This window comes from Gastrolobium bilobum, unplaced genomic scaffold, assembly GCF_033153095.1.
Source record: "Gastrolobium bilobum isolate Gb01-03AN ecotype WA unplaced genomic scaffold, APGP_CSIRO_Gbil_v1 utg27994, whole genome shotgun sequence".
In the NCBI taxonomy this organism is placed as follows: Eukaryota; Viridiplantae; Streptophyta; class Magnoliopsida; order Fabales; family Fabaceae; genus Gastrolobium; species Gastrolobium bilobum.
The window spans coordinates 1-114354 of NW_026898550.1; the positions used below are offsets into that span (position 1 = coordinate 1).

At 37.1% G+C, this 114354-nt stretch overlaps 5 protein-coding genes, 1 non-coding gene and 1 pseudogene across 7 annotated transcripts; 1 reads left to right on the forward strand and 6 right to left on the reverse strand.

The window, feature by feature from the left end:
• Positions 1 to 13758: 13758 nt before the first annotated feature.
• LOC133317339 (E3 ubiquitin-protein ligase RHF2A-like) lies at positions 13759 to 17971 on the reverse strand. Its single transcript, XM_061519201.1, has 9 exons — positions 17854 to 17971; positions 16497 to 16631; positions 16338 to 16384; positions 15416 to 15478; positions 15223 to 15331; positions 14740 to 15116; positions 14544 to 14651; positions 14117 to 14458; positions 13759 to 13983 (listed from the first exon to the last, which is right to left on the reverse strand). The coding sequence occupies exons 1-8, from the start codon at positions 17857 to 17859 to the stop codon at positions 14167 to 14169; spliced, it is 1137 nt and encodes a 378-aa protein (XP_061375185.1). The 5' UTR covers positions 17860 to 17971; the 3' UTR covers positions 13759 to 13983; positions 14117 to 14166.
• Positions 17972 to 45014: 27043 nt separating this feature from the next.
• LOC133317341 (uncharacterized) lies at positions 45015 to 45515 on the reverse strand. The gene has a single exon (XM_061519204.1). The coding sequence runs from the start codon at positions 45513 to 45515 to the stop codon at positions 45015 to 45017; it is 501 nt and encodes a 166-aa protein (XP_061375188.1).
• Positions 45516 to 53220: 7705 nt separating this feature from the next.
• On the reverse strand, positions 53221 to 67336 carry LOC133317342 (uncharacterized). The gene is made up of 6 exons (XM_061519205.1): positions 66965 to 67336; positions 65979 to 66548; positions 65745 to 65870; positions 54042 to 55687; positions 53745 to 53895; positions 53221 to 53658 (listed from the first exon to the last, which is right to left on the reverse strand). The coding sequence occupies exons 1-6, from the start codon at positions 67334 to 67336 to the stop codon at positions 53221 to 53223; spliced, it is 3303 nt and encodes a 1100-aa protein (XP_061375189.1).
• Positions 67337 to 90153: 22817 nt separating this feature from the next.
• LOC133317344 (uncharacterized) lies at positions 90154 to 92337 on the reverse strand. Its single transcript, XM_061519206.1, has one exon. The coding sequence runs from the start codon at positions 92335 to 92337 to the stop codon at positions 90154 to 90156; it is 2184 nt and encodes a 727-aa protein (XP_061375190.1).
• A 3182-nt stretch (positions 92338 to 95519) lies between these two features.
• Positions 95520 to 95591, forward strand: TRNAC-GCA (transfer RNA cysteine (anticodon GCA)). The gene has a single exon. It is a non-coding gene; the product is annotated as a tRNA-Cys (tRNA).
• Positions 95592 to 97254: 1663 nt separating this feature from the next.
• Positions 97255 to 100840, reverse strand: LOC133317340 (sucrose-phosphatase 1-like). Of its 2 annotated transcripts, none has more exons than XM_061519202.1 (9): positions 100733 to 100840; positions 99991 to 100073; positions 99584 to 99883; positions 99326 to 99427; positions 99003 to 99197; positions 98622 to 98909; positions 97857 to 98043; positions 97598 to 97644; positions 97255 to 97521 (listed from the first exon to the last, which is right to left on the reverse strand). In XM_061519202.1, the coding sequence occupies exons 2-9, from the start codon at positions 100048 to 100050 to the stop codon at positions 97444 to 97446; spliced, it is 1257 nt and encodes a 418-aa protein (XP_061375186.1). In that variant the 5' UTR covers positions 100051 to 100073; positions 100733 to 100840; the 3' UTR covers positions 97255 to 97443. The 2 variants fall into 2 exon arrangements, with proteins under 2 accessions (XP_061375186.1, XP_061375187.1); XM_061519203.1 differs by lacking the exon at positions 100733 to 100840 and adding an exon at positions 100605 to 100727.
• A 10632-nt stretch (positions 100841 to 111472) lies between these two features.
• Positions 111473 to 114348, reverse strand: LOC133317338 (uncharacterized; annotated as a pseudogene).
• Between the last annotated feature and the right edge of the window lie 6 nt (positions 114349 to 114354).

The following is a 114354-nucleotide window of genomic DNA, read 5'->3' on the forward strand; positions in this document are numbered from 1 at the left end:
GAATGTTTGAATGTTTGAATATTCGAATTTAAATATTTGAATTCAAATTTGAATTGGCTATGAAAAGTTGTTTCATAACAAAAGGATAAGATAAGATCTTGTTGGAACAAATCACTAGTATCAAGAGGAGATGGACATGATCCAAGAAGATTGGGGCGCTGATTTTGGCTGTTGGTGAGTGTCATTTAGTCATCAAAATCAGCTCCAAAAGATACGGTCTGTTGGGAGAATATTTGAGTGAGTTGATTCAAGTTTGAATGCAACTACTCAAACATATCTGGACTCCTTTTGGGACTGAATGGGGCGCACAGTATGAGTGGTCATGTGATGACCATCAGGTCAGAATCTTGATTAGATAAAGACCTTATCTCATAAGGATTCAATGGAGAGGTTGTTTGGAGTTTTGAATTGCAACAACTCCTTTATCTTCTCATTTGTTGTGCGCCACTTTCATGGGATTTTGAAGTGAAAAATCTGATTTCACTTATTTATTCCTCACTCTCTTGTGCTATATATAAGTGTGTTCCTCCTTAGGGTTTTCAAAAAAAGACCTAGCCATTCTCTCCTCCTTTCATGTGCCACCTTGTGAGGTTTTCTCTCTGAAAACATCACTCTTCTAAACACATTTGCCTAGCCTCCTCTTTCATACATTGAGCGCATAGCAAGCCTCATTGTGGTGATCAATTGGTGGTTCTACAAGAAGGAGTTCTTGCATCTAGACGCGGGTGGTGTGGATCAACGTTAGAGGGTTTGAACCCTTCAAACCTGACCTTGATCATCCTGAAGTTTCACGAACAAAGGTATAATATACGTCTTAAAGCACGTATCTTGATGTGCATGTGTGTTCCGCTAGCGAAAAATTTTGTTTTTCCCTATCACATGCCTCGACCTTCAAGGTCATTTTACTTTCAAGTGGTATCAGAGCCCGGTTGCTTTACTATCGGCGGGTGATGGTACCTTGTTTGTGAGAATGCTTTTCACGGTTAAAATTTCTTTAAAGAGTTAAAGATTCAATTTTTTACATATGGATTTTAATATACAATGCTTTAAATCGTTAAAGTTATCGTTTTTATGAACATGTTAATATGATTGCTATGTTCATATATCCATATGTGTTCATGGTTATTTTTTTTTTCTTTATGAAAGTTTTAAAAAGGAAACACCTTTTGGAAAGGTAGAGTTCGTACATGAAGGGTATTTTAAATACCTTGATTGTTTTCTTATTTTCTCCATGAATTGTATCATGATCAAAGCATGAAATTTTTTGAAAATTTGCATCATATACATATGTATATGGTTCGGCCATTAAGGTGTTTATGGCTACATGCATGGTTTAATTTTGTGTTCTTTGAGAAAGAGTCAACAAAATTTGAATTATATTGATTGTTATATATAATTCGGCCAAATAAGGAATTAAGAAAATTTGAATTTGAATTTTTGTTTTGATGTTTAATTGTTAAATATCAAGACATATGTGAGAAGCATATTATATGATAATATTTTGTACTTGTAAGTTGTCTAACATTTCAGGTGCAAAAAGGAAGGGGATGGTCATGGTGCCCGAAATTTAAATTTCGAATTTTAAATTAATGTGTAATTTTGCTCTATTTAATTAGAGTTGTAATTTGTTTTTTAAATTTTGTATTTTAAGTTTGTCCCTCCAAAGATGTTTTGGAGTTTCTTTAATTATTTGTAATTAGAAAAATTAGGCTAGTGGCGTTTAGACCACAAGAAGCCGTGGCTTGAGAAGCAAGATGGACAAATGAGCGAGCACCATGACTATCTCAAAATAAAAATTGTTTTATTTGCATGTATGTTTTGTACGACTAGCATGCATGAGATAATATATCGCGATATGTATGCTTTGTGGCTTAAGACGTCTAGTATGCATGAAATTGGACAAATCGCGTTTGTATGTATTATTATGCACGTCCAATTACGACTAGTGTAATCCGATAGATGTTTGACATAGGATACGACTAGCATGATAATAATACTAATTGCGATTGATGAGACTTAATAAACCCTAAATAAAAGGAACCCTTAAAAGGAATAAATTATTAAGCATATGATTACCTCCCACCACCAATATTACTCGAACCTCCTCTACATAGTGGTGCTCCACAACTCAGTTGGGACCCACTGTTTCGTTGAGTAAGAGTAGTATTAGAAGTGTTAGACACTTAGGGTGCTGGTTAATGCTTAACTGAGACATAAGTTGCAGGCTCAGCCGGGCTTATGTGCTTAGGGTAATAATGCTAGGTTGGTTGCATGAGATGCACCACTAAGTGACAAGGAGTTGTCAACCTAATGTTAAGAGAGGGTATGAGATACTGTTGATGAGGATCAACCCATTATTTAAATTAATCTTGCGGTCTCAGACGGGGGTTAAAATAAATAATCGCACTCTTAATCCCACTAAGGTAAAATCTAAAAGTAGATAAACCCTAAGTCAAATGGTAAGGGTCATTGACTTAGATAAAATAGTGGGAGGGGCAAATTATTTAAAGTCTTTAATAATTTGTTACACGACAATATATATTAATTAATCTATCTTTACATTTTCAGTTTTTAGTATGACTAATTCACTGTCACTGCGCTCAATACTCGATACGAACAAACTGACCGGTCCTAATTTTATGGACTGGTATCGGAACGTCAGAAATGTTCTGCGGGCCGAAAAAGTTGCTTATGTCCTTGACACTGCTTTACCTATTGCGCCTAAGGAAGGGGAAGATGGGTTCACGGAATTTGATTTCGAGGCCCACAAGCAACACATGGATGATAATGTGTTGGCTTGTTGCATCATGCTGGCATCCATGTCGCCTGAACTGCGTAAACAGCACGAGCATATGGATGCCCCCTCTATTATCCTGCATCTCAGGGAGTTGTATGATATTAAAGGCAGACATGAGAGGTATGAGACCTTTAGGGAATTGTTCCTATGCAAGATGACTGAAGGCATGTGTTTTAACCGCCATGTACTGAAGATGATAGCGCTCATTGAGAAGCTAGAGGGTCTAGGGTTCACAATGGATGCTGAATTAATTAATGACTTAGTTCTATCATCACTTCCTCCTTCTTTTAGTGAATTCATAATGAATTACAACATGCATGGGATGCTTGTGAGCTTGCCAGAGTTGTTAAGTATGTTAACAACTGCTGAAATGTCTATCAAGAAGGATGAGACACAAGCTCTTCTGATTGGTGGGCCTAAAAGGGCCAAGGGTATGGGCAAGGAGCCTGCAAAAGGCAACTCCCTTAAGCCCAAAGGAAAATCCAATAAGAAAAAGGGCAAAGAGAAAGGTAAGAGTGCACCCAAGGACAAAAGCGATGTTGTATGCTTCCATTGTGGCAAGGAATTGTCCAGACTATAAGAGTGTGAAGGAGCATGGTGATGCTTCTACCTAGGTATACATGATTGAGATAAATTATTCTTGTGCTAATCCGACTTATGGGTATGGATACCGGTTATGGTTCTTATAATCTGCAATGTGATTGCATCTCATAATATATATATTATATAGATACCGACCTCATATATATATATTATATATTATATATATATACTCTTATAATCATATTAGGTCCACCTCGCCTTTTGCACACAGGCTCCTTGCCCATCTACCCTTTCATTGCACTTTCTTCCTTTACCTAGATTTCCTTGGGCTTAAGGAAAGCCTTCCTGATATATATATACAGAAGAGCTTGTGTCTTATCCTTATATTGATAGAGCATTTCAGCAGTTGTTAACATACTTAACAACTCTGGCAAGCTCACAAGCATCCCATGCATGTTATAATTCATTATGAATTCACTAAAAGAAGGAGGAAGTGATGATAGAACTAAGTCATTAATTAATTCAGCATCCATTGTGAACCCTAGACCCTCTAGCTTCTCAATGAGCGCTATCATCTTCAGTACATGGCGGTTAAAACACATACCTTCAGTCATCTTGCATAGGAACAATTCCCTAAAGGTCTCATACCTCTCATGTCTGCCTTTAATATCATACAACTCCCTGAGATGCAGGATAATAGAGGGGGCATCCATATGCTCGTGCTGTTTACGCAGTTCAGGCGACATGGATGCCAGCATGATGCAACAAGCCAACACATTATCATCCATGTGTTGCTTGTGGGCCTCGAAATCAAATTCCGTGAACCCATCTTCCCCTTCCTTAGGCGCAATAGGTAAAGCAGTGTCAAGGACATAAGCAACTTTTTCGGCCCGTAGAACATTTTTGACGTTCCGAAACCAGTCCATAAAATTAGGACCGGTCAGTTTGTTCGTATCGAGTATTGAGCGCAGTGACAGTGAATTAGTCATACTAAAAACTGAAAATGTAAAGATAGATTAATTAATATATATTGTCGTGTAACAAATTATTAAAGACTTTAAATAATTTTCCCCTCCCACTATTTTATCTAAGTCAATGACCCTTACCATTTGACTTAGGGTTTATCTACTTTTAGATTTTACCTTAGTGGGATTAAGAGTGCGATTATTTATTTTAACCCCCGTCTGAGACCGCAAGATTAATTTAAATAATGGGTTGATCCTCATCAACAGTATCTCATACCCTCTCTTAACATTAGGTTGACAACTCCTTGTCACTTAGTGGTGCATCTCATGCAACCAACCTAGCATTATTACCCTAAGCACATAAGCCCGGCTGAGCCTGCAACTTATGTCTCAGTTAAGCATTAACCAGCACCCTAAGTGTCTAACACTTCTAATACTACTCTTACTCAACGAAACAGTGGGTCCCAACTGAGTTGTGGAGCACCACTATGTAGAGGAGGTTCGAGTAATATTGGTGGTGGGAGGTAATCATATGCTTAATAATTTATTCCTTTTAAGGGTTCCTTTTATTTAGGGTTTATTAAGTCTCATCAAACGCATTAGTATTATTATCATGCTAGTCGTATCCTATGTCAAACATCTATCGGATTACACTAGTCGTAATTGGACGTGCATAATAATACATACAAACGCGATTTGTCCAATTTCATGCATACTAGACGTCTTAAGCCACAAAGCATACATATCGCGATATATTATCTCATGCATGCTAGTCGTACAAAACATACATGCAAATAAAACAATTTTTATTTTGAGATAGTCATGGTGCTCGCTCATTTGTCCATCTTGCTTCTCAAGCCACGGCTTCTTGTCGTCTAAACGCCACTAGCCTAATTTTTCTAATTACAAATAATTAAAGAAACTCCAAAACATCTTTGGAGGGACAAACTTAAAATACAAAATTTAAAAAACAAATTACAACTCTAATTAAATAGAGCAAAATTACACATTAATTTAAAATTTAAAATTTAAATTTCGGGCACCATGACCATCCCCTTCCTTTTTGCACCTGAAATGTTAGACAACTTACAAGTACAAAATATTATCATATAATATGCTTCTCACATATGTCTTGATATTTAACAATTAAACATCAAAACAAAAATTCAAATTCAAATTTTCTTAATTCCTTATTTGGCCGAATTATATATAACAATCAATATAATTCAAATTTTGTTGACTCTTTCTCAAAGAACACAAAATTAAACCATGCATGTAGCCATAAACACCTTAATGGCCGAACCATATACATATGTATATGATGCAAATTTTTGAAAAAAATTTCATGCTTTGATCATGATACAATTCATGGAGAAAATAAGAAAACAATCAAGGTATTTAAAATACCCTTCATGGTCGAACTCTACCTTTCCAAAAGGTGTTTCCTTTTTAAAACTTTCATAAAGAAAAAGAAAAATAACCATGAACACATATGGATATATGAACATAGCAATCATATTAACATGTTCATAAAAACGATAACTTTAACGATTTAAAGCATTGTATATTAAAATCCATATGTAAAAAATTGAATCTTTAACTCTTTAAAGAAATTTTAACCGTGAAAAGCATTCTCACAAACAAGGTACCATCACCCACCGATAGTAAAGCAACCGGGCTCTGATACCACTTGAAAGTAAAATGACCTTGAAGGTCGATGCATGTAATAGGGAAAAACAAAATTTTTCGCTAGCGGAACACACATGCACATCAAGATACGTGCTTTAAGACGTATATTATACCTTTGTTCGTGAAACTTCAGGATGATCAAGATCAGGTTTGAAGGGTTCAAACCCTCTAACGTTGATCCACACCACCCGTGTCTAGATGCAAGAACTCCTTATTGTAGAACCACCAATTGATCACCACAATGAGGCTTGTTATGCGCTCAATGTATGAAAGAGGAGGCTAGGCAAATGTGTTTAGAAGAGTCATGTTTTCAGAGAGAAAAACCTCACAAGGTGGCGCATGGAAGGAGGAGAGAATGGCTAGGTATTTTTCAGTTAAAAACCCTAAGGAGGAACACACTTATATATAGCACAAGAGAGTGAGGGAATAAATAAGTGAAATCAGATTTTTCACTTCAAAATCCCATGAAAGTGGCGCACAACAAATGAGGAGATAAAGGAGTTGTTGCAATTCAAAACTCCAAACAACCTCTCCATTGAATCCTTATGAGATAAGATCTTTATCTAATCAAGATTCTGACCTGATGGTCATCACATGATCACTCATACTGTGCGCCCCATTCAGTCCCAAAAGGAGTCCAAATACGTTTGAGTAGTTGCATTCAAACTTGAATCAACTCACTCAAATATTCTCCCAACATACCGTATCTTTTGGAGCTGATTTTGATGACTAAATGACACTCACCAACAGCCAAAATCAGCGCCCCAATCTTCTTGGATCATGTCCAAAAGATCTCCTCTTGATACTAGTGATTTGTTCCAACAAGATCTTATCTTATCCTTTTGTTATAAAACAACTTTTCATAGCCAATTCAAATATTCAAACATTCAAATTCAAACTTTCAAACATTCAAATTCAAAATTCAAAATTCAAAATTCAAATTTCAAAATTCGAATTCAAAATTCAAAATTCAAATTTCAAATTCAAAATTCGAATTTCAAAATTCAAATTCCAAATTTCAAATTTCAAAATTCAAAATTTAAATGTTTGATAATTAATTTAACCAATTAAATTAATTAGTAGTGTCTTGGACTATCCAAGCCCATTACTGTGATCCATGTGCCCTCCACCCTCAAGGTGGACTTCCAAACTACTTATTGGACTAATGACCATTATTAGGCCCAATACCTTTAATGCTAGTTCATCTAGACAATTAGGTGTTAGCTTGTGACCCATTAGGTCCAACATAGCCACTGACATAAATGGGTTTGGGCCCAATAAGCCCACAACCCATCTAATGACAACACAGAGCACTAGCAATGCTTTGTTGCCCCAGAACTAGTTAGATTAATGACTTGATCAACCTATTACACATATTTGGTTGCCGTATGTATTTCCTTTCGTCTCGGTTACCTTCCCATAAAATCTAGGGTAAGGAAACATATCAACCCTTGCGGTTTAGGGTAAGCTTTATTCGAAATAGGGAATCTTCAATTTACTGACTCTAAAGGCAGATCATCTCATGATCTCTTTTACTATGCATAGATTCCCGAGTCCCTGTAAATGTCATCCCGATTTCTCCGATTTACAGATAACCTAATCTCTCACAGAGATTTGACGAATTCCTTCAGCTTATCACCCTAGCCCTATGCTCTTTCAGGACAAGCCCAACAGTATACCTATGAGTCTCCATGTTTCAGGCAGACGAGGTATACAGTCAAAGCATGCCTTCTAGAACACAGTCTAGGCAATAACTTCTGGCCTAAGGAAAGACATACCCAAATATAAAGAGACTACTCTAATGATACTCTCTGTGAGATTTCTTCATAGAGTCTCTTTTGTGGGTCTGTTCAGTGCGAGTTATACCCTTATAGGTCCACCCACGACTTTAGCTAAGACATCTCTATATCTATAGCTCATGAGGTCTTTACCTTGCATCCGAATACAAGTAGATAAGTCGTGCTAGTCTTACCCGAGATCACTGATCCCCATTCTCAGTGTCTCTAGACTAGGAACATAAAATTAGGAATAAACATCCAGTATCCTTGAATCCTCATGATCGTGATCTCATCACAGATACTCAAGAGATACCTATTTTATTCCAAGGGGTTTATCTAGTTACTTATATATAATATTAACAGTAATATCGAGACAAAATATGAAACAGGATAAAGAATGCTTTTATTTATTTGCGACAATACAAAGTCCACTTATGTCCTAATCTAATCAAAAGATTGTCTCTAGGACATCTATATACTAACACATTTTTTATCCAAGGAGGAGATGATGGCCCTCCATGATTGATTCTTAAAGTCTCATAGTAGCACTCCCTGAATTCTTTCTGATCTCCCCTTATGGTGATGACCTCGTTCGTTGCCCCCAGCATCTTCAGTGCTTGATGCTTGGTGGAGATTAACATGTCCTAGTCGTGGATTGTAGGTCGGCCAATGATCACGTTGTAGGAAGAAGAAGTGTCTACTACGACGAACCGAACCCTTCCAGCTCGAAATGCGTCCTTCGTTCCTAAGGTCAGCTTCAAGTCTGTGTAGCCCTTTGGAGGGGATGGCTCTCCGTTGAACCCAATCAGCTCGATGGAACATGGTTTCAAGTCTTTTTCATCCAAGTTCATCCTTTGGAAAGCGTTCCAAAAAAGTATGTCCACCGAGCTTCCGTGGTCAATGAATATTCTCTTAACCCGGCAGTTAACTAGCACTCCGGTGATCACTAGACCATCGGTGTGTCCAGGTACGACCATTTCTAGGTTTTCTTGAGTAAAGAACAGCCTTGGGGAGCAGGATTGCTGGCTTTCCCTTTGAAGGTCGGCCTATCTCTTACCGATATGACCTCTTTCAGGTACTTTCTTCTTGCATTTGCCATGTCGCATCCTCCACCCAGAGCTCTGCTTTTCACGTTGCACTCAAATTCAGGTTCTTGGAATTCTTCATCTTTATCTTCGACCTTTTTTCCCTTCGAAGGGCGGTCTTGTTCATGATCTTTCCTGTCCTCTCTCTTCGGGCTGCGACTTCTGCTCCGACTTCTTTGCCTTCGCTTACTATTCTTCTTACCCTGAGTTCGGATAATGTATTGCTTCAATTTTCCCTCTCTAACATGCTTCTCAGTAGAATCTCGGAGGTCCTAGCAATCATCCGTGGTGTGACCATTTTGATCATGGAAAGCACAATATTTGTTCCTGTCCAATCCGCTCTTGCTCTTGAGGGGTCGAGGTCTTTCAACGTTGCGCATTTAAGTCTGAGCCACTTCTTTCCATATCCGAGATCTGGACATGTTTAATGGCGTGTAAGTGTCATATTTGGTCCTTGGAGATCGGTCATCCGATCTCTTGTCATGGGAGTCGTTTCCTTTCTTCGACCCCTGCTGATACTGGTCTTTATTCTTTTTGCTTGGGCTCCGGCGATTAGGGCTTCGTCCTCTGGACTCCTCATAAGCCTTCTGCATGTCTTCAACGTCAATGTACTTGTCCGACCTACGTCGTAACTTCTCCAGATCATTGACCGGGTTCTTATAGATTGACTTTGCGAGTGGGAAATCGCCATCTAATCCTGAAATGATCAGATGCAGATGTACTGGTTCAGTTAGATTCCGAACCTTGAGGGCAGCATCTTTAAATCTATCTAGGTATTTCCTCAATGATTCATTCTCCTTTTGCTGAATTCTTCCCAAGGCATAGGCCGGCATTGGATGTGCCTTACTCGTTGCAAAATTCAGACGAAAAGTTCGAGCCAGGTCCTCGAACTAATCGATCGAGTTCCTGGGGAGCCTGGTTATCCACGCCTAGGGGTGTAAATGAGCCAGGCTGGGCTGGGCTTTGGCCTTCCTGGCCTAAGCCTATGTAAAAAAATATTCAGCCTATCTGGCCTATTGGCCTACTAAAGGGCTTTATTTATAGGTCAAGCCTGGCCTATTTTTAAGAATTAAATAGCCTTATATGGCCTAGAGGCCTTGTAGGCCTCCCTAGTGAAATAATTTTATAAATTTTTAAAATATTCACTTGACATTACAAGTCATTAACATGTTCATAAATTGCTGCATTTTTTTACACGAGATATAAATTTCATTAGTGAGCATTAAAAATTTTATAATAGTAAAAAAAATAACTATAAAAATATACTGAGCAAAGTTCCATTCATTCATGCACTAGTACTTCTCATAATTCATAAAAAATGACCAACAAGAAAGAGTCAACATAATCCTCAGCTCTATAATGTATATCATATACCCTAAAATAAATTTATTATATTATTTTATTTAAAAAAATTAAATAGGCCAGCCTACAAGGATTTAGGTCAGGCTTGACAAAATTAGTTTATGGCCTACTTGTTTAAAAGGCTTTCTTATAAGACTAAGCCTACTCTACTTTTCAACGTAGGCCGGGCTCAATGTAAGTCGGGCTGTAGGCTAGGCCAGGCCAGCCTGCCCCATTTACACCCCTATCCACGCCATTGCCTGACCTGTCAATGTCGTCGCGAAGATTCTGGCCTTAATAGGTCCAGTTATCCTGTTGAACAGCATCTCGGTCTTGAAAGCCTCTAAGTGGGCATCCGGGTCTTGGCTTCCGTCGTACGGAGGTATCCTGGCACTTTTAAATCTCGGCGAGATTGCCAAGTTCATGAGCACTGTTGACTGGCCCTCCACCTTCTTGGTGGTTGCCATAATGAAGATTCTGCACAGTCTCGGTTGCCGCGGCCGTGTTTTGTTGCTGGGGCCCACCAGTTTCGACCTGACCTGCTCCTCCAGCTCGGCCTTCTGTGTTTTGGTTTTGTATCTCAGCCTCAAATGCCTCCATCCTCTGGGCATCTAACCTTTGTTGAGCCAAGAATCTGTTTTCCATCTCTTGCATCCTTTGAAGGATTGCATTCATGGCCCTAGTGGTCACATCTCTTGGCTGATCATTCTGTGGGCGCGCTGTCTCCACCGTCGCTTTGGTCTGGGTTCTTAAGGGCGGCACCTGCGTGCCAACCTCTCCGACTTGGACCTCCACCAACACAGGAGACACTGTTGATTGGAGATGTTCCAGCGCAGACAGGTGTGGCGGCGGTTGGACAGTGCTGGACGTCGAACGGGTGTTCGTCATCGTGGAATGGTAATCAAAATTTATTGTTTCCCACAGACGACGCCAATGTTCGGTCCTGGATAGACCGTATTGTTATACCGTAAGGTATGCGCTCAGAGATACCGTAGAAGTAGGTATGTGTTTCGCCTGAAGCCAATATCCCAATCACTGCGCACAAGCAATAGGCTTATAGCCAAGACGTGGGTGTGTGCACAGTGTTGGCAGTAATAGTAAATAGGTTCAAAGTGTATAACTGGGGTCTTTAGCCTCTTATTTATAAGGGTTACCTCTAGGGTTTGTGAAGATCTCCCAGTTGCAGTAGGATTCGACTTCCTTGCTGTTGAGATAAGGATTGTATCCTTAGTATCTTGGTTGTTTGATATTGTTAGGATAATTGAGTATCTATCCTTTGATGGTTTGTTAAGTGGGTAGTTAGGATATGATATATATCCATAACACCTTCCAATTTCACTAAAGGACCACCCAAAACTTGGTGGTCGTGTCGTGCATAAAAAATACGCTCCTCTTTGTGGCATCAACAACTGTATTATTCTGTCCTTCTTGCTTAATCTTCCAGCACTCAATTTTCCTTTGGCGACCCTCCAAATGCACTAATACTCTTCTCAAATCCTTCCACTACTATTTTTTGATATGTATCCAAGCTTCTCAACTCTCTTTTTCCTCCTCCAATTGACACACTAATCTATATCTTTTCTTCCTTATTCTTACGCTCTTTCTTTGTCTCCCCCTTTCTTATCTCCTTCTTCTCTGGTTTTTTCCCCTTTCTTCTCGACCTCTCTATTTTTCACTTGGTGGCTTCTATGATCTTCAACTCTAAGCTTCAAATCGTTGAACTTCATGTTTGTCTTCATTTACACTCATTTACCTTCAAAACAAAAAAAAATCAATTATTTAATTCATATCTCAATAGTTCATTCTTTTCCACTAATAAACCATAATTCTCATGCATTTGACTATATAATTCTTGTAAAATTAGTCCTTTGGGTACTCATGTCACTGCTCCCAACCAGGTCTTACGCTATCTCAAGGGTGCACCAGTTGCTGTTTTGTTTTTCCCAGTTTCCTCCAACATTCAGGTACGAGCGTTTAGTTACTTTGATTAGGGAGCTTGTTCTGACACTCGTCGATAAATCTCTGGTTCATGCATTTTCATTGGCTCTTCTTTAGTTGCTTGGCGATTGAAGAAGCAGTCCACGATTTCCAGGTCTTCCTTTGAAGCAGAATACAGAGCCTTAGCCTCACTCACTTGCGAACTTCAATGGTTGCAACACCTATTTTGTGACCTTCATCTTCCATGGCTCAAACTAGCTTCTGTTTGCTATGATAACAAATCCGCCATCTACTTGGCTAAGAATCCTGTGTTCCATGAGCATTCCAAGCATATAGACATTGATTGTCAGATAATTAGGGAGAAGATTCATTCTGGACTTCTTCATCTGCTCCCAGTTTCGTCTACTTCACACATAAGGCCCACCAATCATGACAGAAACAAGGAAGAGAAGACTTAGTGACTTATTCTATTAGAGGAGATGTTAGTCTAACAGAATGTAACGACTTTCAGTTAGTTAGTTATTCTGAATCTTGATGTATATGTATAAGCTGCATATGTAATGACTATTCATTCTAGTAATGAGAAATATGATTTTTCCATTTCTCTCTTTTCCTAGAATTAATGAGAGAAGAAGGTAGCCTTTAAAATTTTGCACTTCTGGAGGAAATTTGACGACGCAGTGTCCTTAGCATAATACGAATTGGTGTCGTATTCTATTTAATTGCGTCAACGGTTAAACAGGGCAATGAGTGATATGAAATGGAAATTTTAATTAAATAAGGGATACAATGGTAAAAAAAAACCTATGGCATCTAGTTCCTTTTTTAATTTCTCTCTTTTTTAATTTTTAGCTTTTTTTTTTTAAGAAAATAGGAGTTCACAGTTTAAATTATTTTTTGTCATTTTTAAATATTTGGGACAAGATACTAAAACTTTTAAAAATCCCCTAATATATTGTGTACAGATGTAAATTTTATTCACATTCATTGTATATTGCTGAAAAAGAGTAAAAAAAACCTCAGCCATATTTTTTCTAGAATAAATACCATTTTTGGTCTCTAACAAAAAATACGATCCCCACTTTAGTCCCTAACAAAAATAAATTATTCAGTTAGTCCCTAACAAATTCAAAGTTGACCTATTTAGTTGAAATCGTGATCCCTCACAAATTCAAAAAAGACCCATATTAGTCCCTCAAAAGAACTAAAATGGGTCCCCTTTGAATTTGTTAGGGACTAACTGACTAATTTATTTTTATAAGGAACTAAAGTGGGGACCGTATTTTTTGTCAGGGACCCAAAAAAGTATTTACTCTTCTTTCTAAAAAAATATACAGATTTTACATAATGAGCATTTCAACCTCCCAATATTTTAACTTCGCATAATTTTTTGTGACAAAAATCATATGCATAAAACATCTTATGAAGAACAAAACAATTTTAACAATATTTTAATTTTAACTTCCCATAATAAGATAGCTTCACATATTCCCCAATGTTTCAAAACAAGGTTTTATTTTAACCAAGGTTGAAAATGTAACAGAAATAGCAAAAACTCTATTTGCCAGTTGCCACCTTGATCTATATCTATTTCCATTGACACCAAAGAACAATTAAAGGGAAAGATTATGGACACAAACTCCATTGAATTTCAAAACACTTTCTCTGTTAGATTACACCTTAAACACATACTCCTCAGAGTTACCAGCATACTATGTACATAAAAACAAGAGTTTTAGCATTAGGTAAAGGTGTATTTCATATCCTAATTTTTATTGAAAACCAACTGCCATGACTATCCCATAGCATCTGTTCCTCAGTATGTCATGTCTGGGCAAACAGTTAGCCTGAAAAAAGAAACAAAACACACGAGACTTGATATTTGATACACACCATTAAAATTACTTAGTTTACAAATGGATGAAAGATATGTTGATTCTGTTATGAGCCTCAAAGGTTTAAACAAAGATCAAGGCTCACCTTCAAATGATATGCTACGGAAAGATGTATTCACAGAAGCACAATAGAGCTCAATTTGAATCTGAGCTAGCAGAACAAGTAGCTGGAGTATTGTTGTCATGCAAAGAGTTCTCTCCACGAGGTGCCTCATTGTTCTGGTTGCTTGTCTCTGCAATGGACAAAGAAGTACCAGCAGCCTGATTATTTTCTCGGGTTTCAAGGCGCTCCATCAATCGGGAAACACTAGCAATTTTCGCATTCAATTCTCTCCTAACTTCTGAACCAATTTCTGACACAGAAGAATTACCAGAGAGCAGCCTCTCCTTCCATCCCCTTGTGCCCTTTGAAATTGATTCTTTGTACCTTAGTCACAAGACAATTTAATACCAGATAAGTTGATTTGACAAAATATAGATTTCCCAGATGCACGCTTTCTAAGAAATCATACCTCAGGGACACCGCATTAAATCTGGACCGCAGTGAATCAGAAAATGACTGGAATTCTGATGGCCCTGCTCTATCTTGGTTTGCAGTAGTAGAATGAGCAGTAGACCTTCTGCAAGCAAGTCAATGCACAACATATAACTCCACTGATCCACACAAAAACAACGAACATAAGAAAACATATATTAAGGTCTAACAACCTATCATTAGAGTAAATTCCTTGAAGATTTGTTGCCATAACAGAAGAACCAGGAGTTAGAGAAGAGCCCTGAGCTCGAAAATGTGGGATCTGCTGGGATGGTGATGCTTCATCTCCATCATATGTAAGTGGGGTAGACGGACTTCCTACAGGAATTGCGGCTGGTTCATTTCCCCCTCCGGCAGCTGAATCAGGACCTGATGGAGGTGCACTAGGCTGAGTTGAGAATACTAATACACGTGGACGGCCATGAGCAAATGGCCTAGTTCTTCGATCTTCCCTTTGACCTAGGTGTTGTGCTCTCCTCAGTGCTGTAGCAGCAGCTAAACGTTGAAGTATTCGCTCTTCAATATCAGCATCATTTACACCAATGGGTAACTGCAGAATTCAGAAAAATTACCAGCATAAATAGATGGTAGAATTAAGATGTGCTTAAGATATAAGACAATCGAGTCAAAACTCAAAAGACTAATAGATGACTGACATGCTGGAATTCAAAATCACCAAGGGCAGGATAATGAAAAATCACAGCATTTCTTGATGGGGTAACCCTCAAGCTCCTCTCCAGCACTACTGCATCAAGCAATTCTTGACTGCCATGAAATGCATACAAGTTTAGCAATGTAATCATGAAAAGAATTATAAAGTAGATGTCAAAAGGTAACATCATGAACAACCTGGTAGCATCCTTCAAGCTAATAGGTTGCCAACACATAGGACATTGGGAGCTTCTCTGACACCTAAAAACATTAGCCAATAACAATTACTAAAGTACAATGTTCCATTTTCAATCAGAAAAAACAACTCAAATGTTCCCCACCATTAGCAACCAAAAATATGTTATGAGATCAGAAATTTTTTCCATATTAAGATATATGGAAATAAAAAAAATATCTTCAATAGTGAACAGGGCCTCCAGCCAAACAAAATCCAGACAGAGAGACAGAAACTTATCCATCAAACTATTCTGAAAGTCATTCTTATTTTATTTTTTGTTTTCTTTCTAGAGCTCCTTCATGACTGAAAGGTTATGGGTTCGAATTCAAGAAACAGCCTTTTTGCAATTATGCAAGGGTAAGGCTGCGTAAAAGGATTTCCTCCACCCCACACTCGCTAGTCGGGTTTAACGGGGAGTGGTTTTTTTTTTTTTTTAGAGCTCCTACCAACTTTACAGGTGGTATTTATAGTACCTTGTCTAAAATTATAATGAAAATTTATACAAAAACCCAACTATCCAACTCTAATGAAAAACCCTGATAATTTACATCCCTGCCATACCAAATTTTAAAATGTACATGAAAAGAAGTATGAATATTCGTGGTGTCCATAGTATTGGTGAAACCATTCTCCACCCCTACGTTAAAGAAAATGAAACAAGAAATTAAGAAATAGCATACAATTATACCACTGCATTCAGACTTCTGGTTCTAAATCTCTAATGACAGTGAAAATTTATTAATGCTTCTTGAAGCCATTTTAATATACAGGAACCAATTTAACCAACACAATAAATAACCCTTTGAATAAAGGTAAAAATTACTCAACTAAAAATCTAAGTTTTATGAGAGACATGCATGAAAAACATATAGTAAAATGTACCATTCAAGAATGCACTGCAGGTGGAACTCATGCTTGCAATTGGTGACCTGAAAAGCAAGAGAGGGAAAAGAAGTAAGCAAATATTTTCAAATAAAGCCATACTTGCTTATAATTCCATTGGTGAAAAGAAAAGAGGGAAGCACAAAAGCTGTATATTACAGTTGCAGGATCCCTCTCGCAAAAATCCTCAAGGCATATACTGCAAGCATCATCAAAGGCTTCTTGAATCCCCCCTTCCACAAAGGCCACTGCTGATGTCGTATGACTTTCAGTCTTGCCTTTCATCTCTGGAACCTTTTACATACCAGCCCACAACCTCAGAGTTCAGAGTCAGATACAATATTTTACAAATGTAAATGGTGCTCTCGAGTGCACAATATTTTCAGCAAACGCAAAAAGTTGTTCATTCAAATTGATCATACAAATACGGTTTTGATAAGCAAAAAATCCAGATTCTACCTGTAATTACCTAGTGAACCAGCCAGGTGAAGGAAGACAAGGTAATAATGCAATAACATTACTAGCTTAATTCTGCTTCGCCAAAATCACAACTAATTTGAGCTAAAAGCATCCCTCCCTCGAATTCTTGCAATGCAAGTGTGCAACCACAACCCCCAGCACAAATGATAAAAACCTTGTAATAGAAAGTTGCTAAAGAATTTTGTTCAACTGATTTTTTTTAATTAAAATCCAACATCAACACCAATATCACTTTTATCCAAAACTTGTTGGGGACTTGGGGTCCGCAATCAATGAACCAAAACAAAAGCAAGAACGTATTGAGAGAAAATAAATATATATATATATATATATATATATATATATATATATATAACAACAAAATAAATTAATAAAAACAGCGAAAAATCTAGCCCTCCACAATGCTAATATCTTTAGTAAGATAAATTGCATGCTAAACTTTTTCTCACTTCATTAAGTTGTTTTATGATATTTTCCCAAGTAAAACTTTTTCCAACTTTTTCTTCTTTAATTAGTTTTTAATTAAAAAATTAAAAGTTAAATAAATAAAAAACAACAACAACAATACCACACACACATTATCAACCCAATAAAATAATGCAGTTTCTAAGAGCACCATAAGCTTTATGAATTCTTCATGAAAAAATGCAATACGTTGAGCAAATAACTTCAAAACAATTATCTGTTTTTCCTCTTGCACCTATCCTAACACTTACCATCTGGAATATATTCGATCATTTTTTCATAAAAATAAATGCATTCATATTTCAGAAGAATACCTCAAACATTTGATAAACTTTTATAATAATATCCAAAAAAAAAAAAGTCAGGAGTAATATTACAAAACTCAACACAATAAAAGGTAGAAAACAACATTTCAAAGCAAGAGAATCATGTAAGGGCAAAAATACAATCAACCCCAGATAAAAAAAAATGATTGATCTTTGAGATATATATTGCAATAAGGAGCTCTGAAAGAGAAAACAGATACAAAATTTGATCAAAATTCAAAAAAGGATACTCAGGATTTAATTACCTCCATTTCGAATTGGTAAAGCTCCAGAAAAGAAAAGGCTGAGAGCCCCTGCGAACAAGAGATCAAGCCTTCAATTCAGAACCCAGAAAATGAAACTCAACGATTCAGTGAAAGAAATGATAATGGAGAAAGAATAGTTCCCCTTTACCTTGTTGGATGTTTGGTTTTGTGAACCCCTGACCCCACAGTGTCTATATATATTTTTAATTATATTTTTATTATCTTATAAAAATTTAAAAATAATAACAATATAATTAAGTGCGTGTTTGGATCCTCTTATTTTTAACCTAGAAGTTACTTATAAGTATAAGTTAGGCCAAACAGAATTTGGGAAAAACTCTTATAACAAAAAAACTTTTATTTTATAATGAAAAAAAAAACTAAAAACTAAAAACTAAAAGCTTTTAGGAGGAGCTTTTTTTTAAGCTCTTATCTGTTTTTCTTGAACTGTGTACTTTTTTTAAAAATAAAGAGTGATAAAGATATAGAGAGATAATTTTCTTGAAATATGTACTTTTAAGTAATTTTTAAACTAAAATTTTTATGTAATTTTCAAACAGTTTTTAACTTTTTTTTTTAACTTTAGCTTATAAGTAGCTTCTAGCTTAATATAATATAATGTACGTGTTACGTTAGATTTGATAAAAAAAAAAGAGAGTAGTTATTATAAATTTTTAGATATGATTGCATCTTGTTTCTTTCATTATTTTTGTTTTGTTTTTTGTTACTGTCAGTTCAACTTATTGATACATTAGTGGATTACTGGATTAAAAGTTAGTTTTTTTCTTCTCAAAATAAGTGATTAATGTTCTTTAATCTCGAATGTGCTATATAAAATTTGCACTGGATTATCGTAATGATTATCCAATCATCAACAAACTTACAACTATTACCGCTATAAATAGTGTTGTTATTGTGATGACATTACACAGTTAAAATGTTATTCTTCAAGAATATTTCACGGTTTATGCCTTCTACAGTTCAGTTCCTAAAGCGATAACAGAGAACCAGAAACAGAGAAACAAAAAATACCAATTTTTTTAAATATAAGACCATTTTATTCTTTTAGGTTGTTTTCTACGAAACTGCATTGCAAAAGATAGTAATCCAAATTTCATTCGAATATTGTACCAGAAAAAATATTGAACATATTGTTAATGTTCACATGTTTGCTAAGGTGGTTCAATGCTAATTAAATGTAACAATAGTAATCATTTGATTTAAGGGAAATAATACTCTTATGCTACATAAGAGTACGTTATTTTTCTACACTAATTCGTTTTTCGTGTCAATTAATTTTTCTTTTTTTTAATATAAAATATGGGATCCACATTTAACTCCTCTCTACTTTTTTTATCTCCTACAATCCTACAACATAAGAAAACTTAAACCCTTGATTTAATTTATGGGTTTTATAAGAGTTATGTTGTAGGAAAAGTGATTGTGTTATGTTATAGAGATTCGTTTTGCGTGTCAGAGTTTTTTTTTTGTTTTGTTGCGGGCCCCACAAAATGTTGTGTGTAGAAAAAATTTTGTGGTCATGTTAAATAATAGATGATAAACCTTTAATTTATTTAAAGGAAGATGCAAAATTCGCTTCTTTTCCTGACAAAGCAGAGAACAGAAGTCAGAATACGTGGAAGCGCACGCCTCCTCAATAATTGAATGATGCATTGGAATAAATTTTGGGCTTTTTGACCACTCCATTCTTTAATTAATAAAAAATTATCATTTTATCTCTTATTTATAAATTATTCAAAAAAATTGACATTTTTCTCAAATATAACATTAATTTATTTCTATTTGACCATTGATTATATAGATACTCGAGTAGAGATTTAGTTACTCAAGTATATTTAGTGGATTGAAAGTGTTAATACATTCTATGAATATATATCTGAGCAGTGACTCAGATACCCATGTATTGAGTTAAATACCTAGGTATTGAGTTAAATACCCGAATATCATATTCAGATATCCGAATATTCGTAAGCTAGAAATTTTAATACAAGTGAATTACGGCCTCATTTATTATTTATCTATTTTTTATTCCAAAATTTTTCTCCTTTCTCATCTCTATTACGAGCCATCAAAATTATATTTTATCCTATAGTCTCAAAAGGTCTTAAATCATTCGCATGACTTTTTATGTATGTCTAACAAATAAAATTATCCTTATAACATGGAAAACATTGATACCATATACACGAAAACCAGCTTTGATATAAAACACATGGAACAGAAGTCAGAGAATACGTAGAAGCCCACGCCTCCTCAATCTCAGCTCCTCTGAAATAATTTCTTCTTCTTTTTTTATACAATTTTTGTCCTTTACTAATTGAATAATATCATGCATTGATGGTTTGTTATATATACATATATGGGATTATATTTTATTATACAACAGGAAATATATTATCTCATGTTATACTCACAATTTTATGTGGGTCCCATTGCACGAAAAAAGGAAAAAAAAATTAAAGTGAGACCCATACCTTTTTGAATGTGTAGAAGAGAGTGTTGTCTAATGTGACATGAGATTAATATTTCCCTTATATGAAAAATATTTTTCTTATGTTGTAGGAAAATAGTTACCTCATGTTGCAAAAATAAAATTACAAGTGGAATCCACAGGTAAGAGGAGAGAGAAAAAAAGAGTGGTGGGACCCACCCCTCTTTTATGTGTGTAGAAAAATTGTTTCTCTCATGTAAAATGATATATATATATATAGGGTTTATCATCTATAATTTAACATGACCACAAAAAGTTTTCTACACACACAACATTTTGTGGGGCCCGCAGCAAAAAAAAAAAAACTTCGGTACGCAAAACGAATCTCTATAACATAACACAATCATTTTTCTTACAGCATAACTCTTATAAAACCCACACACACACATATATATATATATTGTCAATATGGGCTGAAGCTCGCAAGTGAGTTCCTAAAACCTTATATTTGGCTCTAACTTTCAAATATATATCATACTAAGAATAGTTCTTCGATATTGGAATTAAAATTATTTTTTCATCGCTACTTTTGATTTTTCACTAGAGTTGATGTAAAGAACGATGTTGCTATGACCTCTAGTAATTTTTTTTTATTTGATGACATCCTTTAGCAACAAAATTTTCAAAGATAACAAAATTACTTGTATATTATATATATATATATATATATATATATATATATATATATATATAGGAAAAAGTAATTCTGTAGGCACTTTAGATAACATTATACACAGTTATCTCTTTTTAACTAAATCTGACCAGTAAGACATAGTTATAATAATAAGGTTATTCTTTTTCCTCTCTCCTCAGGCATTGTCGGCTGACGTGGCAGAGAGAGAAAATGTAATTTTTATGTCTTACTGGTCAAACTTAGTTAAAAAGAAATAGCTATAGATAAGATTATCTAAAGTGGCTGTAGAAATGTTTAAAACACACACACATAGATATATATATATATATATATATGGAAAAAGTGAGTATCATTTTAAAGGATATAAAGTTGTGTAATTTTAAGTGAGAGAAAGAGATAGATAAAGCGGGGAGAGAGTGGACAAAAAATATAAAAATGTGAGTCCCACCTTTGTGAGAGTGAAAAGATATAAGTTGTGTCATTTAAAAGGACAAACATTTTTATATATATATATATATATATATATATATATATATATATATATATGATTATGCTAAGATTATTTTTACATCAGAGTAAGTTATATTTTTAATCTTAAAGGTTGATTTTACTTCTATTTAATAATTTTAATTTTTAAATTGTGTGAATTATTAAATATAAGTGATCAATGACAAAAAAAAATAGTATAAGACAATACAAAGGTAACTCAATTAGAGATTATGAGTCTCGCAAGTTCTTGAGACAATGAGTTTTATCCATGTAAAGTAAATCCCTTTATAATTACAACTAAAGGGTTTCACATCATAATTATGGACTGCTGAAACCTTAACCTTAGTATACACGTACATCATCACCTATTGGCGTCGAGCCTCTAATAATGATCTTTCACATCGGTGTCAAATGATCTTCTCTCATATATATAAACACTCAAATATCCAATAAATTAAAACCATTGCATCTAAACAAAATCGATTAAAATTTTTAAATGGACATATTGAAAATATGGAAGTGTTAAGCAATAAAATTCCAATTTTATTGTTCGTCTGATGGCCCTGAAAACAAATTCTTACGTTTATCAACCCATTATGGAGCGCGACTATCCTCTTCGGCTTAAAATTGGGCTATTTGACCATTTTGCCCTTTTTATACTAAAAATTATCACTTTGCCCCCGTCCTAAAACTATACATCAATTTGCCCTTATTTGACTAATATACTCGAGTATATCAAGTCTCATAAACATATACTCGAATACATGACCTAGATACTTGAGTATTTTCTGTTCCTGGGCATGTACTCGATTATATGGTCAAAAAAATCTCAAATTTTCTCTGCAACGTTTTCAACATGTAGCTCTCGAAAAGTTATGTGAACAAAAAAAAGTACCTAATTCGGACACCAGAGTCAAAAGTTATAGCCTTTCAAAATTTTATTCAAAATTTTTCAAAATTTTGTAATGCCAATTGTAAGAACTCGCACCGTTAATTAAGGTATTTAATTAATTATGCAAAATTAGGAAATGATTCCTAATTGACCCTAATAATTATTAAGAGGCTCTAATAATTATGGTAAGTGATTAAGAATGCTGAAAGTCGCTTTTCGGAAGAAAAGTGCAGATACCGGTTCTGCTAGTCGGTATAAATGCGTACCGAAAAGTATCCCAGAAAATTAATGTAAGTGCATGATAATTACTAGAATAATATATAGGACTTGTAAAACGAGTTTCAAGTCTAAATAATGAGAACTGGTGCTAGAAACCGGTACTGGCTCTGTAAAGCGCATACCGGAAAGGTGCTCAGAAAAATATAATAAAAATATGATAATTCTTAGAAAATTATCTAGTTTCATAATCCAAAGTTTGGGATTAAAATGCTAAGCGTAACAATTAAAGTTAACACTGTGTGTTAATGCTTATGTGGCCTATATATACTCTTATTATGGGCTTACTCTTTTCTTTCCTACGTGAGTGGGGCTTGTCAGTTTGTGAGTGAGCACTGTTCCATTGCTTTCTTCTCTAGTTCTTGACCAAAACTCAACCTTGAACCCATTTTCTTGGTTGTTTCATCATCCTAAACACTTGGTGTGAGTGAGAGGCATCATTGTGGGTGAGTGAGGGTGTTCTTCAGTGGTATTCCAGCTGCTGTGTGTGAGGTTTTGAGGCTGACTTTGGTTAGTTTGTTTGTGAGAGCTTGGAGTTGATACTTTGAGCTTCAAGGTGTCATCTTTGGGAAGAAAGAACCAACCTTTGTGAAGCCATTTTCACGCATCTACGTTGAGTCAGACTTGAGGGGCTGTGTTGAGCTCCAAGAGCATCTCCATTCTGAGTTTTGAGCCTTGGTATGTTGTACCAACCTTTAACTTGAGTTTTAAGACTTAAAAATGGTACCTTGATGCATCTAATGTCTAAAAGATGATAACTTGTTGTTGGGTAATGTTGAACACGCCTAGAAATGCATGATTAGGTGTTTAAAATCGGTAAAAGGGAACCTTTAAGGGATATCTTCACGAAAATGCAGAAACTGCATTCTGTCGTGAAATATCCGGATATGTGGTTTTGGGATATCCGGATACTGGTATCCGGATATGTGAATCTGTATATCCGGATATGGACAGTGAGATATCCGGATATTGCATATCCGGATATAGTCCTGGGGAATATCCGGATATTCTGGGATTTCGTGGAACAGTAGCTGTGTTGTGTGTACAGTAGGCTATTAGGGGTTTGTAGACCCTAGTTTGATGAAGTTGAACTTCTGTATTTAATGGACTAAGCTAGAATCATGGGATTGAGGGCTTGTGGCTTTGTTAGAAGCTTTAAGACTTGAAAACGTAATGAAAAGGCGTTGTCTTTAATTTGTATGCATGTAGTACATGTTTATTGATTTATATTTGGTCCATATCAGATTGTATCTGCTGTGATTGGACTTTGAGCTTGTGGCATTGGATAACTAGCTTAGAGGTAAGCTTTCGTGTCCTCAGTTTAGCCATGTTCTGGTTCCACCATGTCTCATGGGGATATGGTATATGCATGCTGTGTTACATGCTTTTGATGTTTTGGAAATGCTGTTGAGCTATTGTATGTTAGTGCCTTGTTGATATGCATAGAGGTGTTCCACCTATACGGTAAGCCTGAGTATGTAGAACATACAAGAGGGTGAGGCTGTGGGTGAGGTGCAAGCGGTGTTCCTTGTACTACATGTAGGGAATAGACGTATTCCTACATTTCTCTGGCCAGTAGATAGTGATAAACACACATGCCATAGATATCTGTTGCACTACATAGTTTTGGAACTGATAATGATATAAATGCTTTTAGAACTTATATTGCACATGTAAGTGAGCTTGGGGTGGAAGATCCTTGAGGACCCCTTGTCTTACTGAGATTTCTTGTTTAGAGATCTCACCCCACGTTTGGGGAATGCTTATTTCAGGGTCAGGTAATGTTGAGACCTCTGGCGGCAGGAGGCCGGAGCTGAGTTAGATTGCTGTTATATTATGCTGCCATGATTGGATGCTGGTTATGCATGCTGTTTATATGCTTATAGCTTCAGTTATGTTTATGAAGTTTTATGTTGAGACTGGTTGTTTACTATGTTTATTTGGTGAGCATGAGGATTTTCCATGACACATAGTATTATTATGTCTTGATTATGTCTTGAGTCTTTTGGTGTTGTATTAATGTATCAGGATATTTTACGAGATGTAATACCATGATGTAGACACACACTTTATTTATATATTGAGGTATTTCAGTAGATGTCTTATTGCAATTTACATACAGGCGATATTTTATGAAATTGATTAAGTAATCAAGTTGGTAATTGATAATGACGTCATAATTGAAAAGAAAAAGAATATTCCGCATTTTTAATTAAGCACCGCTTAATACGATGTAATGTTAATATTCCGAGTATACACGGGGTGTTACACCAATAGGTTTTCTGATACTTACAAAGCTCCTCCTCATGTTACTCATAATATTGGACTCGGCTCAGGTAACCTGAGGAAGAGCTTTATTGGTATCAAAAAATCTATTAGCATTACAAAATTTTGGAAATTTTTGAATAAAAATTCGGAAGGCTATAATTTTTAATTCGGGTATCTGAATCAGGTGCTTTTTTTATTCCACATAATCTTTCGAGAGCTAGCGTTGGAAACGTTTCAGAGAAAATTTGAATTTTTTTCGACCATATACTCGAGTTCATACTGGAGTACATGCCCAGGAACAGAAAATACTCGAGTATTATAAAACCTCGTATTTCTAAATGCATGATTATATGTGATAATATTGGTTAAAAAGGTAAGATTAGTGAAAATCCTGAAATTATGGCCAAAATACGTAAAAAGGGCAAAATGTTAATTTACTAAACACGTATCCCTAGGCATGAAAAATTGAGTAGGAGGTCTCAACCGAAAATGGATTCAGGATGAAAAATCGAGTGGACAAGCAAGTTTCAGAAAATTTGATGAATAATGATTTTACCAGTGAAAAATACTGCGATATAATTGTACCGTTAAGCGCGAAATTATGATCAGTATTTTTAGGAAATAAAAATATGACGTGAACGAGAAAATTACGTAGGTTATGAATTTATGGATTAAAATGGATGATTTAAGAAAGTTAAATGACATGTGGGACCCACTTAAGTGACTTAAGTGGACACCAAAAATCAGATTTCACTCACATTTCTCTCTCCTCTCCTTCTCCTTCCCGTCGAGCTCTTCTCCATTTTAGGGGATTTGAAGCTTTGATTTTCAAACTCTTTTCTAGCCACTTTTAGGAGAAACTTTCAACTACAAAGTTGTTCCCCACACTCTTGTGAATGACTTTTATGTAGAGTGCATCTTGTGGGGAGCATTGTGGAAAGAGATATACCCCTAAAACAGCCACGAAATTTTGGGGATTTTGGGGAATTTGTGGGGCTTTTTGTGTTGAACCATTAGTTGGAGATCACTCCCTTAGATCCTAGGAAGCTATTGGTGGTAAGATTTCTCACTCTCATTAAGTTTTCATGGAGATCATAAAATTGATGAGGGTTTTGAAGTTGTAAGTTGAATTATGGTAGTTAGGAGCTTTAAATGATATGCCTCCTTTGAAATTAAATGCTTAGAATGATAAATGATGATGATTAATGCAATAAAAATTATTGGTGATATGTTTAGTAACTTAGGTAAAATTTGATGGATGTTGTCATGGAAATCATAAATGTGGTGGTTGAGAATTAATGGTTGGTTGTTGGTATGAATTAATTGTATGATTATATGATGTGTATAAGTGTGGAATTGGATTGAAAACCTTCGAGCATGTGTCCTTGGGGAATTCGACCTATAAGGAATATTGGAGGAAAATGGGATGAAAAATATTGTAAAAATCAATGGTTGGTGCCTTAGTGCACAAATGGTTATGATGATGAGTTAGTTCAAAGACTAAAATGATTGAGGTAGTTGGGATAAATGGAAAAATAGCCTTAGGCCTAAGTGATTATGTTTATGTATTAGTGTTGTGAATTGGTTGGTTGTTGGCAATTGGTTGATGGTCATTTTGTTGATCATATAGGTTGCCTCTCACGGACGCGATAGAAACGGACTAAGCTTGGAGCTTACGTGATATGCCTCTAGCATATATATGATTTTTAGCCAAAATGAGAAAGAAATCTTGATTAATCTTTGAGAAAAAGGGATAAAATTACTATTAATTTGATAAATCTCAATCAAAGATTGTGCAACTGATTTCCTTCTAATTTTGTAAGAAACAGGACAAAAGGAGGCACTTTTGGAAGTTCAGGCCAGAGTCCTACGCTAATAGCGTGAAACTCACGCTAGTAGCGTGAGAATCCAGAGACATCCACGCTCATGGCGTGAAACTCATGCTAGTAGCGCCAATCATTATTGCCATCCACGCTCATAGCATGAGATCCGCGCTAGTAGCGTGAACATCCAGAGACATCCACGCTCATAGCGTGAAACTCACGCTAAGAGCGCCAGATTGCGAAATCACAGCACCGTGTTTAAAAGGGCAATTTTGGAAGATGAAAAGGGGGACTATAAAAAGGATGCTCAGCACAGAATTAAGTATTCTGGACCTAAGGAGACCGTCGTGCTTCAGAAGGAGAGCTCCAGAGAGAAATTCTTGATCTTCTTTATTCTTCCATCTACATTCTCAAGTAACATTGAATATTGAATTTATCAGCCATGATAATGGTTGGCTAAGTTTTCTTTATTGTAGTTAGGGTCACAAACCTTATGTGAACCCTTGTTACGAAGAATTGGTTTATTTCTACTCGTTTATATAAATTTGTTTATCTTTACCTTGTGCGAAATTTTTATTTTCTTTGTTAGACTTGATCAATCTAATAGTTGATGATAGTTTGAGGGTTAGAACCCTAGATAGGAATATTGGGATTTTGATCTTGAAAGGGGGTAAGATAACAATTATTATGCATGCTAGGAATAGATGTATATTTAATTGCAGATGCTTTAATTATCGTGTTCATTGCCTAATTTTCATGAGGGGTTACTAAGGGATTAGGATTCCAATTGAGGTTAAAGGGTTAAATTGTCAAGGGATTGGAATTTAACTAATTAATTCTAGATGATAATTATCTGAGTATTTATATAAATAAATATTCTTAAATCAATCCAAAGTAAGAAGTGGCGATCATATGGTGAGTGCACTCTAGCTACAATGCTTTTCTCATATTTTCACAAATCAATTCTCATTTTTATTGTTTTATTTCTCATAAAAAAAGGACAAAAACAAGTCTTTATTTTCAGTTCTCACTTTTACACAAATCGACAATATTTGTCACAAACTATTTGAACTCTTCCATTCTTGAAAGGACGATTATTTGATATACGATCACAATCCCTGTGGAGACGAACTTTTCTTATCATTATATTACTTGTGCGATCGGTATACTTGCTGGGAAGCATCAAGTTTTTGGCGCAGTTGCCGGGGATTGACGTTTCTTATATCAATTAATTTTGATTTTTAAGATTGGATTTTGATTTTATTTTATTTTTGATTTCTCTGTGATTCTTGAACAGTGCTACTAATCTCTTTTCTGAGTTGTATGCGAGGTAAAGAGCCAGAATTTTCACTTGATTTGGAGATTACAAAAACAGAAAAGAGGAACAGAAAACTTGCTCGGAAGAAGCTTGCATTCAACGAGTTAGGAATTCTGTCTGAAGAAGCACACAAGATGGAAGCACACAAGATGGAAGCAAACAATGAAGCGGACAATCCGCTCATGGATACCATTCTGACTCCATCATTCAACAGGCCCAATACGAGTATTGTTCGGCCAAATATTGCCAACAATTGGGAGCTTAAGTCCTCTCATATTCAATTGGTGGAGATAGCTCAGTTTGGAGGAGAGGAGAGTGAAGATCCCCACCGATTTATTGACAGATTCTTGAGGATCTGTGACTCAACCAAACACCTTCAGGTGTCTAATGATGCAATCCGGTTGAGGTTGTTCCCTTTTGCTCTTAAGGGAAAGGCTCTTAGTTGGTTGGAAAGGCAGCCTGCAGCAAGCATTTCTACATGGGATGATCTGTCTCAGATGTTCTTTGCTGAGTTCTTCTCGATGGAGAGGTACAACCAGATGGTGAATGATATCACCAATTTCACTCAATTAGAGGGTGAAACTATGTGTGGAGCATGTAACAGATTCAAGGATCTAATGAGTTCGACCTATAAGGAATATTGGAGGAAAATGGGATGAAAAATATTGTAAAGATCAATGGTTGGTGCCTTAGTGCACAAGTGGTTATGATGATGAGTTAGTTCAAAGACTAAAATGATTGAGGTAGTTGGGATAAATGGAAAAATAGCCTTAGGCCTAAGTGATTATGTTTATGTATTAGTGTTGTGAATTGGTTGATTGTTGGCAATTGGTTGATGGTCATTTTGTTGATCATATAGGTTGCCTCTCACGGACGCGATAGAAACGGACTAAGCTTGGAGCTTACGCTTTGGAGCATTGTGCTTGGAGTTGAGGTAAACCTTTGGAACTTGGGTTTAGTCCATTGTGTGCTCCACCACACCTAGTGGAAGGTTGTTGTTGGATTTTGTGCTTTTGGCATTGGGTGAATATGTATGTTCATGCATTATTGCTTGATTGTGTGACATGCTTGGAGCATATTGTGTGTGAAATTTCGTGATCTCTGGCTAGTAGATGTGTGTGGTTTGGACTTCCGCTGGAGATATCCTTTGGGGATTCCGGTCGGGTTTTGCCGTGGGGCCGACTGTGGGAGTGGCACCAGGATGATCCAAACGTGGGACTTCCGCTGGATAGGGCTCATGAGGAGTTCCAGTTGGGTTTTGCCATGGGGTCATCTCATCCATGGGAGAGGCACCAAGAAGCTTCCCGGGAGTTATATGATGGGGTCCTTGAACGGAATCCTTTTGTGGATGTTCTTGGATTTGTGCCCAGTTGTTTGTGATTTTGCATGTTATGCATTTTACATGATGTTATTGTTGCACATTGAATGAGCCATGGGGTGGAATGATCCTCTAGTACCCTTGGTTTACTGAGATATATTTGTATATCTCACCCCGCGTTTGGGGACATTATTTCAAGCTGTAGTGAGCATGGATGAGCTTCGGATAAGAGGTCTGCTTAGTGGATGGGTTGAGGATTATGTGCATATGGAGAGCATAACATTTTGGAGGAGCATATTTGATGCACATAGCATTATATTTAGCATTTTGGGACTTAGATTATGAACATATTGCATGTTGAGATTCCATGCTTTTGTGGTGTTCATAATCAGATTCCAAGTCTTTGGTAATTGATTTACATTTTATGCCTCTTGTCTATATTTGCATTTTGGGTGAGCATGAGACTTGTCCATGGCCACATATTTTGTATTTTGAGGCATTGGAAGACTTGTGTTGTAAATAGACCATTTGATGTGTTAAATGGCTATGATATTGGAAATTATTGCAATTGATGCATTACATAATGAATATGCATGATGGAAGGGCCTAGTGCCTACATTAGATCTTGTGTAAGTGGTATAATAAGTACTAAGGTGCTAGAAGTAAGTTACATCACTCATTTTGTGTTTTTAAATGTTGTTATCTGTCATTTTACAGTAGGGTAATCGATTACTTTTCTTTGGTAATTGATTACTTGAAACAGGGGACGCAAAATTGAGCCACTGTTTTTAAAGTAATCGATTACCTTGACGTAGGTAATCGATTACCTATGTGCAGGTAATCGATTACCAAAAACAGGGGAGCCCAAATTAAGCTACTGACTTCTACAGTAACTTTTGGTAATCGATTACCTGAAGGATGGTAATCGATTACCACTGTGTAAAATTTTGGAAATGTGTTTTATGAAAGCTAAAATCAATGGTATTGCTTAGAGAGATGATAATTAATGTGTTTTATGCTTCCGCGAGTTTTGCATTTACAATTATGGCGTTGTTTTAATTAGTTACGAAAATAGTTAGTTGTTTAACAATGAGGATTTAATAAAAGAAAAAAGTTTACCTGTAATTTGATTAACTCAATTACTGTGACTGTAACTGCGCTTAATACCATACGCAATGATAACATTCCGGTACGTAACGGGCTGTAGGTCATGTACACGAGTATATGTTCATGAGACTTGATATACACAGGTATATGGTTATATACTTGAATATATGGGTCAGTCAACGGTCAAATAAGAAGAGATTGATGTATACTTTTAGGACGGGTGCAAAGTGATACATTTTAAATAAAAAAGAAAGCAAAATGGTCAAATAGCCCTCAAAATCGTGTTGGGCCTAACTAAAGCCTCTGTCAAGTCGAATGAAGACTTTAACCTGGGATAACAATTTGTATTGGATAACAATTTTTCCTAAAAAAAATTCAAACTATTTTTATTATCGTTTAACTTTCTTATTATTTTATCCAATTGAAGCATAACCCGTATGAGTTTGTAATAGACCTAAAACTTGATAGAGTCTTAGCTCAAATGACATTAAGTTAAAATTTCTAAAATACCCTTTATTTTTTTTATTTAAACCCGAAAACAACGCTGTTTTGAGATTGGAGGAGATAAGTTTATCTCATGTGATATGATAAACATATTTCCCATATATATATTTGTATGTATATATATATATATATATATATATATATATATATATATATATATATATATATATATATATATATATATATATATTGGAGGTTATATTTACAAAATTTTTGGCTTACAAACTCTTAAAATTAAATCTTAACTATTGATTTCTGTCAATTTGATGGTTATAATTTATTATGAATTAATATTTAATTATAAGTGTGACTCAATGAATTATAACCGTAAAATTGGCGAAAATCAACGGTTAAGATTTGGTTATAAGATTTTGTAAACAAAAAAGTTTGTAAATATAATATTCTTCATATACTATGTTGCTCCGACACTTCAAAAAACCTGAATTGTCGTGTCCAATATTTTCCGATACTCTGATACACCTCGACATCTACAATATTTGAAATTTTATTACATATAAAGAAAAAATTAATCGATGTTTTATCAAACTGATATAATAAAAATTAAAAATGGATACTAAATAAATCTCACTAGAGTGTATAAGAGATTTTCAATTTGAAAATATAATAGTAAATATTTACATCTTATGTTTATTTGCAAAATCGATGGGTATTATAATTTTAGTTTTATTATTTTGTTATATTATTGAATATTAAATATAATATACACTACATAAATTAAAAATATTATTTAATATCAATACATGTTCTAACGTGTTGAAATCTAACATTTTTTTAGAATTAACATGTCGTGTCCCGTGTCGGTGTCAGAGTAACATAACTCATATATATATATATATATATATATATATATATATATATATCGACTTTAATATTTCTAAAGTGAATGTAGATAAGTTATCTACATCCACTCCCAAAACGATATCGTTTTGGATTGAAAAATTAACAAATTATAATGAAAAATACTATTATTGTAAGAATTTTTTACAATAATTGTGGGTTTCAATCAATTATAGTTTTTCTTGTTTTAATAAAAATGGACTAAGCAGTCATGATCCATATAGGGGTGCAGTATAAAGCTCAATTAATTAGTGATCCTTTTATTTGGACTTGGATATCTGTAAACTGATTAATGTTGGTAACAATATAGGCCTAGTCCATAGGCCCATGATGGGAAGGAGACTAGGGTTAATAAGTTTAGCTAGGTCCCCTCTGCATTCACAACGTGTTAAAAAATCGTTACTCCACAACTTGCCCCATCGACGGTTGTGATCAGGGATTGGTGTGAATTGCAAAGGAAGATCTTAGTCTTTCCATTGCAGGAACATCAGAATCAACAAGAAGCCTTCAAGACATCAAGAATAATGTCTTCAACAAATAAGCCTGGATCTTTTGGTGTTCTAATATCATATAATCCTATTTTGAAATTTCTTACATTTGGTATCAGAGCCTATATTATATGATTTAGAATCCAATTACATGATGAAATATACTTTTGAGGTTAATCGTTTCCCTTAGTTTTGAATTAAAGTTTTTTTTAATTTATTTTGAATACTGTTATGGAAATTAGATGAAATGTTATTTGACGCTTCTATACCACTTATGCGATTTATAAATTCTTGTTTGTCTTTTGAATACTGACAGCGTTAATTATGAGAAGGAAGGTCTATTTCTTAATTTAGTCAGGTTATTCATCTTTGGTTTTGCTTGACGTGAAATTTTGACCAATTATTGATTTTATGACCTAAGTATATTGCAGGTCGTTTTAATTGATAATTTTGCTTTCAATTAAACTATAGTTTTATGGTTGAAAATCATATAAAAAGTGGCATATTATATGCTGAATTAAAACTCATATTGGTCTTGAAAGACGGACCTGATTACAATCGCTGGTTGACGAGTTTGATGGTGAAAATTTATTTGGATCCTTTTGAATGATGTTCATAGGCATGTTGTGGGGTGTGTGAGCCTGGTCTTAACATGAACTTCACTAAACTTGATTCTTACCAAATTATATATGGTCATGTATTTTAAAAAAAAAATGACCATAATTGAATAAGAATTACTTCCTAAGTTTGTGGAAATTTGTTGCTATCCATTTGTAATAGCATTGAATTTTAAATTCTTGTGTGGTTTATTTATTTATTTGTTTTCCAACATCGGAAAACAAAATTTAGCTTGATTTTACATTTTGTATACAATTAGCATTGATCAGTTAGCACTTAGCACTACAGGTTGTATTATTTTTCAATCCATGCTCACAACTCGTTTGCAATTTGTTTTGGCTTCGTAGCAGTATAACGGGAAATCAATTTGTTAATATAATAGTATAACAAATTGTTAATATGCTGATAATTATAACGTTTCAAATTTATTTTGTCTTGGAATTAACTATTTATCTTATCGATATAATAATTTGAAATATGCTTGTGTATGCAGTGCAATGTCAATTCAAAAATCATAATCAAAATTATTTATATATATATATATATATATATATATATGCATCAGGATCATTTTACACTAGTGTAAGTTACACTCTCAATCTTGTCCACGGATCACACTTATATCTAAGGGCTCAAATTTTTTAGTAATGTGAGCCATTGGATACAAGTGGATCAATGATCAAGATTGACGGTAAGACTTCTAACTCTTACACCGGTGTAAGAATATCCTGCTATATATATATATATATATATATATATATATATATATATATATATATATATATATATATATATATGGGTTTAACTTTTCTTATGTTGTAGGATTGTAGGAGAGAAAAAAAGTAGAGAGAAGTTAAATGTGGGTCCCATATTTTATATTAAAAAAGAAAAGACAAATTATTTGGCACGGAAAACGAATTTGTGTAGGAAAATGAGAGTATCTCATGTGACATAAGAGTATTATTTCTATATATATATATATATATATATATATATATATATATATATATATATATATATATATATATATATATAGAGGTAGGATCATTTGACACCAGTGTCAAATTTTAATTTTGACACCTCATCTGATAGCCGTTAGATCAAAAAAGATCAACGACTCTGATTTGTAAGCATGTGACACCATTGATCTTTTTTGATCTAACGGCTATCAGATGAGATGTCAAAATTAAAATTTGACACCGGTGTCAAAGGATCCTACCTCATATATATATATATATATATATATATATATATATATATATATATATATATATATGAGGTAGGATATTTTGACACCAGTGTCAATTTTTAAATTTGACTACTCATCTGAGAGCCATTAGATCAAAAAAGATCAACGACTCTGATTTGCAAGCATGTGACATCATTGATCTTTTTTTATCTAACGGCTCTCAGATGAGGTGTCAAATTTAAAATTTGACACTGGTGTCAAATGATACTACCTATATATATATATATATATATATATATATATATATATATATATATATATATATATATATATATATATATATATATATACAGAATTCAATTATGTAGTTTGTTTCGCCACACCGGATTATAAGGTATGTGTATTTTATTGTTGTTGTGAAACAAATGTTATAGTTTGAGATGCTGAATTAGTAGAGGATGAGTAATGAAAGACAAATAAGATGTTTAACATATTTTATATTTAGTTTTTATTCTAATGAGATAAATATTAAAAATTAAAATAAAATATGTACATTATATTTTATTTTACTTTTTGAATATAGCTTGAAGAAAAATTTGATGAAAAATTAATATTTTATATTTTGCATCAAATGATGATGTGTTTTGGATATTAGATTCTAATGCTTGCTATAATATATTTTTTTATTGAGGTGCATGCTTCCGCTTGAATTATTTGAGTGCAAAATTTTGTTAGAAATGCTATTATCTTTGATTCATTATCAGTAGAGATATCACACTTTCTTGTGGACTGGGTTGTGGTTTTGGGCAAGAGAAAATTAATTTTGGCACAATAGTTTTCATGAATTAATATGGGTAATTGCCACCAAAGTGGGATTACTTATATTGGTTTGTGAAAATTTCTTTATAAAATTTTAGAAATAATTTTGGTTATTTCATGCAATCTCCTGCTCAAATGGGGTAATTGTTTGTTATAACTGTAAACTTGTTTGGGATGAAGTTAATGGATGTGCATTGATCTTAAGTGATCTGTCTGCCAAATGGGACAAATCTCTGAAGTCAATGTATGCTCACTAAGCAACTTTTTTTTGAGGTTGTAGATGAAGTTATTGGAGGCTCATTGGTCTAGGATCTGTCTGCCCAAGGGGGAAGGATTTTCGAACCCAATGTTGTGCTCATTGATTAACTCATCTGAGGTTCTGGCCTTGGTTTAACCTTGGTTAGTGCATTCTGCCCAAAGGAGAATGTACTGTTATGTCGGCCTTGTTATAACAACCTGTTGTGCTCATTGATTAACTCATTTGAGGTTCCCCGGCCTTGGTGACAACCTTGGTTAGTGCATTCTGCCCAAAGAGAAATGTACTATTATGTTGGCCTCATTATTATAACAACCTAAAGTTTTCTTTAGGAATTGCTGATCTTGATATAGCTCTGCGTGAGGATAAGTCTGTAGTAAATGCAGAAAGTACACCTGAGGAGAAACAACTTTTAGCTAAGTGGGAGAGGTCTAACCGACTTGGTTTGATTGCTATTAAGAGGACTGTTTCTGAACACCTGCTTAGTGGATTTCCTGAAACCACAAGTGCTAAAGAATTATTAACTGCCATAGGAAACAGGTACAAAGTATCTGATAATGTTGAGTCTGGATATTTAGTAAAGGAGTTAACTAATATGAGATATGATAATAATGGGAGTGTAAGAGAATTTATTTTGAAGATAGTTCATGTGCAGACCAAACTAAAAGCCTAGAATATTGTTCTGAATGAAAACTTTCTTGTTTCACATGCTTTAAATAGTTTACCTGCTGAGTTCACACAAATCAAGACTATCTACAACACTTTTGGTGAAAAATGGACCATCAATGACCTTATTTCTAACTGTGTGGCTGAGGAAGAGAAGCTCAAGAAAGAAAAGAATGACTTATCTAAAAACCTCGACTTTCTTTTTGTTCATGGTAAAGCTCATTCCAACAAAGGTAACTGGAAGCACAAGAAAGATTCATATGATACTTACCATGGAAATAAAAATTCATGGAAACCAAGTAATAGTCATCACCAAATGGTAGGAGGTCGTAAGCCAGTTGCTTTTAAGAAAACTATTTGTTGTTTCTGGTGTGAAGGGAAGGGGCATAATAAAATTGATTGCAATGGATTCAAGGCTTGGTTAGAGAATAAGAAGAGACATGGAAGAGTTCAGGAACATGAGGAAATCAAGTCTCAAGGAAAGCAAGCTCAAGGTTGAAGATGACCTTGAAGTTACTATGGAATCAGTGGGAGATATTGTCTTAGACTTAAGTTGTTTTGAAGTGAACTTTTTATGTACTCTTCTTTAGAAGAGTTTTGATTTCAATTTCTTATTTGGATTAGTTTGGACTTTATTTTATTTTACTTTACTTTATTTTTAGTTGATGGGAAAACCATGTTGAACTTTCAGGTTATTAATTTGTTATGGATCTTATTTATATATTTACTTTTGTGGATGACTTAATTATTAAGTACATTGGTTGACCCTCTAATCGAAGGACTTAGGCCCATGATATTTAAAATACATGTGAAGAACATGGGTATAGTGAGTTCCCTTGATTTAGTTGATTAGTGGGAGTTTGAATTATTTATTGTTTTACGGTGTTGAGCCATTTATTTTGGATATAATTGATGTTTGGTTGACAGATAAATTATTTTGGAGCAATTGTAATGCTTTGAGTTTTATTATTTTATATATTGAATACATGTATTTATATTTATCAATTGTGAGATATTTTAGAACTCAGTGTCGTTGGGACCACCATGCCTGTGGTTGACACTATATTGGAGTTTGAGGCATGATTCTGGAACTCAGTGTCGTTGGAACCATCATGTCTGTGGTTGACACTATATGGGAGTTTGAGACATAATGGTGTTGTTAGGACTACAGGCCCTTAGTCGACACCATATTTGATTATATCATGGTTTTTTGATAAACCATGAAATTTCTCTGGCTTTAAGGCATTTGAGAGAAATTTGAGGATTGACAGAGAAAATAGTAGTTTGGCTGTTGTTGGATCACATTGACATGCTATTTTCTTGCTACACTCCACACTAATGACTAGTCGACGGAGTCAAGTAACATTTGTGACCATGGAAGGTCTTATATCGGTAAAGGTATAATCACCGCTAGATTCAATGTTATTTGATTTTAGTTGGATGGAGTCATATTCAGATATCGCACGTTGGATCATGTGTTTTCTTAAAATGTGGCCACATTATAAGAATTAGTTCTTAACCCGAGAGTCGTTTTCAAATAACTTGTTTTTATTTTCTCTTTTTAAATTAAAATTTTACAATTGATTTTGCCCAAGTGGGAGAATGTAAGAAATTTTTATAATAATTGTGGGCTTCAATCAATTCTAGTTTTTATAATAACTGTGGGGTTCAATCAATTATAGTTTTTCTTGTTTTAATAAAAACGGGCTAAGTCATGATCCATGTAGGGGTGCAGTATAAAGCCCAGTTAATTAGTGATCCTTTTGTTTGGGCTTGGATATCTGTAAACTGATTAGTATGAGTAACAATGTAGGCCTAACGCATAGGCCCATGATGGGAAGGGGACTAGGGATAATAAGTTTGGCTAGGTCCCCTCTGCATTGACAATGTGTTAGAAAATCGTTACTCCACAACTTGTCCCATCAACGGTTGTGATTAGGGAGTGATGTGAATTGCAGAGGAAGATCCTAGTCTTTCCATTGTAGGCGCATCAGAATCAACAAGAAGCTTTCAAGAAATCAAGAATCTTGTCTTCAACAAGTAAGCCTGAATCTTTTGGTGTTCTAATATCATATAATCCTATTTTGAAATTTCTTACAATTATAACCCTAAAATAAATTATAATTGCAAAAGTACATTGATTTTCGTCTGAAAACGATGTCCTTTTGGGCTCAATATAGATAAGTTATCTATATTGACGGTAGAAAAAACAAACTCATATATATATATATATATGTGTGTGTGAATCTCCATTGAATTTACCAATTTAAACTTAAAAGATGAGTCTCCAAAATTAAAATATAGTGTTCATCTTTTGGCGTTGGGACACCCAATAATTGAAAGGTTGTTGAATCTCATTAAGTTGAGGAAGCAGAAATCACAACCAGGACTCAAGTTGATTTGGTGTGTTACTAAATGTAGTGTTCAATTGCGTCATTACAAAATTCCACAGGACCCCAGCGAATAATGAAAGTGGAATTAGGGGAATAAATTACGGGTTATGTTTATCTCATTTTACATGAGATAAACATTTCTCCTACACACACAAAAAGGGATTGGGTCCCACCATTTTTTTTCTCTCTCTCCTCTTACATGTGGGTCCCACTTATACTTTTGTTTCTACAACATAAAATAATTCTTTTCCTACAACATAAGAAAAATATATCCCATAAATTACATGTATGAAAGTGAAGCATAACCATAAGGTCCACAAACGAGAGCTACACACACTAACAACACAAAAGAAAACTGAAAGTGAGATAAAGAAAATTTCATAAAAGCCTTTCGTATATCATTACAGTTTTTGGTCCCCAATGGCTCAAGGAAAAGGAAACGCATCTCCTTTTTTTACCTCTTCAAATTCTTCTCCATATATCTCTTTTATTCTTTCCTATGGGGCATTGGTTTTGACTTCTAATTTGATGAGCTTTTTTTGAGAGAAACTGTTACTTGGTACAAACTGCAGGACATGTGAATTAAAGAAACAGTTGATCAAGTGTCATTGACAAATACCTCACTTTTTGTTCTTCCCATTTTCATTTCTTGTGTTGAAAATTCTGTTTCAAAACTCACATAAACACTGCTAGTGGTCACTTCATGTTTACAAATGTTGTGGATCACCGTATTATTATGTTACTGCCATTATGAAGATGGATCCATCAGTGTTTCAAAACATTATGAATCACATTTGGAGAGGGGGAAGAACTTTAACTATGACTAAGCCCCAATTCGGGTTTATTTTTATACCCGACTCAAAGAGTTGAAGCTTGTGGAGATACTCTCCTGCCGACTCTGTGTAATTAGAGTCTATATAAAAAAAGTTTATGAACCACTTGCTTCGCTCATGAGCCGTAACAATAAATCTTATAATTTTGAACTGTGATTTTGTTTTTATGGATATTCTCATATATTATTTAATATAATTATTTTATGATGAGAGATTAAAGAGAAAAGTATTAAAATAAGAAGTAAAAAGAAATCATTAATTTCTTAATAGACATAGTTATGTATTATGTGGATCATAATTTTTAACGAGGAATGATACTTCTACTCTGCTATAATACTAAGAAATTTTGCTATTCATCCTAATTATTGATTTCGTCCGTGTAACTGTTACAATTTATTTGGGATTAATAATTGATTGATTAATATTATTTAATAAATTATAATTGTTAAATTAGACAAAAATTAATGACTGAGATAAAGAATAAAATTTCTTAATATAACACCGGAGTGAAAAAATCCTTCCTCTTTTTAATCAATTCCATTAGTTGTTTTGCCATTTACATGTTATGCTTTAATTTATCCTAGCACTATTTTTATGATAATTCTATTGTACCCAAAATTGAAAAATCATACTACATCTATTGGTTTGACGAGAGAAATACTGAAATAATCAATTCAACCCTATAATCGACTTATTAATACTTGGTAGAAATTGATAAAGAGTGAGTCGAATCATCTAAAATAAGTGGAGAATCAATTTGAACCGGCTGTTTTGTTTTTTGTTTTTTTTTTTTAACCAAAAATATTGTTTTAGCCAAATAAAAATTCAATGTCAAGATAAAAGATTTGTGTTTAGATTGTTATTATTTAATTTTTTATTATTAACTTTTGGAAAAAATTTCCGTGGTTTTCCTTTCAATCACTTACATTCTTATACTTGTTTTTCTTATCACTTACTCTCCTATGATTTTTTTCCATCTATGTTCATAATTAACATAGTTTAAAAATTGGGTAATTCTATCTATTTTTCCCTTCTTACAAAAATAGTTCAAATACCTTATGTATTATTTTTTTCTCCAAATTTTGCAAGGATTTCTAAGAATACAACTAAATTTCTTCAGTTTCAAACAAAATTTGTGAATTGCTTATAATAAGCTAACAAAATTTTTTCTTTTGCATAAGAAAGTTATTGGGTAGTAATTCCATTACAAACTAACTTAGTTGAGTCCTATTTTCTCTATTCATACGTAGGAAGTTACTGCTTGCCTTGAGGAAATAAAAAAATCATTTGTTTACCAAAAAAATAAAATAAAATCAATTGAGACAAATATGTTCATTTGAAAATAATAAATTAAATATGTTCGAAAAATTTTAACCTCAAATAAAATTTATTACATCATTATTATTTGTTTGTCAAATTGAAATAACACTGCGAAAATATCTATTTTCTTCTAATAAAAAAGGTAAAATAAATAAATTAACTAAGCTTCTAACAGTGTTAAGAAATGATTTAGATAAAAAAGATCATAAGGAATTAAGTGATTAAAACAAAATAAGGAATAAGTGATTCAAACGAAAATTATAGGAGGTTTTTGAATTTTTTCTTAATTTTTATCTTGTAAAATATATAATATTATTATTTTATGTTAATTTAAAATTTTACCTTTTTTTATTTCTTTTTTGATATTGATCACTTATTTTACTAATCCGTTTTCTTATCTAATTTTTAACTTGACATTTTATGATTTTATGTTAGTTTATTACTCAATAAAAAAATGTATGTTTAATTATTTTCAGTCTGATAACGGTTGAACCACAATTAGATCAATAAATTAAGAGCTACTACTTTCACCAATTTAATAATGGATCCAATTTTTAAAGCATTAATTATTAGGCTTGGTGTGGTTCGTGCACAAGTATAAAATGATTTTAAATATGACGCAACTAAAATTATATTAGAGATTAATTTAATTTCTCTGTATATTTAAAACTTGTTTATATATTAATACTAGACCAAAATTAAATAGGATTAATATTTTTCTTGTAAGGTTAAGATAATTTTATTTTCTGTACTTACATGAAAGTCGATTTAATCCACTTTTTTTTTTCTCTCTCCTTATAAAGCCTCATATACTTTCATGTGACTGCAAGTTAAACATTAAACCCAAATTAAATTGGATAATATTTATACTTTAGATATAATTTTCTAAAAATTGACCATTTCAGTGTTTTAAAATGAAATGCTAGATGTGTGGAGACTCGCTAGGAGCTTCCCTGTCGAGCTATGTTTTTTTTTTCTTTGACTACTTCAATCTATAAAAAAAAAAAAGATTATTCATGAAAAGTATGGAGGGATTAAACTCTGAAAATTATTCTTTATTCATTAAACCCAAATTGATTTTCTGAAAAGTGTCTCTCCTAACTATTCATTAATTATTTTCACTTGTAATTTATAAGTTTTGTAATTAAATGAAAATTAATTCAAGTATGAGCCTAGAACGATCCTAACTTTTATGCTAGGCACTTTCATGCGTTAAAAGTGTGGGCTACAAAATTAGACAAAGTGGGAGGGGGCGAAGAATAAAAAGAGGACCACCGGAAAAAGACAAAGTAACAAGTAAACTATAAGCTATAACATCAATTATTTATTTATTTATTTTTGGTATAAAAACTTCAATTTTATTATTCTTTAAGAAAATAAACAATTATCTTATAATTTTTTTAATATGTTTTTACATCAATTATGATATTTTTTTTGGTATAATATTTTTTCACACATTCATTTAGAGATTAATTTACCCAACAAATTATATATTTTAAAATATTATATAATATTTTTTATATATCAAAAAATAATGTAGCTTTTAATAAATAATTTAGTTATATTTTCCAAAGTAATGATACAATGGCAACATGATACGAGGTATCCACGTCGTGAGACAAATTGAAAGGTCTTAGAAAAAACAATATAATGTAAAAAATAATTTTTTTATATCAATCTTAATTACTTCTTTGGGATGAGTAAGCTCCCTCATATATCTTCGCAAGCTTTGATTTTTTTGAATCGGCTATGAGACTAATTCCGAGAACAGATGAGCCACGGATTAGGATTTTATACTCCTCCCAAAGATAAAATTGATGGGATCGAATCGAGGTCCTTATATCACCTACTCAACTCCCATAAAATATACAAATAAGTACCCATCATCATTTATTTAAATTAAAATATCTTATAAAATTAATTAACTTTAATTCAAAAATAAGTACAATTTTACTATCTCTTTTTTATCCCAACCTGCTCATCGATTATCCGAATTAATCTGATTCGAACCATGTTGAACCCATATTGAAATTAGGGATGATAATTCGGATTGACACGACACAACATAACACGAGTACGAATATATTCAACACGAATTTGAAATCGGGTAAAAACCTTCGACATGAACACAATCCACTTATTTTGTGGGTTGACACGACACAATACGAATAATTCGTAAGCTCAAAGTGTGTCGCTTATTATGCGGGTTGATATGATACGATATGACACAAATAACTTATTAATCTCAAAATATGTTATTTATTATGTGGGTTGTCACGACACATAACGAATAACCTGTTTATGATACGACACTACTAACCTATAAGAATATTCTAGTAGATCAATTTCAGGTTCGCGGGTTGATACGCAATACATTAGAAATTATTTCGTGCCAATTTTTGCCAACACGAGCATAATATGAATTTGAAAACGGGCTGATCCATACCCGAATTTTTCATCTCGTGTCCATGTCATATCAGCGGGTTGTATTAAAAATTGTCACCCCTAATTAAAATGATTTTCTCAATATTATTTTACCGATTCACAACCCTCAAACAAATACATGTGATCAAGTGTGCTACTTCTGCTACCAAAGGGTCGGTGGGATTAGAAAGCGACTCATTACTATACCTCGATACATTGTCACAGTTCAACCACAAAGGTAACAATCAAATATCTGAAAAATAAAAACAATAAAAGGCCACGGGTAGAGATTGAACCTATAGTGTTCGTGATCTCTCACCTAAATTGGTGCCCATTACCATAAACGAAGGGACAACTAGTTCACAAGCTAGAAGCTTAATTAGAATATCTCTTTCAATTCAGAATATTCTTTCAATATCTTTCAAAATAGCTTTCGTGATCTCTCAGCAAAATTGGTGTCCATAAACATATAAAACGAAAGGGACAGCTTGTTCACAAGTTAGAAACTTAGAATATCTCTTTCAATAATATCATTCTCAGATATATTATGTGCACCACACTACTCCTAAACATGACATGCTAGTCTCAAGTAATAGTTAAATTTGGACAGAGACGTTGTCAAAAAATTTTCCCTTTTGAATCACAACTCTAAATAAACTCCGCTCTGCCTATGTATGTCTATCTAGTCAATGTAAATGAGGAGAGTTGCCCTCTAACGAATGGATTGCGAAAAAATAGCTATTTTTATGTTATTAATCCATTTATTTATTTTTATTTGGGTTAATCAGATGCTAATTAATTTGGGATAAAAATATTAGAATTTTAAATGATTTAGTCTTTGGCTTATGCTGAAAATTGAATTTGTTGTAGGAATGCTTTAGAATCTTTAAGGATTGGAGCCACGGAGTTATAGTTAAATGCAAGAGTGATTTTTTTTATTTGATACATACAAATCAGTATCCAAAATTCTAATGGATCTGACTAATTCGATTTTGAGTTCCAACTCTCCCGCTTCTTCAAAAATTGCAACTCTTAGAATTTGAATATGAGCAAGTCAAAGTGAGTTGCGTCGAAAAATGATGCTTTAATAAATAAGAAATTGTATTTTTTTTTTTGCTCACGAATCTCTACGAAAGAAATCAGTGGTAGAAATTCCATGCCTGCAAGTTTCCACAGCTTTTGCCAGCTCAGTGCCCTATTTCATACTACAAAGGAATGAAATTTATTTGGGTCAAAACCAAAACTGATTGGAAGAGGAGGAAGTAACCATACCCGCATACATTGGTGTCAGCCAGTTATCCAAATGTAGGAGGAAGTAACCATACCCACATACATTGGTGTCAACCAGTTATCCAAATGTAATATACAATGGAATTGTTAACAATTCATATCTTGTCCTTTACCCTATTGTCATAAACAGGGGGAAAGAGAAGAGTGTGGGGGTACAAAATTAAACTGAATCTACATGGACCAACATAAAATTTTCTGTGTAATATATCAAGCAATGGAGCTCCAAGAACCAACTTAAGGTGACAAAATTCCTTCTATCTATTTTTAACTCATTTGGAAAACAGAGTACAAACATGAATAAGAGAAAATAAGCACTTGACCCTTGAACCATCTGAGAAATGCATTCGAATCCCAAATCAAAACAAAAGTGCTAAGTTCTAATACCATATCATCGTAACACAAAATGATTTGTTGGAAATCAATACACACACAAACACGAGTCGAAAATAGAAAAGAGGAAAAGGAAGATAGAATATTCACATGCCAATTTCTCATGTTTCACCCCTGTCCAGTTTGTCTATACTATATTCATTTTATCGCCACTCGTTACAAGTTACTCGTCTTACAAAGAAAATATAAATATAATGATTATAAAGCTCTAAGAGCAACTATTCATGATCCAAATTTAAATATCAGAGGCTCATAACTATTATGAATCTCTACAAAACCCAATCAGAGACCCATAACAGTACATGAGCTTTGTACAACACCTTAGTTACCTTTTTACTAATCCCGATAACCAACATGATTTTCTATCTCTAAACCTAAACCATAATTTCAAAATTTGAAACCTTGTAGTTACGTAAAAGCTTGAGGAAATTAAAAATCAATTTCAAAAAGGGGATATCCCAATAGAAGCTTTTTCGTTACAATGTTGAAACAGAAGAAACAGTGCTACATGTTGAGGATTCTCGCTGAGAAGAACTTCTCCAAAACCCAGTGCTGTTAAACCTATCCCTCATCTCCTTCTCAAGCTCCATAACTTCCTTGTCCTCTTTCTCAGACTTCACACATGCCACGTCATCATCGCCATTTTTGCACGAGGACTGAACCACCTGAACGCCGATGTGGTCGGAGCAGCCGCACGTGCATCTCCGTCGCGGAGGAAACAGCCCTTCCCTTTTGTTCTGAATTTTCCGGCGCCGCTTATTCTTCAGCGCTTTCAGGCACAGGCTCGCCGGAACCTTGTAAATTGCCAGGTACATGATGTTGGCAAGCCCACAGGGACAACAGCAGCACACGGCGGCGGTTCCCCCCACCACCTCCCCCATCCGCGTCCCGGCCTTCCCGGAACCACCGTGGCTCTGCTGCAGAAGCGGTTGCCTCCGGTGAGACGACGCCGGCCGGAGGAGTACTTTCTTCGACATGGTTGTCCAACCTCGTACTACCCCCTTTTTTTTGTCCTTTGTCGATAGATTTGTAAAGTACGATGTAAAGGAAAAATAATATTATATTATATTTTATATATATAAAAAAATATATTACACACAAAATAGAATGGGATTTTGAAAATCTGTTTCTCTCTTCTCTGCCAAAATCAATACCCACAAACACAACCTTGTTGAATGCAATGTCCTTGTAGAATAAATTGAAGAATTTGAACTAAAAATATTGGTTCAAGAACCTTGAAGAAAAAAATGACGGCTAGAAAAGCTGCTCTTATATGAATTTGATAGTGCTTGAGCTGGATTAACTGAATTTTCGAGAATTATGAGAATCTGAGTATGGATGCTTAATTCTTGAAAAAAGAAGGAGGGAACCCAAGATGGTATATGAGGATTGCAAGAGAAAACAATATGGAAATGATGCTAAGAGTTATATAGCAAAAGACCAAACCCCTTTTTGAAGTTTCGCTTTGTCTTTTGATATATGGCAAATTATTGCACAAAAGATGATGATAAAGTGAAGCCCTCTCCTTGATGATCCTTAACTGCTTAGGCTTTTGGGGATTTGACAATGGAAGAGAGAGTGCTGACTACGGTGTTTATGCGATTGATATGAAAGAGAGAAGGTTTAAATTTTCAAGAGTTGATGTTTATTTTGGGTTTGAGGTGAGTGGAATTTGGGCATGGAATGACGTTGGTGTGACTTAAATAGGTATGAATCTACAATTAGAAACGCTTGAAGCCAAAATAAATACGCAATGGCAGCTCGAAAGCTTCTGTTATGCTTTTTTAGATTATATATAGTATACAACTGACTCGGACACACAAAGAGAGGGTGACAGATGTAGAGACTGAGGAGGTGGCAGAGGATGCATTATTGGATTTTGGCATTTATTTTTTACATATTGTTGAGATATATAGTCCCACATTGGTTGTACGTGCAACTAATGTGAAGTTTATAAGGTCTTGGGCACTCCCACCCTTCGAGCTAGCTTTTGGGGTGGTGTATCCCAAGGTTCTTTACACATATTGACACAACTTTGCCATTCTTATAAGGATTAATATTTTCTCATGTTACATAAAAAAAATTAATTTCTTACACACAAAAAATAAAAGAGAGAAAAAAAAAAAAATGAACTCCATTTTTAATTTGTGTGTAGAAAAAAATATTTTCTTATATAATATGAGAAAATATTAATCCTTAAAAGAATGGCAAAGTTGTGTTAATCAAGTTCTTTTCCAATGTTTGATAAGAAAATCACTAATTAAGTTAGATAACCTTTTAATTGATCACCTGATTGATGATACCAATATTAATGGACTTAATTTTATGAATTTAGCCTCATCTAATTGCAACTGGATTAATGATAGGATATAAATTCGGTCAAATAAAAAATAGTTATAAAGAAACAATTAAATAAAATCAACTCTCAATGTAACCGGGCAAAAAAAAAAAAATCAACTCGAGTTTTAAGTTTGATATCTTCAAATTGTGTAATCACTTTACACGCGTGTGGGTATAAACAATTACTCATCACGACAAATGTCATATATTAAGTGTCTACATCATATCATATCATATTCCGTGTATGGAGAAAAGACCAAATTCGAATTCCTCTTGGAATCAACTTCTTATAGATTCTTTATGCTAATGAAAAGTATTAGGCAATAGCAATTTCATAAATTTTGCATATGTTTAATGGATTGATGTTTTTTATATTATAGGAGATAATTTTATCTCTTATATACTCATAAAATATATAGATATTAAATGAAACCATGTGAAGAGAAGAGATAAAAAAAAATACGGACTTTACATACTTTTATATTTATATATATATATATATGTGTGTGTGTGTAAAATCATTTCTACATCCGCTTTACGTACAACAACGACAGATGTATGGTTATGATTCTCCACATTTAATGCTTTCATCTTTTGTATGGTTATGATTTCCCGCCTTTAATGTTTTCACGTACATATATTACAAGTATTTGATTGCTGCACGTGCAGCAGCTGCAGAAATGTAAACCCCATATATATATATATGAGATAAAATTATCTCTTACAACATAAATAATATTAATTTTTATTTTTGAAGGTCGAGGAATGTAAATATAAATGATAAGTCTCTTAAAATCATTTTAGGTAAATGTACACCTAGGATTACACTTTATTTATTTATTTTTTTTTTATTTTTCTTATCCAAAACTTAACTAAAAAACCAAACTAGAATACACTAAAAAATAGTTGGAAGTAGGACAACAAGAGATAAAAATTAACAAAATAATGCAATTGAAAATTTATTTATCACTTTGGGATACTTTTTACAATGTCATAACAATCTTTTTTTCTGATATATATTTTCTATTATTAATTTTTTAGGAGAGCTAGTCCCATTATGATATAAATGTTTCTGACTTGAATAATGTTTTGTCCTTGGGACAGAGATGTCCAGCCCAATACGCTGGTATGTTTCTCTTGGATCTAGTGCCCTCTCCAAGGTATCTATGAAGGAGATACCCTTGAGTCAAGCAGACCATTGTGCACAAAATACTATAACGGCGTTAGCCAATGGGGTGTTTGTGTGCGCACAGTGACAACATAACAGTAAGAGAGAGAGCGTAACGTACCTTTAGGGTTTACCTTGTATTTATAGAGGTTACCTGTGGGTAGCGTGGATGGGCTTTTGGTGCCTCATATTAGGGCCCAGACCTGCTTGTTATGTTGTCGTATTAGGATTAGTATCCTTGACGGATATCTATCCATGATTATTACTGATTCAGATCTTGGATTGCCCCTTGTTGGGCCTATCACTTAATGAGCCCCTTATATGGGTCCATAACAGTTGCCCCTCAGCCAGGCTACCTGGGTATCCGGGTTGCCGGGGTGAATTTATTTGTGCGTCTCTTCAGGTTTTTTGTTAGGCTGAGTGTGTTTGCGTTTTTGCAAACTTTCAAACTTTTTGCATGCTCCTCATATTCTGAAGTTTCTTCCATCTGGGGTGTCTCCTGCCCCTTATGTCGACGGTGAGCATCAACCCGGTGAGATATTTCTCGTATCCCTTTTTTCTGGTTTAGGGCTTGAGCAGTTGGGGTCCAACTGACGAGTTTCCCCTTACACGTCGGCCCTTATGCTTATTCCAAGTTTGTGGTTTATCTCGAGGTCAATTTTTCCTCATCCCTTATATGAGCAGGTTGAGCGTCAACCCTTTCTATACTCCTACGCCGAGTTAGGGATGTGCTTAAGTTGTTGGGATCCAACTGACGAGTTGCCCTCAAGCATTATACCTTAACTGGAGTATTAATTTTTTCTTTTGTTTACTTAGACGACGAGTTTTGCATGAACCCGACAAGATACTTTACATTGTAGTCGGGTAACGCATGTGCTTGAGTAGTTGTTCTCCAACTGGCGAGTTGCCCCCAAGCATCAGGTGTTTAACCCAGTTGATAGTTTCATATGTATGTACCCTGTCTTATATATTGGCTTATGAGTGGTACTCATTTCGTTCTGCCACGTGCTACAGCCCGCGTGCTTTAGCGTGCCGCAATCGTTCTATGCCATTTTCGCGTTTTGTGCGCATTTATTGCAGCATCGTTTCAGTTGTCTAATCATTGCTTTTTGAAGTGAAATGGCACTAACGACCCTAACCCTTGCCATTTCTGCGTGTTGTGGTTACCGCCCATGATGATTGCAGTTACCTCCCATGATTGTTGCAGTTATTATTTTCAAGTGCAAAGACCATAGTAGCCCTGAACTTTGCCATTCGCAACCCCCAATGGTCACTTGTCATGCCTATATAAGCCTCCGTCTCGCATTACATGCTTTTGTTTTCCTTCTGAGTATTATGCCGAAACTGCGTTTCCTAGAATGTCAGAGTCTCAAACGCATTTCTCCACTTCCTTGCTAGTTCATATCTTTCATCTTCTTATTTACAGGTATTTCATTCATCCTTTGCTTTTGTTGTTTCTGTTTTGAGATGCCTGCATTTGATCAATTTTCCTTTGACATGTTTTTCATTTTTGAATTCTTTTCCTGTTGCATGCCATTGCATTGATTTTTGTTTTTTCATTACACCCACACTCTTTCTGGGGGTTGCGTATTGCTTCCCTTCTGGTGTTTTGGTGTTCGCCCCCTGCCTTCGTCATCCTTCTTTTTTATTTTAAATCTAAGTGTCGTTTAGTTTTTCAACCAAATGAGGGGGAAGAACCCTCCTTCTTCAGCTTTGTGTTGTAAGGGGGAGAAAGAGGAGGATTCTGACTTTTTTAGAAAGATTCCTCCTGGTGCCCGCTTCTGGCTTTGGGGGATTCCAAGGACCGAAGAAGAGGAACGGGAAGCCATGCTTCGCACTTGCCGTGGTGGTAGATCTAGGAGAAGGTCCGGGATGTCCAATAGGGAGTTAGGGCACCACCGAGGTAGAGGTTCGTCCAACCGGGTTAAGGGTCGTCTTACCTCAAATAGACGTGTTTTGCACCCGTTTACCAACCCGGGATTGAGCCCTTTAGCCAGCTTAATATGCCTCCACGTTCCCTTTCCACCATCCGGATTTTCTGTCATTCTTCCCATGTCCCAAAGAGTGTCCTTTGTTACTCATGTGTCTACTTGAGTTCTAATCTTGTCGAGCAAGGAAGCGACTCTTTGGCCGAGTCTACCTTGGCTAGTTGCTGACATGGAGATATACTGGAATCTACTTCCGCATCTGGTGAAGTAGGTGATCCCATTATGATCTCCGACTTGTCGACTTCATCATCTTCTAGTGACTCGTCTGATAATATTTTTGATCCAGGTATGCCCATTCTCGTCTTCTGATCGAGTTCTTTTCTTTGTTTTAGATTTTATGGCATCTTCTCCTCCAGAGGTGGTAGAAGAGTCAAGTTCCACCGAATCATACCCCCTACGTCTCTCCACCTCTTTAATATCCCAGTTTCCCTGGGTGACTTATGAGGTTTTAAATACTACTTCCGAGATGGGTCCGGACGACGTGGCGGGTCTCCCTGTTGGGAAGTTAGAGAACTACGATATAGTTCCCTCACGAGAGGACGAACCGGTTTGCTCTAGTGGGAGCTCAGGAGAGCCCCCTTTCTTTTTCTTTTACCAAGATGTCGTAACTCAACTTGGCATCCGATTTCCTTTGACAGAGTTTCAGATTGATCTCTTGAACCACCTTCAGATAGCCCCTACCCAGCTTCATCCCAATGGTTGGGGTTTCATTAAAGCTTTTGAGCGTTTTTACGCATATCTTACTCTTCCAGCTTCTGTTTGTGTTTTCTTTTTCTTTTTTCAAGTGCTCACTCCTCGAACCGGTCGTGAACCGACGGAGCGAAAAGGTTGGGTTACCATTCGAGGTATCCCTGGTCGCAAGCTTTTTCGAGTTTACACTGATTCTTTCAAGAACTGTAAAGACAAGTTCTTTAAAGTTTTTGCACATCCCGACAAGAGCGTATGGTTTGCTGATAACTGTAATGTCGAGGATGTGGAGGGAAAATTTCCCTTGCACTGGTCATTTGACCATTATCAACTTTCCCGTTTGAGATACCGCATCAAAGAGTCCCAGTTGAGCCCTTCTGATATTGACAGTGCCATTGTCATTGGTACATATCTTCAATTGTATAAATATGCTAGTGTCGCATCCCTTCTTTTCAAGTCCCAGGAGGATCTTGATGCTGAACTAAGTATGGATCATTTTCCCCAAACCCATACACACATATCTGTTATAGTGCATTTGGTTATTATATCTTACTGTTTCGTCTTTGCAGTACCCGACATGGAGAATCAACAAAATGAGCCCCCCAGCTAATTGTTGGTTTTGAACCAGTCCAAGGCTACCTCCGCTGGGTTGCCGAAGAAAAGGAAAGCTGCTGAGATTTCGAAGGATGACCCCGGCAAATCCAAAGGCACGTCTGTTGTTAAAGGTACTGCTACTACGGGCAGCACCAAAGTTAAGGTAGGCGCTGGTGATGCCGGTGCTTCTGCTGTGGCCCAGCAAGCAATGAAAGCTCATCCTCCTCCACCACCCGAGCTTGTGAAACATGTGGTGTGGCAGGGCAGAATGAACAGCGTTCTCCGAGATGCGATTTGCGCTCCTGAGCCCTTCTATAACTCCTCTGCTCTTACCGCTGCCCAGATTAGGGAGGTTGAGGAGTTAGAACTCTGCTGTATGAAAATGGTCGGGTTGGTGAGGCCTTTGCTGACTCTTAAGCAAAAGTATCTTTGCTCTTTGAATGAGTCATCTGCATCCCGGGAGGAGAGAGCCAAGACATATGCCGAATTGCTAAAGGTGAAGGAGGATTTATCCTCTCTGAAGGAGAATTATGACCAAATTGCTGCCGAGCTGGTAACATCCAAGGCAAATCTTGAAAAGTTTCAGGACGAGCAAGCTGACGAAGCCGTGAGGATGAAGGACTTCCGGATTACGTATGAGAGAATGGAAGAGAGTTTGAAGGAAGCTGAGTCAAACGCCCAACTTTACCGGGGTGAACTTGAGAAGTCGGTCACTGGGTCCTTCTATAATGCCCTTAACAGACTCCAAGTGCTTAATCTGAATGTGCCTCTGAATATAATTGATTTAAATGCTCGGGCATATGTCAGCAACTGTCAAATCATTCCACCTTTTGCTGCTTCTCCTACTGATGACTCGGTTACTCAATCCGAGAAAAAAGGTGCTGCCGTTGAGGTTGGTGAAGAGGCAACCAACCAATCTGCTAAGGATATCGCGGCGTTTGAAGAGCCTCCTGCTGGCAAAACTCAATGAAGGTCCGGGATGCCGGTTACCTTTGTAATTTCTAGTTCTTTGTGGGGCTTTTGAAGACCCTTTTTGATTTGTAATGAATATTGTCGGTTTTAATCCGGTTTAAATTTGCTCTTTGAGCCTATCTCATATTCCGCCTTATGATTTGGCGTCTTGCATTTCTTATTTTCTGAATTTACCATAGATGCATTTATCTAGGTATTTGATTTTCTTAATTCGGCGTGTTTACTATCTAAGTTTATAACTTAGGCAATTTTCACGCATTTGAAAATCTGTCCGAGTTGCCCCATCCTGATTGAGTTGCAACTTGGGTTGATTTTACTTTTTTAACCCGTGCTTTTCTGAGTTATGCGTTAAGCTTTATCCGAGTTTTACCCCATATTCATTGGTGATTTTTTCAACTCAGATAAATTTACTAAACCCGTGCATTTTACGAGTATTATATTCTTGACCTGGCCGAGGTCAAAGCATTGTACGGATTTCGATTTCTGTCATTCTCCATGACACATGTTTGTTTTGACTTAACCGTTTTGGTAAGCCTGTATGAATATTGGATCTCGTCTTTACTGACTTAACCATTTGCTATAATTTGAATTTTGTAATTCAACTTTATCTAAGATAAAGACAACACTGTCACCTGTCCCTTTTGGTTCTTAGACCGAAATAAGGGTCATTTTGACCTGATCAGAGTCACTATGACAGATAGTGCTTATACCTCGGATTTCGTATTGATGCATCAAAAATAGACAAGGACAAATCTTTTAAAAAGAAAAATTCTTCATTTATTGATATCAAATTGTTTGCTACATGAATATGCCGGCATATTCGGCTTTAGTCAGATCCCTAATAGAGGAAAAAACTTCATCTAGGAAACTTTAAATAAATTGAAATATTGAAATATTTAGAAGGCGGATTCCAGATTTAGCTGTAATATATTTTCAGCTTATCCGCATTCCAGGTCCGCTTAATTCTTTGCCTTCCACTGTTTCTAGGATATAGGCTCCTTTTCCGAGCTTTTCTCTAACTTGGTATGGTTCTTCCCAGTTTGCAGCTAACTTTCCATCTATGGCATTTTTATTTCCAATATCCACTCTCCTGGGTACCAAATCATCTTTCTCAAAGATTCTTGGCCTCACTTTTTTGTTATATCTGACTGTCATCTGCCACTTGGCCATCATATCCCGGCAGTGAGCTGCAACCCGAGCTTCGTCAGCAAGGTCTAACTCGGCTGTGAGTAGCTTGTTGTTCTGCTGCTCGCCTTGCTCATTACTATTCATCTTCTTCCAAGAAGTTCTCTGATTTCCACCGGGATCATGGCTTCGCAGCCATATGTCAGTCGAAAAGGGATTTTCCCTGTTGCAATTTGGGTACTCGTTCTGTATCCCTAAAAGACGAAGTATAGCTGCTGAACCCAGCTTTCTTCGGCATCAAACATTCATTTTTTGAGACCGTCCACAATTACCTTGTTTGCTGCTTCAACTTGTCCATTCGACTGTGGTTGCTCCACATATGCAAAGCAATGTTTGACTTGCAAGTCTTTCATCAACTGTTGGAACCTTTTATCAGCAAACTGCATTCCATTATCAGTCACCACCTCAGCCGGTATTCCAAACCTGGAGACAATATTCCGTTCAAAAAACCTTTGTACTCTAGCCGAGGTGATGATGGTGACTGGTTCTGCTTCTATCCATTTTGTGAAGTAATCCACAGCTACAATCAATCAATTTAATTGTCCTTCAGCATCTTTGAAGGGTCCAACAGATCCATTCCCCATTTGAAAAAGGGCCATGGAGCCGAGATATATTTCAGTTCTTCAGGTGGTGAAAGAATTAGTTTGGCATGCTTCTGGAAGCTGTCACATCTTTTCACATGTTCTTTAGCGTCTGCCTCCATAGTCGACCAATAATAACCAGCTCGGAGGGCCGTTCTAGCCAAAGCTTTGCCTCCCATGTGATGTCCATTGATTCCTTCATGTATCTCGGACAGAACATATTCTGCTTCTTCCGAGTTTAAGCATTTTAGCATAGGGACATGCAACCTCTTTCTAAACAGCTGATCATTCATAATTGTGTATTGTGCTGCATCTCTGACCAGCTTCTTGGATTCCAGCCGATCCTCTGGCAATATTCCTTTCTCAAGGTATGGCACCATGGGTTGTCTCCAGTCATTTGTCGAGGTGATGATCATCATGCAACTCGGCATAGTTATGCTTTGTTGTACCACGGTTCTGTGATTACCTGGATTTTTGGTACTTGCCAATTTAGACAAGATATCAGCTCGGCAATTTTCCCCTCGAGGAATATGAGTAACTTGCACTTCATCAAAATCGGCCATCATCTCCTGAACCTTGCTTAGGTATTTCATCAGGATAAGACCTTTGGCCTGATATTTTCCTTCTATCTGTGAAGTTGCTAATTGTGAGTCACTGAAGACTTTTACCTTCTTAGCTCCATGTTCTTTAGCCTGCATCAATCTGGCTATCAAAGCTTCATACTCTGCTTGATTGTTCGAAGTTGGGAATCCCAAATTCAAGGAGTGTTCTATTGTCACCCCTTCTGGACTTTCAAGTATGATTTCAGCTCCACTTCCTTTATCGTTGGAGGATCCATCTACGTAGACCTTCCATGCATCCCTAGATTTGCTATATTCTGGGTTCACCGGTGTTAGCTCCATTATAAAGTCAGCCAGAGCTTGTGACTCGATGGCCTTCCGAATTTCATATGTTATGTCATACTCACTGAGCTCAATTGCCCAGTTAGTCATTCGTCCTACAAGGTCTGGCTTGTGTAACACCTGTCGTATAGGTTGATTAGTCAGAACTATAATTTGATGTCCCTGGAAATATAGCCGCAATCTTCTAGCCGTGATCAGCAAAGCAAATGCCACCTTTTCCAGCTTTTGATATCTGACCTCTGCACCTTGCAAGGCTCTGCTGATGAAATAAATCAGCTCTTGGCCTTTATCAGTTTCCTTGATCAGGACAACATTTATTGCCTCTTCCCCCACAGCCAGATACAGGATCAGAGTATCTCCTGGTTCTGGCTTTGAGAGTACTGGTGGGGTTGCTAAACATTTCTTAACTTTTTCAAATGCGGCTTGACATTCTGGATTCCATCCTTCCCTTACTTCCTTTTTTAACAATTTAAAGAAGGGGAGGGCATTTTGAGCAGATTTTGGCAAGAAACGGGTTAATGCAGCTAATCTACCAGTTAACTGCTGAACCTCCTTTTTATTCTGGGGTACCTTCATATCAAGCATTGCTTTGCACTTGTCTGGGTTTGCTTCAATTCCTCTATGGGTTAACATGAAACCCAAAATTTTTCCAGCTGGAACTCCAAACGCACATTTTACCGAGTTTAAACGGATGCGATATTCCCTGAGTTTCTGAAAAGTTTGCTCAAGATCCTGGACATGATTTGTCTTATTAAATGACCTTACGATCATATCATCGATGTATACTTCTATATTTTTGCCCAGCTGATCTTCAAACACCTTATTTGTAACATCCCGTATATATCCGGTAGTGTTATCATTACATCGTATTAAGCTACGCTTAATTAAAAATGAAGAATATTCTTTTTCCTTTCAATTATGACGTCATTATCAATTACCAACTTGATTACTTAGTCAATTTCATAAAATATCGCCTGAATATAAATTGCAATAAAACATCTACTGAAATACCTCAATATATAAATGAAGTGTGTATCTAAATCACGACATTACATCTCGTAATCTGGACAATATCCTGATACATTATTACTACTCCCAAAAGACTCAAGACAAAACAATACTATGTGTCATGGACAATCCCCGTGCTCACCAAATAAACAGCGTAAACAACAAGTCTTAACATAAAACTCCATAAACATGAACTGAAGGTATAAGCATATAAGCAGCATGCAAATCCAGCATCCAACATGCCAGCATAAATAACAGCAAATCTAACTCAGCTCCGGCCTCCTGCCGCCTGAGGTCTCAACATTACCTGATCCTGAAATAAGCATTCCCCAAACGTAGGGTGAGATCTCTAAACAAGAAATCTCAGTAAGACAAGGGGTCCTCAAGGATCTTCCACCCCAAGCTCACTTACATATGCAATATAAGTTCTAAAAGCATTTATATCAGTATAAGTTCCAAAACTATGCAGTGCAACAGATATCTATGGCATGTGCGTTATCACTATTCTACTGGCCAGAGAAATGTAGGAATACGTCTATACCTACATGTAGTACAAGGAACACCGCTTGCACCTCACCCACAGCCTCCTCATATTGTATGTTCTACATACTCAGGCTTACTGTATAGGTGGAACACCTCCATGCATATCAACAAGGCACTAACATATAACAGCTCAACAGCATTTCCAAAACATCAAAAGCATGTAACACAACATGCATAAAACCATATCCCCATGGGATATGGTGGAATCACAACATGGCTAAACCGAGGACACGAAAGCTTACCTTGCAAGCTCACTATCTAATGCCAAGAGTCCTCACAGCTCAAGCCCAACACACAACAGATCACAATCCGATTTAGGACCAGCAAATGTATCAATATACATAACTCAAAAGCATTAACATAAAGACTATGTTCTCCTTTAACGATTTATGTCTTAAGGCTTCCAACAAAGCCACAAGCCCTTAATCACATGATTCTGACTTAGTCCATTAAATACAGAAGTTCCACTTCATCAATCTAAGGTCCACAAACCCCCAATAGCCTATTGTCCTCAGAGCACAGCTACTGTTCTACGAAATCCCAGAATATCTGGATATTCCTCGGGTGCATATCCGGATATGCAATATCCGGATATCTCACTGTCCATATCCGGATATGCAATATCCGGATATACAGATTCCCATATCCGGATATCCAATATCCGGATATCCAAATCCCATATCCAGATATCACATATCCAGATATTTCTCGGGCAGATATCCGGATATTTCACGACAGAATGCAGAAACTGCATTTCGTGAATATATCTTTCCAAGGTTGGGTTTTTACCGATTTTAAACACATAAACATGCATTTCTAGGTGTGTTTGACATTACCCAACGTTAAGTTATCACCTTTTAGCCTTAACATGCATCAAGGTTCCATTTTTAAGCAAGAAAACTCATGATCAAAGGGGGTACAACATACCAAGGCTCAAAACTCAGAACCAAGAGGCCCTTAGAGCTCACCAACAGTCCCTCAACCTCTGACTAGGACAGAACACGAAAATGCTAGCACAAGATGGTTCCTTTCTTCACAAAGGTAGCTTCTTGAAGCTTCACAAACCAATAAGAAGGTGGCTCTCAACCCACACCCCAACTCAGCACACTCCCTGACCAGAAACAGTGACTAAAACCCCAAGCAAAGCACCCTCACACCCTCACAAAGATGATTCCCAAGTGTTTACAAGAAGAAAAGAGAAGGATCAATGCCAAAGGTCCCAACTTGGCTCAAGAGAAGGTGAAGGAGACCAATGGAACAATGCTCAAGCAGCTAGTCAATCTCTCTCACGAAGGAAAATCTGGTATCTAGGGCAATGTGCCCTTAGCAAGTGTATAAATAGTCAACTCACACTTAAACACGCAGTATAAGCTTTAATTGCTACGCTTAGCATTTTAATCCCAAACTTTGGATTCTTAACATACTCAATTTTACAAGAATTGTCATATTTTTATTATATTTTTCTGAGCACATTTCCGGTACACGCTTTTCATAGCCAGTACCAGTTTCTGGCACCAGTTCTCATTATTTGGACTTGAAACTCGTTTTCCAAGTCCTACATAACATTCTAGTAATTATCATGCACTTACTTAATTTTTCTGGGATACTTTTTGGTACGCATTTATACCGACTAGCAGAACCGGTATCTGCACTTTTCTTCCGAAAAGCGACTATCAGCATTCTTAATCACTTATCATAATTATTAGAGCCTCATAATAATTGTTAGGGTCAATTTTGGAATTATTTCCTAATTTTGCATAATTAATTAATTAAAATTCCTTAATTAACGATGCGGGTTCTGACATTCACCCCACCTTTTTAGGATTTTGACATCAAAATCAGAAACATACCTGGTCGAAACTCGGGGTACTGCCAGAGAAGCTCGTCCTCACGCTCCCAAGTACTCTCCTCAGGAGTTCTTCCAGTCCATTGCACCTTGACTATCGGAATTGCTCCTCAGCTGCTTCTCGCCGCGATCGAGAATTCTCTGATCAGTTCGACGGGAGTTTTCAGGTTCTCCCGAACCTCCACATCATCAGGCTACACCACGTGCGACGGATCTGCTACGTACTTTCGAAGCTGAGACACGTGAAACACGTCGTGGATGTTAGCCAAGTTCGGAGGCAAGGCAAGCCGGTAGGCAACAGGTCCTACTCTACCAAGGATCTGGTATGGCCCAATATATCGCGGGCTCAGCTTCCTCACTCCGAGTTCCCGACCAACATCGATGACATGTGATAGTCTCACAAACACGTGCTCACCCTCACTGAACTCCAGCGGACGATACTTGACATCATAGCAGCTCTTCTGGCGATTCTGCGCCTGCTTCAACTTTTCACGGATCATCTGGATCTGCAAGGTGGTATCTTGGACAAAGTCCAAGCCAAAAAGCTCCTTGTCCCCTCAGACCAACAAGTAGGAGTCCGACACCTCCTACCATACAGTTCTTCGTAGGGCGCCATGCCCAGGCTAGCATGAAAGTTGTTGTTGTAAGAAAATTCAACCAACGGAAGGTACCTATCCCATTCCGAGCCCTGCTCCAACGTGCAAGCTCGCAACATGTCCTCCAAGGTCTGGATGGTCCTCTCAGTCTGTCCATCAGTCTGAGGGTGATAGGCGGTACTCAATCTCAACTGCGTACCAAAAGCCTCCTGCAGCGCCTCCCAGAACCGAGATGTGAACTTTGGGTCCCTATCACTGATGATACTCTCGGGCACCCCGTGAAGCCTCACGATCTCGCAAACATAAAGCTTGGCCAACTGCTCTGTAGTGAAGCTCACCTTCACTGGAAGAAAATGGGCAGACTTCGTCAGTCTGTCCACAATGACCCAAATAGAGTCACAACTCGCCTGAGTCTTCGGCAATCCCACCACGAAGTCCATGGAAATACCTTCCCACTTCCACTGTGGTACTTCAAGAGGTTGAAGTTCACCAGATGGTCTCTGATGTTCAATCTTCACCTTCTGGCAAACTAAACACTTGGACACAAAGACAGCAACATCTTTCTTCATGCCCGACCACTAGAAGTTCTTCTTCAGGTCTTGATACATCTTAGTAGCACCAGGGTGGATAGAAAACTGACCCTTATGGCCCTCTGCCATAACCTCTTCGGTCAACGGACCTCGAGGAACCACGATCCTCTGCTGAAACAAAAGAAGTCCATCATCATTCCAAGACACACCGTCTTGGTTCTTCACATAATCCAGACACTCTCTCTGAACTTGTGCCTCTTTGATATTTTCTAACAGCTCGTTCACAATGTCTGCTGCTTCCATCTCAAGAAGTACACCCTCACGCGGAGCGGTCACTGCCAGGTTTCGGAACTTCTTAACCACATCAAAGTTACCAAGTAACAAACTGGATGAGCTACTGGATTTCTGACTCAAAGAATCAGCTACCACATTGGCCTTGCCAGGATGATACCTTAGCTCGAAGTCGTAGTCCTTTATGAACTCCATCCATCTCCTCTGCCTCATGTTCAACTCCTTCTGGTCGAACAGGTACTTCAAACTCTTGTGGTCACTGAACACCACAAACCTCAAACCAAAAAGATAATGCCTCCAAATCTTGAAAGCAAACACAATAGCAGCCAACTCCAAGTCATGAGTAGGGTAGTTCTCCTCATGAGGTTTCAACTGCCTCGAAGCATAGGCAATCACTTTGCCCAACTGCATCAACACACAACCTAGCCCCTTCCCGGAGGCGTCGGTGTAAAGCTCAATCTCAAGCGCAGGATCAGGAAGGACCAACACAGGTGCAGTAGTCAGTCTCTCCTTCAACTCCTGAAAACAGACCTCACACTCGTGAGTCTACACAAATGGAGTCTCTTTCCGAGTAAGGCGAGTCAATGGCAAAACCATGGTGGAGAATCCCTTGATGAACCTCCGATAGAAACCTGCCAAACCTAGAAAGCTCCTCACTTTCGTAACTGTCTTGGGTCTCTCCCAATCCAGTACGGCCTCGATCTTGTTCAGATCCACTGCAACTCCTTCAGCAGAAATAACATGCCCAAGGAACTTCACAGACTTGAGCCAAAATTCACATTTGGAAGGCTTCGCATACAGCTTCTTTTCCTTCAGCACTTGCAGAACAATCCTCAGATGCTCCACATGCTCCTCCTCATCTTGGAGTAAATCAAAATGTCGTCAATGAAGACAATCACAAATTGATCCAGGTACGACTGGAAAATTCGGTTCATGTAATCCATGAACACAGCAGGTGCATTGGTGAGACCGAACGAAATCACCAAGTACTCAAAATGACCGTATCTCGAGCAAAATGCGGTCTTCGAGACATCCTCCGGCTTCACCCGAATCTGATGGTATCCGGACCGGAGATCAATCTTGGAATACACGCAAGCACCCCTGAGCTGATCCAACAGATCATCAATCCGAGGAAGGGGATACTTGTTCTTGATTGTCACCTTGTTCAGCTGCCTGTAGTCGGTGCACAATCGCATTATCCCGTCCTTCTTCTTCACAAAGATGACCGGTGCTCCCCAAGGAGACACACTCGGTCTAATAAAATCTTTCGCTGAAAGATTCTCGATATGCTTCTTCATCTCTGCCAACTCCGGTGGCGACATCCGGTATGGAGCTAAAGAAATCGGCCCCACACCAGGCAACAGGTCTATGGAGAACTCTATCTCCCTCTGTGGCAGAAACTTCGGAATCTCCTCAGGAAACACCTCGAGGAACTCCCTCACCACAGGAATGCCAGTGATATCCTCCTGTGTCCCACTCACCAAACCTCCCAACATGACATATCCAAATGCCCCTGCTCTCAAGGCTCTCCTAGCCTGCAGCAACGAAATGTACGGCGAGGAACTGGCTGTGGAATCACACGGAGACAACACTACACGCTTGGCACAATAGTCAATCATCACACAATTTTTGGACAGCCAATCCATGCCCAGAATAACCTCCAAGTTGGCCATCGGCAATCCTATCAGATCTACCGAGAACTCACGGCCATCCCACTGAAACGCTACATCGCGATGAACAGCGGTAGCATCACATCTTTCTCCGGTGGCGGTGGTCACCCGCAGCGGTGGAGAAAGCATAGACATGGGCAACTCAAGCCCCACAGCAATCGGGGTAGCAACAAAAGAATGCGTAGCCCCAAAGTCAAACAAAACATCAACAACTGATGTACCAATCGTAACAGTACCTCTGACAAGGTTCAAAGCTCGATCCGACTGCTGACGATCTAGAGTATAAACTCTCCCAGAAGATGGTGGCACTGCCGGTGCCGAAGTAGGTGGAAGGGGGACCATCTGAAGTGGCACTGCCTGCACTGCAGTAGCCCTCGCCGTCGCCAACGAACAGTCTCTGGAGAAGTGGCCCTCCTTGCCACACTGAAAGCAAATCAACTGGCCGGTAGAACACGGCCCAAAATGAGTCTTCCCGCATCCCGAACACTTGGGAGCAGGAGGTCTCGCTGTACTCCCTTGAGCAGAAGTCCTCTTGAACTGATTCGGCGCCTACCGAGCTGCCATCTGTTTACCTTTACCCTTGTTCCCAAACTTCCTGTCTCTCCAAGAAGTGGAACTACCAGCTACTACCTTCGTCGCCTCTGCAACCTTGACCTTCTTAGCCTTACTCGAGCTGTAGAAATCTTCAATATCATGACACTACTGAATCAGTGTCCCAAAGTCTGTAGAAGCAGAACCAGCTAGGTAACTAGCAATATCCTCACTAAGTCCCCTGTGGAACTTAGCAGCCAGAAATGTAGGAGTAGGCCTCGCCATCCTGAAGTGTGCAAACTTCACCAATTGGTTGAACTTAGTCAGGTACTCGTCCACAGATAACGAGCCCTGAACCAATCTGTCAAACTCTCCCTGCTGCCTCTCCTGAGCGTCATACGGAAAGTACTGACCCAAGAAGAAATCCTCGAACAAAGGCCACGTCGTCACATGACCCTGTATCTCGTAGACATGAGAAAGGTTTGTCCACCACTCATGGGCATCGCCCTCCAGCATGTAAGTAGCGAACATCAACTTCTGCGGATCTGTGCACTGCATGACCCGAAATATCTTGTCCAACGCCTGAAGCCGACGCGCCGTAGCAATAGGATCAAAGGATCCATCAAAGGTAGGTGGCTTATGCTTACGAAAAGCATTCAGCCGGCGATCGATCTCATCTCGATCCTCAACAAAAACAGGGACGGACTGCATGGCCCCCGTAAGGTGACTGACATCACCCATCTGACTCTGAGAGTCATCCTGCAGACTAGGTGGAGGTGGTGGTGGTGGCGGTGGAGGTGGTGGCAGAGGAACATGGCCAAAAGCCGGACCATTCCTCATCTCCTCCAACATGACTCTAAACATCGTCATGTTCGCCAGACGGTTGGCCTCCAACACGTCCTTAGTGGCCTTCCTGTTCGCCTCTCTGACGGCGTCCAACATGGCCTGGTTTGCCATTCTCATGCCCTCCTGGTCGGCTTGTCGGGTCGCCTGCATATCAGCCAATGCAGCCAGGACAGGATCGGGCTGATCCTCCGAAGTCTCGCGGTTTCTCCCGGGTCTTATCATGACTCTGCATAAGTTACACAAATTATGAGTTGATCAGGTCCACGCAATGTGATCACATATGCATTATCATAATAATTCTCGACGGAGCAAACACACAAAACAGACACAACCAAACATCCTAATCATTGCAATACATACATGCTTTTCCCTTGAACCGTTGCTCTGATACCATAAAATGTAACACCCCGTATATATCCGGTAGTGTTATCATTACATCGTATTAAGCTACGCTTAATTAAAAATGCGAAATATTCTTTTTCCTTTCAATTATGACGTCATTATCAATTACCAACTTGATTACTTAGTCAATTTCATAAAATATCGCCTAAATGTAAATTGCAATAAAACATCTACTGAAATACCTCAATATATAAATAAAGTGTGTATCTAAATCACGACATTACATCTCGTAATCTGGACAATATCCTGATACATTATTACTACTCCCAAAAGACTCAAGACAAAACAATACTATGTGTCATGGACAATCCCCATGCTCACCAAATAAACAGCGTAAACAACAAGTCTTGACATAAAACTCCATAAACATGAACTGAAGCTATAAGCATATAAGCAGCATGCAAATCCAGCATCCAACATGCCAGCATAAATAACAGCAAATCTAACTCACCTCCGGCCTCCTGCCGCCTGAGGTCTCAACATTACCTGATCCTAAAATAAGCATTCCCCAAACGTGGGGTGAGATCTCTAAACAAGAAATCTCAGTAAGACAAGGGGTCCTCAAGGATCTTCCACCCCAAGCTCACTTACATGTGCAATATAAGTTCTAAAAGCATTTATATCAGTATAAGTTCCAAAACTATGCAGTGCAACAGATATCTATGGCATGTGTGTTATCACTATTCTACTGGCCAGAGAAATGTAGGAATACGTCTATACCTACATGTAGTACAAGGAACACCGCTTGCACCTCACCCACAGCCTCCCCATATTGTATGTTCTACATACTCAGGCTTACTGTATAGGTGGAACTCCTCCATGCATATCAACAAGGCACTAACATATAACAGCTCAACAGCATTTCCAAAACATCAAAAGCATGTAACACAACATGCATATAACCATATCCCCATGGGACATGGTGGAACCACAACATGGCTAAACCGAGGACACGAAAGCTTACCTTGCAAGCTCACTATCTAATGCCAAGAGTCCTCACAGCTCAAGCCCAACACACAGCAGATCACAATCTGATTTAGGACCAGCAAATGTATCAACATACATAACTCAAAAGCATTAACATAAAGACTACGTTCTCCTTTAACGATTTATGTCTCAAGGAATCCAACAAAGCCACAAGCCCTTAATCACATGATTCTGACTTAGTCCATTAAATACAGAAGTTCCACTTCATCAATCTAGGGTCCACAAATCCCCAATAGCCTATTGTCCTCACAACACAGCTACTGTTCTACAAAATCCCAGAATATCTGGATATTCCTCGGGTGCATATATGGATATGCAATATCCGGATATCTCACTGTCCATATCCGGATATGCAATATCCGGATATACAGATTCCCATATCCGGATATCCAATATCTGGATATCCAAATCCTATATCCGGATATCACATATCCGGATATTTCTCGGGCAGATATCCGGATATTTCACGACAGAATGCAGAAATTGCATTTCGTGAAGATATCCTTCCAAGGTTGGGTTTTTACCGATTTTAAACACATAAACATGCATTTCTAGGTGTGTTTGACATTACCTAACGTTAAGTTATCACTTTTTAGCCTTAACATGCATCAAGGTTCCATTTTTAAGCAAGAAAACTCATGATCAAAGGGGGTACAACATACCAAGGCTCAAAACTCAGAACCAAGAGGCCCTTGGAGCTCACCAATAGTCCCTCAACCTCTGACTAGGATAGAACACGAAAATGCTAGCACAAGATGGTTCCATTCTTCACAAAGGTAGCTTCTTGAAGCTTCACAAACCAAGAAGAAGGTGCCTCTCAACCCACACCCCAACTCAGCACACTCCTTGACCAGAAACAGTGACTAAAACCCCAAGCAAAGCACCCTCACACCCTCACAAAGATGATTCCCAAGTGTTTACAAGAAGAAAAGAAAAGGATCAATGCCAAAGGTTCCAACTTGGCTCAAGAGAAGGTGAAGGAGACTAATGGAATAGTGCTCAAGCAGCTGGTCAGCCTCTCTCACAAAGAAAAATCTGGTATGTAGGGCAATGTGCCCTTAGCAAGTGTATAAATAACCAACTCACACTTAAACATACAGTCTAAGCTTTAATTTCTACGCTTAGAATTTTAATCCCAAACTTTGGATTCTTAACATACTCAATTTTACAGGAATTGTCATATTTTTATTATATTTTTCTGAGCACCTTTCCGGTACACGCTTTTCATTGCCAGTACCAGTTTCTGGCACCAGTTCTCATTATTTGGACTTGAAACTCTTTTTACAAGTCCTACATAACATTCTAGTAATTATCATGCACTTACTTAATTTTTTCGGGATACTTTTTTGGTACGCATTTATACCGACTAGCAGAACCGGTATCTGCACTTTTCTTCCGAAAAGCGACTATCAACATTCTTAATCACTTATCATAATTATTAGAGTCTCATAATAATTGTTAGGATCAATTATGGAATCATTTCCTAATTTTGCATAATTAATTAATTAAAATTTCTTAATTAACGGTGAGGGTTCTTACATTATTCATCATTCTTTGATAAGTTGCCCATGAGTTTTTGAGCCCAAACGACATCACATTGTAGCAGTAGTTGGCCTTTTCAGCAATGAAGGCAGTTTTTTCTTGATCTCCTGGGTACATTGGAATCTGATTGTAACCAGAATATGCATCCATGAAAGACAACAATTGAAATCCAGCCGAGTTGTCTACCAACTAGTCTATGTTAGGCATAGGGTAGGAGTCTTTTGGGCAGACCTTGTTCAAGTCCGTATAATCAGTACAGACTCTCCATTTCCCGTTTGGTTTTTTCACCATCACCACGTTCGCAAGCCATGTTGTGCACTGTATTTCCCGAATGAATTCAGCATCCAGCAACTCCTTCACGTGTTCCTCCAGGACTTGTTTCCTTTCTGGTCCCAACTTCATTTTCTTTTGAGAAACCGATGTGGATCCGGGGTAAACTGCCAGCTTGTGGCAGTAGAAGGCAGGATCTATGCCTGGGATCTCTGATGACTTCCAAGCAAACACATCCGTGTTGCTTTTGAGGAACCCGACTAGCTGTTGTTTGATCTGAGGATCTATAGTCTTACCAATTCGGGTAAATTGACTGGGTTCTTTCTCCAATGCAAGATCTTCTAATTCTCTATCAGGCTCACGCCTCAGGATTATTTCTTTCTTCATGTCAAGTTCAACCACATTAACGGGCTTCCTTGAATGGTGAGGAATTGTCTCCTTGCCGAGTTTGTCCCCCGGATGAATCCGAGGAGGACTCGAATGTCCACCTTCATTCTCTTTGACTGTATCAAAATAGCACCCTCTGGATTCCTTTTGATCTCCACAAATAGTAATTATTTCATTTTTACTGCTTATCATTTTTATTTTCTGGTGCTTCGTGGAAACCAGCATGTCCCACTGGTGTATGGTTGGTCTTCCCAGAATTATATTATATTCTGATGGGAAATCAACCACTATGAATCTCACCCGTTCTGATTTGAACGCTTCTTTTGTTCCTAAGGTCAACCTGAGGTCTATGTAGCCTTTAGGAGGTGTATACTATCCATTAAAAGCTATCAAGGTTGTTTTGCAAGGTTTGAGGTCCTCCTCATCCAGGTTCATCTTTTTGAAAGCATCCCACAGTATGATGTCCGCACTACTCCCTGCATCCGCGAAAATCTTCTTAACCCGACAATTTACCAAGGTTCCAGCAATGACTAATCCGTCTACGTGTCCCGGCAACACACCTTGCAGACACTCTTTTGTGAAATACAAGAGAGGAGGGTCTGGTTTGCTTGGTCTTTCTTGAATTTAGGATGGTCCCTAATAAAGAGGACCTCTTTCAAATACTTTCTTCTGGCACTTACAGTGTCTCCTCCTCCTCCAAGGGCTTCACTAATTACATTGCAGTCAAATTTTGCTTCCGGGAACTCGTCATGGTTGGAATCATTTTTCTGATTCCTTTCATCCTTGTTTTTCTTTTCAGGAACCGGGCTTTTACTTCTATTTATGTTTCCCGACTTCCTTTTGTTAATTTTGGAACCCTGGGTTTTGATCACATATTGGCGTAATCTTCCATCTCTAACGAATTTCTCCACAGCATCTCGGAGATCCAGCATTGATCAGTGGTGTGACCCGGACCATCATGAAAATTACAGTATTTGGACTTGTCCAAACCTCCTCTGTCGAATAAGGGTCAGGGTCTTTCTACTTTCTTCATCTCCGTCATTGCCACTTCCTTCCAAATTTGAGAGCGTGGTGCATTCAACGGTGTGTACTTATCATATCTTCCAACTCGATCTCGGCTATCCAGGATTCTGGCCCTTGAGTTTTTTTCTTATTGTCAACTCGTTCCTTTCTTTTCGGGGCCGTACTTCTCCTTCTCGGGCTAATTCTTTTACCCTCTTCAGATTGTGCATTTGCAATCTCCATTTGCTCGAGTTCGAGGTACTTCTTTGAACGGGTTCTGAATTCTTCCAACGTCCTCACTGGGTCCTTATAAACCGACTTGGCTAGCTTCGATGCACCATCCAAACCAGCCACAATGAGATGTACGTGGACATTTTCTTGTAAACCCGGCACCTGCAGTGCAGCATCCTTGAATCGATTGAGGTATCTCTGGAGGTTTTCTCCGGGTTGTTGACGTATCTTTCCCAGTGCGAACTCGAATTTAGGATGTTTTTTGCTGGTTGCAAAGTTTAAGAGAAACTTTTGTCCGAATTCCTTAAGGGATCCGATGGAGTTGGCAGGCAAGGTAGAGAACCAAGCCTGCGCAGCCCCAGTCAGAGTTATGAAAAATATCCGAGATATGAGAGGCTCATCTATCCTTCAGATGTACATGTCTGAATCAAAAGCATCGATATGGACCTGTGGGTCTTGACTTCCATCATATTTAGGCAGTCGCACTGAATCAAAGTCTTCTGGAAAGGGTGCATTAAAAACTCCCCAGTGAAAGGGCTATTATTATACTGCTTCCTGCTGTATTTTCTCCTGTTGGCACCAGGTTCCACCCATCCTCTAATGATCTGTGGATCCCGGTTGGGGCGGGTTCCATCCTGGTGTCTCTGCCCATTTGCTTCTATTGAAGCGTTTTGAGTCATGGCATGTGCATCAGTGTTTTGGCCATCCGCTGTCTGGTTTTCCAGGTTCGAGTTCGTTGCGTTCATCGGATTGGGCCTTTCATGGTTTTCCACGTCAGCAACCCGGTTCTGATGAACCAGGTTACGATTTCCTTCCCGGCCATTGGCACGCTGGCCTTCATTTTCTGCTGCCCCTGGTCCAGTTAGCTCCCTCAAGCGTTGTTCCAGGTCTCGCATTCTCCTGTTATTTTCCTCTCTTATCATCTAGAAATCTTGTTGCCGCTGAAGGTTATTACGATTTTCCATCTCTGTAATTCGCTGCATAATCGCAGCAAATGTATTCTGAGCCAGCCGAGTGTCTGGATCGGCTGATTGGGCAATGCGCGCAGCAAGATCCCCAGGATGTTGGGGAGGGTTGTTCCTTACTGGAGCCATAATTGGAGCCGCACCCCTTTCATGACGCGCTGGAGTGGAAGCGGTGTCTGAGACATCTTCACTGACATGGACATGATCATAGTCCACATCGTTTCCTAGCTGGTGTTGAGGCTGATTTACCTCTTCCAGAACTGGATCCAGCGGTTGATTCTGGTTTTGGGGTGGCTGCTGGCTACTGCTCCTTGTTTGGATTGCCATCCTTTGTCAGATTGGTGGGAACTTCAAATTCAGAGAAGAATTTTCCACAGACGGCGCCAATGTTCTGTCCTTGGGATAGAGATGTCCAACCTAATAGGCTGGTATGTTTCTTTTGGATCTAGTGCCCTCTCCAAGGTATCTATGAAGGATATACCATTGAGTCAAACAGATCACTGTGCACAGAATGCTATAACGGCGTTAGCCAATGTGGTGTGTGTGCGCACAGTGACAGCATAACAGTAAGAGAGAGAGCGTAACATATCTTTAGGGTTTACCTTGTATTTATAGAGGTTACCTGTGGGTAGCGTGGATGGGCCTTTGGTGCCTCTGATAAGGGCCCAAGCCTGCTTGCTATGCTGTCGTATTAGGATTAGTATCCTTGACGGATATCTATCCATTATTATTACTAATTCAGATCTTGGATTGTCCCTTGTTGGGCCTATCACTTAATGGGCCCCTTATATGGGTCCATAACAAATAAAATTATCTCTAATTAAAAGTTTTGGAAGTAAGAAATAATTTTAACTTGTCACGTGATAGCACTATATTAATCTAGGAAAAAGTATTTCTCTGGTCACTGGAGATAAAGTTATCTCCATTGAACTCAAAATGACGTCATTTTAAGATTATAAAATTAAAAAATTATAACGATAAATATTAATATAATCCTATAATATATTAAAATTATAAAAACATCTTAATCTTCACTCCAAAACGACATCATTTTAGATTCACTGGAGACAACTTATCTCCATTGACCGAACAAATTATTTACCCATTAATTATATGCAAGTTTACCTGAACTCGCTCACACTGCACCAAATTCCCAATTTACTCACGATATGATAATATCAATTTTCACAAGCAAAGGAAAATTGGGAATACATTCAAAAGCTTAATCATCACATTTCTCGTTAAAAGCTATCCTCCAAACAGCAATAAAAAAACTTGATCCTCTAGCGTTGTAGATCAAATCCCTTGCTTCTCGGGATTTGCACATGCTAACTTACTACAATCTCATCTCGCACGAGTCACACTCTTAATTTTGAATTTCCTTTTCTAATTTCTCTCATTTTAACATGTCCATTGTTTTATAAAAAAAAAATAAAGATTATAGATTTGTTCACTCTTCTCTATTGGCTGGGAAAGGTTGCTTTTGTCCTTGTTATTTGAGGGCGCGAGCTTCTCCCTTTCACCTCTCCCACATTTCCCCTTAGTTTTTATTTATCTCCTCGCTCCCTCAAGTGCCATTTCTTTCTTAGAGTCATTCATTTCTTAAGGTGCCATTCATTTCCCCAGAGTGGTTTTACTGCCTCTGAGTGCTTGCTACTACTCCTTCAAAGCGGTTGGCTGCAAGTGTATGGTGGTTTCTGTCTTCTTTGACCACTCTGCAAGCCCTCCTTCAATGTATTGCGCACTTTGCAATGGTTGTTTTGTTAATAGAGTGCGCGTAGTGGTTTAGATCGATGTTGTTCTGGGCAGAGTGGCTTAGGCCAATTTTATGGAAAATATTTTTAGTGCTTAGTGTCACGATATTGTTATAACTATATATTTCGGAGAGTATATAGTTATAATATTAAAGTTGTACTTGGCTGACATGGAGAGAGAGAATTTTTTTTTAATATTATAACTATGTACTACTTGAAATATATAATTATAAAAATATCATCTCAACATTGAGTATTCAATGCGACGGTCGCACAAAAAATCCTCTCCATTTCATGTTGGGCATTCCTCTTTTGGGGGGGGGGGGGTTTAATATGCTCCCGGTGTATAATTTTTTGGATGCTCTTTTTTCAAAAAAGGAAAAATTCTCTTTCATTTAAATCCCTCTCTTCTTTATAAATTTCCTTTCAATTCTTTTTCCCTTCTATTTTTGGATAAGGCTCACCAAGTCTGGGACCACCAAAAATGAGATGCTCTTCGGGCTATGGATTGTCCCATCAATTTGACTGTATATGGGTTTGATTGAGCTCTTGTTCCTATGTCCAAGCATAGGTTTGGGCCTAGTGGCAACAATGATCATGCAGATTCTAAAAGTGCGTTTGGTAGAAAATATTTTTTTTTTATTGAGTAAAAGAGATTTCCAGGAATATAGTGGGAATTTTTTTTTACTGGATAAGTTACAAAAAGGTGTTTGGTAGGTCTAAAATTTTTCCGAAAATGTTGGGTTAATTGTATTGATACTATAGGAAAATAAACATACCATGTATCAAATGGTATTTTCGTTTGGGATAATATAGTTAAAACTAAAATGATGGGAAAAAAATTCGGGAATATTTTCAGTTTCCTCGTACCAAACATTGGAAAATTTTTTGCCCCACCCCACTTTCCCAGGATTTCTAACACAATCTCTGTACCAAACAACCCCTAAGTCTACTTCCTTGTTATTATTTTGATAAGTTAGTTTACTAAAAGGCAAAATAATTTTCTTGTTGAAAAGAAAATAATTTTCTCATATCACTCTCACATTGAAAAATGCATAGCTATGTTTTTTGGTTTATTTTTTAAAAATTGGTGGGATCCACTTGAATTGTCTATAGGAATCACTCATCTTCTCCTACTACATGAGAAATGCAAAGCCCTTACTAAAATACTGCAAACCAATTTCGGTTGTTATTCTTTTGGAAAGTTGCAAACCAGATAATTTAACAAATTCAAACAATATATTGAGATTTCTATTAGTATAAACAATCCAAAAAAATTGAAAATCGTTCAAATCAATAACAATAAAAAAAAAAATCCACTCATTTTACAAATTAATCTTATTAATGCTATCAATACTAACTGGCATCAAGAATAGAAAAATCAAAGAGATTATTGTATGGATCCTAACGAAGGCCTCCTTATCCTATTTCTTTAAATCTATTCTTCATACAAAGTCTTTAACTCAATTCTCAATAAAAACATAACTTCTTGAAGAAATCCATTTCTTGAAAACTAAAGAATGAATGGAGGGGATGCCCAAATCCCAACTTGAACACCTCATTCAATGTCACCATCCAACACCGACAGCACCAAATTCTTAGCCAAATCTTTAGGGAGCAAGAGTCTGCTTATGTTTACCATTGAGGACTTTCTTGATCTTCCAGGGGTCATCATAAAGCACCAAACCGATTGAATAACCTAAACTTCTCTCTACACAAGCCTTCTTTCTTATATCGACAAGGGTTTCTTGAGAAATCTTCCTCTTCTTAGTTAAAGAAATAGAGGCATCTTCATGGATTGTGTTACAATGACACTTACCAAGTGATAAATGAGTACACATTATTGTGATAAAAATGACACCTACTACGTGATAAATGGGTACATACTACATAGGTTAATGTTGTCATAAGCCATTACAGACAATTATTTCATGTTTTTCGTATTAGAGTTTTGTAACGAACCTTTCTAGAATCACGCAATTATCATAAATTATGATATTAAGCGCAGTTACAATCACCATATTTAATTAAAATACGCGGATAAAATTGTTCTATTAAAACAATTCTTTCTTTCTTCATTACTTGACATAATTTGATTCTAATTACATTTGATCTAGATCCATGATTGTAACCTCTATTTGATATGGAATCATTCCATAGTTGCTTAATGTCAAGTGTCAAGTGACTCCTATAAGCCAACAAGGCAACTAAATTTAAAAATTCAAAACTGCATCATCTCACTGACGAGCTCGCTCTAGCAAGCGAGTGTCAGCAAGCTCCCTCTTCCTCGTTGGAGCGAGGAAGAGAGCGAGCTATTTAATTACAAGACCGAGAGAAAATCCTCACTGTGGGTTTTCTCACTGAGCAGCTCGCTCCAGCGAGCGTGCCAATGAGCGACCTAAAATTTTGACAAAGCCTCTCTGTTTCTAGGCCAAAACTAGAGGAATTTGTCCCTACTTTTCTCAACATTTTTGGTACCTAATTGACACTTATTTTAAGTCATACCAATAACAATATCATTTTCTTGAATTCTTATATATAATTCCTTTCTTTCTTAGGCTTTAAGCCAACTATTTATCTCTTACTTGCATTACAAGAAATGCTCCTTTTCTTATTCTTTTTCATACATAATCCAACTTTCTCATTTTATCTATTCTTTAGTAGGCATAGGCATTCCTTTCCTTTTACATCGTAGCTCTATGAACGCATTGTTCTCAAATCTCAACATACAGACTCAAGTAAATATCAACATGCATCATTCATTATTTTACATGATTGTTATCCATCATAAAGTCCTTTACATACATATGTGTAGCAATGTCCAAAATACATTATCCGTATACGCAAATCCTCTACTCAAATTACAACATAGGGATCATGCCAATTACATATTGCCATTCTCTAATTCTTCAACATGCACCAAAATAACATAAGTGCATCAAAATATACATAATGTCATATGAATACATAAAATGGGTTAAATCTCTATGTTATACAATTATGCCCCAAAATATAACTAAATCCACAATCATGCACTCTGAGGAATATTGCATGTCAATAGGAATATTGCTTTCTTGATTTTGTTTGATTAATTGCTAGAGTTTGTTTGTCTTAGGCATAGGCTTATAAATTATATGACTTATGATTCTTGACCTTAAGTCTTGCTCTGGAAAAAGGCCCTAAGGGATTAGGGTCTTGAACTAAAGTAAAGAACTAAAACCACCAAGGGATTGTGGGTTTAGTTAAATTAGAAAGGATTGTCAATAATTGATTTGAATGTTAATTACATGAAAATTAGATTCGTTAGGAAACTGTTGGGGTTGGGGAAGTCGAATCCCTAGCTACACTTGTTCTTGATTAAAAGTTAAACTGTTTCTTGCGTTCTTTGTTCTTACATTTTGTTCTTGGTTTTAATATTGAAAATTGAAAATATTTTCTTTAAAATTTTGTTTTTACAATTTAACCCAATGTTCTCAACAAATCCATTTTAAGATCGATCCAACTTTAATCGCTTAGATAAGTTAGTGATTGATAATCAGTTCTCGTGGGAACGACAACCCCACTCTTTTACACTATATTACTTGTATGACTGATGCACTTGCCGAAGTATATGACACTCTCCAAGTATAATTGCCTCCTTGAGCCCTTTATATTGAGATAATATACCCCTTGAAGGTTACAAACCGAGCCTTAACTCTACAACTCCCCATTCATTTTTTATTTTTATTTTTTTGTATTAAGGAGGGTCTAAGCCCCAAAGAAAAAAATATTACATTGCTAATCTAGTAGCAGATGAAACACTAAGGACATCTTTAGACATCAGTTCCAACAGACTTAGGGGAGGGTTATTTTGAACTTGGATCATGTCATTGCTGCGATGATTCTTTGCTAACCAATGGGCACAAGCATTGTTTTCCCTACATGTATGCTTACAACAAACCTCCCAATCCTCCTCTATCTATTTTCATATTTGTTTAACTACTTTGGACAGTCTTGGATCCTCCTGCCTCTCTTGCACAGATGAAATTGCATTAGTTGAATCACATTCAACCTTGAAATGCTTTATTCCTGTTCCCCAAGTAGGGGTGGCAATTCGTGTTCATGGGTCGGGTTCGGGTCAACCTGGGTCTGACACGAACACGAATAGGCTCAACCCGAACACGACACGATTAACAATTCGTGTTATAAAACTCAACCCGAACACGACCTGTTGATTGTCAACCCGAATTTGAGCACAACCTATTTTTACATGACATGACCTAACACGAATCGACCCAACACGACACGACCCGACCCAAGTAAACACAAAATGATATTAATTCAAATCATATTAAGATCTAATTCCAATCAAAATAAGATCTTAATACACATTATAATATAAATAAGAAATTTATATAACAAATAAAACCCAAGTAACTAATAACATATTATTTTATTTTTATTTTTAAAAAAAAGAAAATTGATGCAGACTATAATTGGTTCACCTATCAATCAGAAAATTTGTCTTCTTTAATTATTTTGCATTTTTTTAATCAAAGCACAGGAACTCCAGCGCATACTTGGGTGTTTGAATATTTTTCTCAATTGAGGACAAGTCATCCTTGGTGATAGAAGGGAACTCTGGAAACAAAGCACATGTATCCTAATTGGATTTACGATGGCAGTAAGTAGTCAAAAGGAGGTGGAAGTAAAAGAAGGTTTGCAGACAGAGATGGGTAACAGAGAGAGATCAGTAGAGAGAGAGAGAGAGTTTGATAGAAGTTGAACGATTTATTCGTACCAGTTTGGATGAGATGGAAGAAGGTTTGCAGACAGAGATGGGAAACAGAGAGAGATAAGTAGCCGACGGTGTTTGGAGGGCGAACTGGCGAAGTGAGAGAGAAAAGGAGCTATGTGTTGCGCCGTGGAGAGTAAAAAATGAGAAGAGTTCAAACCCTAACATTTCCTTTTTATACCATGAGATAAAATGACCACAATAACCTTATAAATTTGCGGGTCAGCGGGTTCATGGGTTGACCTGTAACCCGACACAAATTTTTTCGTGTTATTTTTCTTCAACCCGAACACGACCCATTTATTAAACGGGTTGACCCGAACACGAAAATTTCGTGTCGGGTCCGGGTCGGGTTGACGGGTCGTGTCATAAATTGCCACCCTTATCCCCAAGCCATCTCTAGCCCCTTTAGAATACCTCATAATTCTGCGTCTAAAGAATTATAGAAGTCAATATTGGAGCTAAAAGCACCTCTAAATGTTCCGTTGCAGTCCCTTAAAATTCCCCTACAGGTAGCTTGTTTTGTTGCGCTAGACAAAGCTCCATCTACGTTGAGTTTGAACCAGCCATGATTAGGATAAGACCATTGTCGTCGGGGGAAATCTCTATTGCCACTGTTAGACATATGACTCTCTCTATCTTTGGCACTCTTAACATGCATTATAAAAAACGAAATTATCAACTTAGATATATATTTGGTCTACGAAAATTCATGTCATGTATTTGTTGATTACGCCAAGTCCATATAAACCAGCATGTTGGGAAGAATATGTCTCTCCAGTCAGAATCTCCACTAAAATGCCATGATCCTTCTACGTTTTTTTGGAGCCAGTCATCGATTCACAAACTATAAAAATTATGAGGTACGTGCCCTCTAAACTAATCATGCCAAATTTCTTTAGCGTGCTTACAGTCTCGCAATACATGAAGAATGGTTTCTTCATGATTAGAGCAACTCTGACACACATTTGGACCTGCACCTTATTTACTAGGAATAGATGACTAGGAGATAAAGTGTTTTTTCATGTTAATATATAAGGAAAAGTGTTTCTCTTATCTGGAGATAAAGTTATCTCTTGTCATGACATCGTTTTGGGGTTTTGAATAAAAATAAAAGGTATTATAAAAATTTTACTTTCCTATTGTAATATGTATTTTACTAGAATACTCTTTATTTTCTATTCTAAACTCCAAAATGACGTTTTGATGTTGCAAGAGATAACTTCATCTCATGTGATAGGAAAAATGTTAATTCTATTTGTATATATGGAAAAACTGTTTGTTATTTTAAATGACATAAAGTTATGTCATTTTAAGAGAGAGATAGACACAAAATAAATTTTTTTATTTAAATTTTAAATTAAAAAAAAAAACATCTTCTTTTTCTCTCCCATGATTTTTATTTTATGTGTCTATCTCTCTACTAAAATGACATAATTTATGTCATTTAAAATGACAAACACCAAACCCTATATGTATGTGTGTGTATATATATATATATAATTTAAATATTTAGATGACAATAATTGAAGATTTTACATGAAAACTTAATAATATTTATCAATATATTTAACGAGCATACTCTTAACAACGGGTTTAACAAAAAATAAATTAGAATACAACTGGTTATTAATTGGATCATTTAAATACTTTAATAATATTTACATTACACCGAGTATATATATAGGGAAAAACATTTCTCCGGCAACTTGAGATAAGTTTATCTCCGGCCACCCCAAAACGACGTCATTTTGTTTATTTATTTCCTTATATTAATTGATTCATCTTTGAATGGTTATGATTCTCTTTTTCTCTCTCTTCCTTTATCACCATTAATTTATCTTTGTATGATTATGATATAGTAACCGGAGATAAAGTTCTCTCCACCAGCTTGTGAAATGATAAGTCTATATATATATATATATATATATATATATATATATGAAAATATATTAATATTGCATAAGTAACTCATATGCGAACATAAAGAGTTAATTAATCAAAACTACCTTGTTTAAAATTTTAAGGGTATTAACAGTATTGAATTCAACTGAGGGCTATATGTTGTGCTTTCTTTACCCTAGTCAACATTTTGCCCAAGTAAATGATAAAAAAAAATTAAGAATAATAACAAATAGTACTCGTACTTTACCCTTCATTTTTTTAGACACTTTACTCTTATTTATATTAGGCACAAATTGCATAACCGGTATGCTATGATACACCAAATCAAATTTTAAGACAAGTTATTTATCTTAATGATATAATTTATGTTATTTTACTTTCATAAAGAGATAGGATCCATACTCTTATTTATTTTTTTCTACTCTCTTTCCTTTTATCTATCTCTTTCTCTCACTTAAAATGACACAACTTTATATCCTTTAAAATGTCACACATTTTTTTCAATATGGGAAAAGTATTTGTCATTTTAAATGACATAACATTCTGTCCTTTTAAGGGAGAGACAGACACAGAAAAACAAATTTTATTTAAATTTTAAATTAAAAAAAAACCACTCACTTTCTCTCTCTCATAATTTCTAGTTTTTTGTGTCTATCTCTCTTCTAAAATGACATAACTTATGTTATTTAAAATGACATAACCAAACCCTTAAAATATATAGTGTTATTGAATTTGAATCAGTTATCGACTGAATCGGGATCTCACATTAATAACCCATTGCTTAAACTGATTTTATATAACACTGTATAATAAAGGGAATGATCTGTTTATAATTTTTTTTTACAAATTATATTAAGTATGATCGATCATATACTCTTGATTAAAATATGACCGATCATACTTAATATAATTTGTAAGAATTTATAAACAAAAAATTTGTAAATATAACATTTCTCATATAATAAATATAAAAATATAAAATAATATGATAATCAGAATATAATGATTTAATGGTTAGCACCACACTCCACTACTCATATGCTAAGTTCCAATTCGATATCCCTCGACAAATCAACTATTATTTTTCACTCCGGATGAAATATTTTGCAATAATTTTTAAAAGTTGCTTCAACTAAAAAACTGAATGAAATACATGATTGACCAATTGATTGGACCGAAAAGGTTGATGGTACAATTTCCAATTCAACCAATCATATTGATGTGTCTGATTTTAATAACATTGCATATATTATTGAGAAACTTGTGATTTTTTTCTAAATATCAATCACTATGTGAAATTTTAATCGATTCGAGTAATCCAATTTTAAATTTGTGTCATTTGTTGATTTTGCTTTATCTTAATAATATATTCAATCCTAATTACGCGTGGGTTACACAGTAAATACACTAATTTTGTTACAAAACAGTGATTTTCAATTTCAGTAATTAATAAAATTCAGCATAATCCTAAGTTGAGAAAGGAGATCCACATTTTTACACACAGCACACGTTCAGAAATCGAAAATTTTCAAGATTGTGAAACTATGAGAAAACTCTACAATTTAATAATATAATTATACTAAAAATCAAGCACTGAAACGGATATAATCGATCAGAAACACCAGAAAGCAACCACAATCAAATCGAGCATTGTTCAGAAGTTCCAAACGTACAATTGATTTCATTTTACATAACGTGTTACAAAGAAAGTGTATAACATACTAACCCATGAGGATCTGGATTCGGATTCGGATACCGGATTCAGGAGGTGAAGAAGAACACAGGACTAAGCATGAGATCGAGGAACATGATGCATGCGAATGACACAGATAAGAACAACAGCCCGTACACGATCCGAATTCCCATTTATGGATCCGATTTGTTTCTGTGAAGGGAATAGCGGAGTCAAAGGTTGTTGGATTGGATATGTGGATAAGGCTGTTTCCCAACAGCAATTGACTCTTTATACGTGTCAATTTGTTGCAATGTACTCGCTACACGTGCCAAAGTTACAAAACATTGAACCATGTATCTGTCTGTCTGCATCTTCAAATCTTTTAATTAATTTATTTATTTTTTGATAAACAATTTAGTTTTTTAGTTCATAGTAGATTTTTTATTTTGTTATATATAAACAAAGACCGGAACACATACCACCCAGCATAACTATCAAAATCTCTCATCACTAAACTAACTCTAATGACTTATAATAGAAAATCTTTCACACTAAATGCTGATGTATGTATGTCAATGGATAAAATCTCCCTATATTATCTATAATGTTTTCTTCCTAAACCATTGTTAGTATATGTACTGAAATCTATAAGCTCACTATGTTCCCTTTGAGGATGATGTCACTATATGGATGATACCTCTAGCTAAGGTAAAAACCAGGCTAGAAGGTACTCTTTCAAATATGAAGCAAGCTAATAACAATGGAAGATTGGTGTGTGAGTATGTGACTTAATCAAATGAGCATAATAACGATACATAAGATACCTTCCTCAAGTGCCCAAGGGCTATTTATAGAGAAGGTGGTGTGAATCTTGCTTGGGCTGGTGTGGAGGTCAACCATCCTTGGGATCTGCTAGGGGTTGCAGTGTAAGGCGTGCCAGACGCTGTTGTGATAGCAGCGCTGCACCCCCTATGCCTGGCGGTGTCAGTGTGGGACAAAGGGCAGTTTCCCCTTATGACATCTGGGGCGACTACCTTTGGGGGTTACGGTCCCAAGGTAGGACATTTTGGTGTTTTCCCTTGGGAGACTCGTCGTGATGGGAGTTGGGGGATCTCACCAGCTGGTAGGGCTGATGTGGAATGAGGGTTGAGATTGGGCCTGGACCTTTGGGTCGTAGCCTTGTTGGGCCATTCGGAACATGAGCCCCCCAGCTTGGTAGCAAGCGTAGGTTGGTGCCAAGGTAAATAGGCTTTAGTGACGCCTTGTTTGGCGATTTGCACAGTTGGATAGGCTCGGACAGAGATCTCTTGATGACTTAGCGAATATTTGGAGTTTGGCGGTTTCGAGTGGGGTTTCCTGGGTTGACATAACTTTGGCGTTGCCTTCTTGGCGATCCAGTGGTTGGAAAGGGGCTTTTTGGGAAAAGGCAACCATTCTGACAGGCAAGTGGCTTTTCAGTTTTCGAGGAGCAGTAATGATGGGTACTTCCATCACTGTAATTAACTGCAGGCACTCAAGCGTCACGAGGCACAGCGCATTAATGCGACGTGAGGGGTGTCTTGTCCCCCTATAATTACCATCTGGCCCCTCATCACAACCGCCCATTACATGACGGTTGTGCCATCCTACGGTTGAGAAAAAAGGGTCTTACACGTGTATGCCATCCAGGTCCTTTTCTCTCTATTTAAAGGGGAGAAGCACCTCCTTGAGGACCTTCTTCACGTAACCCAGACTCCCTATTGCTCCTACCTTGTTTTCCCACTGTGTGAGTGTGCTCGTGCCGGTCTTCTTTTCTTCATTCTCTGCAGTATCCCAGGTATAGTGTTTTTGGCTTCCTCCTTTGGTATTTCTTTGCATTTCTTTGGCTTTGCTTCCTTTTTGCCTTTTTCTTGTGATGGTTAAGTTTACGGAACCTATCCCTGGTTTAATATTGCCTGAGTTGGAGGTAGAAATTAAGGAGGAAGAGTTTGATGAAGCTTTCGACGCACTGGATGACAGTGCAGTGGGGCCAGCTGTGCGGGAATACCTTGCTAGTCGTGCCCCAAATCGCTCTTTAATTCCTGGGGTTGAGTCATTACCCCATGGTAGAATACCTGAACTTCTGGGTTTTAGTGAAGAAGAGATTCAAAATCTCCTACCGGAGAGGGCATTAGGACCTGTGATTCCGTACTCTGGTGAGGCGTCTGGGTGGTATCTACCCAATCGGTTGCCCTTTGTACATCTCATGGCCAAATTCCCAACATCTCTCAGTCCTTCCATCGCCGTAAGTATGACGAGTCCATTGACAACCGATTGGGTAGATACCACCCAGAGGATGGTTGACTTACAAGGTATGGCGTGTGGGATGTCATTTATGAAGGCTTGGGACTTTATAAGATACCACCTGCATGGTGGCCTTCAAATTTAAGCCATTCAGATTTTTATGCTTTGAGTTCTTCGGACACCTCTAATTCTCACCGTGAGTTTATTGTGTTCCAGTAGTTTTTTTTTATTGAGTTGTTGGTAAGGGGGAGTGTCTGTGGTCGCAGGAGTGTGAGTGGGGTGATATGAAGGTTTGAATTTTGCCCCGCTGTTGATCTTCTTGGCGTCGGTTGAAGTATTTTGCGATTGATTGTGTGTTTGTCGCTCCCAGGTAGGATTTGAAGATACTCTCCTGACTTATGGCGATTGCTCGGAAAGATTATCGCTTCTTGGCGAGGAGCTGGGTAGACCCGATGGTGGCTTCCTCGTCATCGAGTTATGTTGACGGGGATATTCTGTTCTGCGATTATCAAACGGAATGTAATTTTAATATTACTAAAAACGGTGAACACGAGGCGGAGTGGCAAACCATTGCGGTTGGACGTAATCACCGTGTTTGTGACAAGCCTCGCAGTGTGGCAATATCTCGATGGCGGTTCATGGTGTACAAGACTCACTTCACGGGTCAAAAAGTGAGGTTCCCTTTATCAGAGTTCGAGATGGGAGTGTTAGCCCACCTACGGATTGCGTCTTCTCAATTGCACCCAAACGCTTGGGCGTTTGTTCGGGTCTTTGAGAAGATAGGCCAATATTTTGGATGGGTGTGCTCTGTGCGGTTGTTCTTTTATTGCTTCTAAGTGTCGCCTTCGTTGAAGAAGCTTGGCTGGGTTTCATTAAAGGCAGGCAACAGATTGGGATCGATATTTGCCCAGTACGCCAACTCATATAAGAATTGGAGGCATACGTTTTCCTGGATTGAACCATTGCTTGGCGAGGGGGAATCACCTTTTTTCCTTGACCGGGCGAGTGGGGAGAGTCGGTTCCCGCTATACTGGACTAAAGCCCATTATGAGACGTCCGCCAGTCAGTATTCGTTTGGGTGGGGAGCCTTGTCTCCTGAAGAGGCGCTGGTAGTGGATTGGTTTGTAGAGGTAAAGGGGGGCCTTGACTGGTGGCCTTCGAAGAGAGTGTTGTGTCACGGAGGTGTGGTTGTGTTTGTCGCATTTGTGACTATGTGGTGAGTATTAACTGTCTTTACTAACACTTGTCTTTCTTGTCTTGCAGTTGAGAGCTTGCCGATGGAGACGTTGAGACTTGCATGTGCGGCGGCCGCCAAGCTCAAAGCCGCTACAGGTGTGGATCCTCAGGTTAACCCAAACCCCGCCTCGAAGAGGAAAAATGTGGACAAAGGAAAGAAGAAAGAAGTGACCCAGAAAAAGAAGAAAATTCGGTCAGCTGCAGATATTTCCGCCGGTGAGTTGGAGAAGAGGGCGACTGGCCTTATAATTAAAGAGCCCACGAATATGGTGGGAGGTTCGCCGGCGAGTGAGTCGACTTTCAGATCGCCTGCTCGTGGGGGGTCAGGTCTGAAACGAGGGGGAGTAGACAGCTTGATTCCGCCAAGGGGCTCCATGATGTCATGCCTAGATGAGTCAGAGTGTAGGCAGTTTGCTGACAGCAACTTCCACGCCTCGGGTGGCCTTCCTGAGGACTTAGGCGATGATGGGATGATGGGAACTAGCGCTTTTGATGGGGAAGAGCCTTGTGTAACAGCTGGTGCGCAGGATCCTCCTCCTCCTCCTGCTGAGATCCCAATTGGCAGGGCCCTCAAATTATCAGAGAGGGACCTTGACTCTACTTTTCCTAAGATTAGGCGTCCTAGGATGGTGGTGCCAGAATGAATTGATCGCCAAGAATTCATGAACTGCACGCAAGTGGTCATTGGCCATATCTTGGGAATGCAAGAGGTTGCCCTTGCTGTTGACAGTCGCTCTTCCTCCCAGGATGATCGCCTTGATGAGATGGGGCGTAAGGTAGATGATCTTACTGCTGATGTTGGCCGCCTTGGTAAGGAGGTTGCTGACAAAAGAGCTGTGAACAAGTCTCTGACCGCACAGCTGAAGAAGGCGGAAGGAGAGGTTAAGCGCCTAACCTCCAAAAAAGATGACTATCAAAGTCGCTGGAAGAGTCCAGGAAGGAGAAAGAGGGTATCCAATATGAAAAAACCTAATTGTCTGTTGACTTATTTTCCGCGCATGGGAACCTCCACGCCACACAGGAGGACCTCAAAAAAGAAACTGGGCGGGCTTTCAAATTGGAGGAAGCCTTGGCGAGCCTCATGTACGATTCTTTTAACAACGCACTCCAGCAAGTTTCCGTCGGCATCCTACTTGACCGGTTTCAGCCCAGACTACGAGGTGGAAGGCTACAAGATAGTTGAGCGCCTAGAAGGTGGTGGGGTGACAGTAATTGAGGAGGGCCCTGATACTGACGAGGATGAAGGTTCGCCGGAAGTCCTTCCTACCAGTGACGCCACCGGTGACGATAATCCTGAAGAGGATGAGGCTGGGCGTGACTTATCAACCGGGCTTGCTGGCGTGAACTTATCTGGCCCAGAGGCGGGGGTGGTGGCGATGTTGTTGCCTCTGGCATGGTGGAACAGACTCTGGAAACTGCAGAGGTGACCGCAGTAGGCTCAGAGGCGGGTGGTGGTGCTGTCGCTGCTGGCGTGGTTGAACAGATTCTGGAAATTGAAGAGGAGGCTACCCTCGCAGGAGATAAAACCATTTGACCTGGGCAACTTTAACTTGTTTTTTCCTTTCTTTATTTTTCCAATGGTTGGTATGCCAACCATTAACTTTGTCTTTCCACCTATGGTTGGTATGTCAACCATAGACTTGTAACGCCATTTGTGGTAGCTTAATCAATTTGTAACCTTTGCTTGGTTCACTTCTTGTCGCGTCTTTGCTTAATTTCTCTTACAACCTAGTGTTCGGCTTCTTCCTACGATTGCTAACTTTGTTTATTAACGGCAGGCATCCATCATTTTAGTCCATCGTTAGTCGGGGGTGAGAATCATCCCATAACTTTGATGTTGGCTGGAGGTGAGGACCATCCCAGTCCATCGTTAGGCGGGGGTGAGAACCATCCCGTAACTTTGATGTTGGCTGGGGGTGGGAACCAACCCAGTCCAACGTTAAACGGGGATGAGAACCATCCCTTACCTTTGATGTTGGCTGGGGGTGAGAACCATCCCAGTCCAACGTTAGGCGGGGTGAAAACCATCCCATAATCTTGATGTTGGCTGGGGGTGAGAACCATCCCAGTCCAACGTTAGGTGTAAGAACCCGCACCGTTAATTAAGGTATTTCATTAATTAATTATGCAAAAATAGGAAATGATTCCATAATTGACCCTAATAATTATTTATGAGGCTTATTAATCATAATAAGTGATTAAGAATGCTGAAAGTCACTTTTCGGAAGAAAAGTGCAGATACCGGTTCTGCTAGTCGGTATAAATGCGTGCCGAAAAAGTATCCCGGAAAATTAAAGTAAGTGCATGATAATTACTAGAATAATATGTAGGACTTGCAAAACGAGTTTCAAGTCCAAATAATGAGAACTGGTGCTGGAAACCGGTATTGACTTTGAAAAGCGCGTACCGGAAAGTTGCTCAGAAAAATATAAGAAAAATATGTTAATTCTTAGAAAATTATGTAGTTTCATAATCCAAAGTTTGGGATTAAAATGCTAAGCGTAGCAATTAAAGTTAATACTGTGTGCTTAAGTGAGTTTTGGCTATAAATACACTTACTAAGGGCACATTGCCCTAGATACCAGAAAACCAGCGTGAGTTCTCCTTGGTGGCTGACCTCCTATACTGTTCCATTGCCATTTGCTCCATTTTGAGACTTTGTGATCATTTTATGCTTGCTTCTCCTTAAAACCTTCTTCCTAAACACTTGTTCTTGTTTGAGTGAGCCTTGGGAGGTTGGGAGACACCATTTTTCTGAGTGATCAGCCACTGTTCTTATTTGTTTGGGGGCTGAGCTTGGTGGTTGGGTTGAAAGAAGCCTTGTCTTGGGTTTTTGGTGGTCCAAGTGTTGATCTTTGGTGCTAAAGGGTCAACCTTTCTTACCATTTTCGTGCATCCTCTTGTGACAGTAGCTTGAGACTGATTGTGAGCTCCAAAGGGCAACCTTTCCTTCTGTTTTGAGCTGGGGTATGTGTACCAACCTTTAACTTGAGTTTTAAGGCTTAAAAATGGAAGCTTGATGCATGTTATGAATAAAAGATGATAACTTGTTGTTGGGTAATGTTGAACACGCCTAGAAATGCATGATTAGGTGTTTAAAATCGGTAAAAGGGAACCTTTTTGGGATATCTTCACGAAAATGCAGAAACTGCATTCTGTCGTGAAATATCCGGATATCTGCCCGTGGAATATCCGGATATTGGATATCCGGATATGACATCCGGATATGTGTATTCGGATATGACATCCGGATATGTGTATTCGGATATGGGGTTTTGGGATATCTGGATATTGTATATCCGGATATATGAATCTGTATATCCGGATATTGCATATCCGGATATGGACAGTGAGATATCCGGATATTGCATATCCGGATATGGTCCCGAGGAGTATCCGGATATTCTGGGATTTCGCAGAACAGTAGCTGTGATGTGCATACAGTAGGCTATTGGGGGTTTGTAGACCCTAGATTGATGAAGTTGAACTTCTATTTTTAATGGATTAAGCCAGAATCATGGGATTAAGGGCTTGTGGCTTTGTTAGAAGCTTTAAGACTTGAAAACGTAATGAGAAGACGTTGTCTTTAATTGTATGCATGTGGTACATGTTTATTGATTTATATTTGGTCCATATCAGATTGTGATCTGCTGTGATTGGACTTTGAGCTTGTGGCATTGGATAGCTAGCTTAGAGGTAAGCTTTCGTGTCCTCGGTTTAGCCATGTTGTGGTTCCACCATGTCCCATGGGGATATGGTATATGCATGCTGTGTTACATGCTTTTGATGTTTTGGAAATGCTGTTGAGCTATCGTATGTTAGTGCCTTGTTGATATGCATGGAGGTGTTCCACCTATACGGTAAGCCTGAGTATGTAGAACATACAAGAGGGTGAGGCTGTGGGTGAGGTGCAAGCGGTGTTCCTTGTACTACATGTAGGGAATAGACGTGTTCCTACATTTCTCTGGCCAGTAGATAGTGATTACACACATGCCATAGATATCTGTTGCACTACATAGTTTTGGAACTGATAATGATATAAATGCTTTTTGAACTTATATTGCACATGTAAGTGAGCTTGGGTGGAAGATCCTTGAGGACCCCTTGTCTTACTGAGATTTCTAGTTTAGAGATCTCACCCCACGTCTTGGGAATGCTTATTTCAGGGTCAGGTAATGTTGAGACCTCAGGCGGCACGAGGCCGGAGCTGAGTTAGATTGCTGTTATATTATGCTGCCTTGATTGGATGCTGGATTTGCATGCTGCTTTTATGCTTATAGCTTCAGTTTATGTTTTGGAGTTTTATGTTGAGACTTGTTGTTTACTATGTTTATTTGGTGAGCATGGGGATTGTCCATGACACATAGTATTATTATGTCTTGGTTATGTCTTGAGTCTTTTGGAGTTGTAATAATGTATCAGGATATTGTCCGGATTACTTGATGTAATGTCGTGATTTAGATACACACTTTATCTATATATTGAGGTATTTCGGTAGATGTCTTATTGCAATTTTACATACAGGCGATATTTTATGAAATTGATTAAGTAATCAAGTTGGTAATTGATAATGACGTCATAATTGAAAAGAAAAAGAATATTCCACATTTTTAATTAAGCACCGCTTAATACGATGTAATGTTAATATTCCGGGTATACATGGGGTGTTACATTAGGCGGGGTTGAGAACCATCCCGTAACTTTGATGTTGGCTGGGGCTGAGAACCATCCCAGTCCAACGTTAGGCGGGGGTGAGAACCATCCCGTAATCTTGATGTTGGTTGGGGGTGAGAACTATCCCAGTCCAACGTTAGGCGGGGGTGAGGACCATCCCGTAATCTTGGTGTTGGCCGGGGGTGAGAACCATCCCAGTTCAACGTTAGGTTGGGGTGAGAACCATCCCTTAACTTTGATGTTGGCTAGGGGTGAGGACCATCCCTTAACTTTGAAGATAACAGAGAGAACGTTAAAACCAATGGGATTTTATTGATCAACAGCAAGAAATGACCTGCCTCGTTAAAAACCTTCCCAGGCAAAACCCAGTGGGACAAAATCTTGAGAAGGAAAAAAGTGTAGCATACAGGTTACATTGCGGTTTAGCTATAGTATCATCGAAGCTTGTCAGCGTTCCACGCCCTTGGGATGGCATTTCCCTCAAGTGTCTCCAAAGCATATGCTCCTCTTAATTTGTTGGCAATTCGATAAGGTCCTTCCCAGTTTGGGGCGAGCTTTTCTTCACGGGCGTTCTTATTTCCGATGTCTGCTCGCCGAAGAACTAAATCTTTTACTTCAAATCTTCTCACGATTACTCTTTGGTTGTACCGAGCAGCTATCCTTTCCTTGGTTTGGCACTCAGATTTTGCTGCTCGCTCTCTGAGCTCATCTAGAGGTCTAGCGCTTCATTGAGATTTTGACTATTGGTAACTTCGGTTACATGGTCTTTCCTCCAAGAGGGTTCTCCAATTTCGACAGGAATCATTGCCTCCGTGCTATAAGTTAATCTGAAAGGGGTTTCTCTGGTACTAGACTGGGCGGTTGTCCGATAGCCCCATAGGACATTCTCCAGATTTTCCACCCATGAGATTCCAGCTTTTTCTTGATTCCCTTAGCTAGCATTTTGTTAGCTGATTCTACTAGCTCGTTGGATTGTGGGTGTTCTACTGCAGCGAAATGGTGTCGAATGTGCAGGTCCTTATTAGCTCCTGGAACTTGGCGTCTGTGAATTGAGTACCATTGCCCGTTATGACTTCTCTTGGAATTCCGAAACGGTAAACAATATTTCTCCAAAAGAACTTCCTCACCCTTTGAGAGGTGATGGTAGCAACTGGCTCTGCTTCGACCCATTTGGTGAAATAGTCAATGGCGACGATCAGCCACTGAACTCGGCCTGCCGCCTGAGGGAAAGGGCCCAAGAGGTCCATCCCCCATTTGTAAAAAGGCCAAGAGGATGTTATCATAGTAAGTTCTTCTGGTGGTGCTTTGTGTATGTCTGCAAATCTTTGGCACTTATCACATGTTTTCTCGTGCTCATGGGCGTAATGCTCCATGGTAGGTCAATAAAAACCTGCTCGAAGAGCTTTCTTTGCCAGAGAGTGGCCGCCCATGTGGTGGCCATTGATTCCTTTATGGATCTCTTCCAAAACATACCCAACATCGCTGGGGTTCAGGCATTTCAAAAATGGGGTGGAGCAGCCTCTTTTGTATAAGCGCCCTGCATCATGCAAAAGTGGGCGCATTTTCGCTTTATACTCTTGGCTTCCTTTGGGTCCACTGGGAGGGTACCTTCTAACAAGTAGTTGGTGATGGGAGTGATCCAGGTACTTTCGGTGACCCATTCTGCTAAGTCTGTAATACTCATAATGATACATGGATTAGGCAGGTTATGTTGAATGACAGAACGATTATTACCTGGGCTTTTAGTGCTTGCTAGCTTGGTGAGGATATCCGCACGTGTGTTTTCGGATCGCCTGATATGCTCGACTTCGATTGTCTCGAAGGTCAACATGATTTCTTTTACTTTCTCCAAGTATTTTCACATTTGTGGCCCTTTAGCTTGATACTCTCTAAAAATTTGGAAAGTCACCAACTGAGAATCGCTGAACACCTTGAGATGTTGAACTCCCAACTTTTTCGCTTGAAGCATGCCAGCAATCATGGCCTCATACTCAGCCTAATTGTTAGTGGTATTAAAGTTGAAGGATAAGGAGTGCTCCATCGCCACACCATCCGGATTTTCGATTATCATGCCGGCCCCGGATCCTTTGGCGTTGGTGGAGCCATCAACATATAGCTTCCATGACGCCAACCTTGGGGTTTCTGTTGCTTGGCTAGCTGCTGCACAGGTGTGCGTCACTTCGGCTATGAAATCTGTGAGAGCTTGAGCTTTAATGGTGGTTCTGGGTTCGTAACTGATCTGGTACTCGGACAGTTCAATCGCCCATGACATCATCCTTCCGGCGAGATCGGGTTTGTGCAAGACTTGGCGAATAGGCTGATTGGTCCTGACTGTAATAGGGTGGCTTTGGAAATATGGCCTCAGCCTTCGTGCGGCGAAGATGAGTGTGAGGACGACCTTTTCAACTTGCTGATACCGCAGTTCAGCCCCTTGCAACACTTTGCTAACGAAATAAATTGGCTGCTGCCCTTCTTTTGGTTCTCTGACCAAAGCTGCGCTGATGGCCTCAGCACCCACGGCGAGGTATAAGTACAGAGTTTCACCACTTTCTGGTTTTGCGAGGACCGGTGGGTAGGATAAGGCTCTTTTGAACTCCTGAAAAGCTTTCTCACATTGATCAGACCATTGAAAGGATGTACCTTTTTTGAGTAAGCCAAACAATGGGAGTGACTTGTGTGCAGAATTCGCCAAGAAACGGGTGAGGGCCACTAGCCTCCCGGTCAGCTGCTGCACATCTTTGACTGTTTGGGGGCTTCGCATTTCTATAACAGCTTTGCACTTGTCGGGGTTGACCTCTATGCCTCTCTCTGTCAGCATGAAGCCAAGAAACTTACCCGCCGGAACGCCGAAGGCGCACTTGCTTGGATTCAGCCGCATGTTGTACTTTCGCAACCTATCAAATACGGCTTGAAGGTGTGAAAGGTGTTCCTCTGGCATTTGTGATTTGGCGATCATATAATCAATGTAAACCTCAACGCTGTTGCCAATCAAGTCTTTGAACACTTCATTCACCATTCGCTAGTATGTGGCACCAGCGTTCTTCAGTCCGAAGGGCATCATAGTATAGCAATAATTGGCGTTCTGGGTGATGAGTGTCGTCTTGATTTGGTCCTCTTCAAGTAACAGAATTTGATTATAGCCGGAGTATGCATCCATGAATGAGAGTATTTTGAAGCCGGATGCATTGTCAACTAGCTAGTCAATGCTTAGAAAAGGATAAGCATCTTTAGGACATACCTTGTTCAGGTCGGTATAATCCACACACATCCTCTACGCCCCTCTGGGCTTTTTAACCAACATTGGGTTGGAGAGCCAGGTTGTGTACTTAACTTTTTTAATGAAGCCGGCGTCGTGGAGCCTCTTTACTTCCTCATCGATCACCTTTTGGCGATCTGGGCCAAACTTTCTCTTTTTCTGTGCTACGGGCTTTGCTTTGGGATCCACTGTCAGCCGATGGCAACACACTTTCGGGTCGATGCCTGGCATGTCAGACGGTTTCCAGGCAAACAGATCTTTATTTCCTCGTAGCAATTCAATCAACCTATTTTTTACTTCAGGATCAGCGATCGCCCCGATGGTGGTTGTTTGGTGGTCCGCGTCGCCTAAGACAACATGTTCTAATACTCCATCCGGCGTGGGCTTGGAGTGTTCCACCCGGGGGTCATCCCTTGCGTCGAATTCTACAAGAAAGCACTGATCAATATCCTTATTATTGCTGCTAGGGTTTTCTTCAGTTACGTGGGTTGTTATCATTTGGGGCGCTGGTTGGTCTTTGAAGGTGACCCTGGTTGCCGGTTTCAAAGATATATTATAACAACTCCTAGCTACCATTTGGTCTCCTCTTACTGTTGCGACCTTATTGTCCTTCGCCACGAACTTCATTGCCAAATGCGGGTGAGAAATGCTTGCCTCAAATGCGGCAAACATCCTCCTTCTGAGGATAGCGTTGTATGCTGATGGGGTGTCAAGAACTAGAAATTGGATATCAACAGACCACGAAGTAGGAGGCACTCCCATTGATAAGCGTAGATTTATCATGCCGAGGGGCTTGGTGACTGTAGCATTGAAACCTGATAGTTCACCAACAACAGGAGTTAAATCAATAACAATAAACCCTAATGCCCTGAAACAAGGTAAGAATAAGATGTCAGCAGAGCTGCCATGGTCAACAAACACGCGATTAATGCCAAAGTTAGCTATTATTGCTTGGATGACTAAGGGGTCATCATGTCCAGGCAGGACGTCGCCCAAATCGCCGTTGTCCCACACGATTTTAGGCTTGATGTGATCGGTATTGGCTTTAGCTTTGCTGATGACTTTACCAGACACTGCCAAACATTGTTTCAAGTGCTTCTTTCTGGTGTTAGTTGTTTCGCCACCGCCACTTAGTCCACCTGCAATCATGTTTATTATTCTGTGTTTGATAACCACAGGGTCTTCTTCACGTTCTTGATGCCCATCATTGTTGCTTGGGCTGATCTGGGCCCTGCGGCCTCTTGGGGAGTTCTCCCTTCGGTTATGCTCACGACGGGGCCCATAGCTAGCTTGGTCGGTTCTTCGCCTTTCTGGTGACCTGCTACGTTCACAACGACACCTTCCATTACCTGTTTCGCGCCCTGAATTATTGAACTGCCTTTGGGCTCCTCCCTTGATTAGCTCGTCGATCTCATCCTTGAGGGATCTGCACTCTTCAGTGTTATGGCCATTGCTCCGGTGGAACTTGCAGTACACGATGACTTTTCTAGCTGGTGGTTGATGTTGTGGGTTACTGTTGTGTTCTTTGTACTCCGTTTGTAGGACGCTGTGAGGTTGGCGTCTTTGAGTATCACGCCCGATAGGGCGACTAGAATACTTGGGGGATTTGTGACTTTTCCTCTCTTCATCAACTGCCTTTTTTTTGCTAGCTTTCTTCTCTCGGTTTTGAGAGTCGTCAGCTCTACTCCCTTTATACTCTTCAATTCTCATAAACTCTTGAGCTTTCTTCTTGACCTCTTTAAGGTCAGTAATCTCATGGCGGGCGAGCTCGTATGCGAACGCCCCTTGTCTCAGGCCTGACAAAAGTATGTGCACCTGCACTTTAGGGTCTAAACCTTGCACTTGAAGAGCCTCTTTGTCGAAGCAGTCCAAGAAAGACCTGAGGGGTTCCCCAGATTGCTGGCGAATTTTTTCAAGTGCATGTACAGACTTGGGCACCAGGTGGCGGCTAGTAGCGAAATGGGTTTGGAACTTACACGCTAGATCATCCCAGGAAGCTATACTCCGTGTTGGCAAAATGGTGTACCATGTCAATGCTCTCCCGTCTAAGAGTGTAGGAAAGGTCCTGCACATAAGGAGATCTGTCTGACCGTGAAGGGTCATTGCTGCCTCAAATTTTTGGATCCACTCAAAAGGATCGGTGTCGTCGACATACGTGGTGATGTTTGACGGCCCTTTAAAATCGAGGGGTATGGGCATTAGGCGTAGGCTATCGGTAAGGGGTTTGTTGCATCCTGAGGTATTAGCGGGTGTTATTCGTAAGTTTGGGTTACGAGCCTGCAAGTCTGGTGGTGGGCGAGGTATTTGGGGGGCCTCAACAGAGTAAGAGAGAGTTGAGGCTTGATGGGTGCCATATTGTGGCTAGCTGGGGGTCGTAACTGACCCTTGGGGTTGTGGAATGATTGCATTATGGGGGTGTATTGGGTAATCGTGGAATGGAAAACCAGTTGGGAAAGGTTGAGGGAAAGGGGAAGCAACGTTATGAGTGTAAGGTCCAGGGGGGTATGGGGCGACCATGGGGACTCAATAATCATTGTACATTGCCACTGGCTGACTTCAGGATGGTTGTGGACGATGGGCGACTGGGATGGTTCGTGGAACAACAATGGGGAGTGGCATTCCGAAATGAACTCCCGGCGGTGGGGGTTGATTTGGGATTAAGTTTTCTCCTTGCATTTCTCGTATGGCTACACGATGATTTAACTGTGCTATTCTAGCATCAGCTGTTGGTAACTGTGGGCCAACAGATTGCAGCACCGGGGGAAGAGCCTCGCCGGCTGCTCGCTCAGCTGGGGCTGAATGCATGGATGGCGGGTAGTTGGAATGTACTGTTTGTACGTGACCCTCTGGGGTAATGTCTCTAGCTTGTTCTGCTCTTCTCGTCGTGAAAACCATGTTTAGTTATCAGAGTGTGAAATGCATCTTGTGGATATTTGGTAGGAGAATGGGAATAGAAGTTTATAGTTTTCCACAGACGGCGCCAATGTACAGTTGGAATCTATAAGCCCACTATGTTCCCTTTGGGGATGATGTCACTATATGAATGATACCTCTAGCTAAGGTAAAGACCAGGCTAGAAGGTACTGTTCCAAATATGAAGCAAGCTAATAACAATGGAAGATTGGTATGTGACTTAATCAAATGGGCATAATAACGATACATAAGATATCTTCCTCAAGTGCCCAGGGGGCTATTTATAGAGAAGGTGGTGTGAATATTGCTTGGGCTGGTGTGAGGGGGTCAACCCTCCTTGGGATCTGCTAGGGGTTGCAGTGCTGGACGTGCCAGACGCTGCTGTAATAGCAGCGTTGCACCCTTTGTGTCTGGCAATGTCAGCGTGGGACAAAGGGCAGTTTCCCCTTATGGCATCTGGGGCGACTGCCTTTGGGGGTTACGGTCCCAAGGTAGGACATTTTGGTGTTTCCCCTTGGGAGACTCGTCGTGATGGGAGTTGGAGGATCTCACCAGCTGGTAGGGCTGACGTGGAATGAGGGTTGAGATTGGGCCTGGGCCTTTGGGCCGTAGCCTTGTTGGGCCATCCGGAACAGTATATAAATTAGGGGATTATTATATTGCTTACCTATTTAATTTTTCTACCATTATTACCTTTTTATTACTGTTAGTTTATATTTAAAACAACAATTGATATTAAAAGAATCAAAACATGTAATTAGTTGAAAAAAATAAGGGAGAGAGAAGAAGAATACAAAAAATATTATATTTGAGACCTTTGATTTAAATAAAATCTAATAGGAATAAAAAGGTAGCAAGGGTAGGGAAATTTTTATGGTACAACTGTGGTACCATTTTTTCAGTGAGGAACACCAATCAAAAATGGAGAGAGAATGTGAAAGTGAGATGAAAAAAAAAAAATTCCAACTGGCGAAATTTGAATTGAAGTCGCACATGCGACACGGTGGTATCAAAAGTTCGCTCTAAGGTAGGAAGATTAAACCCGGTACATTAAGCTCTCACTTCATATTTATTTTTGTCTTCCTTGCTCGCCATGTGTCACACCCTTATGGGTCATTGTCTTTTTTTACGGCGCAAGCGAAATCATTATTTTTGGATTGATTGGTCCAATGACGTCCATTCCCTTCATCGAAAAAAAGCTAAGGGGATGTCAAGTTATGTAATGATAAAGGTTATGCATTGACTTGATTTGAGTATATCTGACACTTAAGATATTTTCAGAAATACACTACTCAATCAACTTCAATCATGGACAATAATGACCATTTCTTAAAATCTGGTGAGCCATAATGTGTCCATTTGATTCTTAGATCAATTGTAGCTTGTAATCCACTTGCACATGCCTCATATTCTGCAATGTTGTTGGTGCATTCAAATTCTAGCTTGATGATTATTAGATATTATCTTCCATCAGGAGAAACCACCAAAGCTCTTATTCCGTTGTCACATATGTTGACAACTCCATCAAAGTATATCTTCCACATGATTAGCCCTTCTTCTTCACACTCCTCAACATTCAAAATCTCTCTATCTGGGTATGACTCTAACTATTTATCTTTAACAGGAAATTTAGCTAGAAGATCGGCATTCTTGCTTTCTTTGATAGACTCATGGGGTTATGCACTTGATGTCGAACGTCGACAATATCATTTGCCATTTAGACACCCTTACGGAGATGTGAGGACTTTCAAATATGTATTTCAAGTGGTGTATTCGAGCGATCATCCATGTTGTATAGTGTAGCATATATTGTCTTAGTCGTCTTGATGCCCACATTAAGGCACAAGTCTTTTCAATTGCCATATAGCAAGATTCACAATCTCGTTGTGATGGAGTCTCCCACCATGACTAATAATGTGAGGAGCCTACCCCATCTTCTATCTCGTTATGTCTTATGGCTCTTGACACTCTCTTACTTCTTGTCTATTTATTTGTGGAGTTTTCTCCTTCATCATCATACTGAAATGCTTGCTGGAAAAGAAATGGAGATGTGATTCTTTTTGTCATTAGTAGATTAATAATACAGCATCCTATATAAATCATATTAAAACAAATTTTCTAATTACTTGTTAGATCTACTATAAGAAAAAAAGTTATATAGTTCACTTTTTGTCATTTTACATTATCTTATAACTATTGACCCTATTTTTTTTTCTATTTATATTATGTCATAATTATTTTAAATTTTTTCTTTTTAAACACCTTTACTTAATTTTGAACTTAAACATAATTTTACATATACTTCTATTTGTATTTTATATTAATTGTGCTTTTATTTTTTCCCTATAGAACATGAAAATATATTTTTTAATGTTCTTATATACAGATATCATTATTCATTAAATTATTAAAAAATAATTCTTAAGATTTTAATCGACAATTATTTGTTGTAGAGCAATCATCATCTAGGGTCCATAGCTCAGTGGTAGAGCATTTGACTGCAGATCAAGAGGTCACCGGTTCGAACCCGGTTGGGCCCTTTTAGCGCACCTTTTTTGTTCACAACGACTAGACTGCAGTTCTCCATTTTTAATTTTTACCACACTTGCGAGAGACAGATAAGGGTTTCAGTTTCATAGTAAATCGAAAAATCTTGCTCCCAAAATGTTAAAATGGCATAATGGGATTTCCAGAAACACTGATTCGATATGGTGAAATATTGTAGAACGAGCTCCCAGATTACTTTTTAAGAATTAACCCTTTAAAAGAAAGGTAATATTTTCAGGGTATGATGCACATACATGTAGCCTAATAAATGAAAGTCTGGACTATTGTTTTCATCTTACTTCAAGAAGAGATTCATTGGTAATATTAGGGTTGGTAAAATGATCCAATCTGACTCAACCCGCGTTCAACTTGAAAAAAACGAGTCGAGTTAGGGTTGGTTCGAAAAATAAATGAGCCAGAAAATTCAACCCAACCCGATCCGAGTCGGGTTAGAGTTGGCTTGAAAAAATAAAAAATAAAATAAAATTTCATTGATGCCATAACTTCTAAATTTTTTTTTCTAAATTATTAATTCATTCAATACAAACACATTATACAGATAAATCACAGAAAATTCCTTTTTCATTTGGACTTGAACTTATTGACAGTTAGCACCACATTCATACTTCACATATATTATAAAAAAGGTCCTTGATGCACAATTTTAGACTTATTGACAGCTGCAGGGTATTTTCGTTTGGGTCTTTGGATTTGAGATGTTAGGTTTTAGCTTTTCACTTTACCTTTATTAATTTTTATACTTTTATATTAAAAAAAAACATAACCCGCGAGCCAACCCGTTTGACTCGTGGGTTGACTCAATTTTTTTCGAGTTGAAACGAGTTGAGCTGACTCGAGTTACTTACTCATTTTTTCTAACCCCACCCGGTTCATTTTAACCGGATTACGCGCCAATCCAGTTGGTTCATTTTTGCCTAGGTAATATCACCAGAACAATACTGAAATAGATGCCGTAGGTATTTAATTATGGGTTTTATGATTATTATGTTACATAACCCAACTTGATTTTCCTACTCACACAATAAAAAAGAGAAAGTGAAATGATGAAAGAGAAGGAAAAAAATGTGGACCCCACCTCTTTGATGTGTGTGTAGGAAAATGGAATTAGATCATGTCACATCATAAACATAAAGCCCTTTAATTATTTGGCACGAGAACGATACATATTTTCTGGGGAAGTCGGAAGATTCGTGGGACAAAATAAAAATAAAATAAGAGAACATTGAGCAAGTTTTTGTCGAATATTAAGGCACAGGTACAGATATTTTTATTCAGATGATCCAAGAAAAGAAAGATATTTAATTTCTCAGAGACTCTTCAATTGAATAAAAGATTATCTGCAAGACTTTAATGACCTCTCAATCTAAAGTATTAGGTTTTAGGGAACTTGAAATGAAGACACACAAAAAAGTAGAAGCCAGAATACAATAGCTGCAAATTCTACCAAGTTTTATAGGAGCCCTAATAATATAAACCATTTCTCTAACTCAATTTGAAAGAATAATATTGTCATTTCTTTTTCATTTAGTAATTACGCAGATGATGAATCCTGCTTAACAGAAAAGAGGGAAAAAAAAAATTTAAACCCAAACATAACTCCATGTTGAAATTATCTATAATTAAGCTAAGATGTTAAAATTTGATTCTCAAGAAAGCTATGCAACCAGGAGATTTACAGTAAATATAAAATACTTATGATATGAGACACCTTCACATGATAGAAGGTCTTTAAAAATTCAAATGCAGAAATTTGTTTGTCATTGGATTACATTACACTTATTGTAAAAGGGATCACAAGACACTTGGATAAGTTATAGGAACAAGCTAAAGTATCCATTCTCCTTTCCCTGATTGTTCCAACCAGGTCTGATGCACATGCACCCAAGTGAACCATTCGGAATCCTGAAAATCAAAGTTCATTCTTCTCAGCAAAAATTAAAGACAACACATGAAAAACACTTAATGCATTAGAACACACCTTTTTGCTTAGTACGGCAGTGACCACACAACCTTGCCGCTCTTCACCTGCAATGTTGGCAAATTAGAAAGGTAAGACATGCAACGCAAAATTTTCTAATTTCCTTATAGATAGTACCCTACCAAAATGCCCAGAAGATAGATTATTCATAAAAATGGTCTCAACATAAAAACAAGATATCAAATCGCTTACTTTGAGAGATATAAAGGGGAGGGAAATGAAATGAGCATAATCAACAAAAAGCAAGGCAAACTCATACCAGATAACTCCCACTTATCAAACTTCACTAGCCATGTATCTGAACCTATCTGTGTAGTCAATACATCATCCACCAAAATCCTATACTGTTTTCCCTGTTTGTCACCATACACCTTTCTCAAAATATTTAGATACTCCTTAATATGATGATCAACACCTGAAGGATGGATGAAAACACCGGATGGATGCTGCATATTAAAAGAAAGAACAATTTCAATTTAGATACTCATCAAAAGGTAAACTCTTACATAAAGACTTGAAAAAAAAAAAAAAAAAGTCATGTCCAAGTGTATTAGTGGAATAATATAGCACACATAGATCACCAAACAAGAAAATGAGGGAACAAGTGAAAGCAACGTGACATTTTTGTGATTATTAGTGAAAACATATCCAAAGGGCAAACTCAGTGCACAAGACTCTCCGACTTTGTGAGTGTAGGGATGAAGGTCAATTCTATACAGTCTTATCTTTGCATTTTTACAAAGAGACTATTTCCAGGACTCAAATCCGTGAACTTCCGGTCACAAAGGAGCAACTTTACCGCTACTCCAAGATTCTTTCTCTAGTGTTTCATATCAAAAGGTAGTGAAAACTTATCAGCTAAAGATGAAAACTTAAAAAAAATATGGTTGAGCAGTTTAGCAAGAATGTGGAGTATATAACAAAATGTAGAATGGCCATATCTGCTAATGATAAAACTTAATGCCCAAAAAGAACACGCAATAGATATTAGAAAATCTGTAAAAGTAAAGGCTATCAGACATACAGTGGCTGCTTTTGCACCAGCAATAAACAGCTCGTTGTTCTCAACTTCTGCACGCCTCCACTTTTCCATTAACAAACTTAACTTCACCATCTCATAACCTGGAGATGCATTTGCAACATCTTTTTCAATGTCTGAAACATCTCTTGGGGACAGGTTTGGGCCTAACTTGAAATGACCTATGGCTTGTATAATCCCAGATGCACAACGCTCTGAGGCGTGAAGAATTTTGGGGTTATCTTTCGCATTTGCTGCATGCCACTGCAATAATTCTTCTTGGGCGTTGCTTACCTACAATGAACAGAAACACATGCAATAAGCAAGATGATCTCAAACTTTGATTATAAAGGCAAAATATGACAGTAAACAAGTTAAACCACCAACCATGACACCATAGACTCCTGGGATGCTGAATAGCTCAGCATCATTTCCAGAGTCACCACAAACAAGCGTATTAACCGGCATTTTTCCCTCAGCCTCAAATTTTTTGAGCAGATAGGCAAGAGCTTGTCCTTTGCCAGCACCTTTTGGTAATATATCCAAATCAATTCCTCCACTATATACTATTTTAACATCCAACTGAACAAAAAATTGGCAATATTATGGAACCATTTACAATAATAAAAATGCAAAGATGTCAGAAATTCCAAATTATACACTCACATCAATACATACGAAATTATTGATGAAGAAAGCAATTAGCTTACCCCACGCTTTTCCAAAACCTTAGAAAGAGCCTCTGTCACATTCTGAGCCTTGTCTTTCTTGACATAAAAGCTAATTTTGTGTGGTCGTTGTTCTGTTTCTGCCTGCATTACCAATTATTCCAGATATGAACCAAACCATTCTAAGATGCTATTGCTACCTCAAAATAATAATTTGTCAAAGAATTAAATAAGTCACACTAACTGAACCCATAGAAAACAATGTGTAAACAAATCATTACGACCACCTGTAAATCATACCTGAGGAGCAAGTTCAGGAAACTTTTTTGTTTCCTCAATGACTATGTTCTTGTCCCATTTCTGGTTCAAAAACTGAACCCATCCTTCATCCGGCACCATTGATTTACCATAAGTAATCTCAGTCCCCACAGACATTATAGCTATATCTGGGGTTATCATGGGCTTCTCTTTCCTCAATTGTTTGTAGAGTGTAGGTGATCTTCCGGTTGAGAAAACCAACAGAGAATCATGGCGATAATGACCTTCCCAAAGAGCATTAAACCTGAAAAGGGAACTATTCTCAGCGTCATGGTGATCAACCTGCAACCAAAACATATCAACCCACTTAAATCACACCCCAAAAACAAATAAACAAATAAATAATATCAGAATCAGGAATAACAAAATGGGCAACTACAAAAACATACCATAGTGTGATCAAGATCCGAAACAATCATCAGACGCGCAGAAGATTTTAGTCTATCCATGATATTCAATCCCCAACTTGGTGCTGTAAATACAAACCATTAACAACAAGATGTACACATCAACAACAGATTAATAATAATAATAATAATAATAATAATAATAATAAATAGGAAAAAAAAAGATTATATAGTCAAAAGGAACTCTTGTATTAGCATTTTGTGCAGTGCATTCCTTTAAAAATAAATCAAAATGATAAACCAATAAATAACCATGCATTTGTGCTCATAAGCTATCTTTAACTCAAATTCCGATCCAAGTAGCATCTATCTATCTATCTATCTATCTATTTCACAGTTTCAATCTAAATTGAAAAAAAATTGATAATGCTTTTTTCTTTCTTTCTCGGAACTAAGAAAAAAAAAACAATAACAATAATAATAAAACATTTACCTAATAATTGGTTCATGTTGAAAAGGAAAAGACGTTGTGTTAATTCAGATAAAAAAAAATAAAGTCGCCGTAATTCCAAAAAAATAATTAAGAGATAGTAAGAAAAATGAGAAAAATTGAAATTGTGCGAAGCGAGGGATGAGAAATGGATGATGATGATTACCTGTGACAGAATAACTTGGGATTGTGAAGAGGATATATAACAATTAATATTAAATGAAATTAATGATTGTGAAGAAGAAGAAGAAGAAGAAAGGATTAAAAAGAAGAAGGAAGGGAAGTGACTCATACACTGTAACGGAAAAGATGCAACGAAACAGTTGGATCTAAATTCGTTGCTGCTTCTCTCTCTCTCTCTCTCTCTCTCTGAGTGCGTGTGAAGGAACTGCGGTCACTCACGATCAAAGCTAAATCACGTGAATTTAATATTGAATTTGTAAACACTTTCCTCGTACAAAATTTATTAAATTATATTAATAATTTTATCAAAAAATTATATTTATAATCTATTTTCATTTATAATTATAAATTAATCTATTTTCATTTATAATATTTTATAATTATATCTTAATTGTTGATTTTTGTCAATCAATAATTATTATTTATTACAAATTAATAATTAATTAATAAATTTGATTTATGAAAATAATAACTGTTGATTGACGAAAATCAACGGTTAAAATAAAGTTATAAATAAAAATATGTTGTAAGTATAACCTTCCTATAATTTTATATCTCTCTAATAAAATTTTAAAAAAATTATAAATAAATAAATATGGTCGGTTTTGTATTAAATTAGTGAATGTATAATTAGAATATAAAAGTATATGTATATTATAATTATAGGTTTTATAAGAGTTATGTTGTAGAAAAAGTGATTGTGTAATGTTATAAAGATTCGTTTTGCGTGCCATAGTTTTTTACTTTTTTTCAAAAAGTGTGGGCCCCACAAAATGTTGTGTGTGAAGAAAATTTTGTTGTGTCATGTTAAATGACAAATGTAAATCCCATTAATTATAATTAGAATATATGAGTATATGTATATTATAATTAGAATAAAAATAATAATTTAATTTATTCTAAAAAAATAAGAGTCAAAAGTTAAAAAAAGATGGGAAAAATGTATATCATTTTAAAGGATGTAAAATTGTGTCATTTTAAGTGAGAGAAAGATATAGATAAAGAAAGAGAGAGAGAGTGGACAAAAAAATATAAAGGTGTGGGTCCCACCTCTTTGTGAGAGCGAAATGATATAAGTTGTGTCATTTAAAAGGACAAACATTTTTTCCAAAAAAGATATATGTTATTTCTTATTAAAGGGTATAATGGAAAATTAAGCACTTTTATGTGAATATGTTTTAATTTAATAGATAGAGTAAATTTAATATATAAAAAATTATGTTGCACTAATATCTACACGGACATGATACGCCGACATGTTAATTCTAAAAAAAAATAGATTTTAACACCTGAAGATACATTTTGATATTAAATAATATTTTAACATATATAATATAGTTTACATTTAATACATATAACAGCTCATAATATAACATATAATTAATCAAATATTCAAATTTCGTAATATAAATATAAACAAATTAATTTTTCGAGTCAAATTTCATAACAGAAAAAATTTGATTTATAATTTGATTTTTTATATTTAGTTAATAAAATAAAATAAATATTAGATATAAAAAAATATCGAAAAATGTTGACCGCATGTTAAAAGCGTATCAGAGTGTTGACTGCTTGTCGGAACGTGCCGATGTCCGACACATGCATTTTTTTTCTTCAAAAGAGTGTGTCCGTGCATAAGAGATAAAAAGTACATAATAATTATATTTTGAAAAAATGAAATGTTTAATATCAAGTAGAATGTATAATCATTTTAATGTAATTATTAATTTAGCACTAATAATCAGAGAGATTTTTAAAAAAGTTTGGTGATTATTATGTGTTAAAAATGGGGAAGGTTATACTTACAATCTATTTTAATTTATAACATTTTATAACTATATATTAACCGTTGATTTCTGTCAATCAACAGTTATTATTTATTGTGAATTAATAATTAATTAATGAGTTTGATTTGCGAAAATAACAATCATTGATTGACGAAAATTAACGGTTAAGATATAAGTGTAAGAGGTTGTAAACGAAAATAAGTTGTAAGTATAAATTTCCTCGTTAAAAATATATTTTATCACTTAGATAGGTATAAAGCGTAGAATTTTTTTTTAAAGGAATTTCAGGTAAATATTTGAAATTATTTTTATAAGTGATAGGTTTTGGTGATTAATGACATTGTTATTGTTTTCTAATTTTCTATTTTATTTTTGATATGTAATATCATAAAGTTTTAAAAATCAAATTGTAGCAAGGAAGATAAATGAAACAGTGGAATATATAATATATAGCATGATATATTTTATTTTAAGTATAAATGAAAATACATTGAAATTATAATATAAATAACAAATGAAAAATATCAGCAAAAGAAGAATTTTTTGTTTTTAAAAAAATAAAAATAAATAAAAGTGCATAATTAATTTACTATGATAACTTTTTTTTTCTTATTTTTCAATTAGTAAATTTCAAAGCACTAAATTTTTAAAGCTTTAAAATTTAGAAACTAAACAACAACGTTATAGATAAATGTCTTAACAAAAAGAATGTCCTTCACACACATGGGGTAGGCACCAGATCATGAAATGAGGGGCCAGCGTTCCATTTGGGTTTCCAAATACTGGATTGGGTTTGGTCAAGCATCCAAATAAAGAACAACAATGAATTGTACCTATAAAATAAAAATAACAAAATATAAAAGCTTTTTTTTGCAATTTGCATTTTCATTTTGACATTTCAGTTAAAACGACAGGTGTTTATCAAAAAGAAAGAAGGAAAAAAAAACGACAGGTAGGGACGGGCACCAGCATATTCCATGGAATTTTGGTAATAAATGATTTTGGTAATAAATGACGGATTTGGTGTATTAAAAAAATTGCATTTTACTTTTGATTTCTAAAATAAAATTGATTAGAGTATTAAAAAAATTGATTATATATACTAACACAACCAAAAATAAAATAAAATTAGATTGTTTTATGGTTAAGATTTTTTATTTTATTTTTTAAATTTATAAAGGAAATATAGTTTCTCCTGCACATATATAAAAGTGGGTGAAATCCACTAAGAAGAAGAGAGAGAAAAAAATAAATGAATCTTATCAACTTTTTTGTGTGTGCATGAGACATATATATTCCCATTTATTTTTTTGGAGCTTATCGTCCATTAATCTCATAGGTTCCTTACGGATTAATCCAGGGAGGATCCTTGATTGTGGCTTTAAACCCCTTTCAAAGATGGTGTTGGGGAGGATCGAACAAATATTTTTACCCTCACTTGCTTAGCTCATATACACCAACTGAACTACCATCATTTAGTTTTATTAATTCATTTTTCTAAATTTACTTAAAAATATCTTTTTTAAACACAAATCAATATTTTTAATATTAATTCATTCAAAACTAATTCTACTAAAAATCAAAACAAACGAACCTTAAGAAGGGGAAAACAGAGATAAATAGAAAAAATAATAAATCTCTATTTTAATTATAGCAGAGTTTTTGTCATCAATTTAGTTTAATTTAGGCACTCTATAAAAATAAAGTAATAATGTTTATATTTCCAGAGATGTTTATTTAAAACATATTTATCTATTATATATTTTTAATGTACAGAAAACAACAGTTCAGATGAGAAGTAAAACTTTTTAATTTTACACCGAGTCAAAATGTCCTTACTAAATTCTATTGGATTTTTGTGTCTAAATCTCATGGGTTATAATAAAAAGTAGGTTGAAGAAGAAAAGAAAGAGATAAGGTGAAAAGGGAGTGCAGATAGAAGTCCTACATTAGACAAAAGATGAGAAGCAGAATGGTTACTAAGCCTCCACTTCACCTTTTTAGTTTGCCCATTGGGGAGCACCACTTTTGTTGAGGAAGGAGGACGCACATGGGCCTTGGTCTACCACACGCGCGCACCACCGCCACCGTTTGTCCGGTTCTGTGCAGTCGGTCATGTGTGAGATAAAAAAACAATTTTTTATTAAATTATTTTTTTATTTTTTATCCAAAAAGGACCTGCAATTTCCTATCTGTCATATCTGTTGACCTTTGAACTTTTTTATCTTGTTCGATTCGTGTCTATATATACATGTTCAGCCCGTCAGAAAAATACATATCCCGAATTTTTCTAAGTTACACTATGCATCCATAGTGTTAGTGCATTCTGCCATAGACTTAGTAAGTGCGATTTCTCAAGTATTTGGATGTGTTCGAGGGGACTCCATATTGGTAATGCCATCACATTTTGGAGACACAATTCGTTCTATCCTAAGAGATGATTGTCCACATTCCTTTGGCACCGGTAAGGGGGACAAATTGTCTTAAGGAGACAACACACATTAGGCTCAGATTTTTTGTATGCTAGCATCTGTTTCTAACATTCTGTGAGTTTTATCATATTTTTTATTGTACTTTTCTTGTAGGATTAATTACAGTATCTTTGTGACACAGATTCAAATCTCTCGATGATTTCGCCCAATGTCTTTTATCAATAATCAATCTTAAGACAATTTGTGCTTTGAATCCGTGTTCAACATATTTTATATTTTTGTATTATATAATGTTTACTATGCAATTAAAAGATTAATTTGTGTTATTGATCGAAGTTTCTGTTTGTGTAACAGAAATGGCTTCTGTAAGTACAAATTTGGTTAATCCAACTACTTCTATTTCAACTCCTGGTGAGAAGCCTAAAAAATTCAATGGGATTGATTTCAAGCGTTGGCAACAGAAAATGTTGTTCTATTTGACAATCCTGAGTTTGACATGGTTTCTCAAGGAAGATGCTCCTAAGTTGGAAGAAGGATAATAACTTGATAAGGAGAAGGTTGCTGCGGTTGACATATAGAAGCATTCTGATTTTCTCTGTCGAAACTATATCGTCAATGGTCTAGACAATTCCTTGTATAATGTGTATAGCACTTTGAACACTAATAAGGAATTGTGGGAAAGTCTTGACAAGAAGTACAAAACAGAGGATACCGGCTTGAAAAATTTCATAGTGGATAGATTTTTAGACTTCAAAATGGAAGACTCTAAGAATGTGATGTGTGAAGTTGAAGAACTTCAAGTAATAGTACATAAAATTCATGTCGAGGGAATGACCTAAGTGAATAATTCCAGGTTACTACATTTATTGAAAAATTGCCACCATCGTGGAAAGATTTTAAGAATTATCTGAAGCATAAGCATAAGGAGATATCACCTGAAGACCTGATTGTTGAGGATAAAAGTAGACAACAAGATTTTTGAAAAGAAATTTGGCAACAATCTTGTGGTCTCTAGGACCAATGTTGTTGAAGAGGGATCAAGGTCGAAGAAGCAAAAACATTCTGAAGAGGAAAATGCTAAATAAGGCAAAAAGTTCAAGGGCAATTGTTACAATTGCAGAATCCTGGACACCGTGCAAAGGACAGTAAGAAGCCACATATAAGTCCAAAAGGAAGAAGACCACTCAAGCCAACATGGTTGATATCGCTTGTGAAAAAGTTGAAGATCAGAACTTTCAGCAATGGTGTTGGAGTGTAACCTAGTGGGAGACACTAAGGAGTGGTGGGTGGACACTGGTGCCACCAGGCGTGTCTGTACAAACAAGTGGATGTTCTCCTCCTACACTTCTACGAAGGATTATGAGAAGCTCTATATGGGTAATTAATAACTCTCCCAAATGAGAGTTAATTTATTGTTTTTATGATGAATTTGCTGCATAAATTCCATATAAGTTGTATTGTTTGCATGATAATTGTAACGACCCGAAATTTAAAGAATTAAAATAAATGGAGTCGCCACCAATTTTATTTACTTTGGAAAAATTGGAAAACCTTTTATTGCAAACTGGTCTTTAAAATTATAGATCAAAGGTTCGGGAATCTAATTATGCTCAAGGAAGGGTGGAAACTTAATCCCACTGCACCCCTGACACATCCGTTTAAAAACGGTTACCTTAAATTAATTGTGTAAATTATTAATAGCTTTTTAAAAATATTTGCTTAATCCCTTAAAATAAATAAACATAATTATTTAGAAAATGAGAAGACTAAATTATTAAAATTTTATTTTAGCTTGACGGAAAGAGTTCCGCTCCGACGTATCCTCAGGTGCAGTGAGGAATTCAAAGCTACGTCGTTCTTTAATAATATTTGTGTGTTGGTTGGTTTTAAATTTCGGAGTACCAAGTGTCACAGCTAAAATAATTCTGATCATGCTCAGGGTTGACAAGCCGTCACGGCTAAATTACCTCTTTTTCTAAAAAAAATAAATTTTATGCAATTATTTTCATTAATACGAATTTTGTGATGAATTTGAATAAACTCTGAATCACCAAACCGTCGCGGTTAAAATGAGCCAAAGTAAAATACACGGGGTTAACAATCTGTCACGGTTAAATTACCCCTTTGTTGAAAATCTTAATGTTTTAAGTTTCATTATAAAAAAGTTTTAGATAAATTTGGAATCACCAAACCGTCACGGCTAAAATGGACCATAACCAAACACGCAGGATTAAACAAGCCGTCACGGCTAAATCACCCTTAGGCGTAATTTTAACATTATTATATGTTTTAAATTGATATGAAAATATGATAAATTTGATTTGTTTCAGATCATCAAGCCGTCACGGTTAAAATGATCCGAAATGAAATACGTGGAGTTAACAAACCGTCACAATTAAATTACTCCTTTTTAACTAATAATTATTCTTTATTTTCTGAATTAACCCAACGTCAAATAAATTTAAATAGAAACTATGATTGTTTATTATTTTTTTTGTTTATTATTACTAAACAATTTAAAAAATCATCGAATTGTCACAATCGAAATGATTTTAAAAATTACAGGATTAGCAAGATGTCACATCTCAGCTAATACCTCAATTTACCATAAATATAAGTGATTTGTCAGTTTACTTATTTCTTAAATCAACTACCTGATTAAGACTGAAATAATAAGTATGAAATAATTTAATAACATAAAATGAACAAAATATGAAAAAGCCTGTGAATTAAGAACGAACCAGCTAAGGTACTCAAATAATCATTTTTTTTATATAAAAAAGAAATAAAAAATGAATTAAAGATAGTAATGTATGGACAGAGACAAAAGATGATGTTTGCTAAAGTAATAAATATTTATCTTTCATAACAATCAAAAGTAGATGGCAACATTGCAAAACTAAAATATCAAAACATTAAAGTACGACAACATTTGCATCGGGAATGTATATATATTAACCGAGAAAAGCTGAAGCTTAGCTAACCTATAAAACATTAAAATATTCCTTTCACAAAGTGGATGTTAACATTGCATTAAAACATTGAAAGATGGCAACATTGCTGCACCGTGGATATGTATATCATATCATAAACAAACAAGTACCTATAAACGAAGTAACAGAAGAGGCGATAACGTTTCAACCATTACGTTTATTTTATTTTTGTAATTTTCAGAATATTTAAACCTATTTTGTCAACAAATAAATAAATACATACCCAATACAAAAAGATAAACATTCATTCACATGGACAGGAATTATAGGAAACACGGACAATTTGGTTATTTATTTTTATTTTTATTTTTTATTTTTATTTGTTTTTTTATTATTTGTTTTAACATCAAGAGAGAAGGCTAATTAATCTACCAAAAAAAAAAAAACGAAAGCTGATGCTGTAGATAATCATAGCATTCCTCCTTCTTTTTTATGAGTTTTAAAATTTTCTCAAAGTAAACGACTTGTCAGCATCATGATATCCTATTTTTATAGCTAGACCAGCTTTATCGAAATGAGGATTACTAAAGAGATAAGTAAAGATGAATTGATCACATACTGGGAATTTAATAACATAAAAGGGCCATGACAAGAAACGTTCTTTTCCTAAAACTAATTGGCGCAAACCCACACTAATGAAGATTAAAAAAATAATTAATTGAAATATTTGGGCAATCAGAGTAAGAACTATGTAAGCAGTAGAAAAAATTATTTTTTTTATTTTTTAATATTCACCTTAAGTAGTTTAGGCCTACATAACATGCATGTAATAGTCCATTATCCAATATTTGGGTGCCAAAATTTTTATGGCCACGAATCCACAAAATTTTCGGCTATGTTCCAACTGACAAACATACATAATAGTTAATAAATGATAGAAAACAAAAAGAGAGTGAGAAAATAACTATTATAATGATAAATACAACTAAAATATCATGAAAGTGAACAAGACCTCTAGCGTTTGAAGAAAAAGAGAAAAAGAAGGCTGAAGTGCTTTGTTACCAGTATGCAAGAACATCAAAGGGGTTTTGGTATAAAGGGGTGGATCCTGTGATCTTTGGTAGGTGCAGAGGCGCGCAGTGCTTGTGGTGTTTGGACCGGTGGTCGATGGCTTCTAGACACCTTTCATGGTGGCTTGGCGGTGGCTAATATAAGATCTTGAGTTTTCTAATTTTTTTTTTCACCGTGAGGGAGATTGTGGAATCCAAATGGAAGAAGGTTGTGGGGTCTTCCTCTCTTTTGTATGAAGGTCTCTCTTGTCCAGAAGTTTTTTTTTTTTACGATCCCCATTTTGAACCGGCCTCCCTTGTTTATATAGTCCTTCATCAACGTAGTTTTATTTTTTTTGTGATTTCTTGATTCCTCTCTACTCCATCCCATTGGTGGTCAGGCATGCTGCTATTCTTTTATGCAGAGATAGCATTGACCCATCCTCTTTGGTATTTGTTCTTCAAGGTGCTTTCTGTAGGTTCCAAATGCTTGTCTCTCTTTGGCATAACTTTGTTTGGTAGCATTAAACTCCTTTGTTTTTGCTTCAACAGTGGGGGGCAAAGTCATTTTCAGCGTGCTACACTCTTCCTCAACCGTCCTTTTGCTTTGTTTTGTTTTTTAGCCTTTGCATCGTGTACCCAACGGAGGAGGGGTGTTTTACTGTGAAGAATTGTCTGCTCTTATTTGTTTCCTTGTGTCAAACGTTGAAGTGGCTGAACTACTGCTCTGCATGTACAACTAAGGATATTTGTCTTCTTCAAGAGAGGCAACGGCCAAGAGAAATTATAGCCATCTTCATTGGACAAGCCCTTTTGAATTTTCTGAAATTTCCCTTCTTATGTTTATTACTTTTTCTGGATAAGATAAGGATGGTGTTCATAAACTGAGTTTAGCAATTTTTACGGATGAGATTCACAGCTTTATCAGTGTGGAATTGGACAAATTTTCACCACTGTTGCCCCACTATTATTCGGCACTTTCATTACTGAACTTACTTACCAATTTTGGTAATTCAAATTTGCTCTCCACGAAGAGAGGATGGTTATATATGGACCACCAAGCTTTTAAATATATCAGCTAATACCTTTTTTTATTTTTGTTCTGTGTTTGGAATAGAATATATAGATGATAATAATAATAATAGTAATAATAGTAACCAAAAAAATGGTGTTCACAGTTGCCCCTCTTTAATTGTTTCTAGCGAGATAATGTAATAAACTAAGTTTATATATTATCACCGTAAAACAAATAAAGACATGAACACGCACATTTTTTTTTTTTTTTTTAGATAACTAAAACTAGATGTATGCACGGATTTAAATCGTGCGGCACATGAGCTTAAAAATGACAGTAATTTAAAATGCATGGCCTCTGAGTCCAATAATAAAAAAATAAAATACAATGCTTGAATTTCTTCCGAATATGGGTGAAAAGGAAATTTGGAACCAACTTGATATGGGTTCAAAACAAACATTGGCAACCAACTGGATATGGGTTTAAAGATAAACATTGGCAACCAACTGGATATGGGTATACAAACAGAAAGAGAAATCTTAACCGACTGGATATGGGTTTAAAGATAAACATTCGCAACCAACTGGATATGGGTATACAAATAGAAAGAGAAATCTTAACCGACTGGATATGGGTTTAAAGACAAAATAAACATTCGCAACCAACTGGATATGGGTATACAAACAGAAAGAGAAATCCTAACCGACTGGATATGGGTTTAAAGATAAACATTGGCAACCAACTGGATATGGGTATACAAATAGAAAGAGAAATCTTAACCGACTGGATATGGATTTAAAGACAAAATAACATTTGGAAACGACTGGATATGGCTTCACAAATGGACAAAAAATGTAAATTGTGTTTTTCGGCTGAAAAACTAAATTTTGATGAGCCTTTGAGTTCTGAAGTTTAAAATGCAAGGTTTCTGAGCTCGAAAGTTAAACTGCAATTAAGCCCAGGAATTTTTAATATGCAGAAAAAGTTGCAGCAAAAAAAATCACAATGATCAAGAAATTATGAGAAGAAAAATTTAGAGACCTTTCCTTTTTTTATATTTATATATATATATATATATTTTTTAAAAAAAAGATCCAAACTGACAGCAACCCAGAAAAGTTGAAACCAATCAAACCCTCATTCATGAGATTGTCACCGTATCTTGTAACTTCTTGTGAACTCATTTGTCCCACCCTTTTCGCCTCTTTGATCTTCTTGCCTTTTCCAACAACATGATGACTTGTGTTCAAAATTATTGAGTTCCACGATCAAAACCAATAATTGAAGAATTGCTATAAGCGATTTTTAGTCACATTGATAAACTTAAATTACGTTACTCGAGACATCATTGGATATGAAAGTTGATTGTACATGAAACCTTTATGAGAGGAGATATTAGGCACGAAAAGAAAATAAAAATGAAAGGAATTTTGAATCGAAACATTGGCCCAGTATCGAGTCCTTTGTCATTCATTGAATTGATCCCTTCAGCTTTCTGAATCCTTTGTTGCCTCTGAATATCAGCTTAACAGATTTCTTTTTATCTGCCTCGATTTTTGCTTAGATCGCCCTTTCGGGTTTTCAATCTAACATGCTTCTCTATTTTTCTTTTTTCCTTTTTCCTTTTTGTTGTTGTTAGGCATAGAATCTTTTGACAGCGTCAGTATTTATTGGTCTTCGTAACTCCTGCCCTTCCATATCTTGTAGAATTAACGCTCCCCCAGAAAAAGCATGTTTGACCACATAAGGGCCATCATAATTTGGAGCCCATTTTCCTCTAGCATCCTCTTGATTAGGAAAGATTTTCTTTAAGACCAGATCACCTGATCGAAATTCCCTTGGCCGGACTTTCTTTTTAAAGGCTTTAGCCATTCTGCTCTGATATAGCTGCCCGTGACAAAGAGCTGTCAATCTTTTCTCTTCAATCATGTTCAGTTGTTCATATCGTGCTTTCACCCACTCAGACTCTTCCAATTCTGCCTCCATCAAAACCCTCAATGAAGGAATTTCAACTTCTATCGGAGAGACGGCCTCCATTCCATATACCAAGGAGAAAGGTGTTTCTCCAGTGCTCGTACGTATGTTAGTACGATACGCATGTAAAGCATAGGGTAACATCTCATGCCAATCTTTATAACTCACAACCATCTTGGCAATGATCTTTTTGATATTCTTATTGGCTGCTTCAACTGCACCATTCATCTGAGGTCTATAAGGAGCTGAGTTGTGATGCTTGATCTTGAAATGTCCACATAACTTTTGTACTTCTGCGCCGTTAAGATTAGGAGCATTATCTGTGATTATTCTTTCTGGAACTCCATATCTGCAAATAATATCCCTTTTGAGAAACTTGACAAACACCTTTTGTGAAATGTTGGCATATGATGAGGCTTCTATCCACTTGGTAAAATAATCTATTGCTACCAGGATGAAACGGTGCCCATTCGAGGCCTTTGGATTGATTAGGCCAATAACATCTATTCCCCACATTGAGAACGGCCAAGGAGACACCATATTGTGTAGTGGAAAAGGCGGTGAATTGATACGATCTGCGTACATTTGACACTTTTGGCACTTTCGAACATATCCTACGCAATCTGCCTCCATGGTGGACCAGTAATATCCACTTCTCATAATCTTGCGCGTCATCATATGTCCGTTGGCATGAGTCCCACAAATTCCCTCATGGACATCAATCATGATTGAATGAGCTTCACGAGCATCTACGCATCTTAAAAGGGTGCCATCATGACTTCTCTTGTACAAAACTTCTCCATTCAAGAAAAAAGCCATCGATAACCGGCGAACGGTCTTTCTATGGGTTTCGTTTGCCCCAGTTGGGTACTCTCTATGCTGAATATACTGTTTGATATCAAAATACCAAGGTTTACCATCTGGCCCCTCCTCCACACTGGCACAGTAAGATGGTTCATCTCTCTTCTCAACTTGGATGGGTTGGACATCACTATGGATATCCAGCTTGGTCATCGCAGCCAACGTGGCTAGGGCATCTGCAAATCGATTCTTGTCTCTAGTTAAATGCGAGAATTCTATTTCTTCAAATTCTGCAATCAAACGAGTCAAGTACTTTTGGTAGGGCACTAACTTCACGTCTTTGGTCTGCCACTCGCCATTCACTTGGTAAATGATAAGCGCTGCATCCCCAAATACTTCCAACTGTTTTACTCCTAAATCGATTGCAAGACGCAAACCGCTTGCACAAGCCTCATATTCTGCAATGTTATTGGTGCATTCAAAGCCCAACTTGATGGCCACTGGGTATTGTTTGCCAGTTGGTGAAATGACTACTGCTCCTACGCCACTGCCGTGCATATTAACTGCCCCATCAAAATACATTTTCCATGCACTTTCCTCAATCTCATCTTCTTCTACTGCCAATATTTCCCCGCCTGGAATTTCAATTTGCATTGATTGGTCGTCTTCGAGGGGATTTTCAGCTAGGTGGTCTGCAATTGCGCTTCCCTTGATCGACTTCCGAGTTACGTATTGGATGTCAAATTCTGACAATATCATCTGCCATTTTGAGACCTTCAAAGAAATATGAGGGCTTTCAAATATATACTTCAAGGGATCTATTCGAGATATCAACCAAGTGGTGTAATACAACATGTATTGTCGTAGTCTTTTTGAGCTCCACACTAGAGCACTACACGTTTTCTCGATTGCCATGTAACGAACCTCACATTCATTGAACTTCTTGCTAATGTAGTACACAGCTTGCTCTTTCCTATCTGACTCATCACGTTGCCCCAACATTGCTCCCATGGAGGTAGGCAGCACAGTCAAATACAAAATCAAAGGGCGACCTGGTGTTGGCGGTACCAAGATAGGGGGATTCAATAAGTAAGTGTCGAACGCCTTCTGGCAATCTTCATCCCACTTCCCTGGTTGGTTCTTCCTCAATAGCTTAAAGATAGGCTCACAAGTGCTAGTTAAGTTTGCAATGAATCTAGCAATATAATTAAGTCGTCCCAAGAAGCTTCTCACATCTCGCTCTGATTTAGGGGCAGGCATATCTCGTATTGCTTTTGCTTTTTCCGGATCCACCTGTATTCCTTCTCTACTAACAATAAAACCGAGCAATTTTCCTGAGGATGCGCCAAAAACACATTTGCTAGGGTTCAATCTCAACTTGTACTTCCGGAGTCGTTCGAACAACTTTTGCAGGACTGTCACATGACTTTCCCCTTCTCTTGACTTAGCAACTATGTCATCCACATATACTTCAATCTCCTTGTGCATCATGTCGTGGAATAATGCAACCATAGCGCGCTGATAAGTAGCTCCTGCATTCTTTAGTCCAAATGAGCAGTTTTTTCTTTATCATCGACATCCATGAGGATTTGATTATACCCCGAATATCCATCCATGAATGAGAATGTATGATACTTGGCCGTATTATCAACAAGCACATCAATATGAGGAAGTGGGAAATCGTCCTTCGGACAAGCTTTATTTAAATCCCTGTAGTCTACACACACCCGGATTTTTCCATC

What these genes read in the sequence shown, in the direction of transcription:
- LOC133317344 (XM_061519206.1), bottom strand. Translation starts at nt 92,337, where the DNA reads ATGCCCATACCCCTCGATTTTAAAGGGCCGTCAAACATCACCACGTAT.
- LOC133317341 (XM_061519204.1), bottom strand. Translation starts at nt 45,515, where the DNA reads ATGTCGAAGAAAGTACTCCTCCGGCCGGCGTCGTCTCACCGGAGGCAA.
- LOC133317339 (XM_061519201.1), bottom strand. An exon ending in GCGAGAGGGATCCTGCAACT is followed by an intron (nt 16,385 to 16,496) that starts GTAATATACAGC and finishes CTTGCTTTTCAG; the next exon opens with GTCACCAATTGCAAGCATGA. An exon ending in CTGCAGTGCATTCTTGAATG is followed by an intron (nt 15,479 to 16,337) that starts GTACATTTTACT and finishes TAATGTTTTTAG; the next exon opens with GTGTCAGAGAAGCTCCCAAT.
- LOC133317340 (XM_061519202.1), bottom strand. Translation starts at nt 100,050, where the DNA reads ATGGATAGACTAAAATCTTCTGCGCGTCTGATGATTGTTTCGGATCTT. An exon ending in AGGTTTTGGAAAAGCGTGGG is followed by an intron (nt 99,198 to 99,325) that starts GTAAGCTAATTG and finishes TTTTTTGTTCAG; the next exon opens with TTGGATGTTAAAATAGTATA. An exon ending in CTGCCGTACTAAGCAAAAAG is followed by an intron (nt 97,522 to 97,597) that starts GTGTGTTCTAAT and finishes TTTGATTTTCAG; the next exon opens with GATTCCGAATGGTTCACTTG.
- LOC133317342 (XM_061519205.1), bottom strand. Translation starts at nt 67,336, where the DNA reads ATGCTGGATCTCCGAGATGCTGTGGAGAAATTCGTTAGAGATGGAAGA. An exon ending in ATCAAAGAATGATGAATAAT is followed by an intron (nt 55,688 to 65,744) that starts GTAAGAACCCTC and finishes AATCATGTCCAG; the next exon opens with GATCTTGAGCAAACTTTTCA. An exon ending in TTCAAATGGGGAATGGATCT is followed by an intron (nt 53,896 to 54,041) that starts GTTGGACCCTTC and finishes TATTGTCTCCAG; the next exon opens with GTTTGGAATACCGGCTGAGG.